General features: G+C 41.8%; 1 protein-coding gene and 2 long non-coding RNA genes across 3 annotated transcripts in view; all 3 read left to right on the top strand.

The window, feature by feature from the left end:
* LOC141985840 (uncharacterized) overlaps window positions 1-37,258 on the top strand; it is a 234,348-nt gene extending 197,090 nt beyond the window's left edge. The window contains exons 3-4 of the long non-coding RNA XR_012639033.1: window positions 36,427-36,569; window positions 37,233-37,258. This is a non-coding gene — a long non-coding RNA (uncharacterized LOC141985840). The remainder of the gene's footprint in view (window positions 1-36,426; window positions 36,570-37,232) is intronic.
* Window positions 37,259-45,813: 8,555 nt separating this feature from the next.
* LOC141986447 (uncharacterized) lies at window positions 45,814-109,456 on the top strand. Its single transcript, XR_012639283.1, has 3 exons — window positions 45,814-46,005; window positions 99,083-99,229; window positions 108,692-109,456. It is a non-coding gene; the product is annotated as an uncharacterized LOC141986447 (long non-coding RNA).
* Window positions 109,457-115,070: 5,614 nt separating this feature from the next.
* On the top strand, window positions 115,071-137,940 carry LOC141986445 (uncharacterized). Its single transcript, XM_074950932.1, has 5 exons — window positions 115,071-115,268; window positions 125,502-126,131; window positions 128,181-128,207; window positions 133,849-133,928; window positions 135,143-137,940. Exons 1-5 carry the CDS (start codon window positions 115,223-115,225, stop codon window positions 135,173-135,175), a joined length of 816 nt encoding a protein of 271 aa, XP_074807033.1. The 5' UTR covers window positions 115,071-115,222; the 3' UTR covers window positions 135,176-137,940.
* Window positions 137,941-144,179: the final 6,239 nt, after the last annotated feature.

Raw genomic sequence — 144,179 nt, 5'->3', positions numbered from 1 at the left:
AAGGTCAAAGGCACACCTTGCACAGCGACTATATATGGCCAAAGGCCCATTAGTTTTGATTTTTCTTTTTAACATCAAAGCACTAGACTAAGCATCTTCACTGAGTTCATTGACGTTCTTAAACAGGGTGGTCTGTAAATACTCTGAAGCTTTGCTTATTGTATAAAATTACAAGAAGGCTCCATGTTGCATCACTTGCATGTTGTAAGTTTCTTTTTTAAATGATCTTTTGGAAAATATGGGGGAATTAACCTGCCAGGTAAAAAAATTCATTTCAGAGCCATATAGTTTGAATTGTACATCTATTTACCTGTGCATAAGGCATTTTTCTGAAAAATTGTTTGGTTTCTGATTAAAAATAGTAAAATTTCCACCCCAGTTTTCCCATGTTTTAAATGATGTCTCTCATTTACACGAGTCATGCAGGCTCATAGAAACTATAAGCCAGGGATGCAAAGAAGAATGAAAAAGCTTAGAGGTATTTCTTCTGCTTATGCATAAGAAATTGAAACTGGAGCCATTGGAAAATAGGCACAATTTTAAAATAGTGTGTGTTTGTGAGTGTAATGGGAGTGAAAGTTGATAAAGTCCCAGACAGCAGCAAAGTACATGATGACAATGTGTTTTGCATACTAACAGAATGATTTACTGTATTAATTTCAGCTTGCCAATGAGAGAAAAACCCACAAAATACAAATTTCAATTAGAACATTTTCCAGCTGTTAATCACAGCTGAAATGGCTATAACAACCTGTTAAAATCCCCTCAAAGAAATGTTATTGAATGAAGCATTTTTAGGGACAGGACTGGTAGCTATAAATACTGTTCCTATTTTCAAGTTTAGCTGGTTTTAAGGACCATCATTAAGTATCTCTGTCTAACCCCCAATATCCATTGAGGTATCTATGCATGTAATTTTAGGAAGGCAAGACTATCTCTCTCTCAGTGTATTAATAAATGTACCACAATTCTTTAAAATGGCACATATTTCCTCATGGGATAAGATTATAATTACATTTCAAAGTAGTTCTCTTGAAACATTCTAAAACAGATTATGTTCTTAAAAACTTGGTTCTTTACTTTGCATGTTTTAGCACCACATCCCATTAAAGTTGTGTTTGAAGTTACTAGGATTTGTTAAAAATTTGATAATGCCTAAGCAGACAAGAGATTATATGCTTTATGTATATATTTGAAGGATTTGTTCCAGCTTGGATACAGTGTATTAATTGGCCACCTACAGTGAGAAGTGTTTAATATTTAGAACCCTTTTCCTTGCTGCTAACCAGGCAGAAGAGCATGCAAGTATTCTTTTAACTAAATTTGCTAACTTTCTGGAACACATTTAAACAATGTGTGCTACTTGTGTCATATTATATTAACTTCACTTCTAAAGACAGATTGTATACATGCGTAATAAATAGCCCTTTAGGGATCAGATCTAGATTAGCTGAGAAAAACGTACACTGCTGTATGTTAAGTAATTTACACTATCTCGGTAAACATTAGAAAAGAAATGTTTGTCTCAGCAGAACAGGTTAACAGTGCCTGCAGACTCAGTAATGATTGTAGAATGTTAAACTATCAAGTGGAAAGTTACAATCACTTAAAATAGTCTAATTTTTTTCCTCCTACTATCTGGAGTTTGATACCATGATGTCTGTAATAACAGTGAATGTTTATGATAGGGGGAATGAAAGTAGTAAAGCAAAACACTGGTTCTGCAAAGGCTCCAACCACAGTGGTTTAAAGGTGTGAGAGCTTGGAGAAAAAATGTACCTAAGTGGGCAATCTTATTTCATTAAATAAATGAACAAATAAATAAATATTTCTTTTCATGAAATGGCCATATCTCCCAGGCTGGAGGAACCCTGTTGTAAGTGTGCTAATTTTGTTTAGGAGTCACAAAATCCGTATATCCCTCTCTCTCTGTGTCTGCTCAGTGTCAGATAGTAATTACTTGATTAAAAGCACATATGGTAACTAGAATATGGACAGCTCTCATTTTTTTTTCTCCCCTCTTCCTTCCCCCTATCTAAACCTAACTAACAAAGAGGTTCGAAGCAAGCCTATTCAGGATGTTTCAAAATACTTGAGATCTCCAGCACAAATTCCCACTGCAGCTCTACAACTTGCACATTGTATTCACCACCTATCTAGAAAGGAAACATCTGCTTCAACAAGATATACAAATAATATCCTTTTTTCTTGCTTAATCCCATTTTACCTATTGACTTCCTCACTGAACTACTCCTGCTACTTAGCTTTTCCCACTGCCTCCTAATGAAGATCCACCAACTGCTGTCACTCTCACATCCACTTAGGGCAAGATACCTTTTCTAATATCGTAAACTTAGACTTATAGTCACTAAGGCAGCCCACCAGCATTCAGATATGACTATAATATTTTCCTAATACTTAGCAGGGGAAGCAAGGTGGTCTAGTGGCTAGATCAAGGGACTAGGAGCCTTTAGATCTGGATTCTGTTCCTGCCCCATGACTATACTGTCTGACCTTGGACAAGCCACTGTACCCTGGTTTCCTCATCAATCATTAGGGATAATAAATATCCACTTTTATTAAATGATTTGAGATTCTATGGTGAAAAACATTATGTTATTATTTTGATATTATTTATTAGCATGATAACACAGAAAAAGCAGAAACATTTCTATGCTGATTTAAGCTGTTGTAATGTGCCTTATGCAGGAATGATTTCAATAAACATAATCCCGTATATTAGTTACACACACAACTGTTAAAATAATTTAAAAAATGAATGTTGGTAATGAGGTGTCAATTCAATTTTGCTGTAGCAATTAAAACAGCTGTTCATAAACAAAGTGTCTGAGTTATCAGTAAATTATGTAGAACTAAATTAAGGCTATTGGAATTAAGTGTTTAGCTTCAGCTAGACCCTTCGCTAGCTTGGCAGGCAATAAGGGGCCTGATCCTGTGAGGTGATTAGTGCTTCTACTTCCATTAGTTTCAGTGGGAGTTAAAGGCACTCAGCAGCTTACAAAATCAAGCCCTAATATTGTAGCTTCTTGTTTGAAGTCACAAATGTAGTTCGCTTAATTTTACGCTGTTTACTATTGGAGAGAAAGAAGTCTGAAAGAAAGACACGATTAAGTAAGGGAATCTCTGCCAGTACAGGATGAGAATAAAAGGGCCTGATTTTGATCTCGATGTACAGGAAGACTATGGTGGTGTTACAAGCATGCAGAACTGGTGTAAGAGTATCAAAGTCACAACTGAAATCCCTCCCTCCTAGATCTGAGTCCGCCAGCGCAGATACTTTCAGCTAAGCATGATTAATCAACTGCCTATCCAATTACAAACGCAATATTTCTTTAAACAATAATTCTTACAATGGAAATGTCATAGGCAGGAACTCATTCTTCAAAATATTTCTATAACGGGCCCGATGCAAGGAGAGATGCTTTCTTTTGGTGGAGCCCTTGATATAGAGCTTAAGTGGAACTTAACTAATAAATATGCTTTGTGCTAGCCCTCTGCATAGGTTTACTTTTCATCCTTTCTGCTTTTCCTATATTTTAATTTACCCTCTGCTCACAAATATTTTAAAATATCTTCCAAAATACATGTAGTCCAAGAGACAAATGTCATGCAGTGGCAATGAGTCAACATATAAGGCCCACCTACAGTCACAATGCCCATCTAGCAGAAGCTTGTAATAAAACAATTAGAAGGAAATGTATAGTTCTAAACTTACCAAATTATTTTTTTTAAAGTTCTGAGTTGTATCGAATCATACCAAAAATAATAAAGTAAATTACAAAACTATCATAAACTCAAGACTTATGTGGACACAATCCCTGTTACTTTAACGTAAGATATAAATCCAGAGATTTCTCATGCCATCATTTTGTAAATAATTACAGTTCTGCTGAATCTGTTGTATAAAGTTTACATGGGAGGTTCAGTGCACCCTCGCTCTTGTTTAGAACATTCGGAACCACCAGAGAGATGTTGACATATGGCTGCACTGTTTTAGTGCATAAGACATCTACTACATGGGAACATAATAAACAGGAGCATAAAGACAGGTTTGTGCAAGCAGTTTGGATTGACCTTTTTGGCAGCTGAAATCCATCTTGAGTACATGGTGCTGATGTGGACAGATATGTAAACTTAGTTTTGTTACCACAACTACTAGTTCTACAAATATACTCCGATGCCCAAAATGTACATCACTCTTAGCAAAGTGATTTTAAATGGGAGCGTTATAGCACAGCAGCAGCCATTCAGATAAGATGCAGCAAAATCCATCACTAAGAAATATCTGTGTTTGTATTACTACCACTATTGATAAGTAAAGAGTTAGGTGTGTGTAGTTCACACTGATAGGATTCCTAAAGACAGTTTCAGGGGACTGACTCATTTTATGTCAAACTAGTGATCAGTTGATAAGTGATTTTACCATAGCAAAAAAATACAACTTATTGGTAAAATGTTTTAATTTACTATTAGAGGAACAGATTCTGCAGTCTTTACAATGAGTAGTATTCACATGACTACTCTCAGAAAATGGAAGTATTCACGTAAGTACCATTCAGTCTGAGTAAAAGTTGTAGTATCTGATCTGGAACGAGCAGTTTATAGACAGAATCTATCGGTCTGTTGTTGTTTGATTTTCAAAATATACCTCAATAAAATTTGCTGTCTGTTAAACCTGTTATGGTACTAACAGATAATGAAACCTGGTCTCCCTTTCATAGGCCATATGCAGCCTCTTGAGCAGCCCGATATTTATGTCCCTGCATTGAGCAAAACCTTTAGTGGCACTGAAATTAAAGGTTATTAAATGATTTCTCATTATAACAATAGATCTTAATAACTCTCAGACTGTTATCTCTCACAGGTGGGATGTCATGAGGATGAATAATACACAATAATTCTGTGTGATCCTGTAGACCTTATGTCCCCATAGCTTCAGCTGAAGTTAATGGGAACACAATGTGTCCAATGACTCAAGGATAGGGCCCACTGATTTTAAATGGTTATACTAAAATGCAAACACCTATATTAGCTCTGATATCATGCTGTTAACTGTGCTTTGGTAAACTTCTCAGCTCACCAGTTAATAACAAGCCTGAAATCAGCAGGAGAGAGAAGAGAAAAAGATTTTTCACCAGATCTGTCAGTGTGATGGTGGACAGTAGTTAAGCAATAACCCAAAACGAATGCTGGTTATCATGAGATAACCATTCTTCCCAGGAGAGGTCTATGTGTAGTAAATGTCTTTAATACAGCAGCAGTTGTGATGATCTCATCTTACCCACCCTGGAGTTGCCCTATTGCTCCTTTAGGAGGTTGAATGGAAGGAGAAATATGTACTTTATGTGTGTGTATGCATTTTGGAAAACGATGAGGTGGTAGTAGTTGAGAATCCTTTTGAAATTCTATGTTTGTCTTGCTCCAATTAATACAGCCTTTTAGAATTTACAAGGCAGTTAATGTTCTCTTTCATGTAGGACACTGAAACTATTGCTGTTGGGTTGGTTAGTTTTTCCTATTATTTTGTAAAAATATACATGGTTCTTGTGTTGTTCAAAAGAAATACAAAAAACACCTAGAGTTAATGAGTGAGCCTGATTCAAGTGTCAGCTGGTAGGGCTAAGAAAAAACTCTAGCTTGCTTTGTGTCATAGTTTTGTAATACAGATGAAAAATGGGTTTTCCTAAAGTTACAGATCAAAATCTGGCCACTATTTAATTTAACAAATTCAGCTATGAAATGTGGACATTTTAGAGTTGTTTAAAGAAGATTTTCCATTTGAGGGGCCTGAACAGCCTGATATTGTCAGGTTTGCAGTGTGTAGGGGTGAGAGTGTTCATGCAGCTCTCTTAGCTGGTGACATTTATTATTTGTGAGATTTCTCTTGATGGAGTTGCGCGATTGCTATTTGCACAGGAGAAATAAATGTCCTGGAAATAAATTGTCTGCTACTATGCTTATAGTCAGGTTTCTTGATTCTTATGTTCATACAGAAACAAGGTAAGTAACAACATAGGTAGATCACTCAGGGTATGTCTACACTATGAAATTAGGTCAATTTTATAAAAGTCAATCTTTAGAAATTGATTTTATACAGTCGATTGTGTATGTCCCCACTAAACGCATTAAGTCGGCAAAGTGCATCCTCACTACCATGGCTAGCATTGACTCACGGAGCGGTGCACTGTGGGAAGCTATCCCACAGTTCCCGCAGTCTCTGCTGCCCATTGGAATTCTGGGTTAAGCTCCCAATGCTTGATGGGGCAAAAACATTGTCGAGGGTGGTTTTGGGTACATGTCGTCAGTCGCCCCTCCCTCCCTCCCTTGTGAAAGCAACGGCAGACAATCGTTTCGCGCCTTTTTTCCTGGGTTACTTGTGCAGACGCCATAGCATGGCAAGAATGGAGCCTGCTCAGCTCACCGCTGCTGTTGTGAGCATTGTAAACACCTTGCGCATTATGCTGGAGTATGTGCACAACCTGGCTAGGAGCCGCCAGCACGAGGACAATTGTGGGGAGGACATGGACACAGACCTTCCTGAAAGCATGGGCTGTGGCAGTTGGGACATCATGGCGGTAGTGGGACTGGTTGATACAGTGGAATGCCGATTCTGGGCCTGGCAAACAAGCAGACACTGGTGGTACCGCATAGTGTTGCAGGTATGGGATGATTCACAGTGGCTGCGAAACTTTCGCATGCGTAAGGCCACTTTCCTTGAACTTTGTGAGTTGCTTTCCCCCACCCTGAAGTGCAGGAATTCCAAGATGAGAGCTGCCCTGACAGTTGAGAAGCGAGTGGTGATAGCCCTGTGGAAGCTTGCAATGCCTGACTGCTACCAGTCAGTCAGGAATCAATTTGGAGTGGGCAAGTCTACTGTGGGGACTGCTGTGATGCAAGTAGCCCACGCAATCAAAGATCTGCTGATATCAAGGACCCTGGGAAATGTGCAGGTCATAGTGGATGGCTTTGCTGCAATGACCACCTTGCCAACAAGTATATAAACCACAAGGGGTACTTCTCAACGGTGCTGCAAGCACTGGTGGATCACAAGGGATGTTTCACTGACATCAACGTGGGATGGCCGGGAAAGGTGCATGACGCTCACATCTTTAGGAACTCTGGGCTGTTTGAGCAGTTGCAAGAAGGAACTCACTTCCCAGACCAGAAAATCACCCTTGGGGATGTTGAAATGCCAATAGTTATCCTTGGGGACCCAGCCTACCCCTTGCTCCCATGGCTCATGAAGCCGTACACAGGCAGCCTGGTCAGTAGTAAGGAGCAGTTCAACTATAGGCTGAGCAAGTGCAGAATAGTGGTAGAATGTGCCTTTGGACGTTTAAAAGCGCTGCTTGCTGACTAGGTTAGACTTCGGCGCAACCAACATTCCCACTGTTATTACTGCTTGCTGTGTGCTCCATAATATCTGTGAGAGTAATGGGGAGACGTTTATGGCAGGGTTGAAGGTTGAGGCAAATCGCCTGGCAGCCGATTTTGAGCAGCAGGGTGATTAGAAGAGCACAGCTAGGCACTCTACGCCTCAGAGAAGCTTTGAAAACCAGTTTCATGACTGGCCAGGCTATGGTGTGACAGCTGTGTGTGTTTCTCCTTGCTGCACACCTGCCCCCTTTGTTCATTTTAATTCCCTTTAAGCCAACCACCCTCCCCCCTTTGATCACAGGCTGGCAAAGGAAATAAAGTCACTATTGTTTTGAAACCATGCATTCTTTCTCTATTAATTAAAAAAAAAGGGAGATAACTCATAAGGTAGCCCGGGTGAGGTGGGGTGCGGGAGGAGGGAAGGACAAGGCCACATTGCTTATTGTAGCCACACTACAAATCAAAACTGTTTGAATGACAGCCTTCTGTTGCTTGGGTCATCCTCTGGAGTGGAGTGGCTGGGTGCCCGGAGCCTCTCCCCCACTGCGTTCTTCGGCGTATGGGTGAGGAGGCTATGGAACTTGGGGAGGAAGGCATATGCCTCAACATTGCCTCCTGCTTCCTTTCATCACGCTCACTTAATGCTTTTCTGGACTCTGCCACTGACTCCATGCATTCAGCTGTGCCCTAGCAGTGCGGGAGGACTGCATGAGCTTGTAAAACATGTCATCATGAGTGCGGGTTTTTTTTGCCTTCTAATCTGCGATAACCTCAGGGACGGAGATGATAAGGGGAGGATAGCAACATTTGCACCTGGGGGGAGATAAAAAGGGAAAATAAAATTTAAGATTTTCCCATAGCAAGCAATGCCGGTTGGGTTTGCCATTTAAAAGGAGGGGCTGCAGTTTTCGGGTGGATGTGCAGCACACACCTCCCTCCACCCCACTGTGTGGCTATTCTCTGGGATGATCCCTTCACCCCTCTCACCTATTCTCTGGGGTGATCCCTTTTAGCCAAGCGCAAACAGCCCAGCATGAACGGGGTCCTTTTACTCTTCCCTTACAAAAATTCCCCTATTTCAACCAGGTGACCATGAATGATATCACTCTCCTGAGGCTAACACAGAAAGATAAAGACCGAATGTTGCTTGAATGGGACCAAAACCCAGGACCATTCGCTGCCATGCTTTGTGCTGCAATGATTCCAGACTACTTGCTACTGGCTTGGTGTGGGAAAGTGTCCTACCGTGGCGGACAAAATAAGGCAGCCCTCCCCAGAAACCTTCTGCCAAGGCTTTCAGAGTACCTCCAGAAGAGCTTCACAGAGATGCCCCTGGAGGATTCCCGCTCCATCCCCAGACACGTTAACAGACTTTTCCAGTAGCTGTACTGGCCGTGAATGCATCCCAATTCTTCAGGGCAAATCAAACATTAAACACTATTGCTTTTAAACCCTGTACTGTAGTTACAAATGTGCACTCACCAGAGCTGCCTTCTCCACCTTCAGGGTCGGGGATCCCGCCTTGGGAGGGTATTGGCTCCAGGGTGATGAAAAGGTCCTGGCTGCCGGGGAGAACAGATTCACCGCTTGCCTGCTGCGCATTCTCCTCCTCCTCCTCTTCCTCATCCATGAGACTCCCCCTTTGAAGGTGTCCATGGACAGTGGTGGGGTAGTGGTAGGGTCCCCCCCTAGAATGCCATACAGCTGATCATAGAAGCGGCATGTATGGGGCTCTGACCCAGAGTTATCTTTTGCATCCTTTGTCTTTTGGTAGGCTTTCCTGAGCTCCTTGACTTTCACGTGGCACTGCTGTGTCCCTGTTGTAGCCTTTCTCCAACATTTCCTGTGTGATTTTGGCATATATATTAGCATTTCTTCTTTTTGATCGGAGTTCAGCCTGCACAGATTCTTCTCCCCATACAGCAATCAGATCCGGTGTCTCCCTTTCGGTACATGCTGGAGCTCGTTTGCAATTCTGGGGGGACTGCATGGTCACCTGTGCTGCTGAGCTCGCCATGCTGACCAAACAGGAAATGAAATTCAAAATTTCCCCGGGCTTTTTCTGTGTACCTGGCTAGTGCATCAGAGTTCAAAGTGCTATCCAAAGTGGTCACACTGGAGCACTCTGGAATAGCTCCCGGAGGCCAATACTGTTGAATTGCGTCCACACTAACCCAAAGTCGACCCAGCAAGGTCGATTTTAGCACTACTCCCCTCGCCAGGGAGGAGTATAGAAATCGATTTTAAGAGCCCTTTAGGTCGACGGAACGGGGTTGGTTGTGTAGACGAATTCATTTTAAAATCGACCTAACACAGCTAATTTCGACCTAACCCCGTAGTGTAGACCAAATTCTAGTATGTTGTATAGCTCTCAATATCTACAGTTTGTATCCTACCCCCCAGTAATACAGCAAAGATCTGTGGCCCAAACCTGCATTCTGATGAAACCTCACTGAGGAGCAAATCATGCACCCGCTTCTGTGCAGTGCAGTTCTGTTGCACTGGGAGTGGGCAGGACTTGAACACTTGTGTAACCCTGAGAGACAATGAGCCAAGCCCTCCTTAGGCTTCCTGAGTGTGTTCACACTGGGGAAGTTTGGGAGGCGGGAGCAAACTGGCCTTTTATTCCTACCTATATCCATTAGGCTTGAGTAGTAGCTGCACAACAGTTCCCTTCCTACTGCATGGCCTGGAGGGAAGGATTTTTCCCTCCCTTTGCCCTTGTGGAGTGCTGCAGTGCCGAGCCCAGTTACTTAGGCTGGGCATTGGAGAGAGGATTTGACCCTCAGGCAATAAATGTATGTCAGCTCACTTTTAATTAAGGCTGTTTTGAAACTGGCTACTGGCTTTTGTTCAAAAACTCTCTGGCCATTGCACAGTGCCTCTGGATACTATATATTGCCAATGTTCACACATATCCAATAGACACCATATGCATTTTGTATCTGGTTTTCATTTTATATTAATTAAGTGGTGTCCTTGGATTTCACTACTAGCAGAACCTAATCCTGCTCTTCTCACTCAGCAAAATCTCCCATGGAACTTAATGCAAGTTTTGCCTGAGTCAGGGCTTCAGGATTTGATGCATACTTGATAGGAAAAGTGAGATGTAAAAGTTACAAAAGGAAACTGGGTGAGGCAAATTAGGTCTAAATCTAAGGCTTTGGAAATCTTCTGAGGACTCTAGTTTCAGGAAGGATGCTCTATACGTTCTGCTTAAGAATGTTTTATATGCTTACTGATGTGGAAAACACATGTGCATGAAAATGTTAAATACTAGTCATTCCACTGAATGAGTGAAAGCTTAGACTTTAAACAGTACTGCATTTCACCACTGAGGGATTTTTATATTTTGTTATTCTGGTTAAAGTGGTACTTAATCCATCAGTAAGAAATTCAGGATAAAATTCATGATATACCTTGGGTTACCTGTCACTAGACATATCTTGTTACTAAGAATTCTTTGAGACTTGAGATTTGAGTTTTCTGTTGTCCATATATGAGATGTCTTTGGCAAAGGTCACACATGTTTTAACCCACAATGTTAAGTCACAAATTAAATGGATTTAAGTGGTCTTGCCCTATTCCCTAGTGGGTATTTGTTCACCTCACAAAACCACTATATAATTTGTCACAATTCAGCGTGGTTATCTGTCTTTGCTCAAGAGGACTGGAATAAATTGGGCAAAGGACGTATTGCAGGTAAAGATTAAGGTCCATTGGCACAGCTGTGGGAGAAAGTTTACATAGTGCCTGTCTGTGACCTGCCTGACTCCAGCCAGTGCTTTTATCTATTTATTTGTTTATTTAAGCACTAAAATTCCCTATATTCCACCAAAAATACCAAACAAAAAACAAGAGAGAAAACTTGTAAGGTACAGCTGCCACTGAGTAAATAGACTCAGAAATCTTTGGTTCAACTAACCGTCCTCCTCAGAAAGTTTCTCAGAAAGGCTCTGCAGCATGTAGATTTTATTTTCTAAATATTGCATGTCCAAACGATCTACACAGGATCATGGAATAGAACATAGTTTAAAAAGCTTCCCTCCCACGCACAGTTCCTCCCCCACTCTCTCCCCACCCCCGCTGGTTCTTTGAAAGACAGGGCACGTTTTCCTTGCCAATCACTCTGTTATGTGAAGTCTGTTTAAAGTTCAGTGCTCTTTTTAAAATATTTTGGGGTTTTGGTACATTTTAAAGAAATGCTTAAGAAAGACTGCTTAGCATAATGAGCTGTGTGTATCTCCGGCATGTGATAACAGTTGCATGCTAATGGCAATGTTTAAAATTCTTGTTTCTTATCTTATTTCCTGATTGATGGGAACTTGAACCAACCCCTAGACTTACAGACCTTGCTCATTTACTGTCATTTTCATTGGCAGAATGAATCATTCAATGTGAAAAAACATTAGACACACTTTTGCTTCCTTGTTCAATCCCATTATCCCATATTACCAATAGGGAAGATGTGAGTGTCTCTAAATTCTGTCCATATTGTGTCTTATCAAGGTATCTGAAGAGCCCTACTACATGTAGTGGCTTTTATTATTTAAAAACCTACAGGGACTGTTTTTCCCCTGACAAATTACAGCATATGATAAAAAGGTGCCTTTTTAATCTTTCTCTTCTTTTCTTCTTAACTAAGTCTTCCTGGGTTAAAAAAAACCACACAAATGAGTCTCCATGTTACCTCAAAGAGATCAAATTTTAAAAAATCAAATTATTTCCTACAGCTAGTCTTTTTGCTTTTCTTTCTTTCTTTCTTTCTTTCTTTCTTTCTTTCTTTCTTTCTTTCTTTCTTTCTTTCTTTCTTTCTTTCTTTCTTTCTTTCTTTCTTTCTTTCAGAAAAGAAATAACAGGCTGTAGGCACTGCCTGTGGCTTGCTAGTCATGCTTCTTGTGTGGTCCGTGCAGACTTTATGATTTATTCAGCTAATGGGAAAGGAGCATGACCCCCAGTGGCCACAGAAAGAGAGCTGCATGTGGGTTTAATGCTTTCACCACAAAAATGTCTGCTATGACTAAGCCGTGTGGCTGAAGTCACTGTCTGAATGGTGCTAAAAAGGAACTTAGGCATTAAGTGTGCACTATTTACTATAGATTGGCTCTTGGGATTAAGCCAAGGGTTTCTTACTCAATTTCAAAGAATAGCATGGAAGCTGCTAGGAAAATCAGAGCTGGACAATTTATTTTTACCATTCTCTCTAGTGAGTTACTCAGTGAAGGATTTGCCTCATAACACTTTTTTTTCATCAGTTACCAAAGAGTAGTTCAAAATGTGCAGTTTGTTTGTGAGTTTTATTAGGTTTATGTGTTTATATTTTTCCATCCCCTACTTTTCCTCAGGTTAGCGTGACTTAACAATATTGTTTTTCTTTATACATGTTGAGAGCTATAAAAGGGAAGCTGACTTTAACAAAATAAAAATGTTCTTGGTTGAAGCTATCCTAGTAACACTGTTATCGCTGATATAAAGGATGGAACTGCTAGTCACGTTATTTATTAATGGATCTGCTTCTGTTCCTATTTAAGGTAAGGGCAAAAATTCCTGAACAGGATCAGGACCCCTATTATGGCAATATTACCACTGGTTTTACTTCATTTTTTTTTCATTCTTAAGGTTGCATTACTACCAATATTTGTGGACTGAAAGATTGCTCTCTCTGTAAAGTTAAGTTCTGTATCCTCAGTACAAATGTTATTCATGTCACTAGGAAGAATAACAAGTGATAGAATGCTAAAATCCATAGATTCATAAATTCCCAAGCCTGAAGAGACCATTGTGATCAGCTAGTCTGGCCTGTATAACTCAGGCCGTAGGACTGCAATACAAAATAATTTCTACAGCATATCTTTTTTAAAAAATCCCATCTTGATTGTAAAATTGCCAACTATGAGAATCCACTACAACACTTGGTAAATTGTTCCAATGGTTAATTACCCTCACTATTCAAAATCTATGCAGATTAAATTTGTCTAGATTCAGCTTCCAGCATTGGGTCTTGTTGTGCCTTTCTTTGCTAGATTGAAGAGCCCATAATCAAATATTTGTAGGGTGTTATGAAGTCATACTTTAACCTTCTCTTTGTTAAGCTAAACAGTATGAGCTCCTTGCGTCTATCACTATAGGGCATATTTTCTAATCCTTTAATAATTTTCGTGGCTCTTCTCTGAACCCTCTCCAATTTATCAAAATTCTTCTTGAAATGTGGGAACCAGAACTGGGCACAGTATTCTAGCAGCAGTTGCACCTTTTTACTCCTACTTGAGATTCCCCTGTTTACGCATCCAAGAATTGCATTAGTCCTCTTGGCCACCGCATCATAGCTGATTATCCACCACAACCCCCAATTTTTTTTTAAGAGTTACTGCTCCCCAGGATGGAATCCCCCATTCTATAACTATGGCCTATATTATTTATTCTTAGATATATACATTTATATGTAGCCATACTAGAATGCATATTGTTTGCTTGCACCCAGCTTACCAAGCAAATCAGGTTGTTCTCTATCGGTGACCTGTCTTCTTCATTATTTAACACTCCCCCAATTTTTATGTCATCTGCAAACTTTTATCAGCGAGGATTCTATCAAGGTCACTAATAAAAATGTTAACTATCATAGGGCCAAGAATTGATCTCTGAGGGGCCACACTAGAAAAAACACCTGCTTGATGATGATTCCCCATTTACAGTTACATTTTGAAAATGGTTAGCCAGTTTTTAATTGATTTAATATGGCCATTTTAATTTTATAACATCCTAGGTTTTTACTCAAAATGTCTTGCAATACCAGTCAAACACCTTCCAGAAATCTAAGTATATTATGTCAACATTGCTACCTTTACCAACCAAACTTTTAATCTCATCCAAAAAAGAGATCAAGATAATTTGACAAGATCTATCTGTAATACAAGCACTTTGGTATTGTTTATTTCCTTATTGAGAAGTGTTTCTTGTTGTTTTCTGTAAATACCTGGGACATCTTGTGATAAGACAACTAGAATGCGACATTGCTGTTATTTCTAAAAGGCTCTTGAAGCTAACAGGCCAAATTCTTTCCTCATTTAATTCCCAGGCAGTCCCAGTGACTTCAGTGTGGTTAATGAGTACAAATAAGGACAAAATTGACCCCATGTGTGTAATTAAGCTATCGCCAAGCAGGTAGCGAGAGCTTTTTAAAAATGCATACAATTCTTCACAAATGAGTCCCATTATTCCTAAGCATCTGACAATGCCAGGGAGGTCATTTCAGTTGGTTAATCGTCTGGTTGTGGAAAATTGGGCTGGGTGAAACTTAACAGATTTTGAATAAGATATTTACTATGTGGAGTCAAAAATTTCAATCCTGGGTGCCTGAAATTAGCCTCTTAAATCCATTTTTAGGTGCCTACGTATACATTGTCCAGTTTCTACAAGTACTGAAAGCCCATATAACTCAGTGAAGTCAATAGGAGCTACAGGTGCTTAGCACCTTTGAAAACCAGGACTTTTTTATTTAGGAGTCTGACTTAAGACACCCAGGGCTGCAAATTTTGGTCTAGACATTGGTTTGAAGCTATTCCAAACCATCCAGTCCCTGCAAAAAAAGGTTAGAAATCTCAAGAGAGCTGGCTGTAGCTCACAAAAGCTTACGCTCAAATAAAGCTTATGCTCAAATAAATTTGTTAGTCTCTGAGGTGCCACAAGTACTCCTTTTCCACCTTAGAGACTAACAAATTTATTTGAGCATAAGCTTTCATGCCACAAGTACTCCTTTTCTTTTTTCAAGAGAGCTGGTTTTCCTTAGGAATTGTGTCTTACTTTCTGCTACTGGTGGGCCTAGAACCACTGTGAGGAAATCACCTTTGGTTCTGCAATTTGGGAGTGTGGAGGTGTGTGAAAATGAATGGAGGGGAGAGCAGGGGAAGATAACAGATTCATTTTTAGCCTTAATAAAGGTTTAGGTTGAGTTTCTTTGTTCAAAGGAGGGGCTCTTATTTTATACTGGCCCTTAGCCCAGTCCTAGAATAATTAGCTAAATGTTTTGTATCAGAAAAAATAATGTGAAGGGTGACTGTTCTGGGCTGTACAAAGCATTTTCTCATACTTCTTTCCCCATTCCTCATGAACATGAAGAGAACAGTCTGAGCAAAAGTGGTGAGAACAATAATAACAAAGGCTCCTTAGCTGTGTTGCAGGGTTTCTCTATCTAAATCAAGCAAGCTGGTGTGAGCAGCGTGCTCTGCAGATGGCTCATTAACCAGAGCAGTCAATACTGTACATCTGTGAGTGTCTGGCACACAGGTGTTTCAGCTGGTATTGCTATCCACGAGCAAGCAGAAATATTTTTTCTGGTGAAGGGAAGGGAGAGGGATCACCCACGATTGTTTCCCAGAATGGAAGAGAACAGGAAGATGGAGGTCAGCCCACCCACTGTTTACACACGTAGCCTGCCTCCCTACTAAGCCTTACTTTGCTAGGTGTAAATCAGAGGGCACAGATGCATGATTTGAGACTCTTTCCTGATTCATATTTATGGAGAGTGGAACTCACATTTTGACTTACGTGGGGTTTGTAGATGCTCAGGGAGTTGTGGGCTACAATCTACAAAGTCCCCTCCCCATCCCCTGCCCAGTCTAGCATGGAGATAGTGCCCTAACCATGGGTTGCATGCCAGCCACTTTGCACTGCTCCACAGACACAAAATGGTTCTAAACCTTGTGAATCCATACCCCTGGAGCAGCTTCTTTGCACGGAGGAATGCTCAGGTGTTCCAGTAGCAGCTGTCTCCTATGGCTGCCAGCACAGAGGGAATGGTTAGGCTTCCATGAGTCCCAGAGGTCCTTGGCTTCCACTGGCAGCTGGTACAGGTTAGAGCAGCTTTCAGGGTACTCACTGAGTGTTAGCACTTGTGATAGTTGTTTGTTGTACAGTGATCGTTACTATTCAGTATACACTGACCATCAAACAGATGAATTTGTAACATGTCTGTTCTGTTTGTTCTTGTTTCTTGCCTCCCCATTTCCAGTGCAGATTGCTGTTGGTTTCAAATCTTTGAGCAGTCCCATTTTCACAGCAATTGTAATCTGTTGTACCTTTTATTGCAATGTCTTTTAGGCTTCTCTTGTGTATTTCCATACTTATTTACCCACTTCCACTTTGCCTCTTTACTGTGAACAAGAATTACACTTTACTTGTATTGGAAGCAGCCCAATTATATTAGCACTTAACCGTTTGAGCAAGAAAGTTATTGCACACAATTATTTGGCAAATAGTCTACACTTCACAAAGATTATTCAGTGCAATTTTCTTGGCCAGATCCATCCTAGTATTATTCTATACAAGCCAGTGATGAATTTGGCCACAAGATGCCATTCTAAGGAGAACTACTACAGCTTTGGGATTTTGCCCTTTGCTAATCAATATGCTGCAGTATTTCATCTTTTAGCAGGGATTACCTTTGAATTAACACCTTAGTGTTATTGAACATGATTTGTTATATTTTGGCCTCAGTGATCTACCATATGGTGGTGTGGCTGACCAGGAGCTGTGGATCTGGATTTTATTTCTGGTTTGTCCATAGATGAGTTGAATATCCTTAGGCAAGTCATATGTTTTAACTTGTCTGTATTTCATTTCTTCTTGCTCTAAAATGTATATAAAATACTTCTTAAACTCACCAATGAGTTGTGCTGCTTAAGTCACTCCTATGGCAAATGTATTCTAAGAGTACAAGTATAGGATAACCACTTGAGAAAACATTTTCAGATCCTCATATGGAAGTCACTAAAGAAATGCAAAGTATCTTTTATTACTTATTTACAGCTCTTCCCCATTTAAAATCACTTTAAAAGTCAACATTTAAAGTTAACAAAAGCTGGATTCAGACTCTGACCTTTCAGTTTCCCAATGGTAGCTTATAGCTTCCCTTTTTTTGTTTCTTGCACTTTTATATGATTTTCCATCCACAGATCCTGCTCTCCTCTCCGTCTATGATTTTGTATGTAGACAATTATCTGCAGTGTGGAACCTTGCCAAATACATCCTGAGTATCAGTATAGGATGATCACTTCATTTCCCTCTTTGTCTGCCCTTGCAGAGAAACTGTATCCAGCAACATGCAGACAGTAAAACTCAGTCTGTAAAAAGGAGATTTTAAGACTTGGAAAAAAAACTCGAAGAATTCAAATAGCACCTGTTCAGTACTTATTATTTGTATTTACAAGAGGTTAGTGGAAGAATCAGTGCTCAAATAATTTAATAAATCTGTCTACTTAATACCACTCTTGTCACCATAGTGCTTTACACAAAATTAAAATTGACAAGTCAGTAGCTGTTTAGCCCTGTCCTCATCCCCTCCAACTTTCCTTTTCTCATAGGTTTATCTGGGGCTCACCTACTCACAACGATTCTGATCTGGTGGGGACTGCTAAGCTTGACATCATTGCTGGAGGCTCCACCTTGCCAACATATCTGGCAGGAAGCACTAACAAACAGGTGTCCACCAGATTGCTGTATTGCACATTTAGCCAACAGAAGGCTTCACAGAAAAGATGCTACTAGAAAAACATTCATGCATAAAGGAAATAAGACACCGATAGTTTCAATGGGCAAAAGTTCACAAAAGAAGAGATCTGGCAGCTGCCACCAATGTTGTCACCAGCTGCAAAGACACTTGAACCTTTCTGGAAACAACAAATGTCAGTGTTCGATCTGAACAGGTGAAATTCATCATAAACATTACCTACCAGTAGCCTTAGGATATCATTGGGGGTGTTTATGGCTAGCATAGTATCGCCTGCAATGGTGCAGATCTGTTTAGAATGCACAGGACAGTCACTGCTGAGAAATTCAGATACACAGAGCCTAGGGTTGTCAAACCGAGGATTGTCAGGGAGTTAGGCACCCAAGTCCTGTTGACATTCAGGGGGAGTCGGGTGTCTCCTTATCCTTAGACTCCTTTGAAAATCACACTAGGGTATTATTACTATTCGTATGGAGTTAGTGCCCGAGAGCCCAAGAGTACGTCGACACTGCAGAAGAAAACATGGGCACTGAGTCTCAGAGCCCAGGTCAATTAACGTGAGCTCACAAATGTTCCCCCTCAATCCTCTTGTGCAATGTGCCAGTTGTACACCAAGTTACACCAAATGAACACCTTGAAGTGATTCTGTATTTAGGTATCATACACATATATTTGATTATAGCCTGTAATAAACCTGCTCTGCACACAGTCCTGATATGAATATTGCTGAGTAAATTAGGAGCCCGTAGTAGACAAATATTAGGTCGAACTGCAGCGTGTGAGTGAATATACTATGCTGTGCAGAGAATGGTGTCCCACAAGTTTACGTGCAGGTAATATAGGGACAAGTGTGGTTAGTGCAGCCTTTTAGTTGCATGGGATTTACCCACGGGGGGAGGGATAGCTTAGTGGTTTGAGCATTGGCCTGCTAAACCCAGGGTTGTGAGTTCAATCCTTGAGGGGGCCGTTTAGGGATCTGGGGCAAAAATTGAAGATTGGTCCTGCTTTGAGAAGGGGGTTGGACTAGATGACCTTCTGAGGTCCCTTCCAACTCTGATATTCTATGATTTTATATTGTTAAGAATAGAAAACGCTGTGTACAGCTGTTTTGAACATATTTTCTATGTTGAAGAAATGTTGATATGTATTCCTGGCTTTCTCTTGTCCTGCCCCAGGACATCACTTAAGATAAAAATGTTTCATCTCAATGGATCATTTCCTGTTAAAATAGTTAAAAAAAAATAAAGGCAAAGAATTGAAGATGTACATGTCTAGGTATTTTATTTGCATATGCTTTGTAAACAAGGGTGCTCATTTAAAAAAATTGTTGGAAAGGGAGGGAGGATTCAGTATATGTTCTGCTTTTGACTTTTCTTCCCCCCCTAGCTCCCCGGAAAAAGGGAGTTTGGCTTGGATGTTTTATCTGAAGGCCTCATCATATTTTTTCCCGCTGGGTGCCTACAGTGAAAAACTATGCCATGCCCTGTAGGGATTATATTTTTTTTGGTAAATAACTCATAAGTGGCAGAACGAAATACAAGTCACCAATGTGAAACACCTTAGCAGGCTGAATCCCACCTACCATGATCCATGAGGACAGTATGTAAGTAGAGAAGATACATGGGAGAGGGGGGTAAGTGTTTCAAGTAGATGGATGGGGTTTTGAAAAATACTCAAAATACGTGTTAAAAAGTGACTAAGCAATAATCTCTCACTTGGTTTATTATTCATTTTCCTCTCTGTTCTAGCATTTTGAAGGAAATCTCTTTCAACATCATCCAATTTTCTCAGTTTAACTGAAGAAAAAAGTTGAAAATCCTACTTAATAGGGAGTTTTGATGTTTCTAAAGTTGTTGACAGTCTCTGATGTGCATGGATCCTTTGAGTGAGTCATAAAGCCCAAGCAGCTGTCTTTCTTGCCGGTTTGTAGGTGAGATTTTGTATGTACTGGCTTTACAGACCTTGAAAGCTGGCCAGGATCTTTGCCAAGGACCAATATAAATGTTGCTGTTAAAAATCTAAAAATAAAACTGCATTTAAAAAAATAGCTTAAAAATGAAATAGGGATTTTCTTCTGCAAGCAGGTGGAAGGGCATTGCTTGCAAAGACCCCCATTGCCAGTGTACTATGATGTTTCTAATGTATATGTAGCTATTCATCATACAGTATCCCAAAGTTACACACACATAAACACAGTTAACATAATTACATATGTAATTTAATATTCTATATTAACAAACTACTGTGTAACCCTTCTTTTTCCCATCAGCCCCCACCCTCTGTCACCTCTTACTGTGATTTTCTCTAATTTAGGTTCCCATTGCACCCCCTCCTAAGTCGATCTTATGCAGGGGAATGGAAGCTCTATAAGTTGAAGCTTGTGGCTCACAGAGCCTTTGCTGCCAACTGGCAGAGGGCACAGCATGTGCACAAGGTTTTATAGGGATTCCCTGGGTAGGACATATGTACGATAGCTCATTGGAGGGTGGTGTGTGAGGTTTCTGCCAAGAGCCAGTAGCCCACTAGTCATCATGATCATTGCAAAATGTGTGTATGGACAATATTTATGTATCAGTGCTGAAAATTATATTCTTATGGTCTTGGAGTTCAGGCAGATCACTAGGAGGTAGCTGACACTTATCTTCCTCTCTGGCCATTTGTGTATTTTATGCCTCACAACGTAGACCTATTTGCACACTGAGCCAGATGAAAATTAAGAGATTGTGAAATCTACAGGAGAAGAAATCTATAGCATGAAACGAACAGCAGGGCCTTCCCTGTTTATGAATATAAATGAAGGATTGGTTTGGTATGTCTCCGGGTGCAAAGAGACACATGGACCCCTTCACCTAGGATGCAAACTGAGAGTGTGCTTGTCTCATGAATGGAGGCTCAGAGCATGCCTGACTGTAAAGCACAGCACGGAGTTTGGGTGAGTGTAGTATTTGGGAATGCTTATGAAGTGTGGCTGCTTTAAGAAACCAGGAAGTGGAGTCAGGAGGAAGAAGAGGAGGGGCCCCGGTGAAGATCATGTAGAAGGGAAACCTAGAGTGGGTGCCAGTAAAGTCCTGAAATAAAGTTTGTTCTTGTTTGCATTTAAACCTGAGTGGTCTTCAAGTTATTGGGATAACACAGTGACGACAAGAATGTCGGATCCAAGAATGCCCCCGGCTACCACGCTATTCCCAGCCTCTGCGACCACACCTGCCCTATTCCTGATGCTATCGGGGGTCCCACCCTTGCCATGGAGCAGATGAGATTGCAGCACTCGATGGATACTTGATGGCAGCTGGTCTGGGAGCGGCATATGAAGCTCTCCAATATGCACTCCTATTCCATGTGCCAGGTACCAAAGACTTTTTGATCTTCTCCACTCTGGAGAAGGGCACATCATATCAGGGAGCACTAAAGGCTCTAGCAACACACTTTCACCCTACACCCAATGCTATGCTTAAATATATTACGTTTCAGCAGAGAAAACAACTCCCCGGGCAGTTGGTCCACCAGTATGTAGCCAGCCTCTGGGAACTAATAGTTACATGCAAATTTGCACCTCTAACCGATGATGATTTGGGATCAGTTTATGGAGCAGATTTTGTCCCCACACCTGTGGGAGCACCTCCTGATGGAACCAGATTCTCTGACACTCCACAGGGCAGGGGAGGTTGGCTGTCAATTTGAACTTGCAACCCAAGGGGCTCAGTCCCTTTCCCAGACCCAGACCTCTCCAGGTTCTTCTTCTTTGGAAACATCGTTCGCATCATCCACTGCTGCTGCCACCTCACTTTAGCAATTGTGGCCCAGCCCGTCACTGTCAAGGCTCTGGGAGCATCCAGCCCAGGGACAAATGTGCTGTTGATGTGGAAAACTTAACCAATTTGCCAGATGGTGTCACTCTGCCCCAGTTGTCTCCTATATGGATGACCAGGGGATGGAGGAAGATTCTATACCTGAAGGGATCAACTCTGTGACAAAAGAAGATTTTTAAAATCTGCCCCGACCATTTAGCGGGTGTGGAGATACTGCTGCTAGTGGACACTGGAGCCTGAGTAACACTCATAAACTACACAACATACCATAGATATTTTGTCTGTTTTGCTTTGTGGCCAGCACAGTTCACACTATCCAGATATGGGGCAATGTGAAAAACACTTTGCTGGGAATGGTGGATCTCCCCATGATGTATCGTCAACAAGAAGTGGGAGTGTTCCCATTTTACATGGCCCATTCTGGGGCCAACATTCTTAGGCTGGATCTGTTCTGGGCACAGGGCTTTAAAGTATTAGACTTGCAGAACACAGAAATCCACCTTGTGGGGAGCGATCAGAGAGACGTACTCCCCAAGGTCTTTTCTGAACATGGCTGTTTCCATAGCTATGAGGATCATCCATAGGTGCATCCACTGACCAACCCAATTATACAACCATTCTGCAGACCTCCCCTGGTGTTAAAGGATGGCATAGCCACAAAGATTTCTCATTTGCTCAAGGAGGACATTATAGACACAATTGACTGTAAGTGTCAAACCTTGTTGTTGCAAAAAAGAAAGAAGGGGGGCTACGCTTATGTGTGGACTTATGCCAAGTGAACAAGGCAATCATACCTGACTGCTATCTTCTACTGACTGTGGAGGAATTGGCAGATCAATGTCCTGGTTCACCTGCGTTCACTAAATTGAATCTAGACCAGGGATATCTCCTGGTATCATTAGCCCCTTACTTATGGAACCTCACTGCTTTTCTCAACCGTATAGGCCACTTGCGGTTTAAATGGATGCCTTTTGGTTTATATTTGGCTCCTAGCTGTTTCCAAAAAGTCATGGCCTCGGTGTTAGCAGGCATTCCTGGAGTGGTCATCCTGGTTCATGGATCATCTTGTTCTGACCATGATTCTTCCCTACGTGCAATAGTAACATGATTTAAGGACCACTATGTGACCCTGAACATGGAGAAATATGTTTTTCATCAGGATCAACTGGATTTTTGTAGGTCATCATCTGTCGGAGAGTGGAATCACCCCATTGCCGTTCAGTGTGGATGCCATTGTTCAACGGTCAGACCCCACGGACCAGTCAGAACTCCTATCCTGGGGCGAGAATTGTGCTTACCATTAGACTTATTGTTCCCCTTTCTTAAAGATCCCAGGAATATAGGATCATGGAAGGTTAACAACCACATATAGATGTATCAGGCACACTCGAAAGGTTACACCAATGGGACAGAGGGCTAGGGTGAAGACCCTGGTGGTGGGGCAATTGGTAAATGTACGCAAACCACATGGGGGAGGGGGTATCCAAGTTTGTGCCACAGCTTTCACTTCCAATGCAAATTATGTAGTATTTAGAAGCAGTAATATACAAATTGCACCATGGATCCCATTAGCATATCAGTAATTTAGTCTAGGTACGGGAGCCCATTACAGGTGAAGCAGGTCTGGAAAGCTCCACTACACTATCAGCAGCTAAATGGATACTGTCTGCCCTAAGTAAGGTTTTGCCTGTTCCAATAGTAGCTCTGATTTTCTTCCAACTCTGCCTCCACCAGCTGCTGGTGTCCCATGGGTGAGGCATAGACCTTTGTACTCCTGTGGGTTCTCACACTGGTGTAGCATCCAGAGGAATTACTGGAATTCTCAATGTTCAAGTTGTATAATTTGTTGTTGTATGGTTGTACAAAAACGTGTTTGGAGAGGGAACATGTAGTATTTGGGAATGGCTGCTAATGAAGTGAGGCCCCTTGAAGTAACCCTTTAAGTGAAGCCAGAAGGAGGAAGAGGAGGGGCCCTGGTGGGAGTTCTTTGGAATAGAAATCTAAAGCAGGTGCCAGTCAGACCTCTGGAATAAAGGTTGTTCTTGTTTGCATTTAAACCTGAGTGGTCTTCAAGTTATTGGGATACCACAGTGAGCAATACTTTACAAGACATAAGAGTATCTTGTTAATTAAGTCTAGGCTTTAGAATGAGTGCTATGGTTTTATTCTATATGTAACCATTTGTTTCCATTTTACTTGCTACTGCTTGAATCTCTGTGCTTTTTAAAATAAACTGATACTTGATTTCACTATAAATGTATCTAAGTGCTATGTGTTAAGCAGAGCAGTGATTTGTGATCTGAGGTGGAACTGGTAAACTAGGGTGTACTGTTTCTTTGAAAGCAGGTAATTTGAATACTGCAGGTGTCCAGTGGATTAAGGGTTGGCTGCTCCAGGGAGACCCCCAGAGGGCTCGAGGGCTGGAGCATGCCAATTGCTAACCTGTAAGGTGACAGCAGGGCCTGTGAGGGGAGAGCTTGTGTTGCCTGTGGCCCGTGGAGTTGGGAATCTGACCCAGGGGAGGCACAGACAAGGCTTCTTCAAGTTAAGGGCAGGTGGTGGTTAGGTGATTCACAACCCTGGGTACTCTGGGAAGTGTCACAAATCTCATGGAATTTTTCTTGAAATCTTCTATGAAGGGGTGAAGTATAGAAGAAGCTGTAGGATCCCCCTACTATATCCATGGATCACCACGGATCCATATGGCTCTAGGAGGATCTGTTTGAAGTGCCTTACTCTGCTCCCTTTAGCCTCTTGAATTGAACTGCTAGGGTTTTCCCTTGGAAGCTCATAAAATAGACAGGGTTCCTTTGACATGGGAACCCATGCACATTTCTTCAATGGTGCATGAAGTTATTCTATTCTATACTGATGTCTATTTGTCTGCAGCATACAGATGGGATGTGTATTGCTCCCAGCTGGAAGAAGTAGTTAAATGGTATAACTGTAATTATCTTAATGGTTCAAGGTCTCCTCCAAAGGCTGAGTTTTAGAAGGTCTCTGTATTTGAGGTCTTTCTTTGCTTTTGTTAATGAGGCTAAAATTATCCTTGGTTGTATTTTTCTTTTTTTTTTTTTTTGGTTACAGTTCAGTTTTATTTGTAAATATTGCACACTTTAAAAAAGCTACTCATAGTTTAAATGCCAGGTGTTAAGTAATGTTCAGGGACAATATTCTGAAATTGGAAGAACTTCAATTATTTGATTTATCGTGCAGCTTGAATTACGGAACTCAGTGTGCCTGAGGCTCATTTACATTAAGGGCCAGATTTTTAAAGGTATTTAGACACCTAAAGATGCAGATAGGTGCAGAGTGGGATTTTTAAAAAAACCCTGAGCATTGAGTTCCATGGGAGTGAGGTGCTTATGTGTTTTTTTTAATCCCCTTTGCTTCGTTAGGAACTGACACTCCTTTGGAAATGTGGCCTGAGGAGTCCTTTACACCACTGTGGCAGCATCAGAGTAGCCCTACCATGAATGTACAATGTAGTGTAAAAGGGCCTTAGTGGAAATGAGAATCAGGTCCAGATATGTCTTCACAGGTTTTTGCCATTCAATTATTAGGGTTTTTAATATACAGTTGAATGTCTCCTACATATATCAGTAGTTAATGGATGTCAAATCCTTTCTCAGTACCCCTGGTATTTCTGTTCTGCTCCACATAGGGAGATGGCTAGAGGTTCAAAAGCCTGTGCAAAAAAGGATAGGAGAGAGAGGACATCCTTGTCAAGTGCCTCTTAGTAAAATAACCAGAGAAGACAGTAAGCCATTCATAAGGATTAAGGCTAATGGGTGAAAGTAAATTGTTTTAATTAGGTTTCTGAGTTTTAATCCAAAACAAAACTCACTAAGGGCATATTATAGATAGCAGCATTTGATCCTGCAGAATCAAATGCATTTTCAGCATCTCGAGAAACAGCAGCAATTGGATCGTCATCATCTCTCACTTCTCATAATATATGTAGCACTCCTCTTAAATTACCAGCTGCCTCTCTGCCTGGCATGAAACTGCCTTGATCTTGATTTACAATGGTGGTAATGCTCTTGTTTAGTCTTGCGGTTAGCAGTTTAGTAAATATTTTTAAGACCACATTTAGCAAAGATATAAGATGATAGTTACTACATTTTACTGAGGCGTCCTCAAGTTTAACATTAAGAGTCTTTGCTTCTCTCTTCATTGTTGGTGGGGTTTCCTCTTTACCTATTTCATAAAAGATATTTTGAAAGCACCACATTGGGATAAAATATCAATGTGGAGTGTATAAAACTCCTCCTTGTGCTGGCCATCTTCTCCAGCACAATCTATTATAGGTGCTCTATTGCATCATATCATATCATTCAGTATATTCTCTTGTAGGCCATGTTTTATCTTCTCTAAAAGTTTTGGCAAAGTGATGACAGAAAAGAACGTCTTGAACTGAGTTTAGGTCCACAGTGTGGCTGAACAGGTAAGGGCCTCAGAAGCCTTCTCCACCTTTGTCCCCCTTTGCAGGGCCAGCCACAATGAGGCCCTGGAGCAGAGTCACTGGTCCTTGTTAGTACAGCCAATGGTGCTGGTGTCTCCAAAGGGGGTAGGCCTGAGTGAGGACAAGATCATGATCCTGTCCCTCTTCCACACTAGCCATCAATGCTGGCCAGATACAGTGGGGAACACACATTTTCCCTGTTTAAAGAGTTACAGGGTGGCCATTGAAATGTGCAATACATAGGATCTAAGGAAGAATTCTGACTAATCTGTTCACCTGCTGTTGCAATGCATTGAGTCAACGGATGTTTCAGTTTTGGCACTCTGTTAACAAAAAATAAAATGTGGATGGCTGTGGCTTCTGGCAGCTGGTGGCTGATGCTAATCCATATGGCAGATGCCTAGCCATATTTTTCCCATTTTCTCATTTTTCTAAAAAGCCCGTTGCAAAACTTTGTTGAGGAATGAAAAGAACCACTTGGCATACACTTGAGAGTTGTGAGGGTAAGGAAGATCAACCTGGCTGGGAACAATTGTCCAGACACTGATTACACGTTCAATAGCAAGCAGTGAGATACCCTAAACAAAAGTAGCAGTAGCAAGGTCATTTATCAGCACACATTGCTGTGTATCTGAAAAGTAGCAACTATTATATATATCCTGTATGAGTGTGTGGGCACATATTTAACAAGGTCTGGGTTCTGCTGCAAATTCCATGGCTGCCTAAAGCACGGGGCACTGAATACATTGAATTAACTGGAGAGACTGTCAGAAAATTTTTGAAATTTTCAATTTATTTCTGTTTTGCAGGATCTGAAATGGACCCATTCTTATGCAAAGTTTTCCAATGTATAATTTACATATGTGTGTGAGTATATGCGTGCATGCATACAGACACACAAATATCTGGGTTTCAGTAAATGAAAAGAATTTGAAAATTATATCAAAAAGATTTTGGAAAACTTTTTGTTAAAAATGGGTTAAAACATTGTGGAAAATTTCTCGTAAAACAGAAAGTTTCAATAATGTCAAAACATTTACACAAAAAGTTGGGGCTTTAAAAAAGGCCATTTTTCATATGAAATACGTCAATCTGCTCCAATTAATGGCATATATTTTTGACCAACTATATTTCCGGTCAAAGTTCAAAAAAGACACAAAAAGTTCAATAAAAATTCATGGAAATTTCCCCCTGTCCCCCCTCAGCTGTAGTGGACGCATACATGTTCCCCAGATTTATAAATACAGTATGTACCCCCACCTGCTGGAGGAAGAGATGGACATAAAACCACGGGAAGTAAAGAGTAGTTGGCAGAGTATCTGAGCACTTTTGATAGGACAGCAAGGTAAGCACAAGCCAGAGACATCCTACTCAGAGAGAAGGGCAGCAGCAGCTGTATGAAAGGCAGTTTTTTCAGAGGGAGACTAGGACCCTAGAGGGCTCTTTGGAGGACTTTGACCTTGTCACCATTGCCCGTCATCTTAAGGATATTAATTATTATTATTATTATTGTAGTACCTAGTTATGCTTTGCACTGCATAAACACATAGTAAGGAACATCCCCATCCCAAAGACCTTGAAGTCTAATAGATAAGACAGGCAAAGAATGGGGAAAAGAAAGCATTTTATAGATGGTGTGGTGAGGCACAAAGAGGTTATGTGACTTATTTGGTCATGGACAAGCACAGAGTCTACCAAAGAGCTGGGGATTGATTCTGGGTCTCCTGAGTCCCAGGCTAGTGCTTAACCACAAGACCAGCGTTCCTCACCAGAATAGTCATCTGACTCTAGGGTCCCACAGATGGATGATATGTGACTGCTAGATACTATTGTTTTGCCTTCCAATAAAGAACACCTATTGCATTGGCAGCAGAAGTGAGGATTGTTTTGCATAGCTGTACAACATTGGGGCTGTGCCATTTCAAACCTTTACTCTAAGCAGATTTTGGCCTGGCCAGTACTCTAGTCACCAGTTGGAGTATTTGGTTCTCCACAGTCTGCAGACAATTTACAAAGAGGAAGAAGGATTAAATTAATCAAATAGATTGTTTAAATTGTTCACCCAGCTCTAGTGACAACCCAAATGTGAAAAATAATGTGGTTTAGTCGCAGATTTCAGGATGAGTCAGGAGTTCATCAAGATCTATTTCTGGGTCCTTTACACTGATTGTGGGTTTTTAAATATTATTTTCAGTCATCTTCATGCAAACCATCATCATTTTTTCGATGACACTTGAATTTATTTTGCTGGGGTTGGCTCAGTCACTGCACCCAACCGAAATTCAAATGTCAATGTCATGGAACATAATAAAAATCAATAATGATGAAGCATAAAATTAAATAAGTTAACTCTTCAGTTTCATATGAATCTGGCCATTACTTTGAACCATAATTTAGTAGCAGTATGATTTCTTCTTCTGATGCAACACTGAATCTGCAAGTAATAAAGTCACTTGTTATCTGAGTCATACATTAATTAATTCCAGTTTGTATTTTCAAACAAACAGCCAGGTTCTGAGAGATTTTAATGTAACCTGAGGTGGAAACAATATCTCATACTTCCGTGACAGTGAACACTGACTGTAAGAATCTTTTGCTTGCTGGAATTTAACCTTTGCTTGCTGGAATTTCTGATATAGTTTTACAGCATTTTCAAATGCTTCAAAATGCTGTTCCCAGAAATAGTTACTCAATATATGTCTCCTTGGCTAAAATGATCTATTTTTTCTGGTATATTCAGAAGCTAACTGTTCATTCTCTGAACTAGACTGGGTCATGGACCAGTATGTGGGCTTTCAAGTCTAGTGGTTAGAGCTGCAACCATTGGAGTCAGGAACCAGGAGGAGGGCTGGGACAGGACTGAGGCAGAGCTGGCGTATGGCTGGGGACAAAGCAGGAGCAGAGTTTGGGCAGGGCTGGAACAAGACTGGCACAGGAAAAAAATCAGAGATGCAGGCAAGTGCACTGAGCAGCCACTGGCCAAGTGCTACTGCTAGGCTTAAGACCAGTCCTGACAACATCACTCAATCAATCAGGAGATCTGGCCAATTAGGAGTTTCAGCTGCGGTTAACTAGCTGATACCAAGCCTAGCTGCAGGACCTCATTCCTGACAGGATCTCCCCTTCGAGGATGCTTCCTAGGGCCTGGTTTCTCCTGTAGTCCTGTAGCAGGTCCAAAGTGTAGATGTCTATAACCGGTTCCCAAGATCAGTTGTCTAGATGTAGCCTTCCCCGTCCACCAGGTACTGGGGTTTTCCCTAACTCACCAGAAATCAAGGATTTGTCGGAATAAGTATTCTTCTAGCAACCGAACGGTTGGAGTGATTCAGGAATGTAGGTTCAGTATGGGGCTTAAGGAGGGAAATGTGAAACACTGGATGGATCTTGAATGAAGTGGGTAGTAGCTGCTTAAAGACTACAGGATTGATCTGTTCCAAGATCTTGAATGGATCCAAGTACTGATGGGCAGACTGATGGGCAGGCTGATTTGTGGTTCCAAGTAGAAAGCCAGACCTTGTTCCCCACAGGTAGGCTGTGGGCTGTATGCTGGCTCTGGGCAGCATGGTTCTGGTAAGTTTCCTTCACAGACTTCAATTGTTCCTTGAGCTCTTAATGTATTTGGTGCTGGTGAGCAGCCCAGACTGCGGCAGTTGGGAATTCATGTGTACATGAGGATGAAACCAAGGGTCACAACTGCAGTTCACATAAAATGGGCTTTGTTGGATTGAGGCATGAGATGCATTATTATAAGTGAATTCTGCATAGTGAAGCAGAGAAAACCTGTTCTTCTGGTGGTAATTCAAGAAAACAGTGTATGTGCTGTATACAATCTGGTTGTGTCATTCTGTTTGCCCACTGGTCTTTGGATGGTAGGCAGATGAAGTGAGAGACTGTATGCTGAGAAGTCTGCAGAAACTCCGACATAAATGGGAGATGAACAGGGGATTGCAATCCAACATGATGCCAGTTGGTAGCCCATTATAGTGGAAGATTTTTCCAGGAAGATGTGTGCTGTTTCCAGAGCATTAGGGATGGCACAGCACAGAACAGAATGTGCCATTTTAGTTAGGAGATCAACCACAGCTAAAATCACTGTGTGCCATGAGAGTTATTTACTTGGTTGAGGAGGAATGGGCAAAGGCTGCAGAAGGCCAAGTGGTTTTGAGTGCAGGGTCTTTGTTCACTAGCAAAGGTTACAGGAACTTACATACTTCTTGAGATATGCATGTAGGCCAGGCCACCAGATTCTCCTTGATATTAGGCCCCATATCGTGGACTGGCCAAAGTGACCAGTGAGAGGCATCAGGACATGGAGTCTAGGTTGATCCTCTGGAATGTAAATACAGTCCTTGTGATAGAAGACGCCATCCTGCAGCCTGAATTTGGAGCCCAACTGGGCATATGCATTATTTAGAGTCTGACAAATCTGGGTCATGAAGGCATCTGGGGGCAGCTGAGAACAGATGGACAACATGAGATTGCTCTCAACTGACCCATTGACAAACTTGGACACCTTAAGAAACATGGAGGGAAGTTTCTCACTAGCCTCAGGGTACTCCTTTTAGCAGGACAGGGCATCTGCTTTCCCATTTTTAGCCCCTCTGTGATAAGTTACAACAAAGTCAAATCAAGCAAAAAAAAAGAGAGACTGGTGGATCTGGTGTTGATTGAAGTGCCTGGCTGTCCAGAGGTACTCTAGGTTCTTATGGTCAATGAGAACCTGGACTGGGAACCAAGGTCCCTTCTAGAGATGGTGCCATTCCTTGAATGCCACCTTGATTGCCAGTACCCCTTTGTCCCAGATGTTATCATTCTTTTCTGCTGGAGTCAGTTTACAGTAGCAAAAGGCTTAATGATGAAGTCGACTATGGGAGCTTGCTGGCTGGGACAACACTGTCCCTATGGCAACGTTTAATGTGTCATCTTCCACAGTAAATTATTTGGGTGGGTATGGGTGGATAGGGATGAGCACCATGGTGAGTGCCCTTTTCAGATAATCAAAGACAGACTGGGTTTCTGAGGTCCAGATGAACTGTGCTTCTTTTTGTAGGCGCACTGTCATAGGGGTGACCAGACTAAAAAATCCCTTGATGAGATGCTGATAGAAATTGGTGAAACCCAAGAATCATGCAGCATACATGCAGTGGTGCTGAAACTAGGAATGCTGGGCATGGTCCCACACTCCCTGGCTTGAAGTAGTAATGACAAACACCAAATATGTGGTTTCCATCATCAGCACCCCCACTATAAAAATTGTTGCAGCACTCCTGCATACATGTTTGTCATGAAAATCCTGATCCTTGGAAAAAATGAGGATATTATCAAGATAAATGACCAATTGGTTCAACATATCTCTGAATATATCATTAATGAAGTACTGAAAGGTCAGCAGAGCATTTCACAGACTGAAAGGCATGACTTTCATTTGAAATGCTCACACCTGGTACGGAAAGAAGTCTTCCACTTGCTTTCTTCTCAGATCCAAACTAAAATATAAGCTCCACAAAGGTCCAGCTTGGTGAAGATCCTGGCAAAGTGCAGTCTTTCAAAAAGCTCATTAATAAGGGGTACTGGTAACAGAACTTAACCTTATTTAATGCCTGATAGTCTACACAAGGAGACATCCTTCTTATTCACAGAACAGATCACATCCCCAGCCAGGGACAGGGGGAGGCAGAGGAACCTCTTTTGCAGGTTTTCCTTGAGCTAGATCTGGAGATCCTGTAGCTCCGGCTCTGAGAGGGAACAGATGCTCCCAAAAGGGACTTCCACTCCAGGCTGGAGGTCAATGGGGAAGTTGCAGCTGCAATGTGATGATAAGATGTAGGCCTTTTTTTCTTTTTTTTTAATCGAACACATCTTTGACAATCTGATAACTGGTGGGTACAGTCAAGGCAATTCGGAGCGTAGTGGAGGCTGCAGGGACTCTAGACTAACTCCTTCGGTCTCCGGATAACCCTATGGAGCAGGCAGAGCTGCAGAGAACTTTGGCCTGCAGCTGGGTTCCAGGAGACAAGATTGCCAGCAGCATGGCAAATATAAAACAAACTGTGCCAGTCTGCCAGTGGATACATGGGTCATGAGTGATAAGCCACGGGATATCAAGAATGACCAGGGAGTGTGGTGGACAGATCAACCTGAACTGGAGGACTTCACAGTGACCTTGAAGGGTGTTGACTTCTGTCGGGACTGTTTGGTGGGAGAGTGGGCCCAAAGAGAGGAGGAATTCGTCAATGGCCATGTTTACACTGCAATTAGACACCCGGAGCTGGCTTGGGCCAAGGGGCTGTTTAATTGTGGTGTAGATGTTTGGGCTCACTCTGGGAGCCACGGACCTCACAGGGCCCTAGAAACTGGGCTCTAGCCCAACCCCAAACATCTTTGACGCTGAGCTGGAAGTGGTAGGACTGCACAGCCTCATTCAATGCACTGTCAGCTACCAGACACTGAAATGCCACAACATACTTAGCAACTGATCAACATCCCAGCCACAGGGTCTGGAGCGAGTCTGTGCGCACACAGCCCTGGTCATCAAAAATCACTGTCATGGCTTGAACAATGTCCTCAAACTGGTTCAGGAGAGGGCTAAACTTTTCCAGGAGTGGCAAGGCCCAAGCCAACACCTCCCCAGTCAGCAGGCTGGTAAGTCCTGCCTGAGACTGGTAGGTGGGAAAGGGCTGCAGGTGCAGCAGGATTAGAAGTCAGCTCCAGTTCATAAAGCTGCAGAACTGGCTGCAGTCACTGCCAAACTTGTCCAACAGGGGAAGTTTAGGTTTTCAAGAGGGAGGCATCGTGGGTGCCATGGCCTGTGCCTTCAGCATAGCTTTCTGCACCTGCAGGGTATCTACCTGTATCTCTAGTTTTTTTAGGGTGCCCACTATTTCCAACAGGCCGATGCTGGTCTTAGCGAGATCCAGGCCAGTGACCAACTCATTCCTACTCCCCTTCTTTACCTCCCCTTTGGGGGGACTGCTCGAACTGTCTCAGACCAGGACATGGGTGGTCATGCCTAGTGGTCAGATCCATGGCAGTCCAGCACAGTGGTTGGCACTGTGGTGGTTAGAACTGGAGTCAGGAACCAGGAGCCACACCAAGGGTCAGAGCCAGAGTCAGGATCCAGGAGGAAGGCTGGGACAGCATGGAGGCAGAGCTGGAGCACAGCTTGGGACAAAGCAGGAGCAGAGCAGGGTAGGGATGGAGCAAGGCTGGGAGCAAGGCAGACGCAGGAGAGATCACAGCTGTGGGAGAATGCATTGAGCAGCTGCTGGCCAAGTGCTACTGTTGGGTTTAAGAGCAGTACTGGCAACGCCAGTCAGGCAATCTGGCCAATTAGGGGTTTCAGCTACAGTTAGCTCGTTGATCCCAGGCCTGGTTGCAGGCCCTTATTCCTGACAGGCAACTGCTGACCTTCTTATTAACCATGGAGCATTATCAGTGAAGATTCTTTAGTTGTTATTCTTTCTGTCTTTATTGAAATTATCATTTGAAATCAGGAACCCTCTGGATATGGCAATTCTGAAGTCCAAATATTTTTAGAAAATGTATCCTTAGCATAGGTACCTGCTGGGTGGGTCTTATTTGTGTGAGTGGATTTCACCATTAGTGCTTCTCTGAAGTGCTTACCCTCCTCCCTGTTGCGTGAGACTCTCCCCTTGCAGGTGTCCACGGACAGTGGTGGGGTAGTGGTAGGGTCCCCCCCCCCAGAATGCCATGCAGCTGATCATAGAAGTGGCATGTATTCGGCTCTGACCCAGAGTGACCTTTTGCATCCTTTGTCTTTTGGTAGGCTTGCCTGACCTCCTTGACTTTCATGCGGCACTGCTGTGTGTCCCTGTTGTAACCTCTGTCCATCGTGCCCTGTGCAATTTTGGCATATATATTAGCATTTCTTCTTTTTGATCGGAGTTTGGCCTGCACAGATTCTTCTCCCCATACAGCAATCAGATCCAGTGTCTCCCATTCGCTCCATGCTGGAGCTCATTTGCAATTCTGGGGGGACTTCATGGCCACCTGTGCTCGCTACGCTGACCAAACAGGAAATGAAATTCAAAAGTTCCCGGGGCTTTTCCTGTGTAACTGGCTAATGCATCGGAGTTAAGTGCTGTCCAGAGCAGTCACATTGGAGCACTCTGGGATAGCTCCTGGAGGCCAATAACGTCAATTTGAATCTGCACAACCCCAAATTCGACCCAGCAAGTTCAATTTTAAACCAAAACAATATGGCAAAATGGATAGAAATTCGTGAAATGTTTTGTGCCATAGCTACATTTTTAATGGAAAAAGAGTTTCAGCTGAAAAATTTCACCCAACTCCAACTTTAGCTCCTGTGAGGCAGTGAAGTGGGGTGCCTGATGTTGGCTTACAGTGTGGCCCTGTTCCTGAAACTACTTTCTGAGATGCCAAACTGACACACATCTGTATAGTGGCTGTATTTTTGAGTGCCCCACTGGAGTCCCCTGCAACCCTTGCCTAGTTAGTTAAGTTCAGAGAATCCTGAGGAGAATCCCTGGCACTGGATTTTACTTTTTGAAAGATTCAAATGCCCTGAACTGTGTGTTTTTTCAAAAGCGCTCAGCTTGCTATTACTTCTTCATTTGTATTCTTGCAATTGTTTAAGGCTGTTCCTTATCTGTTAACCACACCCATTTGTCAGCACTCTTTCTGAAGAAAGTAGTGCACTCAGAACTCCTAGCTGTGCACTCATGCTTAGACCACTAGGTCATTTTCTGAGACTTCAGGAATCAGGGAAAAAGGGACTTGATGGCTAAACTGATTTTGTGTTTGTTTCATAAAGTATTACCTTTAATTGTGTTTTATAAAGTATTACATCTTTCCCCACTCCCAGTGCCTTGAACTAGGAGTTCTTACACTTGGATTCCACAATTGTTCAGAGCACAGAGTGTGTTGAATTGTTTTCTGAGGTGGAGTGCCATCTATCATGTACATGTACTCAGGAGAGTATGAAGCACTGCAGTTTGACTCCATTAACTGATTGGATCATTAAATAGATGACATCACAAACCAGATCAAGACTATCTCAACCGAGGAACCCAAGTCTCGTATACATCAGCTTGTGTTGTTTAATGAGTTACATGAAAAATAAATATATTTATTATCTGTATTGCAATAATGACCATAGGCCCCCACTGGGGTCTGGGCTCCATTGTGGTAAGCACCATCCACACATATAGGAAGATATGATCCCTATTCTGAAGATCATATTTAACATTATTAAAAATGTTTCTATCAACTTGATTCTGTTGTTCAGTGTTATTTTATTGTATTGATCTGTATTCTCTGTATTGATCTATCAGTAAGCCCATCCTAACATACCTACAGTAGGACTGAAGAGAATTACTACAGAAATGTGAGACTGCCTTGTATTTTGCTAACGTTTGGGGCTTGATTCTCATTTACACTATGGCCTGACAGTGTAAAAAGGCCTTTTTGCAAAGGAAGATCAGCCCCTTATAGTCCTGTTTTAGCTTGGGTCCTGATCCTAAAAGATGCTGAGCACCCTCAACTCCGCAGTGCCTGGCAGCTTGTAGGGTCGGGCCATCAGCGTAGAAGTAGTATTTACATAGAAAGCCCTATCAGATTTGCTGGGCACAATGGTAAAAACTGTTCAGTATATCCTGTTTTTTAAATGTCAGCTTTTTTTTTTTTTTTCATAGTGGGTGGGCTGACTAAACAGAGACTTTTTTACATGGTACTTTGCTGTTTTCTAAACAGAGCAGCTATGTATGCTATCTAGTTTATATACAGCTTTTTTTTTTTAAAGCAGGGTACCCTTATAAATATGCTGGATTTAAAAGAAACTAGCTCTACAAAAAAGTGCTTTGTTTATAATATCTAAACGTTTTATTCATTTGGGGTTTTTTTTTACATATTTTATTCATTACTTTTCTGTCTGCCTCTTTCTCTGTGTTTTGAAATAATTATAGATAGGTCCTACAATACAGTAGGGCCAATGTTTTAAAAAGTTTTTGTTCTGACACATAACATGGAATGAAGCTAATCAAAACATAAGTGTTTACTTTGCACTTTTAATTGCAGTTTTTAAGATACGTATTAAACATGATTTTGGGTCTTACTATGGCATATGGCTTTAAAGCAATAAAGACAATCACTCCTAATTAGGAAGATTAGAACAAACAACCCTTCTAAAACAAATAAGTTGTACTCTTAAGATATATTGGTATATAAATACTTCCAGGATAATTCTGCCACTATGTTATTGTTTCTTTCAGGCTTGCGGGAATGCCTAGAGAAGGCCTGGTGCTGCTGCTGCTAATTTCTCTAAATGGACCAAATACAAAATGAGTATCCTTAGAAAACTGCATAGCCATTGCACTGGATAATCCCACAGGCAGCATATCAAATCAGGTTTGAGGTAATGCATGGTAGAATGTGTACTGGAATTAAGGATTTTTCTGGGCAAAACTTGTTACTATACAAAAGAACCCACATAGGCATTTGGGAGTTTGCTCCAAAATCTTCCATCAGGGATGTTGCCCATTCCCCACACTCCTGTCATGGGACTTGGAAGATCTACTGGAGATCAGAGCCTTCTGTGGGGAGAATTTGTGCCCAGAATGTTGACTCTTCTCCCTCAGATCCCTGCCAACATAGCTTCTTCTTTTTATTTTGTCTTTCAGATTTCACTTCTTCTCAGACCCTGTTTCTCTCTTTTGTTCTTATTTTCTCTTGGGGACAAATTCAGCCCGGGAACTAGCAGGCACAATTCCTGCTGTAAGCAACAGCTCCAGTGGGACTAAATTTTTCTCTCTCTCCCTTCCATCTCCTCCCCTCCCCCGGCCCCATTACAGTCAATGGTCATTTAATGCTGGATTGACAATCTGTAATATGAAAGACTGCATATGAAAGGTGCCATTCTGCACTGTTTGACGTCGATTGGGAAAGGTAGGTTGACACCACTGGAATCTAAGGGAGCCATAACCCAACAGCTATCCAACTCAGAAAATCCATCTCCACTTTCATTTCTGAAAATGACTAATTACTATAATATCCAACTGTATATTTCTCTTTATAACAGGCAGATACTTCAGTATCACTACACCAAGATATTTTACAAGGAAGCCAGTGGCTCTGGATTTCTGACTGCATTGGGCATGATCCTGAAAGGGTCTGAGCGGCCCCAACACAGAAACACAGTTAACTTGAAGCATCTGAACATTGAACTTCTTGGCGAATGCACAACATGCCTCAGGTGGCACAGGAGCAGGATTCATCACCAAATTTGGTTGGCTGTTTGGATCGTTAGTTTCCCTGGTTTGGGCCGGGTACTGACAGGGAGTGCGACATGAACGCTGATCCATGCCCGCCTTCCCCCAACATTGAACTCAATGGGCTTACTCATGTGCTTAAATATAAACACATGCTTAAGTGCTCAGCACCATGAGGGACTGAGGCCTTAAACTGAATAGAATAGGATAAACTAGAATAGAATAGAATGATAGGCTGTCTCTGATAGGATATTCTATTCTAGAATAGAAGCTGAATAGAACAGAAAGATAGGCAGTGGTTTTAGCACATCAAGGACTGTCTTTGTTCTGTGTTTTCACAGCACCTAGTACAATGGGGTCCTCGTCTGTGACCAGAATGCTCCCAAGTGCTATGGTAATAAAAACAGAGGGAGTACTTGTGGCACCTTAGCCACAAGTACTCCTTTTCTTTTTGCGAATACAGACTAACATGGCTGTTACTCTAAAAACAGAGGGGAAATTTATGTTGGCTCTGGTTTATGGGTCATTTTAATCAGCCTTTCCCAGTTGTGGTGGTCTGTGAGGTTTCATTTGGTCATTTGCACTACTTTAGCTGTATTCCGGGGAGCAGTTGTATTCATATTCAGGAAAGGAAAAAGCAGTCCATTTTCTTCCCAGGCTCTGACACCAACAAAATAGTATCACTCACTGGAGGAATAGGAGGTTCTAGCATTCCTTTGGACGTGTGGGAAATGGCGTGTGTGTTTATATGGCCGTGGTTTCACCTTATGTATGGACCACCAGGCTTTAACGACACACTTGGCCACAGGAGGTTCAGGCCACTGACCACTGTGTTTATTCCAATGAGCCAAACAGTTGGCATAGTGAAACTTCTTACCCCAGATTACACCAGGACATGGAAATCAGACAACAGATTTCTTGTCCATGTTCGCCTCTTCAACACAGGCACTGGGAAATTCCTAGGGAAAGCATTTTTTCCATGCGCTGCAGAACATGTCAGAGCTAAATGTCATGGAGGATGTTTTGCTGTAGAGTCAGTACAGAAAAATGAGTTTAGGCAACACATGTTTAAAGAAATATAGACGTATGAGGAAAAACAATCTAGCGCTTCATAATGTCCTGTTTCTAATTAATGCTTTCTTCTCATCCGATTCTTGCTTTTCAAAGTAAATAGGGCAGAATGCTGCTTTATGGTTTAGAAACTTCGTGCACCTTGTTTGTATGCTAAAAATCCCTTAAGATATTCAGATATTCATTACAAATAAAAAATTGGTAGCTTTTCTCTTCATTTTTTTCATCTCTCCCCCCACCCCACTTTTTTTCTCTCTCTCTCTCTCTCCACACACACATTTATTGGGAGGAAGGGAAAATCAAGTATTTATGCTCCCCCGCTCCTCCAAAATTCCAAACTGATGAGCTAAACTTTTCTTCTCCCAAGAAGAGGTGAATGCTATTCCCTCCAGTGCCTGAACATGGTAAGGGACACTTGTCTACAGCAGTGCTAATGACCTAGATCGGATTTTAAAAGGAATTAGATTAAAGCACAACTATGGTTTTATAACAATTAAAAGGAGTGTCATCAAATAGATGGATACAATGATCCTATGGCAAGACCAATACGTTGGTTTAAATCTGGATTTAGTTTCTAATGAAACTATAAAGCTTAATCTGTTTCTGATTGAGTCAACCAGTTGAAACATCTAGTTTGCAGGCATTTGTATATTTGTAAATGAAATCAAACTTGTTGTGGAACTGGCAAAAGCCTGATCGTGTTTGGTTCCGAGTTTTTAACCATGCTGACCACAAACTACCTAACATACAAAGAACCTCCTTTTTATTCAGTCCTTTTCTGATGTAAAAATATTGGCCCTTTGGAATTTTGACATGATAGAAATCCCCTTCTACTCTCTGACATATACTGTTCTTGTAAAGCATGGCAGGTTTCAATTACATTTGCTTCTCAAGCTGAGGTTTATAATTACTTGTTTTAAGAGATTTGAAAGATTTTGCTTGGCAGGTTCTAACTGTTCAAGATGTTTCCACGGTAATGAGCCTTTAATTTTCACAGTGTGCAGTCAGATTATGCCCTCCCCCGCCATTAGTTAATTGCACCTTTGCTAATTACTTTCCATCTACATATTGAATACATTTATTTATTTATTGTCAGTGAATCACCAGCAATGATTGGAATATATGCTGCTTATTATAAGTAAACACACAAACACAGAGGCATTTATTGCAATTCTCCAATTGACAGCTAACGTTCTTTTATCATCAGCTCCTCCTTCATACCCACAGTTCTCCATTGAAAGAAACATTGGGAAGTATAGGTCTGCTCTTAAATTCTGTTACCACAAAATAATTGCTACAAAAGTTATTGAGGGCTCACCAGCTCCCTATAACTGCATTTAGGAATAAAACGTTCCTTAAGGAATGTAGTGAGGATTAGTTAATATTTGGTATGTTGAATTTGTAAAGTACTATGGCCCTAATTCAGCAAAGCACTTGAGCACCTGCTTAATGTCCATTTAAATCAATGTGACTTATGTATGTGCCTAAAGATACACACATGGTTAAATACTTTGCTGAATCAGGACAGATTTGCTGATTTGGGCTTTATTAAAGAACTACCATTTTCTCTAAAATGCAACATTGAAATGAACATCTCTTCCTACCGCCCCTCGCCCCAAAACAAAGAGGGGGGAAAAAGGTTCCCTTTTCTTTTTTAAAAGAACATCTTGAAAACACAGCTTCAGGTCACACTTGTATATCATATTCATGAAGGATGTGTGCTTCCTTTTTCTCTCTAGGCAGCATTGTGCCCCTGAACCACCTCAAGGATCTCAGTGCCATCCAACATGAGTAGTGGTTATAAAAGTGGGCAATCTTGTACTATTTCCATTTGCTGTTCATGAGGAAGGATGTGTATTCAGTTGCTCTTTCCACCAACACATTCCATGAAAGTCCGTGAATGGCAACAGATTGGCTCGGCCATGTCTCTCAGTCTCTCCTGTTATTGAAGTTGTTTCACTGTGTATAAATAATTAAGTAGTCACTGGGCCAGAGAGCAAGGTAGAATGATTTTATAGCTCAGTGGTTAGGCCACTCACCTGGGAAGTGAAGGATTGTGAAGGAATTAAATCAGGCAGTGAAGGAATTAAACTTGGATGAATGGGCTAACCACTAAGCTAAAAATTACAAGGGGAAACCTCCACCTGCTCCTGTAGCCATCTGACATGGGTTTAAATGTGAGCACATCCACCAGGTCGGGCCTTGAAGGCAAGATTGATGGGGAATGTCTAGTGGGTGAATCCCATTGGGGCTTAGGTGCGAGTTAGGTGCTAAATTGCTGGGCACGATCAGGATTGAGGTGATTGTGCACATGCTCAGCCTCTAAAATTTAGGCACCTTGAGGACTTTAACAGCAGAAACAGAAGCATCTAGGGATTCAGGGTCTACATGATTTGGGGGGTTGTGAATTCCAGTGATGCCTAGATGACTTAAGCTTCCAAGTTCCCCTTGTGAACCCCACCCAGTAATTTTCTTCATGGAATCATAAAGAGTTATGGCTGTTGGGTGTATTAACTGCATTTTCATACATAAACATGTTTAGAATTCTATTAAGTGTTACCTTAACTCTGAATTTCCTAGGTTTGTAACACTTGGTTTGGAGATAGTTACAGCATCTCTGTAATATTATTTTACCTTTAATTAATTATATACTTTCAATCTTAACTCCATTTTAATATAGTTCTTGGTCTGTGAATTTTCTTATTTTTTAAAAGATTATTAAAAATGTCATATTCTAACATGAAACAGTAAACCCAAAGAGAATGCCTTGTAATATTTCTAATGATTAGAAAGTATGTAGTATCAACTTTAAATCCATTTTAAAAACTAAACTTTCATAGGCAGATTCACCAGTACAATAGAACAGCGCAACCACCAGAGCATACTGGCCAGGTGAGAGGGGTTTACAACTGCTTTGCATTACCAGAGCAATGCAAACTAGATGAAATGGTGAATCTGGTCCATAAATTGAAATTGACTGCTTGGTTAAGAGGGTTTATTATAAAGGTAGCCTCTATATGAAAGGAGGGGATGAGGCTACCCAGTTCTTGAGTTCTAATGTCTCTGTGCTTTAACTACTCCCCCTGCACTCCTGCCTCATTTATCCTGGCACTGGAGTAGACACAGCTGGTCTGTGGGGAGCCTGTCAAGTACTGAGGCCCAAACTATCATTCAGCTATGGAACCTTTAAAGAACCTTTAAAGACTGTTAGGCCAGTTAATCTACCAGTGAGAACTTGACATATTTTTTTTAAAAAAAGGAGTACTAGTGGCACCTTAGAGACTAACCAATTTATTTGAGCATAAGCTTTCGTGAGCTACAGCTCACTTCATCGGATGCTGTAGCTCACGAAAGCTTATGCTCAAATAAATTGGTTAGTCTCTACGTGCCACTAGTACTCCTTTTCTTTTTGCGAATACAGACTAACACGGCTGCTACTCTGAAACCTGTCATATATTTTTAGTCTCCCTCATATCATTAACTCATTACAACTAACAGAATTCTTGTATGCAAATTAGCTTTAGAGGAAGGGTGCTGATTGAAGTCTCTGATGTCACAATGACTCCACATAAGTGTTGAGTGGCTGATGACCTGAGCCTTTCTTTAGTCTATTTAAGAATAGCAATTAGATACAAGAAACATTAATAAATTTGCTTAGTTACAACCTAATTTCTTCAAATATAGTCTACCCACAAAATAGTTTAAATATATGTAAAGTTTGAAGACTTTATATTGTTTCATTATTAAGATCATTTAGGACAAAGAAAAGACCGACAGGATACATTTCTTAAAGGATACAGTTTTTAATTAGTTTTGTGCATAAACTAATGAACGGATTTCTGGTAAATTCTTAGAAAATTCATTCTGTACTTAAAGAGAAAGTGCTGTAAGTTTGGGGAGGGCATGCTGTATTTTTCATATATTACAAAGATACCGAATCCCTGCTTTTAATGCAAAACAGAACTCACCAATAGCTATGGAGTCACAACCAGGGCCTCCATAATCATCTTATATTGAGATGACTAGGTTAACACTTTTATTAATCAAAATAATAAATAAAACTTTACTTGAATATTTGGCTTTAAAGATATAAGGTTCTTCCTATGCAAAGACAATAATTTGGTGATTTGTGACTGCTGAAATGCCCAAAGAGACAGCTATTAAGAATAATTACCCAAAGCATAATAAGCTGCCCAGTCTGCCCAAATTCTTCAAATTCCTCACCAAAAATTCCTTCATGAGTAACCCCTGATTAAAGCGGTCTGTCTTTTTTTCCTCTCTTTTTTCTGTAATCGTAAGACTTCCTTCCTAATATCTGAGCTCCCACACCCTCCACCTGGGTTTTGCTTTCTAATGGCATAGGCAGAATACACAGGGTTTTTTAAAAAACGCTTTCATACGCATTACTGCATTCCTTCCTGAATGCAACATGTGTATCACATCAAGAAGGGTAATGTTCCATGCAATCTCAGCCCCATTATGTTGGCTACCATCTAATGCGTGCAGTATTCTGTCAACAGTTCTTTTCCATTCATGCTCTTTAATTCAACCTGTGGACTAGGGAATAATAAAGATGTGGTATTTGGTGGCAGGAAAATCAAAGGTGGTCTGTGTAGTTATCTAGTATCAATACATTGGTTCCTCCTTTTTCTTTAGTGCACCTCATTATTCTTTGGTGTCCATTTAGTAAAATTCAAAGCTGTCATTCATTAATTTGCCTTGTAGTCTATTGGTTGCAAATTCAAATTTAGTTTTCTGAAAACCCCGGGTCCCTTTTGCCAATAACCAGTAAGTTAACTGTGTTGGCAAATGCTGTAATTGTAGTTGATAGCCTAGAGAATCATTCTTTTAGAAAGTCTTTCATGCCCATTCTGCAGCCACAGCACTTCTGCTACTGAGAACATTGTTCAGAGTATGTTTAAAGAATCACTTCTCACTACCGTTTTAAGTGTCTTTAGGTGGTAATTCTGGCAGTCCAGAGTCTCAATAAACTGAAATATGGACTAGAATTTAGGAAAACAGCCTTACTTTTGCTTCATGGCATTTCATAAAAGTAAAAATGGCCATATTTTATGCCCTCAGGTCCCCAGCAACCAAGACAACAGAAAATCACAAGATATATAAATGTATTTATATAAAATGTTCAAAAGCAGGTGTCTAAAGTTAGTTATTTAAAGTATATTTTGGAACCTAAGTAGAAACAGTTTGATTTTCAGAGCCAGTTATTATTTAACACTGACCAAATGATTGGCTCTCTACAAGACAAAAAGATATTCATATAGATAATGTTATAAACTGTACCTATCTTAGCCCCAGGGGGCAGATGCTCAGCTAGTGTCAATTGTGATATCACCGTTGACTTAAATTGAGCTATGGCAATTTAAACCAGCTGAGAATCTACACCTAAGTATTTAGAGCCTGATCCAGCACCATCAAAATAAATGAAAAGGCTTCCTCTGACTTCAGTGGTCATTGGATCAAGCCCTTAAAAGCTTAATAATGGTAGTCCCCACCCCAAAAATGTTTCAGTTCATGTTTTGAGTGAAAGTTCTGGGTGGTTATTATTTTATCCAAACTGATTTGCCCATCCTTTGTTTTCTCTTGACTGTCTTATAGCTCCCCCGATAACTTGTTGGAGGCTAGTGGAGCATCCCTAGCATCCTAATGGAGATTAAGGAGTTGTGTAATTCAACCAGTTTAACTCCCAGCAGCCACTGGTGTGGCGTATAGCCTCACATTTTGTTTAAATAAATATTTAAGCAAAGCAGAACCCCTCTAGTGGGTTTTGTAACCCTCTACAGGAGGCTCCACCATCCTAGCACACACTGCTTCATGAAGCAGCAACATGGGAGAGAAAGGAACAGCATAGGTGGGTTCTTCAGGCTTGCCTATAAAGGCCTCATTGGAACATCCATCTTGGAAACTACCAGAGAACTGGTCCTCCAAAGACTAGAAGAGCTAGCAACAGCCAATCAGAGCAGAGCAGACTCAGATAAAAGGAATTGCAGGGCTCTAGAAGGGCAGGGTCTGGCTGGGGCCTGAGGAACAGGGAAGTGTGCCCCTCTCTGGCCACAGGAGCCCAAGGACTAGGTAGGGTCTAACTTTGGCTGTGCTTGCATAGCTGGGTTTGCAGGGAAAGAGGGACCTGAGAACTTTGGCCCTGGGCTAAGGTGAAGATAAAGGGGCCAGGCTGGAAGAAACCTAGGGAAGTAGCAGCAATAAGTTGAATTGAGCAGTATGTGGTTACTGTTTATAAGGTCCCTCGGTTGAGACCTGGAATAGACAATGGACCTGGGTTCCCCCACTGACCACAGGCCAAGTGGTGTAAACCCTCAGAAGTGGGGACAAGCCTAACCTAAGCCACAAGAAGGGGACAGGGCTCCTTTGGAAGCCCAAGCAAAGTGCTGAATTTAAAGGGCACAGAGCTGTGACTGAAGACCCTGGGGAGGACAGTTAGATTATTTGTTGGACTCTGCTACACCAAAAGAGTTTCCTTTTAATTGTGTGACCTGGCTGGAGGAACAAGCCACAGAAGACTGGCAGAGGTAAGCTGATGGCATATATGGGGTGCCAGGAGCGGGAAAAGGACTACAATACTGCACCCAGCTGCAAGGAGGCACTTGAGGTGAGTGGCTCCTCCTCAACACTTTACTGAAAGAAAATTTTACAGCACCAGAACTTGTGTTCACTGGGATTTGTGCAAACCCATCCAATCAGACCATCAATTTGCCCTATGCCATTTTCCCCTCTATAGCCCAGCAGGGTGTTCATTAAACTATCTTTGTGTGTTGTATAAAGCTAAACATGTTGCAAGTATTAAATTATAATAATAAATCCACATCACAGTTCACATACTTCTTACGTTAGCCCCTGTTCCAGTTCTTTCTTTTATGTATGTTTCTGCACTTCTTAGTTCTAGATGAAAGCAGAAGTGCCAAAATACTTGAAAAAAGTTGTTCACAAAACTTTTTGGCCTAATTTTACAGGCTCAGTTGTACTCTCAGATACATGTTCACAACTCCCATGGACTTCAGTCGAAGTTGCATGAGATTTATGAGTGTATTGAGGACAAAACTGAGCCCAAGACACTCAGATGTTCAGCCATCCATGAGTGTAAAGTGACTATTTGTGTGAGTAAGTATTACTCAAAAGGAATGTTCATTTCATTATAGATTGATCCCATTGCCCCCATACAGGTCCCCTCTGCTCTCCTTTCTGTCCCTTGTTATGCGGTTGTAGTGTGTTAATATTTAAAGTCAAGTAATTTCTAACTTGTAGTAATTTCTAGTTGCCCTTTGTCTAATAGCTAGCTTAACTGCCAGTTCAATGTCTTTTTTACTTTCTGGTGGGATTATTGTTGGCTTTGATAATTCACCTATTATTTTTCAGCAAAATGGCTGTGTTCTTTATTTTGGTTGTTTTATCTCTGAAGTTTTGAGACACCTTCTACCCACAGACTGACTAAAGAACAATGTGAAGTGCTTCCCCATGTAAATAGATCACCGAAGTAATGTGAGTGATACAATGGATTTTTATGTATATTTCTTTAGGAATAGTACAAAACTATACACCTAGATTAACAGAGACTTTTGCAACACTGTAATTCTTATTTCTGTTTCGTTTATTTGCATTACTTTAGCACCTAGAAGCCCAAACCAAGATTAGTGCCCCTCTGTGCTGGGCACCGTACAAACACATAGATTGCTTGCCCTACAGAGTTTACAGTCTAAATAGACACAGGGTGGGAGACCAGAAGTATCTTTATTCCCCATTTTACAGATGGTGAACCAAAGCACAGGGAGATAAAGGCCCTGTCTAGACTAGGAAAATAGGTTATGTTTATCAGATGCATTAGCTTCCACATTTTAATTTATTTATTTTAAAATACCACTCAGTATTTAAGTCTACCTTGAGTAGACAAAGACAATAGTGTTTGAAAATGTCATTTATGGCCATAATCAACCCTATAGTTGCTATTTTGGTTGAGTAGTGGCTATTTTCTTCCCACTTAGAGCTGTGATTTACAGAGGTGATGTTATGGCTATGTCTTCCAACAAGGTCTGTCATCATTATATGTATTCTTAATTACACAAAGTCTGATTTTTAGACCTCATGCAATTCTGATCTATCTATATATCTATAAATAAAGGTATGTTAATTGCCTAGGGTACTGAAGCCATGCTTTGATTGTGGGAAGAAATTGGAAACAAGTAGAATTACAGAACAGTTGATTATGTTTAATTTAGTAAGAAGATAGTCAAAATACTAAAAATTCTCAAAATGGAAAAAAATCCTGCCTGGTTTGCCTGATAGTGCTACTGAATTATTTGACAAATTAACGTATTAGTTAGAATGCAAGAAAAGTTTTATTATACCAAACATTGGCAGTTATTAAGAGAAGGCTAGGGGTAAGTATTCAAAAGTGCCTAAGTCCTATTTTCAAAAGTGACTAGGGCAGCTAAAAGCCTATGCTCCTGTTACACATTTAGACCTAGGTGCCTACATGCCTAAATCCATTTTGAAAATGGGATTTGGGCCCCTAAATCACTTAGGGCTAGAGCCACAAAGGGATTTAGGCACCTAACTGACCATTTAGGTGCCTAAGTCCAAAATGTAGATCCTCAAAACCCCTGGTCAGCTGCTGCCTAACCCTGAAGGTGCCTAAATTCCCTAGGCATAAGTTTCCAACAGTAAACTTCTGCCACTGGGCACGCTCACAACCACCTGAGTACAGACACCACTGAGCTTCTAGATGCCTAGCCCTGGCACAATCCTCCAAGTAGGCATTACCCCTCCTATTGTGCCTGCAGGGCCTGATCCAGTAAGTGTGCTTAAAGGCTGCCTACCAGATTGGGCCCCACACAAAACAGCTGAGGAGGAGGCAGTGCCACCACTGCGTACCCCCCTTTCAGTGGTGCAAGCAGGGTGCTACGGTCCGGTATGCCGTACCAGTAAGATATTTATAGCCAGTACTGGAAAGACAAAGGAGGAGAAGAACATAGGGCTGTCAGGCAGACCCACGTCAGCAGCTCCTCTGGTGTGGCTGTACGACCCCCAGCCCTTCCATGCAGCTGTGTCTTGCGTCTCCTGTCTGGGGTCTGTAGGCAGCCCCGCCAGAGGACAGGACTGGGGGCAGTACTGGTACAGCCGTGCCGAAGGAGCTGCTGGTGTGGGGCCACCCGGTGGCCCCATGTTCTGCTCCTTTCACCGCTGCAGTTCCCGGGAGAGCCCTGTGGTTCAGGGCTCTCCTGGGAACTGCACCGGCAAAAGGAGCAGAACCCCCATGCAAGCAGCTTCTCTGGTGCAGCTGTACTGCTCCTAGCTTCACCCCTAGGGTGACCAGATGTCCCGATTTTATAGGGGCAGTCCCAATTTTGGGGGCTTTTTCTTATATAGGCACTTCTTATCCTCCCACCCCCGTCCCGATTTTTTTACACTTGCTATCTGGTCATCCTATTCGCCCCCCACCCAGCCATGTCCTCTGGCAGGGCTGCTGTACAGACCCTGGACAGGACTCAGGAGACTCAGCTGTGTGGAAGGGCTGGGGGCAGAGGGGGACAGTACAGCTGGAGGAGCTGTTGGCGTGGGACCGCCTGGCGGCCCCACATTCTGTTTCTTTTGCTGCTGTGGTTCCAGAGAGCCCTGCGGTTCAGAAGTCTCCGGCACAGCGGGAGGAGGACAGAGCCCTCCCCCGCTCAGGTAACGTGGGATGGATCATGGGGAGGGGGACAGCATGGGACCCTGGACTGAGGATGGGGTGGGGTCATGTGTTGAGTCACGTGTGGGGGGGGGTCACGTGGTGAAGTCATGTGCCTCTCCTTTAGCTGGTGCAGCATACTGGTAAGAAAGGAATTCTACTTGCACTACTGTCCCCTTTATACTTTGTAGCCCAGTGCTTAGAGCACTCACCTGGGATGTAGGAGACCCAGGCTCAAATCACCACTCTGCCTGATTCAAAGCTGAGATTTGAACCTAGGTAGTCTCCCACCTCCCAGGTGAGTACCCTATAACCTGATGGTTAAGGCATTCTGGAATTGGGTGTCACTCAATCTCTCCTGATGAATCTCTCCTGAATCTCTTCCTCCTCGTTGTATGCATTCCTTAAATATTCACTGGGCTAGAGAGAGAGAGTGACTCTATAGCCCAGTAGTTAGGGCACTCACCTGGGAGACCAAGGTTCCAGTCCCTGCTCCAATAACTATTGACATATTTAATACAAAGTGGATCAGCTCGTTGGCATTTTGCATTGGCCAGGAGAAATGCTACCCACTCAACATGCTCATTTCTTAGGCACCTAATTCTCCCCATGCATTGTATAGGGATTCAAAGTGCATAACTTGGGCTGTAGGTTCCACTAGGGAGCAAAGCATCTAAATACTTGGTGCTGCAATGCTGAGTCTAAGAGCTTCCCCTACACCTACAGTAATTGCAGATGCAGATGCACAGGTCTAGCGCTTAGTGAAGACACTACTTACACTGACAGGAGAGCTTCTCCCATTGGTGTAGTTACTGTTGCTGAGAGACCAGTCTCTTGTGCTCTTGAGTTTAAAAGTTCTGTTCTTCCATTGTCATGGGAGGTCACTTTACTTTGAGTTATCATGATCTCTCCGGTAACCTGTGCCAAGTCCATGGTTTTGAAGATAACTGAGACTTTTAATTTAGCTTGGTGTTCAGCAGGAAACCAGTGAAGAGAACAGTGCACTGGAGTGATGTATTTTTGGTGGTCTGGATTGCTGAGTATTATTAATAATAATCAATTGTGTTACAGTAGTTCTTAAAAGCATCAACTTAGGTCTGGGGTTCAGAATATTAGGCACTGTAGAAACATACTGTACGGGACTGTCTCTGCCTTGGCAAGCTTGCAGTCCAAATACACAAGAGACAAAGGCTGAAGGAAAGGCAGCATTACCACCCCCACTTCACAAGTGAGGAACTGAAGACCCAAGAGATTAAGGGACTAGATTCACAAAAGGACTTAAGCACCAAACTGCCATTTTAGGCACCTAAATCCCAGAATCGGGCCCCAGTGGGATTCACAAAACTTCCACACAGCTCCCACTGAATAGTGTAGGTGCCTAAACTCACTCAGCACATAAAGGTTTGCAGTAAAACTTCCCACCTCCCCAGTAAGTGCTCTAACCATCAGTCTACAGTGACATTTACGTGCTGGCTCTTGCTCCCTCCCTCTTTGCCCAGTGATTCTTTTCATTTAGCCACAGTGGAACTGCTTCAACAGGAGATATTGAGAGAGTCCCCCATAAGAATCTCTCTTAGCTCATTGGTTAGAGCCTTCTCCTGTTCAAATCCCTTCTCCCCCTTCAGAGTTAGGCTTGGCATCTCCCATTGGCTAGCTGAGGCATGGCGTTTTCTAGCATGCTGGCTTTCGTAAATCCCACTCAGAGGACCCTATATCTTTCCCTATTCATTGTACAGGGAGCCTGAGCACCAAACTCAGGCTTTGTGAATCCCAGTGATGTTCTAGGTGCCTAAAAGTTCGGTATAGGGATGCTGAGCGTCACCATGCCGGAAGTTTCTTGAATCTAACCCTGAAGGACTTGCCTGAGGCCATAGAATGTGTGGGAGGAAACACCAGCTCACCCACACAGCTAGTTTATCCAAAATAAAATTGAGCACATTGTGGGGACAGCATGGGGGCAAACATTTCCATATGGTAATAACAGCCTCTGGCTTTGCTGTGTGGACAAACACAAAGGGTGAAAGCCTTGCCCCATTGAAGTCAATGGGTGGAATCCTGGCCCCACTGATGTCAGTGCAAAACTCCCATTGACTTCAGTGGACCAGGATTCCACCCAAGATGTCAGTCTTTCATGAGCCCTAAAAACAGAAATGACCATTTTTTTCCAATAGTAATTTCCCCAGCCCAACACCTGTTCCCCCCCCCCCCCATGTACTGTATAGCAACACTTTGAATTTTAAATGTACTAAATCTGGGCCAACCATAACTTAGTAACATGTTTCAGAACTATAAAACTTCAATCAGAAAGCTGCTTATCCAGAAAAGTTCAATCTTGTTTTTAAAAAGCTTGCACTGAACTGGTTTCTGATTAGTTCTAGGGCATGGTAAATCTGTCTTCCAATAAGAATACAGCCACTCAGTAGTGGCCCAGGTGCATAAATGTCTATCAGAGAAAGTGAATGATTCTATAAAAGTGGTTTAGTATAGTAAATACTGTGACAGGATCAGTGTCTTCTGCTTTGAAAATAAACTTCATTGCTTTAAGTCAACATCTGCTTTTCCTTGGCCTTTATTTAGCAGCAGGAGACCATTATCCTGTGATGACTTTCTATTCCACTGACATCTCATCTGGTGCACTGATATTCTTAGCATTTTAGTCCCCTGCTGTGTCCCTCCCCGCTCCCCTACACACACACACACACAACCACTGTGTAACTCAGCGTCTAGAATGGTATGTGCTATTATTTTTTGTGAGTAAGAGACTTAAAAAATGTAATGGATCAGCTTCCTCTGCTATGAACAGAAAGTGTGTCCTTTGCATTTACTTCTGTACACCCAAAAAGCAACCCAAACCTAAAATACTGGATGCTTCTCTAAACTATCCAAACCCCTAGAATGTGAAATATGGGGGCAGGAAACTTGAGCAGACTCCCTTGAAAGATGTGAAGTTCTTTCTGCTTCCAATTAAGTTATAGACAAGAAGTGTGTGAAAATGAAAAATAATTATTAAATAAACCAGCTGAACCTTTCTAAAGGCTTCGTTTGGTTCACTTTTGGGGGAAAATTTGTAGGCGTGATTTGATCATCCTGATTCATAAAACACTAGTATTTAGATTTGCTAGTTTTAATTCATTGGGGTACTTTTCTTAATACTACATCAATTATCACAAAAGTGTAAGGCCAGGATCAGTCCAGCATGACTACATGGGAGAGGAAGACGCAAGGAGCTTCCCTCCTCCCTCTTGTCTTTGCGCAGGAAATGGAATGCTAGACCTCAGGGGGGACTTCTTTCTGGCACTTCCACAGGTGGTAAGTTCCTGTCAGAGGTAGGATGAAGGCAAGGACACAGATCCATCCTCCTCTCTCTGACAAACACACACACCCACTAAAGTAGCTGGCTGGGCACAGAGGAGCAAGGGGAGCATGGCTTCACTCTCTTGAAACTGGTGCACTGGGTGCGCCCTGGCTGGGTACTCCCAGGAAACATTCTGACTTGAGTCATCTGGGGACTCAGTTACTACACAGCCACTGTACACACCCTATTATGTGCATAACAGTGAGTGCCTACAGCAAAAGCTAGCCGTCAGATATTTTTCCACCGGCATTATTAATTTGAATCTAAGTATGGCTCTAGGAGGCTGTGCTATGTGATGGGTTAAGAGAGATGGTTTGAACCTGCCATTTACCAGCAGCAAATAACATCTCATATTAGAATATAACCTACTTAGTACTGTTTGTTATATCTGGGTGTCCGATGATTTTGACTCATTGTGATTGTCAGTTGATGTTATTAACCAAACAAAGATTGCGTGGGTTTTCTTGTTGCTGTAACCAGATTGAAATAATGTGTTGGTGTGAATTTAAAACCTCTAATTTTTTTCCCCATCACTCTAAAAGTGTGATCAGTACATTCTCTGTACTTTCCTAATTTTTTTTTTAAGGTACCCTTGCAAGATTGTGGAATCTTGCAAGTTTTAACTGGTATTGCTGCCCCCTGCTTCAGATTATTTAGTGCATACTGCAGAACCAATGTGTGTATTTTTCTTGTTCCTGGGTCATTTCACTGCCACATACCTAAGCAGCTGGAATGAACTGACACTCAGTATTGGTAACTCATTCTAGGTGTTAGCATATATGTCTCTTAAGAAATGTAAAGGCCAGTTTACATTTAGATGGTATTTTCCCAGTTTTGTACTAAGCTGTACTCTAAGCTCATACTCTATATTTAATCATTTAATAGACATAATTTACAGAGCTGTTCAAAAAATGTGAAAATGTTCACAAATTTTCCCTAAAATAGGATCCTGGTTTTGGTTGGAATATTTTCAAGTCCACATTTTTCATCCACCTCTAATAGTTTGGCTTTCTTGGGAGTTTGGTGGTAGTTTATCATGTAGTAGGACATGAATTCAAAGTTGTAACAGTAAGAGCAAATTCTGATAGAAAATATTGTTTTTATTTGAAAGAGACTGAAACATAATAGTAGTTGAATCAAAGTTGATTGTACAGCTCTTGATAGTGAATATACATAATATTTTTAGAGCAGAATCAGGGTGGCTTTAATGTTTTGCAGATTTGCAGTTCATTCCATCATTGATTTAAGTGGCTTTTAGAAAAATAAGTATCTGCCATTCTGGCGAAAAGCAAAGCACTAATGTTGTTGGCAGTTGCCTTCATTCTTTGCCACAGAGGATGAATGTATTAATATGACAAGAAGATGACACTCCCTTGGTTTGGTTTTTTTAAGATTCTTTCCCTAGATTTGGCCATGATAAGGTACAATTGCTGTGAACCTTTTTCTTGCACTTCTCAATGAGATACAAGTCCCTGAATTCTGCAAGAGTTCAGAGTCAAATGCTAGATCCAAACCATCCCATGTGGTGTTCTTTCCAAAGCAAAACTGACTTAGAATGTGTCTGCTCTGTGCTTTTAGCTCATATGAGAAGAGAGTATTTTGAAAACAGCTCTTCTTATCATATTTCCCTAACGCCAGGAAGGAAGCACCCAGTCTGGACTTCACTTCCCAGTGAGGCCCCCAGATCCTGACCAGCCACTTCTTCTCTTCTGATTGCCTCCCACCCCAAAACCACTAGCTTGGTAACGCAGGGTAAGGGGAATGAAGAGAAACTTACATTTTGTGGGAAGTGGAGGCAAAAGAGAGATGAGAGCAGTGTAGGCTGGAGCGAAGGAAGAGAAGAATATTCCACGGGCACCACGAACATGCTCACAGGCCTGAGCTCTTACCCTTGAAATAACTTCAAAGATGAATCATTTGAAAGAGGAGAATGAGGCTGCTTGTTGCATTACAATGAAGTATCTGCTCCTGGCAGAGGGAGAAGATGTGGAACAAAGACATGGAATAATTACCAAGAGAAGGTGATGAGCTGTAAGGCAGGAGAAACTGGCAGAGTGTAGTGTCCAAGAAGGAAGCCTGGAATTTACTTGGTAATGACTGAATACTATTAAGTGCTCACTCTTTAAGAGGGGTGGGGGTGGGGTTTGTTGTTGTTTTGGGTGGTTTTTTCCCCTTCAGGAATTAGAAAGACTCCATCAAGGCAGATTTATTGATTTAATACATAGGAACTGATCTACTGGATTAGATCAGTGGGCTATCTAGTCTGATACCCTGTCCCTGACAGACTCTCAGAGGAAGCAAGAAATCCCATGGTTGATTTATGGAATACCTGCCCATAGAGGAAGCTTCTTCCAAACTCCAAGTAGTTAGTGGTTGGCTTATGCCCTGAAGCAATAAGGCTTTAGATTCCACCTAAAATAGATCCTGTCTAATGTAACTATGGATAGTCTCACGGTCCATAAAATTGCCTAATTCTTTTTTGGAATCCTTCAATTCAAAATTCCTTCAGAACTTAATTGTTTCTACTCCCTAACTAAATGAGTAAAGCTTTATAAGCAGGAGGAGATCCTGAAAACCTCACTGAGGCTTTGATTTCTTCAAGGACAGGATGGAAGCACTTTAGGGAAAGAGAGTAGAAGATAAAATGTCCTAGGCTTGATTAAACCTGTTTCTTCTTTTCCATAAGGACAATATTATTTTGGCTATCTGTGTAGATCCCTGACATAAAAATATGACTGGGGGCAAGAGATGCATTAACAGAAATTCCTAACTCTTGTAAAATTTACAGCAAGTCAGTGTGCGGATGTATGTGGTCGTAGTTACAAAAGATTCTGACACTTCCTGTCTAACTTATTTCATTGCACCTCTTCCAGAACAAAGGGGTTTCATGGTCCACCTGCAAAAGTTACTGTCATACCCTTCTTTTCTCATTAACTGCATTAATACCTAGTGTCTGGCCTTGGGTTTTGGGAACAGTCCCTACCATGCTGTATTGTTAAACAATAAGTCCCATCCTATACGTAGTAAGATTTCATATATCTACCAACTCCCAAACCGCAAAAGAACTTTAAAGATGATACTATGAATGCTCCAGTGTGAATACTCATCCAAATACATATTCTCACAAATATTCAGAATCCTCTCTCTGTGACTTTGTGCAAACATTCTAAGAAATAAAAAATTGCTTGTATGAATGAGGAAAACCAAATACCATCAAACCAAACCTGTGGTTTTATTCAAATGGATGTTTGTAAATACTTTTTTTTTTTTTTTGGCAAGGGTTTTTTTACCCCATATTTCCCCACCATTAATTCCTTTCCTTGCAAAGATAAAAAACCACATTCAACACTGAGAGTGAGGAAATCCAGTTGAGAACTGACTTGTTAAAGTAATAGGTCACTTTTTAAATGTACATTTTCTGCATACCATACTTTGCCATGTAATCTCATTGTTTTCAAAATAATGGAAGCCCCTTACATATACTGCTCTCACAACTCCTCCCTCACCTACTTCTCTGCTCTCACTTCCTCCTACACTCATTGCCTACTTTCAGTCTAGGCCTCTTTTTATGGGTCCTTCCATTCTTGTATTCATGCCATTTTTTCCATACTGCTTCTTGGACTTGGAACAGCTGCTTTTTGCTAATGCACCAAACAACCTGTAGTGTGAGGACATAAACACAAAGAGCCATGCATTAAGCAATAACTAAAGAACTCCCTGACCAGAAAGGAAGCCCCTTCCTTTACTAAGCTCCCCTTGCAACACATCCTGGTCCTCTCTGGTAATTGTGGGGACCAGAAACTCTATAATGACTCCATTCAACCTATTTCTTCATTCAAATCTTTCACATTTGTATTGTGAAGTCTTAAATTTTTTATTAAACTCAAATGTTTGGTTTATATTCAGTAGAATAGTTGAGTAAAGATTTAAGCCAGTTCTTATTTGATACAAACCATTCTACCCATCACAAGTGCCAATTGTTAATGGGATAGCATTTAGAGTCACATTTTACATCTTTTTCCACATATTCTTCCCAAACTGTTCAAAGGACTTTAAGGATGTCTACATAGGAAAAAAAAAAAAAAAAGACCCACAGCAGCAAGTCTCAGAGCCTGGGTCAACTGACTTGGGCTCACGCAGCTCACTCTTGAGAAATAAAAATAACAATGTCAATGTTCGGGCTTGGGTGGGAGGCCAGGCTTTGAAATCCTGTGAGGGTGGGGGAAGTGTCTCAGATCCCAGACTCCAGCCTGAGCCTGAACATCTATGCTGCTATTTTTATCCCTGCAGCATGAGCCCAGTTGACCCAGGCTCTGAGGCTGGGGGGGGGGGGGGCGTGGGGAGAGGTTCTGTGTAGATGAACCTTCTCTGTAACTCTGATTGAATCCAATGGGAGTCAAAGAGCAACAGCTCTGCCCAAACACATCAAAAAAGTCCCCATCTGTAACCTTTCTGCCCACTGTAACCACTCAAAGGAGTATTTTAGTCTTGTTATGCAGTCATTTGTTGGTGCTTTTGGAATGGAAAAGCACTCATTTCCAGCATCTGAAACACATATTTCAGAGTTTATATAAATGCAAGGAAATCAAAGCTGAGTCGTTTTTTGGAGCTGCCAAAGTTTCATCATAAACACAGTTTCAAATGTAACTGCGTTCTGTAGACATACCCTATGTCTACACTGAAGTGGAAGGTACAATCTCTAGTTTGGGCAGACATACCTGCACTAGCTTTGATTGAACAGTGTTACGCTGCTATGCTTAGTGCAAGCGTGGCTGCATGGGTGGCAGGATTGGCTAGCTGCTCAAATACAATCCCATCTGAAAATCTAGGTATGTACTCAGAGTGGCTCGCCTGTCATGCCACCCATGCTACTCTGCTATTTTTAGCGCTGTAGCTCTGATCGAGCTAGCACAGGTATGTCTGTCTGAGCTGGAAATTACACCTCCAGCTCCAGTGTAGACATACCCTTCTATATGTCCTAAAATTGACAGTCTGTTTTCAATGTAAGCCTGTTTGCTGAAAAACTGTTATACTGCATATTGTTTTCACTGACTTACGGATAGGTGAGCCCCTGCAAGTTTTGATTGGGAGTGGCTGGATTCAAGCCCTGCAGACAAACTTGGAGGTTAGTGTTCCCAAGACCTGCTCCTGTTTCCATTGAAGTCAACTCCATTGTTAAGTGTTTAAACTCTTCAGCTGCTGTAAACAGGGCTGTGTGAACAGCACCGACCTGCTGAATGTGGACAAGGGCTGGTGCAATAAAACTTCCAAACCACTCTGACTTCAGATGGGAACATTTTGCTTAGCCTAGCTTGAATACACAGCATGCTAGAAGCACAAAATTAGATTAATTGGAAAGAATTTTTGTTGGTGAACTAAGTGCTCATGGATGGTGTCAGACCCAAAGAGCTGGAGACTATTGTAATCTAGCCACAGCATGGGCAGTGGCAATTCAAGCTTTCCTAAACTACCCAGTCAATGTGTCTAAGTCCTGACTTTTAAATTCCTTTCCTCATCGAACTTAAGAGCCGTCCAATATTAATTGTGCATTTGTGCAAACAGTCCTTTGCTTTTGTGGAAATAGTCAAGGCAAAACTAGCGAGAGCTGATCCACAAAAGCTCTAGTGATTCAGACAAGCAATTCATTGTTCAGAGACTTTATATGAACTATTAAAACATTTAGAGATGCCCCACATTCTCTGCCCCGTTATATTTGCTGTATTCAAGATGCTTCCCCAAATCTGAAATAGCAGGAACCTGGTCAGTCACCCCATCTACTGGCAGCAGTCTACATTTGGAAGCTTCCTGGTTCTTCTACCACCCAATCTGTGACGTGAGTCCTTGTGGGGTGTGTCATAAATATAAAGGGAAGGGTAAACCCCTTTAAAATCCCTCCTGGCCAGAGGAAAACTCCTCTCACCTGTAAAGGGTTAAGAAGCTAAAGGTAACCTCGCTGGCACCTGACCAAAATGACCAATGAGGAGACAAGATACTTTCAAAAGCTGGGAGGAGGGAGAGAAACAAAGGGTCTCTGTCTGTCTGTATGCTGCTTTTGTTGGGGATAGAACAGGAATGGAGTCTTAGAACTGTTAGTAAGTAATCTAGCTAGGTATGCGTTAAATTATGATTTCTTTAAATGGCTAAGAAAAGAATTGTGCTGAATAGAATAACTATTTCTGTCTGTGTATCTTTTTTGTAACTTAAGGTTTTGCCTAGAGGGATTCTCTATGTTTTGAATCTAATTACCCTGTAAGGTATCTACCATCCTGATTTTACAGAGGGGATTTCTTTACTTCTATTTACTCCTATTTCTATTAAAAGTCTTCTTGTAAGAAAACTGAATGCTTTTTCATTGTTCTCAGATCCAAGGGTTTGGGTCTGTGGTCACCTATGCAAATTGGTGAGGCTTTTTACCAAACCTTGTCCAGGAAGTGGGGTGCAAGGTTTTGGGAAGTATTTGGGGGGAAAGAAGTTTCCAAACAGCTCTTCCCCAGTAACCAGTATTTGTTTGGTGGTGGTAGCGGCCAATCCAAGGACAAAGGGTGGAATATTTTGTACCTTGGGGAAGTTTTTGACCTAAGCTGGTAAAGATAAGCTTAGGAGGTTTTCATGCAGGTCCCCACATCCGTACCCTAGCGTTCAGAGTGGGGGAGGAACCTTGACGGGTGGCCCTTCATTTCCTGAACATCTCCCTGGTCTGGAGCTGTGGGCTTTCTTTTAGGCATCACAGTGCATCAGGGTGTCCTTTCATCTGGTCATGTTCCTTGCGTTTTTGGGCAATGAGCACACTCAAACACCAGGTATGCCCCAGAAGAGCCCCCTAGGTTTTAATCTTGATTAGAGACCAGTTTGAACTTGTAGCTCCATTCCTAGCATACCTACATTTAAAATTGCTCAAAATCTGAACCAAACCTCGATCCAAATTTTGAGGCCTACTATTAATCTTGCTAGAACACTTAATGGACACACTAATATTTGCATTCTGTCCAGTCCTATTAATCAGATAATTGCCACTGGTCAAGCATAACTGAGTTATCCTAGCATTAACAGATAAACCCTTCCCATACACTAATGTGTAAGTAACTGGAATCTTAACAGCACAGTTAATGTGACAAGTCCTATGATGTGAATTAGAAAGAATACATTTTCTGCCCCATTTGATAGGAAAGAACAGTAGTTGTCCTAGCCTAGGATACAGGCTGGTGTGTGTTTCCCTCAAACAAAGAGGGGAGAAGAACCAAGTGCTGTTGTTCAGTGAGTAGGAGACTATACTCTATATGTTGTCAAAACTGTTTTTAACAACATAGCTTCTTAAAAGAGAGGAAGTATTCCCAAAGAGACATTTGACATGAGAGTAGCTCTTTATTTGTGCAATTCACACACACATTCTGTGTTCTGTATTTTTTCTAAACAAATATTTGTAGATCAAAAACTCATATTTCTTCAACAGATATAGTTGAAACCCTTGTCCGTGTGTGTAAATCATGTGTGCTGTGTGTACACACACACACACACACACACACACACACACATGCACTTCTGCTGATATATGTATGTTTCTGGACTTCATTAGTATGAACTTTTTCAAATGCATTAGGAAAACTTTCTGGTTTTTAGCTAAGTAATCTTTAGAAGAACAGGAGGTGCTGATAGAGTAATTGTGTTTACTCTTCCAGTTTCATGATTTTTCTTTTATAAACATTGTTTTGCGTTATTGGGCTCCATGTTCCTCCTTCTCATCTGATGTTTTACAAATATTTCTCTAATTGCTTGAGACAGTGTGGTCCAATAAAATTACATCGACTTTCTGCTGAACTTATTGTCTGATCCATTGCCAAAAGTTGTAGGCAGCAAGGCAGCACACTTGGTCTCACTTTCTCTCTCTCCCTCCCCCCATCCCCTGGGCAAAGCAGTCAGACAGCCCTATACACTTAAAAATATAAGTATATCTTGATTTCATGATTGTAAAACATACATTTTACATTTCTAAGCCTTCCAAGTGCTTTAGCAATATATGCACTTAAATTTGAGCCACTGCATTGTAGAAGACGTAGCAGACACTTTAGATGATTGGGTCCATTTCTATCTGTAGTATGCTACACAATGGAGAAAAGGCCGGTAGGTCAAAACAAGAGTGCATTATACTTGAAAACGGGAGTACTGTTATTCTACCCCTGGGCCTGGGCCCATTTAATTGTAAACAGCATAACAAATACTCACCTTAATTCAGCTCTTTATCTGGGCATGGACAATACAAAGACTGATGTGACCTGAAAGTGAAATACAGTATTACCTGCTCCCCCCTCCAAAACCTGAAGAAATAAGGCACAAGGAGTGTATTAAGTTACCAGTAGTAACTTTTTTAAAGTATGCAGTCCTGTGTGCTCAGGTATCTGTCGTATGGGAACTGAAGGATACGTGGAGGATAAATGTGGGGATTTTTGTTTGTTATTTTGCTTTTTAATTGGAAGGAATATGTCTTGATGGAAAGATCTGACAGAGTAGAACAATACTGGTCCCAAGCCTTACTAACAGAGAGCCATACCAATGGTGGATGAATTGGAACTATCGAGACACACAAATTATAGCCTTCTCTTCCCATGCAATGATTAGCACTCTAAAGTTTATGATCAGGTTAATCAGACACTCTCTCCATGGCAATAGAGGTGTTCTGCTCTCTTTATGAACCTGTGATCTTTCCCCATGTTGTACACAGGTTTGTAGATGTGCCATTTGTGGAAAGGTCATGTGCAGATTGCTGGCCTCATTACAATACACATTTTATGAGCGTTTGCTCACTCATGTGCATTGTTTGTGTCGTAGCATAATCAAGCCCTAGCTCTCGTAGATCAATTGGTTTCTTGATATCTGGAAGCATTTTTAAAAGCATCTCAAGGAAAATAACTAGTGCTGGTTTACCACAGTCCAACAGATATGGTATGTGATCAGTTAGCTGCAACCCACAGATAAACACAGACAGGCAAGCCAGCAAGCACAAATAGAAACCATATTATTGTCCTGTTCAGATTTTTAAAAAAATTATGATTTCTAGACTGATGAGCAAAATAAGACGCTTCAAGGGCTTCTCTTTGATATTAGTCTCCTAAACTTCATTTTAATATCCAGCAGCAACAATTTCTTTAATCTCCTTTCTCTACAATAGATTACTGCAAGTGTGTATTGTTGATACGTGAATATAGTCAGACTACCTCATTTACTTCATGAGTAGTTGTGTGTAGTGTGAGCACAAAATTTGTGTGCTTGTGCAAATCACTTACTACCCTCTGTAACGTGAGCATCATTAATATTTACCTCAGCAGTGTTTGTTCAAATCCTTGGCTGTAAATTGCTATATAGGAGTAAACGCTTGTAATAATACTTTATCATAATAGCATATACTAAAGCAGGCACAGTAAGGAATTAAGGGCCAAATTCTGCAGTCCTTACTTGAGCGAAACTCCCACTTAAGTCCATGGGTGTTTTGCTTGATAAGGACTACAGAATTTGAGTGTAAGTAATCATTCCAAATCTGTCATGATTTATACGGCTTTTCCGGCTTTCTCTTAGAATCTTTAGCAAGGAATCAGAATCCGCGACTCAGCGTACTTAGAAAGAAAGATTGTTGACACATGAATATGATGACCATTTGACTCAGACACATATATGCAAAGGAGTCAAGCAGGGTGACTCAGTCACAGATAGACAAAGATCACCCTAAAAGCCATTTCCTGAGTTTATCATGTCATTTTTGTCTTGTGAGTGTGTGCATTCATGTATGCATAAACATGTCATCTGGAAGCAACATAAATGTGTAATAATATAAGATTATTTCTCTAACCAGATCTCAGAAAACAAATTTACTCATTCTTTGTGGTTCCCCCTTGCACTCCCAATGTAACTTGGCTAACCATTAGCAATTAGTTAATTTTAGGCTTCAGAAATGTGCCCTCCCATTTTGGCAACCCCAGATTATCAATAGAATGCTATCGTTATTTGCTGAAGTTGTGTAAAATACTGCCTTTGAGTTTGTGCAGTATTAGTAGGCTTCCTAATGTCCAGCTCTTCGGACACTTAAGATAGAGCAGAGGACTCCACAGTTGAATTGGACAACTATTCCTTTCCCTTAGCTATTCTTCTCTCTACTGCACTGTTAAGAATATGTGCTTATTCATGAAATATTATATGCTTAGTCATGAAAAACACAATGTAGCACAGCAGTCATGTGTTCCAGTGGAGATTTTGTAATGCAGAAAGAACTACTCTGGGTTTGTGGAAATGAAGGACCAGATCCGCAGCTGTAATCAAGTAGTGCTTAGTACACCTACAACAAAGATGGGTTTTAGCCACTGGAATGACACAAAGCAATCTTATCGCATGGCAAGATCTGGTCTACAGAATCCATATTAAAGAAAGTTGTAACTATTGAAGAGTCTCATTTTTGTCCTTTGTGTCTTTCCATCTAAAGATAAATATATAATAGCTTGAATTCTACTCCAACTGTTTCAGAGATAACTACGGAGGATTAGGTCCTCTCAACCCAATGAATAGCTACTGTGATGCAAGACCCAGTTAGAACAGCAGCACTGTGGTAACAGGTTATTCAATTTGCTAATTTTTCATCCTGTAGATGAGACATTGCAGTGCACATGCTTTTTCATCTGAAATGCGATTGTGCAACCTATTAGGTAAAATACGACTTTTTTGGCATCACTGACCCTTGTTGAAAGCCTACAGGCTTCTCCACATCTGGGTCTGTAATACAAAATTGTAATTGTTTAGCATTGGTATAGCTGTTTATGCACATGGAGAACAAAAAGAGAATTGGTATAAACAAAACGTCATATTCATACAAATATTAATTAGGAAAAGATAATCAATCTGGCACCATCATAGAACACTGAGTGCAGAATACATTAACCTGCCAAGTAGTGATGGGAGAGCCTCAAGCTTCTGAGACTTGGTTCATTTAAGCACCAGCAAATTTAGATGTGAGGGTGCAACTTCTGAGATTTCATCTCTCTGCAGTCTCCTTCTTCACACAGACCTCCTGCAGCTATTATCCCAGACATCCAAATCATTATGTCCCTCCCTGTCCTCCATTAGCTCCAATCCAGGCACCCAGTGACTCTGCCCTTGCAATAGTCCTGCCTCCAACACCTCAGCAGGCTCCTATTTACCTTACTTCTGATGTAAGGCCAGATAGTAGAGCTGGCCAAAAAATATGGGGGAATAGTATCAAGTAAAACTTTGACATTTTGAATTTGTTTGTTTCTCGGGGGTCAAAATGGAACATTTAAAAAAAAATAAAAATTTCCCATGAAATATTTTTGTGAAAAAGTCTATTAAAATCGTCTATCTCGCTCGCCTCCCTTTTTTTCTCTTTTTTTTTCTTTTTGCAAATGAGTGCAATAAAAATTAATTCTGTCCAGGATTTTTTCCCTTTTGTTACTCTGTAGCTTTTCAAAACTTCTCCAACTTTGAAAAGTTAGAGTGGCAAAAGGCAAAATGAAACTGTACCTCTGTTCTAAGAATTTAAATATACTTTCAGTGCATCATAAACAGACAATATCTCATACATTGTATCAGTTACAGTAGAGTTCTTAGACTGATCAGCTGTAATGCATGTTTCTTTCAAAATCTTGTTAAGGAAGTCAGTCAGCAGTTGGTGGGATTTCATTACATTGTATCTCAAGAGGTGGTCTGTGCAAAAGCAAGTTTAACAACTGATTGAAAATTTAATGAGGATGATGATGAAAGTTGTGAATTTTGTTATCGTAGAGCTCTTAGTGATCAGAGGTTTAAAACACTTTTCACAGAAGTCTCAATATTCCTGATTGCTGAGATACAGCACTGTCAGATTGCTGTGCATAGCGCTTGTGGAAGAAATGAGGTGTTCTGAGTTTGAAAGGAAGAAGATTGCTCAGAACTAACAATCTTACCCTGGGTGAATTACTTGATTTTTTTTTCCTGACTTCACTCAATGGTATAAATGTAAAATGTCAAAGTTGAGAAATAATGGTAGCCATCATGTTTGACAATGTCAAAGCTTATGAAAAGAATTGAACACTGGAGACCCAAAGTACTTCTCTTCATTGAGGAAACATCTGGAAAATTCAGCTACCTTTGTGAAAAATCCTGGTAACATAAAAGAAAACGCCCCAATCATAATCAGATATTATAGAGAAGTCACTGGAAATCTTGGTTTAAGTTCCAGCAGCAAGCTCTCAAAACAGTCTTAGTTCCAAAAACAACGAGGAGTCCTTGTGGCACGTTAGAGACTAACAAATTTATTTGGGCATAAGCTTTCATGGGCTAAAACCCACTTCATCAGATGCACTTAGTTCCAAAAGACATTATGACTAGCTGACAGTTCTGTTAGGTCAGTTTATCCCTATTTGAATAAATTCTGACTCTTGTGATCTGCTTTGTTTCTGGTAGGAAATTTTTGGGAAAGTTGCTTACACTGGGTCATCTAAATCAGTGTTATGAGCCCACTTGCTGCCAACACATCTTCAGCGCCACGTCCATTGGGTGCAGACCTAATCCATATAGGGGTGAAAATGGTGAAGCTGCCAGTGAAGTGTCTGAGAACTGGATTTTCCGTTTTGTAGAAAATTCCATGAGTTCAAAATTGTTCATTCTGGAATGGAGCAAAATCCACAAGCTGAAATTTCCCACCAAAAAATTCTGCAAAAAAAGGTTTTATGTTGATCAAAATGTTTTATTTATTTTATATTTTTATTATATAAATTATGTTATGTTATATTATTTTATATAAAATATAAATGTTCCATTATGATTTAAACATTTTAAAATGTTTATAATAAAAAATAAATTTAAAAATGAAAAGTGGTTTCAAAATGAAAACATTTAATTAGAAAGGTATCCATTTTGACATTTTTGTAAACTTCTGTGTAAACAAACTCAATCACTTTTCACCTGTCACCTAACTAGCTTTTGACCTATAACAACACTTTGCCTCACCTCATGATTACTAAGCTTCTTTGGTAGCCTCTTGTGTGGGACCTTTGTCAAAGACCTTTTGGAAGCCTGAATACATTTCAATTGGCTTTCTTTTACTCACTAAGCAGTGAGATACAAACAAATCTGTCTATCTTATAGTTTTATACTGCCACTTCTGATTAAATCATCCAGTCTTGATTGACACATTTTTGATTATTTATTTTTAAATAACAAATAAAAAGGCACCTGTCCAAGGCTCAAGGTGACCTAACACACCATTAATACAATTAAATCTCAGCAGTGTTAAAATAAATTTAGCAGGAACTCAGCCAACAAGACATCTACAATAACTCATTCTGTCTCCATCTAGGAAGCTTACCTTTAGCCCTCTTCAAAAACTCTATCAACAGTTATCTTTTGCAGCATGCTTAGGTCACCGGATTTGGACTATTTTGAACCAAGGACAGAAGCAAGTTTGATGCCTTTAGTACAATTCTTACAGATATAATGTGGAGCATATAACTAGAGCGATTACCATGTCAGTTTTTTCGAGCTAAATATACATCTGCGGTACGCTTCTTGATGACTCCAGAATGAAAGGTTCAGAAACTTCTGTGTTTATAGCTCCAAACACTTTTCTTATTACACAGTATCAGCAAATTTAGCATCAGTCCTGAAAACCTGTGCTAGGGGTGTGTGAATAAAATCAATGTAACTACACCATAAAATGCAGAAATACTACTTGACTGCAAAGTAGTTGTTCCATAACACTCAGAAGCCAGAGAATACAAAACTCTAGTTTGAATATTCAGCCTTAACTCTGCCCGCATGCACATATATATTGCATTGTTGATTATTTGATTACACATTATTTCTCAAGTACAATGTCACACTTTCTTCCCCTCCTACAAACATAGGGTACTTCTACACTTCAAGTATGTACATATCTGATTCAGTAGGCACATACTTGGGCAGCTAGCCCCTCCTTCCACTGGGGCTACGCTCTCTTTTTAACACGTTAGCTTGGTCAAAGCTAGTGCAAGTATGTCTCCTTGAGTTGGAAATTACACCTCCAAGCGTAGACGTACTCTTAGATACACACAAATATTTCAGATGTGAAATTTGAAGCTAGGGTAGAACTCATTGAGTCATATAAGATACTGCATTATTGCACATCATGGTGACTTACACTCAGTTTTTTATGTCTTATTATCAGCTGTAACCTAGAAATCACATCAGTTGCAGTTGTCACTCCCGAGAGCCATCAAACAGCCACATCACTCTGACCAGAAGGCACCGTGAGCTGAATTTCTTTACTTTGCATTTCTCTTGTGGTTGGTCAATGCTATTGTAACTGTAAAGAAAGTGCTTGTTTCTTGACGGAAAACAAAATCACAAAATAGTAGATACTGCCCCTCCTTTACCCATATCCTACACTTAAGAATCTAGATAGTTTGCCCCAAACTGGTTCTATGCTGAAAGATTACCTGGGTGGCAAGAGAAAGCTTTCTTGATTAAAATTGTTACTCTGCATAGACTATAGTAAACCAATAATATATTCTCTCTCTCTCTCTCTCTCTCTCTCTCATATGTTAGATTCTCCAATGTCCCTCCCTCCCTCTGGCTATTTTTATGGCTCCTTCAGTACAGGAAATGAATTCCTCATTTATCATGTATTGATGTGTTCAAGGAAAATACATTGTAGGAAGTATTTCACAACTTTAATATGGGTGCACGTTTCTAAGTCTCTCTTCCAAAACAAGGTTCTCATGGTTTTTGCATTTTGCTGTCTTTTAAAAAGAGAAAGCACTTCGCCCCTTGAGACTCTTCAGAATGGCCTTCTCATTGTAGACTACGTGCTTTGATTTCATTTCACTTCAGCAAAAGAAGTTGGAACTATTCATTATTTTTCCCTCTCCACCCCTTTATTCCAGCTTTCAAGGAAAGTTTCTGAAGTAGAGGGAAGGAAATGAATTTCTTTCTAATTATGACATATAAGAGATGAGGCTTGAGCCATATTTCCTGATCCATAGGGCTGCAAACTTTGAAGAATCTCATACCCAGACCCAAATCTTGTGGCTCAGGACCATCTGTAATATGACCTGTAAAATCTGTCAAGTCTAAGGACAGAATTTGCTAGCAGAGAACAGCTTCCCTTCTAGATTACTGAATTTGACATTTTGTGATAAATGTAACATTATATATTCTAGATGTTCTTCTCCATAGGGAATTTATCAGAATCCTATTTTCATGCTTGTATCTGACCAGGGAGTCCTATTCCATAGAAATCTTGCCAAAGCATAGCCAGTTTTGTTCTTGTCAAGATGGATAATGTGCTAGCCATATAATATAGAGAATCTGTGCCACGTAAACCAGGAATTCAGAGTACAAACCATTGGACCCACAGGAGAGGTTTCTTTTATCTGCGCTTGGAAGAAATGGACCTATGAACACAAACCAATTTGCTTCCAATCCAAATTATCAACTGGAGAGATTCTTAGGAAAAAGACCAGAAACAGATGTTGGTGCCTTTTCTCCAGGATTGCAGGCCAGTCAGTTCAGTTTGCAGTTTTCTCCCTTTATGATAAAACCTCATGTTCTCATCCAGATCAGGCAAAGGAAAGCCTTGAAGTAATTTGACACCCATTTGGCTTCATTATCCATCCTTCCTGCATATGCTGAATGAGTTACCAGTCCTCTTTACTATGGGGCATGCATTTACAGCACTTCCAGTAAATAATCTCATTAGAAATATTTTCTTACTTCTGTAAAAGGAACATTTATCTATGGGGATTTTAAACTTCCATGTTTGGGAAGTAAAATTCAACCCCTGGAACAAAGATGGCTTATGTATCAGCTTCATCAACATTGTGTATAGTGCATTACTTGGTTTTACAATGCAAGGATTAACTTTTAGGATCTAAAACTCCATCCATAGCACTGGCTTTTCACAGGTTAAACGGGTTAAAAAAATGTCACTCCACTCACAAGTGAAAAAATGAGTTTGGCAGTCTGAAATGATTCTCCTGCTCAGGGGCGGCGAGTTATATGGGCCTGTGGTGCCCATGCTCCAGGAAATTCAGGGCCCGGGGGCCTGGCTCCGCCAATGTTCCCAGCCCCACCTACAGCCCCGCCTGCCTCCCCTGGAGCATCCCTGCCTGCGCCCTGGACAGCAGGTGGCTGCCCTGTTGCTCCATGCTGCGCTCCCTCGCCGGCCACTGCCGCCTACAAAAGGGAGCGGTGCCAGCACCAGGAATCACCATCTGCAGAGCAAGGAGGAGCACACATGATGGCAGCCCCCTCTCCCGGCACCCACCACAGGTGAGGCGAGGGGGCTTCCTGGACCAGAGAAGGGCTCGGCCCGTAGAAGCAAATGCAGTGCTGGTGCCTGGTGAGTGTGCTGCCAGGGGAGTGGAGGGGAGCCTCCTGCAAAGCTCGCTGCTGCCAGCAGGGAGAGGGCTGGGGGGGACTGTGGCGTCCTTCTCTCTGGCCACAGCCCTGGGGCAGCCTGCCTGCGTCCCGAACTCCTCATCCCAAGCTCTGCCCCACCACAGAGCCCACACCCCCAGCCAGAGCCCTTACCCCACCCCCGCAACCCAACCCTCTGCCCCAGCCCTGAGCCCCCTCCTGCACCCTGAACCCCTCATCCCTGGCCCCGCTCCCCAATCCTCTGTCCCAGCCCTGAGCCCCCTCCCATACGCCAAATCCCTCAGCCCCACCCCATTAATTTTGTTATGTGCACCAATATGCAGGGGTGGGGGTGGGACTTGGACCCATTCTGGGCACCACCAAAAATTATACAAACCTGCCACCCTGCTCCTGCTTTCTATATCTCACAGTTTGGCAGACCTTGCTCAAGGAAAATCAGGGACTAGAACAATCCCTTACTTTCAAGAAGGCCAAAATCACCCCTCTGTACTAAAAGGTAAATAAGGGTATTGTTTATTTTATATTATTACAACTCTCCCAAGATTTACAGGTTTTATCAAGTACCACTGTGATCAGTTCTTCAGCTTGATCACTGACTTTGTGGGGCAATATCTCCTCCATAGGGTGTGGAGATTCAAGAGTGATGCAAGATGATCTATGCCCTTCAGAACCTGAATAGAGTCCTGGCTCCCTGATGTTTTGGACAGTGGAGAGGCTTAATGTTGTAAAAGTCTATAGGATAAAAAGGAAGTTTTAAATTTATTTTTACTCTATTGAGGCATATTCTTCATTCGCTTTAATAATGAACCTTGGAGTTAAAGTGAGAACTGTTTCCAATGTTGGTTTTTCCTATATAAATCAGACAATTTTTATGGAAGAAACTTCTACCCCTGTTAAATATCAGCAGTGGAATTCTGGCCCTAAGAAAGTCATTGGAAGTTTTGCCATTTACTTCTCTGAGACTAGGATTTCATCCCATATGTCTAGCCAAACTTGTGTATCTCTTTTGTAGCTCAGTGTCTTGAAAATATGACAGAAAACAACATAACTAATAAAGACTACTTGCACATTGCTCCCTTTGTGTAACCCCTGTACACATCTACTTAAGTTCTATGGCCAGATCCTCAGCTCGCATATGCTCCAATTATTTTAATTGTGCTATGATAATTTACACAAGTTGAGGGTCTGTTCTCTAGTGTTTTGGATTAATTCAAGTAGGGTTTTTGTTTGTTTGGTTGGTTGGTTTGGTTTTGGTGTGCATAATCCAGTAGAGGTTGTCAGTGCAATAGATTCAAAATAAATGTTACTGTAGCGGGGTCTTATTGGAAAACCCGGGAAGTGGGTGGGCGCAAGCCCACCCACTGCTAAAGGCCCCTCCCCAAGCCTAGCGGGAGGGACCACTGGACCCAGGGACCAACTGATTACGGGGGACAACTAATGAAAAACAGGGACCGGAGCGAGGGTCAGAGGTTCAAAATGAGGATACCGGATGAGGACACCGAGCAGAGAACCCCGGACAGCACCCACTGCTCCTCAAAGCTGTCGAGAGAGCCAGCGGACGCTGCCCAGTGGAACTCTGCCCGGATGCGTGAAACTAGGGAGGAATGGAAATAGGCCCCGCAGTCGCAGAGCACCCCCTCGTCCAACATCCTCCTCCTGGTATTGTAGATGGAGACTTTGGCCAGAGCCAGGAGGAGGTTGACGAGGAGGTCTCGCAACTTCATGGGGCCATGGATAGGATGTGCAAAGAGGAACAAGTGTGGGGAAAAGTGCAGCCAGAACCTCAACAAGAGGTTCTGGAGGAGCCGGAATAGGGGCTGCAACCTGGAGCATTCGAGATAGGCGTGTGCCAGGTTCTCCCTCACGCCGCAAAAGGGGCAGGCCTCAGGTGTAGGGGTGAACCACGCCAAGTGCACGCCCGTGCTCATGGCTCCATGAAGGAGCCGCCAACTAATGTCCCCGGCAGGCCGTGGGACCAAGGTGGAATAAAGGCTGGCCCACCGGGGCTCCTCACCCTCTTTAGGTGGAAGATAGTCCCGCCATTTGGTGTCGGGGCGGGACATGAGGGTGAGGAAATGTAACGTATGGAGTACGAGCGTGTACAGATGGTTTCTGGGCATGGTTCAGAACCGGACTGGCTTCAGGGTATGCAGCTGGCTTGGAGTGTGGGAGCGGGGAGGCTGGGGGGGCTCGCGGAACAGGGGCCCAAGAAAAATGTCCGGAGGGTGAGGGGTGGGCGGGGAACGCCCTCTCGCAGGGCTCGCCGCAGGAAAGCAAGAGAATCGGGTGACAAGGTGGCCTTCACCTCCTAGAGTACGCGCCTATACTGTAGCGAGGTCTTATTGGAAAACCCGGGAAGTGCTAAAGGCCCCTCCCCTAGCCTAGCGGGAGGGACCACTGGACCCAGGGACCAGCTGATTACTCTTTAGGTGGAAGATAGTCCCGCCATTTGGTTCTGGCCTGGAAAACCCTCAGGCTGCAGGCCTAGAGTAAGGCCAAATAGGTACTGGAGTTGCAGGGGGCAGCCAAAGATAAGCAAAGGCAGCATGTCCAACCCCCCACCCCCTTGCCTATGATGAGTGGCATTTACACTGTAGTTGGCCCCAGGAAATGGGGGACAGTTGAGGATTGGCAGTGGCCATAGACTGAGGTGAGGTGGGGATAGAGAGTGGGGGTTCCCCAGGAGGGGAGATCCAGATCTGTGTGGGGTACTGCAAGGGGGCAGAACCCTGAGGAAAGGAGCACTGGGGTCCAGGAGGGACTCAGGGCCCAGCAGCAATCAGACACTGGCCTGCAGAGGGCACTCTGGAGGCTGGAATGCTAATTCCCTGGATGACCAGCAGGAGGTGCCGCAAGGGTGAGTCCCGTAACAGTTACAATGGACTATTAGCAAGGAAACCAATATCTCCCTATGGCATGAAATTAGCAAAACTCCCAGTTTTTTGTAAATCTGTTGCAACACGAAATACATAGTAACAATACTTGGCTCCTATACTTTGATCTGTAGATCTCAAAGTGGTTGAGAAATTGTGACCCTCAAAGCTGACTGGCAAAGTGTTCATTGGTCTGTAACAGCTACTCCTATCAGCCCTAACAAACTCACTATGCTTAACACACTGCTTTCATAGTATTTACCCCAAAAAGGGTCGTGTGAGGTGTCCAATGGAAATTTACATCCTACTAATCATCATAATTTGTTCTGTGATGTATGTGCAGGTGATATTTAAGAAGTTGTATGTATTGAAATCACATTTTAGAATCTGTATCACAGGAAGAGTTGGCAAACTGGTCTTGCCAGACAAAGATGTGCAACCACCTGCCTTGGTTCATATGTAAATTGAGCATGGTAAAGCCAACCCAAAGGAAGTCTTATTTATGTGTGAAAGTCAACAGGAAAAGCAGGTTGAACGGTGGTGGGGAGAAACAAACAGGAGTATGGGAAGACACCTTGGAGCCTGCAGCCCAGGAAGGAAACCACAAGGAGTCATCCTGACTCTGAGGATAAAAACAATGGACTGTGAGGTATTGAAGGAAAGCACAATGATCCCTCTTTTTGTCATTCATTTGAGGGGGCAACTGGACAGTGCTGTTATGCCCATGAAAACAGGATCTCCACCAACCTTGGTTGAAATGCTGCAAGAAAGGGCTTGGGTGAGAAATTGCTTTGGACAAGATCAGCCTGGTAAAGTTTTTTAGTGTGTTGTACTTTTGTTTTGTTTTTAACCTGTTCTTATTACCTTTGCTCACTATCTCTTAAGTCATTACCTTTGTTAATAAACTTATTTGTTTTCACTATAAATTATGGTGCTGTGGTGTCAGTTTGGAGCTGACACTCAGTTGAATCAAACAAGCTGATGCATGTATCCTATTCCCTTGAAAGTAGTGAATCTTGTCATTACTGTGAGTGTTTGGTGACAGGGCTGGACAATACAGGCAATGCTTCTGAGGAGTTCAGGGCCTGGGATACACCAAGTATTTACCTGCAAAGCAAAATAGGGGCTGGCAGCCCAGAGGAGAGAGCTTGAGCAGTGTTAGGGAGCTGAAGTCCAGCTACAAGAAAAACTCCTCGCTGGAGGCAGTAGGGTAGCACGGTGGCTCATTGTCCTGGACACCCAAAGGAAAGTGGTGTTACAGATGGGGGCACTGAGGCCCAGAAAGGTGAAGTCCCTTGACTGAGGTCACAGAAGGTGAGTAGCACAGCTAGAAGCAGAAACCAAATCTCTTGGCTCTCAGTCTAGGGTGCTCTCCATTGGAATCTGCTGCCTACGTTACATAGTTTATTTTATTGCATAAATTCCATTGTGTAAAGGGATATGTTGATGCACCTATCATATTGCATTAAAGATATGCAGAGGTTACTGTGGACTAAAAGAACTACTGATACAGTCAGTAAAACTAACCTGCTCTCCTTACAAATCTGTGGGTGGGCCACTGTGGATTCACAATTATTCTAGCTTATTTGGCAAATTTCTGCAGTAGACATGACTATTTTTCCCCTTCCCATTTTGGCCAAAGAACAGTATATTATCTGTGGCAATTTGAAACCACTTAAAATATCCTTAAAGCAAGAGAACTTTCATGATCTGCAAAGTTTTTCCGAGATTAGCCAAATAACTTTGGCTAAGTGATTTTTTGTGTATGTGTGTGTCTTTTAACAAAAAAAAAAAAAAAAATCTAAGGCTTCAAGCAGTCTTTCTTAATATCACCTTCCTTAAGCTTATTACATATTTTTCCTAAGGTCTTCAGATGACTTTGTGCCTTTATATAATTCAACTTCCTCTGTGGTTTGATGTTAATCATTGTAAATCCAGTGAACTCTTTAAGCCTATACACCCTCCCCCCCACACACACACATACACACTTCACTGAGGCAGCAGGCAAGTGTCAGTGGTTCAAGTGTATATTACTTTTCAAGAATGTTAGAGTTTAATAAAGCTACCCATACAAACCTAGGAACTGCGGAGTTAATAGTGAATTTGCCAGACAGGGACCCAGTTATCTTAACTCTGCTCCTGGAGCAATGCCCTGAAAATAAAACACAAACCAGACCCATACACTACCTTATCAATCCAAACAAACAGGTGGGCTCCACCTCGGTAAGCAATAAGTAAATCAGCCCCAGCAAGCTGCATAAGGCTTCTCAGGGATCCCATAATCCTTACAAACACTAGGAAGCTTGTCACTGTCTTATACATGTAAGGCCCCTCCCCCCACGAGGCCTAGGTGTGTAGGAGGTTTTGGCAGCACTGCAGAGAGTGAGCTTTCATAGTGAGCTGCAAAGTGCAGAGAAATCTAAGTAAAGAAATGGATGAACAGCTCTGCATTGCCTGAGAAAGTAGCACTTCCATGAATTCTGTTGCAAATGAATCTCCTTTTGTTCACCGCACAGTTACCTTCCCAGAGGAAGCTCACTAGATGGAGCATGAAGGGAAATAGCTAGTGCTTCCTCCCCCTTCTTCTGTGCCATGAGCTACTCCTAGATTCCCCCCCCCCCCCGCCAATGAAAGTGTGAACTATCTTTTGTTGTGGCAATGGGAGAATAACAGACATATGGAGTGGGGTATCAGCCGGAGAGTGTTTTGGGGGCTCGAAAACATTGTGATGGTGGGTGGGTGCCTTGCTTAAGGGGCAGCAGGGATGCCAGGAGCAGAGGGACTGAGGTAAGAAAGGGCTACTCAGGAGCCACTTAGAGGTGCAGCAGGGGAAAGCACGAGTTCTTCCCAGACTTTGCCACCCATCTGGTTTGTCAGAAATGAGTCCAGTTGCTGCAAACCACAAAGGCTTGTCTGGTAGAAAGGAGGTGGGTAAATGGACCCCCAGAATTAAATATAGATATGACATTTCCCTGGTTCTCCATACAGAAGAAAGCTGTCCTTTATACTTAGGAGTACTGTAGTTTGCTAAAGATCCCAACCTGGGTTAGCTGAAGAGCAGTACCATTTGGAGTTGGCATCAGTTTTTATTTCTTATGCTAATTGACATTTTCTTCCTTTAATGAAAAAATGAGGGACCATACTATAGGAGCCAACTAACATTTCTCTAAATCTGCATTGCTCTGCTTTTATACTTTCAGTTGGCTCAGGATCACAAACATGGATCTTGCTCAGCATATGGCTTTGACGTGGATTTGTAATTCTGCACCTCAGAAACATGTTTGACCAGGCAATGGGTATCCTTACATGTTGCTAAGTCAAGGTTTCAGGTACACTGTAATAGCCTATTAGTCCCTGTCTGACCTGTAAGTAAAATGATCATCTTCTAAGCTGGAAATATCCTGCTCTAAAGCACGGTTATGTTTGTGCAATATACCCCATGGGTGCTGGAACTACGGGTGTGGGGGGTGCAGCAGCACCCTCTGGCTTGAAGTGGTTTCCATTATACACAGGATTTACAGTTTGGTTCAATGGCTCTCGGCACCCCCGCTATACAAATTGTTCCAGCACCCCTGATATTCCCTAAGGATCTGTTTGTGTTCAACCCTTTAAATAGTTGATAAGACAATCAACCAGTCATCCCATCAAAATACACACCCTAAGGAGAAGAGATGTATGCAAACACTGGCCAAGGTGGGCTGTACATCCAAAAAAAAAAAATCTGTTAAGTATTATCACCCCTGATCCTATTCAGCTCTTACAGTTATCGGCTTCAGCTTTGTGTCATTAAGAGTAGACTGGAAGGAGCTTTTTGTATAAGATGTTGCACTTTTTGATAAACTTCAGAATAGATGAATAATAAAACCAACATCTTTGCAGAGTTTGTTTTCCCAGTGACCGTGTACTAATGACTCAAGACAAAATATTACAGGTCATGTTATTTTATTGACTGCAACTCTATTATAGAATTGAATTTAAACTCCACTTTGCAATTTCATTGCTGGCAATGTCATACAATAATATACTTTCTGTGCTGTCTTGGGCTAATCTGAAATGAACGCTTGTTTGTTTTTCTCTCTTTCTCTTTGCTATCTTCTTGCACGTTCACAGCATCTAGGACAGTGACCCATGTTTTACTTTTTTTTTTTTTTTTTTTAAGCAGGCTCAGTTCCTGTCCAAGCACAAAGTGTGAGCATTTTTTGTTGTTTTTTGTTTGGGGTTTTTTGTTTTTTTTTGAAAGAGGACATTTCAGTTCTTGGAACATCATTGCTACTGAGGCTCCAAAAATTCCCTTAATTAAACACCATACAGGCTAACTGAAAGATGCCTGCTTTATACATCCACCAATCATCCTTGCAAAAGGCTTCCCCAGTGATGAGCTAGCATCTTACAGTGCTAGATATGCATGAGGAGAATAGGGTGAGAAAGAGCTGAGCCACTGTGGAGTAGAGAATCAAGGTCCCTTTGGGCAATTTTAATATTAACCATAATGAAGGTGTTCCACACCTAGATACTACTTGGTTTTTTGTTTGCCTATTTACAGTTAATTTCCTCCCCTTTACTCTCCTTTCAGCTCTGTTTTCTCTTTCCCCTCTGGTAGTGTTTTCTCTCTTTCACACTTTTTTTTTCTTGGGGGAGGGAAAGAGGAGGGACCAAACTTTCCCTCTTTTCCAGACTGGAGAAGCTTCTACTTTATCTTTGTTCTTTCTTTCTTTGTCTCCCATTTCCCCTCTGATTCCCTTCCCCTTCCCCACCTTCTACACTCTCTGATTTCTTTGTTCTCCACACATCTTTCTTCCTCCGCTTCCCCATAATTTTTCCCCAGTGCAGCTCAGCTTCTCTTCACCCTACCCACAGCAGCAGGCAATGTGGATGGGAGTTCACCAGCTTGATTCTATCCCTCAGTCCTGATTCCAAGGCTCCCCACCCTGATCACAACAAAAAGCCAGTGCATAGCCAGTCTATTTCCAACCACTGCTTTCAACAGCTTTTAATTCCTTGGTGAGCTGGGGGAGAGGAATCATGAAAACTGCTCCAGCCCACCCAGAAGTTGGCCACGTGGATGAGGGAGCTCTCACCACATGACATGGAAAATTGCAGGGGGGGGGGGGGAAGAGCTGAAACCCTTTCCTATCAGCACAGCCCTTCTAGGTACATACTGTTTTATAGATGAGTGAAATGAGGAATAGAGAAGGCGAGTGACTTGGCGAAGGTCACACAACAAGTGGCTGGCAAAAATGGGAACAGAAGCCAGGCTTCCTGATCCCCAGTCCTGTGCTCAAACCCATAACCCCCACCAATTTTTAGAAATTAAAAAGCTTTTATGCCATATTGCTGAAAGCAATATTTGCCCTGTTATAAATCAAAATGAACAATCAACAAGTGGCTTCTGTTGCATTAATTCCATCTGACTCTCTCTGTATCCTTTGAAAGAGAGGAATAGTTCTATTTTATTCTAATTGGTTCTGGTATATTGACACTGTATTTAAATTAAAAGCTCTCTCTTTCATTTGTATGAGATTTCCTGGTCCTGCTTGTCAGCTACGGGGCATTGTAGGAAATTATGCGATAAGAATCCAGTCTGCAGAGAGCTAGCCTAGAGTAAGGTGGTGAGTTGTGCCTCTCTGTTTTAGGGAGAAGCCTGCTTGGTGTCTGCCTCTATTTTGGGGTTCTTGTGCATATCATTTTGAATGATAAGAAATAAAGTAGTGTTATGTCACAATCTTCCAGGAAGATATTTTATGTTTGTATTCAGCTTCTCTGTGTGCATGCTGTGAATATAACATTGGCTCCTCTACTTTCTTACATGCATTACTGAGGAGGCCAGACTAGTCAATTTTTCTCTGTTTCAGACATGTTCTTTGTTTTCTGTGTCTCACTCACAGACGTTTATGCCATTACTTAATATGCGGCAAATTGCCTGTTTCATCCGTGTTCTTGTCTTTCTCGATGAATTTCATGGTGTTTACACAGCAACACAAAGTATATAGCATTCCCAGACCCAGCCCAATTCTTCTGTCACACAATACAAGTGAGTCTAACTGCCATCAGTGAGAACTCCTTGTACTATGTGATGGGAGAATCAGTCTGTGGTTCCAGCCAGCAAACCTGGAGCCATAAAAATTGGACTCCAGATTCTCTCTCCCTTGAAGAAGGAAAAATCCCTAGTTAGCAACAGCTCAGATTACCTTTTGCCTGTTATCTAATATAGGATAATGAAAATTAGGATCAACATTCATACTAATGCATTTAAGCCATTAATCCCATTGAAGCTACTTTCAATAAGTGTAAGCTTTAGGACAATTCCCTGTTAATTGCTAGGGCTTACAGTGTGGATGTCACTTTATTTTAGAATACGCCATGCTCTGAAGGATATGGAAATGCCCTGACAAAATTGGATTATAAAAACTTGTTTTTAAAACTGTTTAAATATAGGTTATTTTCTATCATCTTGCCTTGTCTCATCTTCCAAGTAAAGGATGGGATTGGGGTGCTGCTGCTCCGATTATGAGGGAGACAGAAGATAATAGCAATGCTAATTGACCAGTCAGGCAGAATCCCAGCTTTTGTGTGAGTCCCTGCCTATTTGAAGAGGGCTTGCTCACTTCTCGAGAGGAAAGAGTCCTCGGGACCAAAAATCTGCAGGGGGCTTTTAGGATGAGATTGTGGCTACTGCAAGCCATGAGCAGGAGAAGATGGGGAGTTGCTAACAGCCAAGCTGTTGGCTCTAGTCCCTTCTCAAAAGCTTCAGAGGAAGGAGTGTTTCATTCCCACTGTGTGCAGGAAGGATTGAGAAGAGGCTTGGATGAAGGAACATGCAATAGGTTCCATAGCTTAAGGATCCGTAAGTAAAGTCTCCAGCAGTAGGTGGCAGGGCAAGCAGGCCATTTCCTTGATGGACTTTGAGAGGAATCCAAAGCCACGGGACATTCCCCCCCACTACCTTGCCTGAAGCTTGTTGTGTTCCCCCCAGGCCCTCCTCTCCTAGGACTCCATTCCCCCACCCACATACACACTTCTCTGCCCCCACATAGCCTGTAAAAGTTGAGAGATGTGAAGCCAAACTCTAAGAAGGTATAAAGGAAAACAAAGGGGGCTGGCCAAACCCTCTCCAAGCCCAAACTATCACAATTCATGCAGCTCAGCAGGAACCAGTCCCTGGGAGGAGGACAACACACAACAGTCTTTTGAATGCCAGTGACTCATTTCTTCTGCTGGGGATGGGTCTGACATGCACTCTGGCCTTTCAGGGGGCCTAGATCTCTCTCCTACTTCCACAGCCTGATTCTGTAAGATAAAAGCAGTCAATCTCGTGAAAATATTTTTCTACAGCAATAATATCATCCGTATGTGTATAACATATCTACGATCGATTTCTAATAACCACTTTTTAAAAAATATATAAGTGAAGCAATTTGATTCTGCCAAATGTAGTAATAAAGTTTTTTGTTAATCTTTGTGACTATAGCTTAAACCCCTGACATATCTGTTTAGCTCTTTGACTTAAGCTGCAGCTTTATTCCTACTAGTATACATAATAGTGGAAGAGGAAAAAATGGCTGTACAATGCCAGATCTACTCTCCATTACATTAATGTGCATTTGAAGTAACTCCATTGACTTTACACAAGGGTAACAGTGAACAGGGTGTGGGGAAATCCATGTACAGATGGAGTCAGAAGTTGATGCTTCTGCTACAACAGCTGCTTTCTCAAATTAACATCAACTTCATCTTTGTTTCTTCTCTTTAAGAGGAGCTGAACTTGTTTGGTTCATAAATTTCATGGACAACTGAGCATTTGTTCTACTTACATTGACAAGAATACACTGTGATCAGACATGGATGGATACAGATGGATACAGCCTGGACCTATAATCCAAATTAGTACATGCTTTGAAGTTTCCAGTTTTATCTTTCTCTATGCTGTGTTTAGAGGTTTCCCAGGGCTGTTGTGCTCAAGGCCATAGCTCGAAAGATAGGAGAATGAAATGGCCTAATTCTTTTTGAGGAGGGTGGAAGCTGGAAGGGGATGATATGCAGAGGAATTGCATACTTTCCCTCTATAGTTGCATGTATACCTCTCCTCAGTCAAGTCACTGTAATGTAGATGTTTTCCTCTGCCAAAATAGGAGGAATCAGGGACACCATCACTCTACATGGCCTGTACAGTGCATGTATCCCTTGTAGGCAATCAGAGCAAAGTATGCTGTATCATAAATCACTGTTGCTAGAGCCAGCAGTGACCACCCTAGCTATTTTTCAGAGCCGATGATAGGGTATGCACATACTGGGAATGGGACGACACATGCAGCAGTGTCATGGAGCTGAGAGATCCAGCTGCACAAAAAGCCCAAGGAACTGCAGATCCCAAGCTTCAACTTTTCATAGAACCCTGGCTACAAAATCTAGTCCTTCCCTGGCTGAATCTTCAAGAAGGGATGATGTAGCAGAGTGGCAGCAGGCCAGGAGCCCAGGGTCTGTCCTTAACTTCTTCAGCCTAAAAGGTTGAAAGGGAAACCTTTGAAACACTTTTTCCCCCCTACCTGGCTGCAGTTTAAGAGGGTTATGCTGTGAGCCTGTCTGATTGGCACATGATCCCTCTATCAGGCATTTCACCTCATCTCCCCCTCTTCCCTCCCATCTATCCAAAGCCATGTCTCACTCTTGGTCTCTACACAGAGTCGGTGAGCAAGGCATGGTTTGATAAGGCATTGAGACAAGAAGAATATGAGTGTGCTGAGCATGTAATTTGTTTTGCTGACTTAAGTACTTCTAGCCTGAAAGACAAACCCATCTCCTCATTTCCTCCCTTATGGGCACAGAGGCCCCCCTATGCAGTGTAACAACCAAAGCTCCACTGTGTAGGTGATCAGGCCACAAGAGATTGTGTAGGAGGACTCCATGGCTCCTGTGAGCACACAGATTAGTTTGTAATCAGAACACATTGGCCTATCACAAGTTACTGGTTGGCAGCTCCCTCCATTCCAGTGCAATGGTTATTAGGGTTGGGTGAACCGTTCAGAATATAAACCTACTAAACCAATCTGGCTTCACCAGATTAGATCAGAATGTCACAGGTCAAGTGCAGTAGCCCTGAAAGTTGTGATAGGATATTGCAGCATGAAAGTTGTCATGCTGAATTTGGAGTTTATGTTCCTAATGTAAAAATGGGTGGTAGAATGAGACACTGTTCGGCAATTGTGTTTTCTGGCTCTCCCTGTTCTCCTCAGATAGACTTATTCAAGAATGCAAACTACAGTATCCATATATGAGCAAATCTGTCTTTTCCATCCCACTGCATACTACCCAGGCCAGCCCAAGAAACAATGCTTTGAGCAGCTGACAACCGAATGATAGTAGCATGCAGTAGTTCTGGGTGTCTGTGTCATGTCCCATGCAACATGCATGCTGTTACCTTTTCCTATCAGCTTGCTACTCTGCTGAGCTATGCCAGTGATAATGTGGTGGAGCAGCAGTGGGACACAAGCCTTAGGTCTGTCCTTCCATTTTGTACCTTTAGAAGAATGACAGAGGAAGCACATTTTGCCCTCTTTTGCTTTTAGTCCTCTATGTTCAGAACTACATACAGTGAATATTGCGGTAGAAATGTTACATTAGGCTACAAGACTGGGGAAGAAAGATTCATTGAAGTATTTGAATCTGTAACATATACTTTTGTGTCTTATTTAAACGTGTTCTAACAAAGTAAAACAAAAACTTTTATGCTGTTTCTTTAGCCCACTTAGAAACTATAGTCTTGTCAATCAAGAAAAAGCTTCCAATTTCTTAGCCTGTTAGAACCATTTTATTAACAACATATGTTTACTACTGGGAGAAGGAGGCTCAGTGTGCTAAGATTTTGTTTATCAGTCATTCATTGTAACCCCACTGTTAATAGCATACAATGGTTTGTGGTTATGCCACAATTTAACCCAGGTTTAAAAATACAAACAAGCGTCATGGTGGCCTGCCGAGAACCGAGACTAAAGCAAAGGTATTGGTTGAACCTGCCTTGTGGGCTGCTGGTTTGGAATGCTGTAAAACCTAATCAAATTTATTGAGTAGAATCATGACTAAAAGGCACACACTGGTGAATGTGTGTGGGTGCACCCAGGTTAAACTATAATTTGGCTGAGTTCTGAATGTAGGAAGAAAAGCAACTATTTGGCCTCTATTCCATAAAGACAAATTGGAAACAGATATCACTAAATTTGGGGATTTTTAGCAGTCTAATAAGAAAAAAGATATTTTCCTGTGTGGTTTTTATTTTATTGATATGGAGGATGAGTTAGAAACATATTAAAAGGCTTCAAAAGTGAATACCTACTGTGCTAAACTAATATATATTGCTGTCTCATCAACAATGCCTCCTTTATACCATTTTGATGGTGGTATTAAAGGCAGAATCTCAGCGTCCAGGGCTGACTGAGTACTCTTCCCAGGAGAAAAGAGAGACATTTGGCTACTAAGAAAAATAGTAATGGTACACCAAGGTATCTGAACAAATCTTGACAGTTTTTGGCTGAGACAGAAAAGTCACAGTGTCTAAACCCTCTCTCTTAATTATGATAGGCTAAAAGTCCAGTTCGCCATAGCACAGTGGAAAAGTATAGTTTAAAGATGCAAAGATTTTAATGATCTGGCAAGACAACATTCACCTCTTGAAGGAATTGTATGCATCTCACCAAATCACTTCAGAGATTTCACCAAATCACTTACAGCACAACTGGTTGCTGAGCTCTGTGACTTTATCCTCACGCACAATTATTTCAAATTTGGTGACAATATATACACCTCCAGACCAGTGGCACCGCTATGGGTACCCGCATGGCCCCACAATATGCCAACATTTTTATGGCTGATCTGGAACAACGCTGCCTCAGCTCTCATCCACTCACGCCCCTTCTCTACCTACGCTACATTGATGACATCCTGGAAACCCTGGAAGAATTCCACCCTGATTTCAATAGCTTCCACCCCACCATCAACCTCAGCCTGGACCAATCTACATGGAAGGTCCGCTTCCTAGACACCATGGTGCCCATAAGTGATGGTCACGTTAACACCACCCTATGCCGAAAACCCACCGACCACTATGCCTACCTTCATGCCTCCAGCTTCCATCCCGGACACACCACACAATCCATTGTCTACAGCCAAGTGCTGAGGTACAACCACATTTGCTCCAACCCCTCAGACAGAGACCAACACCTACAAGATCTTCACCAAACATTCTCAAAACTACGATACCCACATGAGGAAATAAGGAAACAGATCAAGAGAGCCATATGTGTACCCAGAAGCCTCCTGCTGCAAGACAAGCCCAAGAAAGAAACCAACAGAACTCCACTGGCCATCACATACAGTCCTCAGCTAAAACCTCTCCAATGCATCATCAGTGATCTACAACCCATCCTGGACAACAATCCCTCACTTTCACAGGCCTTGGGAGGCAGGCCAGTCCTCGCTCACAGACAACCCACCAACCTGAAGCATGTTCTCACCAGCAACGACACACCACACCATAGTAACTCTAACTCAGGAACCAATCCATGCAACAAACCTCGATGCCAACTCTGCCCACATATCTACACTAGCGACACCATCACAGGACCTAACCAGATCAGCCACAGCATCACCGGTTCATTCACCTGCACGTCCACCAATGTAATACATGCCATCATGTGCCAGCAATGCTCTTCTGCTATGTACATCAGCCAAACTGGACAGTCCCTACGTAAAAGGATAAATGGACAAAAATCAGATATTAGGAATGGCAATATACAAAAACCGGTAGGAGAACACTTCAACCTCCCTGGACACACAATAGCAGATTTAAGGGTAGCCATCCTGCAGCAAAAAAACTTCAGGACCAGACTTCAAAGAGAAACTGCTGAGCTTCAGTTCATTTGCAAATTTGACACCATCAGCTCAGGATTAAACAAAGACTGTGAATGGCTCATCAGCTACAAAAGCAGTTTCTCCTCCCTTGGTGTTCACACCTCAACTGTTAGAAGAGGGCCTCATCCTCCCTGATTGAACTAACCTCGTTATCCCTAGCCTGATTCTTGCTTGCATATTTATACCTGCCTCTGGAAATTTCCACTATATGCATCCGACAAAGTGGGTATTCACCCACAAAAACTTATGCTCCAATACGTCTGTTGGTCTATGAGGTGCCACAGGACTCTCTGCTGCTTTTTCAGAGACTGAGACATTTTAATAGGACTCTATTCCAGATTTAGCCCCGTAGAAGCTACATTTTAAAATGACAAACTTAGGATAAGTAAATCCTATGCAGTTCTCATTCTAATAAAATAAAATTCATGTTGATTTTTTTAAAAACAATATAGATGCTTATTAGCTTACTTAACCTTAATAATTGAAAGCATTGAGGCTCATGTTGGTATAATTTTCAGAATTACTAAATAACTTTGTTCACCATGGAAACCAGTTACTGGCAAATGTCAAGTTTGTTTTGAGCCATCTTAGGTGAGTTGGTTTTTGCAGTTAATGGATATGCAATATCTATTATGATATTAATAGAGTTTCTTCATGAAGTAATAGATAAAACTAATAACATTGTGGGTTTTAAGGACATTAATTACTAAAGTTTTAACTCCTCAAACTTTTAACGCTTTGTTCAGAACTCCTGTTGAAGTCAATGAGAATTCTGCATGTAGAGGCCTTTCAGGATCAGGCCCCTATGCATAAATTCCCTCTCTTCTGCTAATGGAGGATGGACCCTTGAAAAACACTGACTGTGTTTGTTTATGCCTGACTGTGTTATAGTTTATGCTTCATTATCATTTCCGAAGGACAGTTCATTGACATTCTGCATTGCTAAACTTTCTTTACACCAGTCCATCAGTCTGCTAGCACGCACATGAAGGTTAAGATACGTGATTTGCTATATATCACACTAAACAATATCAAAGATTAATGTTTTGATAAGGTGGAGGAGAAAGAGACCAGAGATAAGCAGCTTCTCAGAGGTTTGGAAATACCTATGACTTTAACTCTACTTTTAAGCATGTGCTTGAATCCCATTGATTTGCTGAATCATAGTCCAGTTTGGTATGATGACTGGAAATCTGAAGATGGTTGCTCCAGATCAGGGGTGTGGTAAACTGAGGAAGCATGCACTTCTACTGCCCGTGCTGTATCTTTTCTATGGGTAAATAGAGGCACCTTTCAAACAGCACTAAATTCCCTTAGAAACAAATTTGTGGTATCTGGCTATATAGAGAACTGTCTGGCACTATCAACAGTACAGAAACTGCTGTTATTGACCTGTAGAGGGGCAGCTGCGATTGACAGCTGAAGGCAGTGTTTGTACTTAGATACCACAATGATAGGCATGGTATAAAAATCTAAAATAGGTAGTTGCAAACGGGGCTCACCAGTGGGCAGCATTCACCATCCCCAACACCCATTGCAAGAGGCGTGCTCATCCCTCATTCTAACAGGGACCCACTAGTGCTTTCTACATCTGGTACTAACCACTATTTGACTTTTTGTCCTGTGAACTCTGTTCAACCATGGTTGGGCCAATGGAGACACCAGCGATTGACAACTGATGTCAGACACAATAGTTCCTGTAATATAGACTCATCCCAACTGTGCAGTTACCAACAAACTCCCCTTTCTTTCTCTCTAGACAAGGTAAGCTAACCTGCTGCTTAGAGATTCTCCCAAAACAGAACTGTATGAACAAAAGAAGAAATCATGACTTGGCATAGAACAACAAAAAGCATGAAGCTTCAAGGCTTCCTGAAATGGTAGCACATCGTTTATTGCTTATCAGTGCAGTATTCTTGTATGCTATTTTCTACACAAGTGGAGGATTATCGAGTGAGACTTATGCTTTGCTGACAGGCTTTTTCTCCAACCATTCCTTATATGGCTTATTGTTCCACTTACTTTTTTAGAGAAAGTTCCAGAGCCAGGTCACTGTTCCTCACTCTGGGCCTCCAGAGGTATGTCTACATTGCAATTAAACATCCATGGCTGGCCTGTGCCAGCTGACTCAGGCTTTCAGGGCTGTTTAACTGCAGTGTAGACATTTGGGCTTGGGCTGCAGCCTCAGCTCTGGTACTGCCCCACCTCACAGGGTCCTAGAGCTCCAGCCCAAGCCCAAATGTCTACACTGCAATTAAACAGTTCCTTTGCCCATGTCAGCTGACATGGGCCAGCAGTGTGTTTTTAATTGCAGTGTAGACATACCCAAAGGCACACTCTAGGTGCAGACTTCATGTCTGCCACCTTCGGTGGAACTTGGGGCTCTGCAGCCTGGCTTCCTTAGATTTCCAAACCAGTGCTTCAGCCCTCACAAGCTTATACACATTCCCTCAGAGTTCCAACTCAGCACGGGTAGTCTGAGCATCTCAATTAACCCCTTCAGGGACAATAAATCAGGCAAGCAAGGAACACAGGCTTAGCAAAGGAATTCTTAACCACAGTCTTTTTACTTTTAAGAAAGCACTGGAGAGTTACAGATCTTTGCAACAGAACACAGTCCCCCTTATCAGAGTAGCCTTCCCAGTAAATCCAGTCTCTGACCCTGTTTTGCCATGGGCCCAAGCTGATAAATTCAAACCCCCAGCCACACGGAGTCACATGTGAAGAAAACCTGACCTGAGGTTGGCCAGTCATTGAGAGTCATTCAAAGCTGATGACCTTTGGCAGTTTTATTGATAGTCCCCTTTGAGGTGCCCCAAACCCTCCTAGGCAGGACAGTGTCTGCAATATACTGACTTTGTCAAGGTCAGGCTACTTCTTCAACGGAGAAACAAAATGACAGTTACCATACAAAATGGAAGATGGTACAAAGCCACAAACCAAAATGGCGTTCACAATTTGATAAAGACATATCCCACTCTGTCACTTCAGCTCTTCCAGGCTTGTCGCCTTGGTCTTACATGAGTATATACAGCACATTATTTTAGATTACAGCTTTTATGACAGTCAGAGTTGTGTTGGCTGTAAGTTTAAATTTACCCTCCCTTTAGAAATCTCTAGTTTCACAGGGTCATGGCTTTCACAGGGAAAAAATTATTTGGGGCTAAAAACTTCCAGGCTTGCCCCTACTCTACACTCTGAAAATGACCCATAGCTGACAATGGGCCAGTAATAGATGTAAATGAACTGGTGCTGAGCATCATTTAGCTGTAAAAGTAGACAAGGATAAAACATGTTTAGCACAGTTTTGGAGACTGTGGTTAAGTAGGAATACAGTTTGTGTTTTTCTACATTTGTAATCGGACTATGGCTCAGCTTCACCCACTGCTAACACCCATTGTTACAATGGGTGATTCTTCTAGCCCTTAGTATTGGTTACAAGGAACCTGTAATGTTATTGGAACTCACCAGATGGCACTATTGCAGTTGGTCATGTTAGTTAGGTTTATCTGTATGCATATGCATTTGGATAAATACCCATTGTCAGTTTAGAAGTTGAGCCTATCCCCACTACAGTCCCTTTGCCTGAGTCTCTCTCTGATTACACCAATTTCATTAGGTGTGGTCCAATAAGCTACACCCACCTGAGCAAAGAACCATTACATATTGTCAAAAAGTAAGACCAGAGACCACTCAAACCAATCTGCTGCCATATGCAAAATTTCAGTCTTCCACCCCCTCATCCCACTTGCTTAGAAGTTTATAGCAGATCCCAAGAGCTTCCCTCACCGCTGCCACCCCTTTCCCTGAACTTTATACTGCTGGGTCGGAGGCTGGCAGGGCAGACCCTGCTGTGGGGCTGCAGATGCTGCTTGTAATGGAGTGCTAAACTGCAGTATACTGTTCAGCCATTAGGTGCCGTTTGTGTAGCAGACCTTATTTAAGCTAACCTCAGCCATACCCGGCAGAGCATTAAAGGATCTTATGGAAGACATAACTGGTTTCTCTCTCTGGGAAGGAAGCTCTGTAGCCAGTCCATATCTGGTGCAGAAACATGACCAAAAGTAAAATCCCTGCAAGCTGCGTGGAAACTTTTTAAAGACACCATAATAGAGGCTCAACTTAAATGTATACCCCAATTTAAAAAGCATAGTAAGAGAACCAAAAAAGAGCTACCGTGGTTAAACAACAAAGTAAAAGAAGCAGTGAGAGGCAAAAAGGCATCCTTTAAAAAGTGGAAGATAAAGCCTAATGAGGAAAATAGAAAAGAGTATAAACTCTGGCAAATGAAGTGTAAAAATATAATTAGAAAGAGCAAAAAAGATTTTGAAGAATAGCTAGCCAAAGACTCCAAAAGTAATAGCAAAATTTGTTTTAAATATAGGAGAAGCAGAAAGCTTGCTAAACAACCAGTGAGGCCACTGGATGATCGAGATGCTAAAGGAGCACTCAAAAAGATAAGGCCATTGCGGAGAAACTAAATGAATTCTTTGCATTGGTCTTCACTGTTGAGGCTGTGAGGGAGATTCCCAAACCTGACCCATTTTTTTTGGGTGACAGATCTGCGGAACTGTCCCAAATTGAGGTGTCATTAGAGGAGGTTTTGGAACAAATTGATAAATTAAACAGTAGTCAGTCTCCAGGACCTGATGGTATTCACCCAAGAGTTCTGAAGGAACTCAAATGTGAAATTGCAGAACGACTAACTGTCATCTGTAACCTATCATTTAAATCAGATTCTGTACCAAATGACTGGAGGATGGCTAATGTAATGCCAGTTTTTAAAAAGGGCTCCAGAGGTGACCCTGGCAACTATAGTCCAGTAAGCCTCACTTCAGTACCGGGCAAATTGGTTGAAACTATCGTAAAGAACAATATTGTCAGACTAATAGATGAACATAATTTGTTGGGAAATAGTCAACATGGTTTTTGTAAAGGGAAATCATGCCTTACCAATCTACTAGAATTCTTTGAGGGGGTCAACAAGCCTGCGGACAAAGGAGATCCGGTGGATATAGTGTATTTAGATTTTCAGAAAGCCTTTGACAAGGTCCCTCACCAAAGGCTCTTAAGCAAAATAAGCAGTCATGGGATAAGAGGGAAGGTGCTCTCATGGATTGGTAACTGGTTAAAAGATAGGAAACAAAGGGTAGGAATAAATGGTCAGTTTTCAGAATAGAGAGAGGTAAATAGCAGTGTCCCCCAGGGATCTGTACTGGGCCCAGTCCTATTTAACATATTCATAAACAATCTGGAAAAGGGGGTAAACAGGGAGGTGGCAAAATTTGCAGATTACAAAACTACTCAAGATAGTTAAGTCCCAGGCAGACTGCAAAGAGTTACAAAAGGACCTCAGAAAACTGGGTGACTGGGCAACAAAATGGCAGATGAAATTTAATGTTGATAAATGCAAAGTAATGCACATTGGAAAACATAATCCTAACTATACATATACAATGCAGAGGTCTAAATTAGCTATCACCACTCAAGAAAGATCTTGGCGTCATTGTGGATAGTTCTCTGAAATCATCCACTCAGTGTGCAGCGGCAGTCAAAAAAGCGAACAGAATGTTGGGAATCATCAATAAAGGGATAGATAATAAGACAGTAAATATCATATTGCCTCTATATAAATCCATGGTACACCCACACCTTGAATACTGGGTGCAGATGTGGTTGCCCCATCTCAAAAAAGATATATTGGAATTGGAAAAGGTTCAGAAAAGGGCAACAAAAATTATTAGGGGTATAGAACGGCTTCCGTCTGAGGAGAGATTAATAAGACTGGGACTTTTCAGCTTGAAAAAGAGGTGACTAATGGGGGATATGATAGAGGTCTATAAAATCATGAGTGGTATAGAGAAAGTAAATAAGGAAGTGTTATTTACTCCTTCTCACAATACAAGAACAAGAGGCCACCAAATGAAATTAATAGGTAGCAGGTTTAAAACAAACGCAAGAAAGTATTTTTTTACTCAACACACTGTCAACCTCTGGAACTCCTTGCCACAGGGTGTTGTGAAGGCCAATACTATAACAGGGTTCAAAAGGGAGCTAGATAAATTCTTGGGGGATAGGTCCATCAATGGCTATTAGCTAGGATGGGCAGCAATGGTGTCCCTAACCTCTGTTTGCCAGAAGCTGGGATTGGGTGACAGGGCATGGATCACTTGATGATAACCTGTCTGTTCATTCCCTTTGGGGAACCTGCCATTGGCCTCTGTCAGAGGACAGGATAGTGGGCTTAATGGACCTTTGGTCTGACCCAATATGGCTGTTCTTATTATGTTCTTATGACCTGCTAGCAGCAGCCCTGCAACCTATCATGTACAAGAAATACATGACACTGCTGGATGGAAATAGTATGACATGCGGGTCCTGGCAGGCAACAGCTCCCAGTGCCTCAGTTAATGGGCAGCGCAGATCCCCTGCCTAGCATGAAGCCACCCGAGTTTGAAGCACTGATCTCCCTCTCATAGGAGCTGGACAGAGTGTGTGTGTGGGGGTGTCTCTGTGTCTCACCTCCCACACCTAGCCCAACCTGCATCTCAGGCCCTGCACTACCAGACCCCTACCTCGCCCCCCCCCCCACTATGCACCCCCTGCCCTCCAAGCCCACACCCTCCACCCAACCTCCCTCCCCTGCACTTCACAACCTTAGCCAATACCCTCTTCCTGGGTCCCAGCAAGCCCTGTACCTTTCCAGATGAGCTTCTTGCTGTTGGGCTCAGAGCCTGTGCAGTGAACCTGTGCAGTGAGCCTGTGCAGTTAACCCAGCCTCCTGAACCCAGAAACAGTCAAGTTGAAGCAGCGGTGCCAGGGGCTGGAGGCTGCTTAGGCAGCAGGGCTGACAGGAGCTGGGTGTGGTGTGGCTGGGGTGACAACATGGAGCCAGATGGGTCACTGCGCTTGTGTGCAAAGCCTTGGCAGTGCTCACGGTGCCACCAGGTGCAGCCCCGAGCTGCTCGGCCTCCGAACTATGGCCATGCCCACAATCTAACTTGTGCTGGGGGGGTGGGTGGGGGGAGAGTGTTTGAGGAGGGAGAGGGAGCGCTTGCCTGGCAGCCCAGGTGTGGGCCACTTCCTGTGCCTCGGAGCCCTGGCTGGTTATCTCTTTCTCCAGGCAGCCGTGCCGGTCTCATTCCTTGCAGCCACCAATCTGCTGCCCTCAGAAATATGCTACTCTAGGCAGCTGCCCAGTTTGCCTATAGCTAGAGTACCCTCTGTGTTAGGCTAGGGGCCACATGACACCGTAGAGCTTATTGGTGCTTCAGTGTCCTAACTGATGCTCAGAGCAGTTGTATCATGAATATTGAGGCTCAGTGTCTCCTCTCCAGGAACCAAGTGACAGGCTGCTTGGGAGGTGGAGAACACATGTGAAAAAGATGTATTGTTTTCTTCTTTAAATACTTCTGGGGCAGAAGGGCCTTGGAGGAAGGTCCAGTGGGACTGTCTCATTATTCTGCTTTGAGCATCTAGAAGAGAAAGGGAATGTTATATATACCCTGTGTGTATATACATTATAATGTGTCTAAGAAATCATCCTCCCAGGCCTGAGAAGCTTACAATCTAGAGAGAGAACACAATATAAGATATTGTTCTCACAAAGATATCAGATACTACTGCTTATTCCAGCAGAGTGCGGGTGCTACTGCATTATTTCTTCACATACCACTGACAGCGCATCTCAGTTCTAATCTCTTGCCCCCTTGCTATTCCACCCCAGAGCTTCTCCTAAACAAGAAACTCAAGTGGTGTTAAATTATGTGGTGGATTTGTGGTGCACACAAAGACAGAATAAAATAAATCCATCAAATTCACTGTCACTGGTGTCCATAGACATGTTACCAGAGGTGAAAAGCTAGAGTGCTAATAAATTGAATTACCAAGCCCAACAAGAGTGACTGTGTAAAAGTGGCAGTTTCTTGCTGAGCCAATCTGTTATCTGCATTCATTCACAATCACAACTGCTTGCAATAATGACTAATATAAAGTTTTACTACTTTTTAATCAGATTAGCCCTATGAAATCAACACAACTGGGAGAGTATGAGTGAGCGTCTAGCCTGGCTCTTACATCACCGGAACTGTTAATTATGATCCAGTTGTAGATTCTTTATGTAGCCCCCGGCCCTATTGAGGGCTAGAGAGACAAGCTTCCAGCAGCTCACACAGACAATGAGCAGCACAGAGGCAAAAGATGAGGAACTGGAACTACCTGTGTAACCTGTGTTTGAGATGCAGCCCAGCTGTGGGGGCTGAGACAGAGAAAAGGAGGAGGAGTTACCAGACCAGAGGCCTGACTGACATGCTAGGGCAACCAACTGCAGAAGTTGAACTCTGAACCCTACACATGGCTGAGACCTACCCCAAAATCTCCACTGAACATCGTGGACAGACATGGGGGGAAGGAGTTGGTTGCTGGGTGTCAGCTTCCAGCCACAGAAAGAAGTGTAGCCCCTGGCTTGTTCTCTGCTCAGTATGGGAGAGAATTTCATATTACCTCTCAGCCAGAGATACCCCACTGCCCAGATGCTACCCAGATCGTAAGGGGTGACTCTCCACGCACCCCTGAAGTGCCTTGGCTATTGAAAGTATCAAATAAAGAGAGAGAAGCCAGTTCTCCCAGTCTAGCAGTCACCAGCAAAGGGATAAAGCTTGCAGAGTCCATAACTAGCAGAAGTCCCTCACTAGTTAGGCTTCCATTCCATTGCTCTGGAGGCCAAGGAAAGGCTAGGGTTTGAGCCATCCGGAACCTGCTCTGCTCAGTGAGAAGTCTGCCTGTTTCATAGCAAGATGACACAGCCAGTTCCTCATCCATTGTTTGCTCTCTGCACCTTCTTAGTTAGGAAAGGTCTCCAGGCTGAGAAAAGTCTGGTTCAGTGACAGTAGGTGCACAGCCTGGTGAGTGTTCACGCAGAGCTGAAAGTTTGTATAGGTATCATTCTGCACACAAGCAATTGTCAGGCCTGTGATTTTTAAGTACCTGTAACTGTATTTAATTTTTGGTCATACCTAAAGAGATCCAGATATGGGACAATGTGTATACTTCACTCACCTAAGACCTGCAGGTAAGCTCTTGGCTTGTGCTTGTTTTAAATCTGTGAGCATAGGTGCTGGAACTAGGGGTGATGGCGGTGCTGGTGAACCCTGGCTTGAAGTGGTTTCCATTATAGAGAGGGTTAGAGTTTAGTTCAATGGTTCTCAGCACCCCCACTATATAAATTGTTCCAGCACCCCTGTCTGTGTGGGGTTTTGATTACTTTTGTTAGAAGGGATATTTTTATTTGGGGAGAATCTAATTGTTGTGAGTTTAATGTGTTCATTTAGCTGTGCCCCTTGATTTATTTAGCTGTGCCCCTTGCCTTTTGCCTTTTACACCAATTCCAAGCCTTATTCTGTCTTTAATCTAGCATAATAATCTGCTCATAGGCAAAGTTTTTTGTTTTGGTTTTGGAATTTTTTTTCCTTCCTAACTCCAGGCAGTTAGTGGTTGTCGTATGTCCGGAAGCAGTGATATTCCTTGTACATTTTTACCCTGTATAATGTAACTGTGGATTATATTTTTAGTCATAAAAATGTCTAATAATTGGTAATACTATTTGGAAAACAAAGAACAAATATATATTTCAGGCTGCAACGTAGCAGCAAAAGGGAGTAAAATCCTTTGGCTAAAAACAGAGACTGAAGCAAATATATGCAGTCAGTACCTAAATGAAGCAAAGTATGTGTGTAAGGAGGAAAGCTTTTTTTCTACAGCTGTGCATTGCTACTGCTGGTGCTAACCATTGCATTGCCATATACAGAAGCTTTTTGCTTATGATCCTAAGGTATGTCCTTTGTTTTGCACATTGTATTAATTTTATCATTGGAGTTTCTGGAAAATGATTGGAAAGTACAGAATTTGATTACCACAGCCAGAAAAATTATGGGTCATTTTAGTCGTTCTCCCAAAGTCATGACTATATTGTTCATTGAATAAATTTGACCCAGAGAAGAACCGATACTGTATATTGCAAAAAGATGCAATTCTGCTGTCTGTGTGTGTGTGTGTGTGTGTGTGTGTGTGTGTGTGTATTAATGAACAGGCACAGCTATAGATACAGCAATTATACAAGATCCTTGTCTAATTTGAGACAGTTTCCACAAGTCCAGTCATAACGCCACTAGGGCTTTTGGCACATGAAATGGTTCTCATAAGAAATGGTCAAATTTTTTCAATATTTGAAGAAATTTCCAATTTCTGACTTTCAAATTTTGCATTTTGGGGAGGGACGGGAACAAGAAATAAATGTCAAAAACAAGTTTGACAGAATGTTGTCTTGTTCAAACAGCTTTACTTTTCACAGAGCATTTTAATGGTTTAGATGTATTTGAAGAAGGATCACACTGGTTATGCAACAGTGTGGCTCAGAAAATCATTGACCATTGGTGAAATGATGAAAGATTACAAGGCATGTGCAAATTGACATATGCTTGCCATGTTAATGGATCCAAAGGTTACGGCTTAGATCCATAGCTTCCATAGGACTTGGCAAAAAACCCTCACAGTGATTGGTTAAGCAGGGAATTTAGAATACAAAGAAAGGGCAAAAGAGTTCTGGCACAATAGTATCTCAAGCCCTACCTTATTGTATTCAGTATTTCAGAATCGTGGCAATAGCAGAATTTCTTTGACTGGGGATTTCACAGATAGCTTTAGAAGAAATCTGTCACAGGTAATTTCTTTGTTAATCTAGATGCAGGTTGAGCAATCCATACCAGAAATGGTGTCCTGCTGCCTCAGCGAACCACTTAAGGGTATCATAGCCTATCCTATCTTTTGAATACAGGAAAGAAAAATCATACTGACCTAATGTTGCCTGTGTCACCTTTGAGTTGCTAAACTACCCATGACACATGGATGTTCTGAATGTAATTTTAGCATGGAAGAAAATATAACAAACCCAAGATCCAGATTGCCACCAGAATGTGCAGAGCATCTGGCATTTTTAAATGTGACCTGCCAAGATTTCATAGCACAGCAAGTTTACTTTTGTTGGAGAGGCTGCATAACTGTCTAAAAAACTGAGCAATGGCTGAGATATGTTTCACGGCATGTCAGGGGTTAAGTGTGTTCATGCTCTCTTCTGGTTTTGCCCATGTTGTTCTGTTGTTTCCGTTGCTCCATGAGAATTTGAAGTGGGTGGAAAAGTTGTTCCGCTGTGATTCTGTGGCTCCTGCCTGTACCAAGAGCTTGCACTCACAACTATGTCTTCTTAACCGTTCTAATTTATAAAACATTAAAAATTCTAAAAGCAGATTAATCAGTTTCAACTTTCTGTGGCAAATATCACAGCCCTTTTCCATGCAGAGCCACATAAAAGGACTTTGGATCAGAAATATGCATTAAATTAGGATAAAGTCTACTAACAGTTCCATGATCACCAGTGAAACAAAAATAGCACCCAGACTTTCTTATGCAATGGGTAGCCATAAATTTTGTGCATTTCCCCCCAACACACACGCTATATTCTCTGTTTGGCACATTGATTTCCATTGCAATCTAGCAGCTACATGGTCTCTGGGCAACTGGTCTCTAGTCTGGGAGAATGTCCCTGCCTTGCTATCAGAACACAAAGTTATCTTTCATCGTTATCTTCATTGCAGGCATAACACAGACTTGATAGGAAAAAACATGGGGCCACATCCTCTGGACCTGCCATGCTGCACTCAGTACATGGTCAGAAGTCCCTGATTTGAAAGATTCAGAGGGGTCTTTACGCCACCTTTGTGACCCCTTTCCCCAAATTGGGGGCCCAGCTGCACGGTCTGGTGCCTCAGGGTTGTCCTGACTTTTGCAGGCTGAACAGGGTCCCCAAAAAGTTATTCTAGTAGCCAGGGACTTCCAGACAGAGTGCCTTGGCTAGGTCCCCTTTTTGTTGAACATACATCCTGAGCCAGGGACTGGGTGGGAAGTTGCATGCATAATACATACATACATACATACTGCTACAGCACACAGGGAATCTCAAGTGGCTGAGGAAACCTGCTTTAGGGCAGCTTTGCACTGCCAGACCAGTGGAAAGCAGCTAGAGTAGGGATGAGGATCTTGCCAGTTAATTTTTTAAAAACTGATTTTTCTCTTGAAAATCACTTGGGTTTCATCTATGAAGAAAAAAGGATTCACAAAAGTCAATGCAAAACTTCAGACTGTGCTGGATTCGCCCTTCCTTGGAGTATGAAGTGAGCTGTAGCTCACGAAAGCTTATGCTCAAATAAATTTGTTAGTCTCTAAGGTGCCACAAGTCCTCCTTTTCTTCCTCCAGATGGTGTTTCCCACATTTTTCAGTTGTAGGAGTCAGATCTTTCTGACAGAACGGTTATTTTTAGGAAAAAAATAATTAAAATCCAAAGTGCTTTTACAACATGATGAAGGTGAAATTGAAGAGCAAAAAGATGAGCAAAATGGTTATGTGCATGAGATATTACATTTGTCGGATCGGATCTGACATTGACTTTTTGTTCCAGAGCCACATGATGGCTATATGAAGGAAAGAAGCTTTATTTACTGTAGAATTATATATACACTCACAAGGCTTTTCCAGGCCTCTAGACACATTCACCAAATAGTAAGACTACGATAAACTAATACAATAAAAAAGTCAGCACCTTCCCTGAAACCAGTGTGCAATGCCCCTGACTCCACTTTCACAATCCCGCATTCCACCCCTCAGCTCAGCCCTCCATCTGCAAAAGCCTGAGAAAAGAGATGGGCTTTGCAGCGTGCCCTGAACATCAACAAAACTGGGTGCTAAAGACCAAGTAATCATTAGGGCCTGATCCAATGCCTTTTGAAGCCTCGTATTGTCTTCAATTGGCTTTGGATCAGGTCCTTAATTCATAATGAGTTATTCTGACTTTCAGATTGTTAGTTCCGCAGAGATACTGGGCTTTAAATGATGACAGTGGGGTTAAGCTAAAGTATAACAATTGGTTAAAAGAAACTGGCTCTGACTCACTTTGTAGGTCTTCAGGCATATGGGGCCAGATTCTGGTTTGTGTTCCAGCTTCTTTGCACTGCTTGAGTGGCACAGATGGGGGCAGAAAGCAAGTAGAACTGAATGCCCTAGCTTGGGAGCTCTCAGCTGGTGTGGAGCTGGCCCCTTCACCTCCCTCTCTCACACTTTGTCTCAGCTCAGGGGATAGGCTGAGGTTGGGTATGAGAAGGGAAGTGATGTAGTCACAGCACGCTGCGTTCTGGTTATGCTCAGCTGGCACACGGCCCCTAAAGGGGATTATCAGGCAGAAGTTAAAGGAGCCTCCAAGATGCTCCAGCCTGCTCCAAGAGCCAGTGTATGATCTCTGCCCCTTTAGAATCAAGGAACTGTAACCAGTTCCCTCATGGCCCTGCTGTTCTGAGATTCCTCCCTTGTTAATATTAGATCACATCAGGCCACACTATATCTATCTTTATATAACCGATATTCTTCATTCATGGACTGTCTCAGTATTAGAATGTATTTATTAAATATACTGGGCCAGATTCCTAAGTACACTCCAAATGCTTTGTGGAGAGGTGCAAAAAAGTTTGAGCATGCCAATGAATCTAGTCCAATATGTTTTCTTTCAGCTAACAACTGTCTAGTACTTGCAGTGTTTAGGCTGTTACAGTGTGCAGCTAGCATTGCATTTAACTACACCTTTCACATGAATCATAAAACAGATTTCCAATAGCTGTAGTATTAAATTTGTCTCCTTGAATGCAGTGGAAAAAGTGACTTTCATGCTTTTCTATATGTTTACAGCAGCATAAATAACACACTGATGTGAAGTGTTTTAAGTACAGCAATGGGCTACTTTAAACAAAGTAGTGAAAATATATAACTTACAGTGTCCAGTTGTTTTGATTTCTTTCAAGGGTAAGATTTCCCCTGTCTGATTTAACTTTTAACTTTGCATAACTTAAAAAAAAAAATCCCTGTGTACTCTACCTCAAAGTGAAATGAAGTTCAAAGTCAGATGAAGGCTACATGATGAAAACAAGCATGAATAAAAACTGTGTGGTATAGCTACTTGCTTGATTTTTAGGGTTTATGGGTGTACCAAAATTTCAATCTTGGATTGCTTTAGTGTTCAAGGGCTGTCAATTCTTGTGACAAAGCAAGGTTTGAGTAGCTTCTTAAAGAAGGAATAACTTTCTACTTACTGAGAAGACTTTTTGTTAGCTAGTACCATCTGAGTCTAGTCAGAAGCCCGCAAGTACAATAGTATTTTTATTACACTCCACTAGTTGTATATTGCTATGAAATGAATCATTGCTAAAAAGCCTATTCTAGAGTTGCATCCGTCTCATGTGTTACATAAATACAGTTCATTGATTTTTGCATACAAACTGATCACTAGTTTAAACTGTCAATGTGGAAGGTAGAAAACATTTTCTTCAAATTGATTTCCATCTTTTATAGTTGAAGAATGAATATAATTTCTTTAAGGAGTGTTTGTTTTCTGGTGTATAATATATACAGATATCTGAACATTTCCTGGCTCTTCCACACTCATGGGGCCTGGGGTATTTTGTCATAAGCACTGGTTCTAGAAATTCAAAATCGTGAATGTATTAAAAGGTAGTGTTTTCGCTTAATCAAAAATGCAATCGGTGCTCTTGAATGTTCTGCTTCACTGAACCCTACAGACACCACATATGGAACCAGTAAAGGAGTACTGTTTCTTCCCTGAAATGGGCCATGCTGTTTCATTTGAAACGACATGTGTTTCTGCTGGGTGTTCTGTGGTTCTGTCTCAACAACATTACTCAGAACTCAAATACAGCAGGTATCAGCCAAGGAGCTCTCAAGTATCTGAGGGACAAATAAATCATATTTCCATGAAACACCCTTCTCTTTCAACTAGCTACATAACCATACATTTAGACATTTAATGCTTGGAAGAAGTAGTCTGAGCGGTTCACTCTTCTTAAAAATGAGAAGCCAAAGGGCTTCCAGTAAGAGCTAAATCAAAGTCACAGGAGTGAGGTTGAAGCATCTGTCTGAAATGCTCAAAAGCATCAGAATCAAACCCTTTAATTGTGTCTGTGGCTTTGGTGACCTCTAGTGTTCAATGGAGAGAATACTAGTTCAAGGTCTCAATTCCCGAGTTTTTCTTCTCATCAAAATGAGATATAGTAACATGCAGTAGTGCTGTGTCTGTGTTGGCCCCAGTATATTAGAGACACAAGGTGGGTGAGGTACACTCTGAGTTAGTTTTCCAGACTGAAAGGAGAGCTCTGTGTAAGCTCGAAAGCTTGTCTCTCTCACCAACAGAAGTAGGTCCAATAAAAGATATTACCTCACCCACCTTGTCTATATAGTAACATAATATTTTCTGATTACGGAGCCATAAATCCTAAAATACATTTTCATCTCACTATATTTGGTATGCAAAATACATTAACTACTACACATGCTACTACTGCACTACTAATCTTTGCATGAACGTCAGTAATTTCACACTACAGCCTACATATATTATATTGGTGTTTTGGTTTACTTATTTTAGTTTGCTGTTGTAAGGAGGGTTTTTTATGGGACAGAGGAAAGATATATGTTTGGGAAAATATAAAGTCATCTTTTATGAAAATAAAAAATCATGGATTTCTATAAAATCTAATTCAAAATGTTGCCATACCCTCCTGAAGCATGTAGCAGAAAACAAATTAGACAGTGAGACTTGTTTACATATAATGGTACTCACGTTTATATTGTCTCTGTCATCTACGCAACGCAAAGCGCTCCCCAAGCTTTACATACCTGGGTCACTTCCCTTACCAGTGAAAGGGAGCCACTTCTGCAGTAGCAGAGAGATGCTTTCACGACCAATGCACAGCAACACTATACAACAATTCAAGATGGATTTGAAACTACAGAGGGAATCTAGGTAGGCCACATTGTTGTTAGCCAGTTCGAATTTAGCCAGGAAAGTGGGGAGAGGTTAAGTCTTTTCTGTTGCAAAAATATCCAGTGGTCAAGAACTCAAGATTTTAGGCATTATGACACCTCCAGCTGCATAATAGTTCCTAACTTAGGACCAGATTGACCTTTCCTATGGATAGAGACATAGAGAGGAAAACTCTCACCTCATGGATTTCCTTCCAAATTGTTTAATCAAATAGGGGGAGCCTCATTGGATCAAACTGAAGTTCTACCTCCAAAACCCACAGATTCTCTGACATGACTAGAGGTAAGGACCATCTATGCTGGCCCTGGAACCCGCAAACACTTCAGCAACATGACTCTACTGGACCCCCTCATGAAGTGACCACTGGAATCCTCCTTAAAATGGGGCTCCCCAATTCAGTAAAACTTTAATAGCAATGAACTTTCCTTATGTGCAGGTCATCCCATAACTGCCTGCTGCATTGTTTCTGGCACTTCCCTCAGAAGCATCTGCCGCTGTCCACCCTTGGAGAAAGGATTCCGCACTAGATGGACAGTCTGACAATTGTACAGTTAAAATAACAAAAAGCCAGGCATCAACAAAGGTAAGGGGCCAGATCCTCGGCTGAGGTAAAATATCACAGCTCTATGAATTACAACCGAGCTACAACAACTTTTATACAAGTTGAGAATCTGGCCCAAGGTTCCAGCTGCAATGTTAACTTAGGTATCATGCATAATACGCATCCGTCAGCCTCAACAGAAGTATGCTAACTCGCTTTAACAAGAAAAAGAGGGATAGAAAATGGTACATATGGGGAATGCTGCTAAATTAATATAGTTGTTGGGACCTTGAAGGAAATCATGACTCCTATTATAGTCAATAGGAGTTTTGCCATTCATGTCAATGAAGTCAGGATTTCAGCCCTTACAGTTGTTTTTTGACTTTGTGATTTTTAACTGTGCAACCTTTGCACTGTGTTAATACTTTTTTGGCCCATAATTTCCAAGATTGTTTTTTTGTCTTTTTAAGGAAGAAATGAACAAAGGGTAAGGAAAACAATTCCCCAAGACAAGGGTAAATGCATTTGCAAAGCTTCCAAGGTCGGCCACTAGTTAATAACCAACCCACCATTCAGTAAAGCTGGTTGAAAATGTTCTATCAAAGCTTTTTTTCTAATAAATCCTTGTTCTTTTAAAAAACAAATTTGCAGGAAATTTTTGATTCATTCAAAATTTTTCAATTTGGGGGACAAAAGCCCCGCCCCCCATCCCCAAAAAACCTATAAATGTTACCAAAATGCCAAATAAATAAATAGTAATAAATAAAATATATGTTCAGTTTTTTGTTGAAAAACTAGGGGATATCTGTGAAAAGTTTTGAGAATATTATTTTTGTTTCTTTTGAATTATTTTGTGGAAAATATTTACCAGCTCTACTATTTGGGATTTAAAACTTATCTGTAAGTAATGATGAAGGAAGTGGGACATAGTCTGGAGTGATAAAATAAATCCCGTGGCATAAGATGAAGAATGAGATATATTCTAGATACTGAAAATATACACTTTATATTGATGTAGGAGATAAAAGTATTTTACACTGCGTTAGCCCAAGTAGAAAGATGTTTGGATCGATATTTGGTTCAGGCTAGAGTTCAAATTCAGGGCCAAACTACAACTAGGATTTTGATATTTGGTACTACAAATCTTGCAAGATTTTGTTCCCAAATGATGGAAACCAGTTGTTCTGATGAGATTGCTATTATTTTGAGCTGTATTAAACTTTGATCTGGGAAACAGAGCCCTTCTAGTTTTGTATTCCATTCCATCTCCAATTAAAACTGCAATAAACATTACCCTTATAATGTATTACTCTCATCATTGCAGCCAAGAAACAGAGCAGCATATAGAAGAAGTTCTTATGACATGGAATATTTTCCCACTTTTATTTTGAACATGGGATTGTTCAGATATGTCTCATTTTAGATCCTTTTGAACAAATGTGGTGACATCTGCCCACTTACATTATTAAGCTAGTGAATTAGCCGCATATTTTTTTAAAAAGAAAAGGAGTACTTGTGGCACCTTAGAGACTAACCAATTTATTTGAGCATAAGCTTTCCTTTTCTTTTTGCGAATACAGACTAACACGGCTGCTACTCTGAAACCGTATTTTTTTAAGTTAGCAGAAAAATGAGCCGTTTTAAAATTACATTAATTAGTCCTCTTCTGTCCACACAGTAACTGGCCCTATAAACCTCATTTTATAGATCTTCTGTGCCATAATTGTTTGTCTTTTATTTTGAAAATAGGTATACGTGCATTATGTGGTATGAGTATAATATACTCCATATTTTTTCCACAAAAAAAGACAAACTGAGCTCTAATTCTACAGTGCCTCTCATTTCAGTAACCTCTTAGAGGGTTATAGGAAAACAGCCGCCATCATTTTGTGGCAAACGTCAGCTACCCACATAAAAAAACAAAGTTAACGTAAGGTTTTGACGTGGCTTCACGATGAGTTTGGGTGGGTATGGCCCTGTCTACACTGGAAGTTTTATCTTTGCTAGGAAATTACTTTATTACAACAGAGGTCTGCAAACGCTTTCTGCCTATGTGGGCTAAACAACTGGCTGAGTCAGTGTAGACCAGGCAAAACTGCTGTTTTTAAAACAGTAATAGAACATTTTTAAACTAGTGCCCTAAGAGACTAATGGCCTAGCTTCAAAGGACTTTAATGTTACCGTTACTGATGGAAGAACAAACAGCTCTTAGCTTGCTGAAAAACATCTGAGCATGTGTCAGAGTAAGGGAGTGCAGCGAGAGGGTGACAAGAAACCTTCTGCCAGCAGTGTACACCAGGCCCAATCCATTTGCACCCTTGCAGACCATAAATGCTAGGTTAAAATCAATGTCAGGCAAGTCCAAGCCAATTATATGACTTGATTTCTGATGTAATATGGTGATTATGGGCAGTGAATGTAAGCAATCTAGCCACAGCATTTAAATCAGCGTGCAGTTTATGTATGGGTTTAGCAAGAGAGACAAAATAAAGTAATTTGCAATAGTCTAATAAAAAGACTATATAGTATTGGATGAGTGAACTGGTTTTATTTTAAAGGAATATGACCAGCTAGAATCTTAGCCAAACACAAACCAGAACAATTTGCAAGGCTCAGAAACCTTAAGATAAATAGCTTGGTGCCCTACTTGATCCACGAATGTTCTGCCCTATTTGGCTTCTCTGCTACATAGAGATCTCATACAATTTGTGCTGGGCTCATGGGATAGTAAGTCTCTGGGGAGATTGAACTTGTTGCTATCTTTTAATATTATGATCTTTAGTGGTTCTTTGGCATCAGAAAAACAGTACATTCTCTGGCACTTCTGACCCAGGAGCGAACTGCTATCCTTCCAAGGAGTCTAGACAGTGTTAAAACCTTGAACTCGAGGAGCTTTTGCCTAATTCTCCCCTAAGTGAAGGGTTTGGAGAGGGGCATGGAAGGGTAGGGTGTGGGATGTGAGGGAAGCGGACTTGCAGTAGAAGTGGATCCACAGATTCCCATGGATCCCTATGATGCATCCTCCCACCCAACCAGCTAACTGGCCTCCTTCCATTACCATGACCGCACAGCTCAAAAGGGAGCCATGTTGTTTTTGCCTATTTATCGGGACCCTAACCCCCATTCCCTGTGAGAATTACTGTTAGTCCCATCAGCAGTAAATTACAAGTGGATTTTCACTCAATAAACCACCAGTTATCTAGCATGCCATTGAGAGTGGCTGCTCCTCTGCTCGACCGTGGCTCAAAGCAGTAGAGGCCTGGCCTTGACAAAGTTAGAGCACTGGTATCTTCATGGCCTCTGAAGGCAGGAGGGAATACTCATTGGAGATGCTGCTCTACCCCTTCCACAGTTTTCAAGTTTTCTCTGCCATATTTTGTTGTTCTAAATAGCAGAGTATGTCCCCAAATTTGAAACGAGCAGCTTTCAGAACCTGTCCGAGACATCCAAACTTGCTAAGCCCCATTTTCATTATTGTATTATGGTTACCTTGGTGCCAGAAGCTGGGAATGGGTGACAGGGGATGGATCACTTGATGATTACCTGTTCTGTTCATTCCCTCTGGGGTACCTGGCATTGGCCACTGTCGGAAGACAGGATATTGGGTTAGATGGACCTTTGGTCTGATCCAGTATGGCCATTGTTATATTCTTATGGTAACAGAACAGGGATTGCAGAATAACTGCTAGGGTTTAAATTAATTAAAATACATTAGGAAAAGGTTAAATCCAAGAGTGTTGCAGTCATCATGAGAAAATATCCCTCAAACATTTCTTCTAAACATCTGGGAAATCTTAGCTTTAAAATAGTACAGCAGGCACAATGGAAAATCCTTGAGGGAGATGTCAGTTCTGATTTCACATCTGTTTGAAATCCTGTATTTTGTTTGTTTTCTCTGGAGTTTTGAATTTGACAGCAACAGATATCTTAAAATAACTGACATGCTAGCTGTCAGCCTCTCCTTAACTTGCAGTCAATAGTGATTGAAGCATATCACAGCCTGGGGATGAAATGGGTACATATAAAAATCCGACATTTCTCCTTTTGCAAATTAGGCTTGGCAATAAATTCAAACTACTACATTCAGTTTGTGAACTGAGATGAGTTGGGCCAGTTTAAGATAATCATTAGGGCACGATCTGTGTGAGACTTTTGTTACATCAGCCAAAATTTTCACCAGGTTTGGGGGTTTGTTTTGAACACAAAATTTGGCACTGTTTTACTGAAACCAGCTTGGCAAACCTTTTGAATAACTTGAACTATATTTCAGACTTAGTTTTGATTATATCTGGGCCTATTTTCAAATCTTCCCTTTCCATAGGCAGTTGAGCAGGATCTATCACATCTACCACAATACAAATAAATAATAATGATTTCTACATGAAACCACACCAAATCGTTGGCTTCAGCTAAGTTTGGCTTTGAGTTTGGGGTGAGTTTGAATGTAAAATTCAGAGTGAAACTCCTCAGGAATAACCCCAGGTTAAAAGAAACAAACAAACAAACAAAGCATAAAAGGTTCAAACCCATTGTGAACCACAGGACTGAGTTTTATACGGCTCCAGTTAGGGCTCAGTCCTTTTCTTCAAAGTGCAACATGGACAGTCTGTGTTTCCAGGAAAAGCAGAAACTGCTTATGTATGCTTAATATGGCTCATAAAGAATAAAAACTTGTCCAACCCTCATTCCAAACTGAAAGAAGAGCCACATCTAAGCTCTTGGCTAGGTTTCCAACCATTTGTTGAAACTCCTTTGTTCTTCCCAAAAATCTTCCTCCAATAATTTTGCTGAAATCCCTCTTATGGTCTCAGTGGACCTGGCAATCTCTGCTTGATCAACTCTTGTCCTTAGCTCTCCTGAATCTGTTACTTCACTTGAGTCAGAAGAGTAGCAATGCGTTCTGGGATACACTGACCCAGAGAACTCATGAACATGAGATTTGACTAGAGAAGTCAGGCAGAGCCCAGCAGGAAAAGCTCCAGACCTGATACGTGACCCAGAGTTTTAAATTAATAAAGTATTTTTAGAAGAGTTTGAGTGGTGCTTTCATAGCATACATTAAAACAATTTCTTAAATAATAGCCTCATGCTCTTCATGTAGAAATTATTTAATGTACAGGCAGGTGTGTGAGAGGTACTCTGGGGACCCGATACTCCTCTCTTTTATGCTAGTTTCACATGAATGAAACTCCATTGACTTCACTGGAGTCATTCCTGATTTACAATGGTGTGACTGTACTTACTATTGTTCAGTATTCTAGTTCTTTTTAAAATAATTCTCAGATAGGAACTTACCTTGGTTCACCCTTTACCATCTTCCATTTCCTTGTATGTTGGTTAAAGCAATGGTACAGAGAGACCTAAAATACATGGAGCTACACGTGGGGTTATTCTCTGGTACAAAAAGTAGAGGGTGTTAAAATACATGGCAACAGTCCCCAAATCTGAGATGGGACCTTTATTTGCCTCCCGCTCTCTTGAAGGCCCTTTTGTTTAATCTGGGTTTCATGACTTGGGGCCAGCAAAGAGGGCAAGGAACCACTTCTTTCCACTTCCTGATCCCACTCAGTTCTGGGTGGATTTCCGAGTGAGAATCCACCTAGGAGTCATTGCTAGTCAAACTAGACATAACTCCCTCTACATGCTGCAGCCAACCTCCCACACGAAGGGAAGAGGGAAGCTTAGGGAACAGTGCAGAAAGCCTTAGCTTCTCTGTAGTGACTTCCGTGGGTGTCCCAATATCTGTTTATTTCTGCTAAATCCCACTGCTAGTTCCACAGTGGGGCAAACCCTGCTCTTCTAGCGGAATGATTCTGAGGAAACTCAGTGTAGATATCCATGAACTTTTGTAGCCAACTATGGGGAAAAAAACTGTGTAAAGTCTTATGAAGGAGAGAGTGTAAAAGAGCACAGTTTGTATGACTCAATCTGTAATAGAAGCCATCTTAACCTGCCCTACTGGGAGTATTCTAGTGCAAAGGCAGTTGGCAGGGATGGGTGTGAGGGGCTCACTTTACTCTTAAAGATGTGGCACATAGAAATCCGCCTTACAATTACATAGCTACATACAGTACAGTTTCAAAGTTGAATGGTTGACACTTTTCTCAGTAATAAATGTCTCATTACCAATCTGCCACTAGAGGTCATTCTCCAACTCCAAATCACAAACAGTAACGTAGGTGTAGCAATGTATGTATGTTTTTCTTTGTATGCGTCCAAAAGGGGTTCACAGATCTGTCTGAACAATCTCATTTTGTTACAGAGCCGGGCAATCATTCTTCAGTTGTCATAAAATGCAACCACAAATTTTGCTAAAGGGGGCTAACTGGCTCACATGATTGATGATGTACTATTTTCTTCCCCCACTGTCACTGATGTATATCTAGTCCATGTTGTTAGTGACTGAAAGTCTTTATATGATGACTGTTTCATGGAAATGATCTTGGAGGTGGCCCTCCACGGGTCACCTTTGAGGCAAGTTTTTGGAGCACCCTGGGGATACCTACCTGCTTTGTAGTTAAATAGATACATTTATTTTCAGGAGTTTGTTGCTAAGCAAAGGAGTTCCAGTATTAATCATTAATAGTAAATTCATTAACAAATTCAATAACAAATTCAGTTACTTATTGCACAGGTTTCCCTTCACTATGGTCCAATTTCTGAAGATATTTCTTTCGAGTTAGAGAGGAGGAGGACTCAACTATTTGGTGTCTGCTTTATAACATCCTATTGTCCATACACTAACCACTGAACATTCATCAGTATATCATATCCCACAACCTAAGGTACCCTGGCGGCACCACATCTCCCCAAACAAGATTATATTATATATTCATAGATTCCAAGGCCAGAAGAGACCATTGTGATCACCTAGTCAGACCTCCTGCATAATGCAGGCCAGAGAACTTCCCCCGAACAATTCCTAGAGCAGATCTTCTGGAAGAAGATCCAAACTTGATTTAAAAGTTTTGAGTGATGGAAAATCCACCATGACCTTTGGCAAATTGTTCCAGTGGTTAATTATTCTCACTGTTAAAAATTTACTTCTTATTTCCAGTCTGAATTTGTCTAGCTTCAACTTCCATCCATTGGAACATGTGATACCTTTCTTTGCTAGATTGAAGAGCCCATTATTAGCTATTCCTCAAGTAGATACCGACACACTGTAATCAAGTCACCCCTTAACCAATGCCGACTTCTTCCTCGATTGTGACTTTTTGGGCACCTAATAAGGTGTTCTTCAATTATTCCCAATCATTCACATTTTTCTGATTAAATTCTTTCTCCCAGCTGATTGGCTCATAATTGTTTTCAGCTTTGTGAAATTGGCTCGATTAAAGTACCAGGTGTATATATATTACTGGTCTGAACTTTATTCTGCTTGCACATTATAAATGTGATCAAGATCATTTATACCTAAGCTACCATTTTTTTAGTTCAGTGATCAGTTCCTCTCTATCTGTTAGTACAGGACCTAATAAAGAATTCCCTTGTGTTGGCTGCAACACTTTTTTGAGTTAGGAAATTGTTATCTATAATGTTTAACAATTCCAAAAATGTTTTAGTACTGGCAGCATGAGATCTCTGAAGTTTTAGGAGCAAAGAAGGCTACTTGTAGGGACTGGGAACAAACCACACAGCAGGGACTGAATCCTATGGCCTAGGCTCCTTGTGGTTGGATGTTTTTCTTTGACTGGCTTGCACTGGCAGCTCAGACTTCAGGGATGGACTCCTAGGATGAAATAGTGACACCACTGAAGTCCATAGCAAAATTCTTATTGATTTCAATACAGCCAGGTTTACACTCCTGGAGAGTGGGGCCTTTGACCTACTCCTCCGGCAACCAGTCTCCTTCCAGTTCCCAGGTTCTGGATCTGGGCTTGTGGCCAAAATTACTTCTGAATCAAAACTAAGTTTAGGTCTGGTGATCTAAAAGCTACTGAGGTAGGCAGCTTTGCATTTACTTCTGGTTTGCAGTGTCTTAGATGGGAGGGCTCAGGACATTGGAAGTGAGATGGGAAAATCCAGCCCACCTGAGTGTCCAGTACTGATGTTACAATCTGATGGACTATAACAGAGATGGGCAAACTATGGCCCGCGGGCCACATCCAGCCCACGGGACCATCCTGCCCGGCCCCTGAACTCCTGGCCCGGGAGGCTAGCCCCCGGCCCCTACCGTGCTGTCCTCCTCCCCCTGCAGCCATGCAGGCAGCACTCCGGGCAGTGGGGCTGCACACTCATGCAGGGCAGCGTGGCAGCGTGCCTCGCTCCAGCGCAGCTCCCAGACATGCTGCTCTGAGTGGCATCGTAAGGGGGCTGGGGCTGAGGGGTTGGATAAGGGGCAAGGGGTTCTGGGGGGCAGTCAGGGAGCGGGAGGGAGGGGGCTGGATAGGGGGTGGAGTCCCGGGGGAGGCAGTTAGGGGTGTGAGGTCCCAGGAGGGGGCGGTCAGGGGACGGGGAACAGGGGGCGGTTGGATAGGGCAGAGGTTCTGAGGGGGGGCAGTCAGGGGATAGGGAGTGGGGGTGGTTAGATAGGGGGTGGAGTCCCAGGGGGCTGTTAGGGGTGGGGGTTCCAGAGGGGATGGTCAGGGGTCAAGGAGCGGGAGCGGGGGCTGGATGGGTGGAGGGTTCTGAGGGGGGCAGGAAGTGGGAGGTGGTGGATAGGGGGCGGAGGCCGGGCCGGGCTTTTGGGGAGGCACAGCCTTCCCTACCTGGGCCTCCATACAGTTTCACACCCCAATGTGGCCCTCAGGCCAAAAAGTTTGCCCACCCCTGTACTATAATCTCAGTCAAGTTCCCAGTGGACAGATGTCCACATAACAATGAGTGCCCTTTATCTGACAGAGAACATCCTATTACACCAGGATCTGCTACTATGGTCATCATTATAGTAGGAAGCCTAGAATAATTCTCTGCAAAATCCCACAATAATGGAAACCCCATCCCTGTAATATAAAAGCAAAGCAAAACCAGTGCAGTTCTATGTCATTTAGGATAGATTTTATTTGATATAATTTTGCTTGATTTCAAAGATTCAATGCTTCAGCGCAAAATACTTTTTCTCAGGTGGCTCTTTGAAAAAATTCCTAGAAAGAGTAGTGGTGAAAGCAGGGGAGTTAGGTCTAAAGACATCACATGAAAAGCCAAAGCCAATGCCTAAGTCTGTTGTAAAGGCAAAAATATCGCTACCCAAATCGCAGGTGGCATTGGTGTGCATTGTACACTTCAAATACGCGACTAGTATCACTGCAAGGGACTTTAAATATCAGTTAGAGATCCAACATAGAACTGGACTAGCGACTGCTGCTCTCGTGACATTCAGCCACATCTGGAGAAACAAAGGTATTACCATGTAGTGTAAACTGAAATTGCTGTAGTCTTTTGTTGTTAGCCTCTTGCTGTATGCATGGGAGACATGGAAGTTAAGCAAACAGGACATTAAGAGGTTTTCTGCCTTTGAATTGAAATGCTGCAGGCAATGCATGTTAGCTATATCTCCCACAGGACAAACGAAGAGATAATCGCCTGAATTTACAGCATAACTGGACACCTGACATCAAGATGATCAAACAAAGAAAACTTCAGTTTGTGGGACATGCGGGTTGAAGGAGCGGAGGAAGATTGCCAAAGCAAGTGTTGTAGGGGCTGGTGCCAGCGGCAAGGGATACCTGAAGGGGGCACTCAATGTGGCTGGATGTGGGATGGTGTGTTTCTCATAGCTGTGTGAAGTCTGCCAAACATGAAGGAAGACTGCTGGCCAGTGACTCTCATGTATTGTGTGTATTGCTCACTGCGATGTGAGTCTATGGTACTTTGCACTACGAGATAATGTGTGTGGATATGTGTTCCTTGAAGCAGGAGTGCTAGAAATACAGCAGTGTTCTATTCCTTTTAAATATATTGCTCCAAAATGGAGGAAAATTATGAGTAAACAAAACAAAATAAAAACCACTTTGTAAGAAAGGAGATGCAGAAGGGCCCTGCACATGTGGAGGAAGGTTTATAAGGTAGCATCCCACGGCATAAGCACTAGCCCCACCCCTCTGTGGCTCCGACATGGAATCTGAGCTCCGCGGAACTAGGTGCTAGCTAAGTGGGTAGGGGGTGTAGTCACAAGACAGTTTCTATGGGTTTTTTCTGTTCTTGGGGCAGCTCCGAGCAGAGATAACACCATAGTTTGACAAACTATGCAGGAGGTGTGGTGGGTAGCAGGTGAAAGAAAAACCAGTGGCAGCATGCCAGGGTAGACTGCTGTTCTATCTGTGTTGTAGGGGTAGTTTAGAGGAAACATATGCTGAGATCCACAAAAACTGAGATTCCCCCTTTATTTTCCCTCATGGATCCTCAGCCTCTGCAAGAAGAGATGTCTATGCCCCTGCTGAGCATTCCATTCTGCCCCCAAACTTTCCTGGAGGGGATGATGTGACAAGCAATGACTCAAAAAAGACCATGCAGTGATATGGATCAGTGTTTCATTTCACGCAGGCCATCAGACCCACCAAGGAATCTGGCTCAAAAAAGGGAGCATATGTCCATTAATGTCTGCTCATGGCCATGGTATCCAATTGCTGCGAGAGATTTTTGTTGTGGAACCGTGGGCATGAACATCTTACACTAGAGACTATCTCAACAAACAGGTTTGATCTTTGTGGATACCAGGGCTTTCGTAGCACTGTAACTGGGGATTCTATTGTATTTGAACTTGAGTGAACAGCCTACTTCTTTGTGTCTTCCTGCACTTTTTCTGTATTCCCTTGTGTTTGGATACCTATTTTATCCCTGTGTTTTCTCTCTTCATTTATATTTGGATGTTTTCTAAGTTCATAAAACAGAAATTGTTAAGATGTAATAAAGTTAAAAAACCCTAACCTGTTGAAGACTAATTAACTATAGATTTAGTGCATACTGGAAATTTTCTGGATGATTTGCTTGCCATTTATTTTAATTATAGTAAAACCTTTTTAAGGGACCACTCAGGCAACAAGAAATAGCTTGTGGTGGTCTTCTAATAAAACCTGAGCAGCACGTATTCCATTATATCTGCAGACGCTTTGGAGCTGTCTCTTAAGACAGGAGGTTACCTAATAAGAGTGGTCTTGTGCACTGGCTTCACAGTCGTTATCTAGAATCAAGCATAAATAAAGTATAAACTAAAATGAAAGTGGTTTCTAATTTATGTACTGAGTTATTTGTACATTCATGTCTTAGCTGTTGTCTTATGTCTAAACAGAAAATTTCAATGAAGGTATTTTAAAAATACTAACTAGATCCGTGTCTCATGTTATGTTAGCACTTAAAAATTTCACCTCAGTATACTAAATTGTGGCTGAAATTTTCAAACTTTGTTCCCAGTGTTATGTTCCTTAGTCTGAAAAATCTGCTGCTGCTATTTAAAAGGAGATAATTACTTATAATGCTGTAGATGCAAGGACTCTGAAGGCAGGTAGTTGAGTTATTTTTTCCATTTTATTTTAAAAAATACAGACATGTGCCAGGATGTCTTACTGCAGAGTTGGTGTTCTGACCTGATAAAGAAGTGACCTTATCACAAAAAGAGCAGTTGAGCACCAATAGTTATTCTGGATGCTAGAGAAGCTTGTTCTCCCATTAAAAGGTTCTGATCATGTGTTAGTACTGGAATCACAATGCCTTCTGGGATTCACAGACTTGCCCAGATTCATGTTACCTAGGTTTGTTCATTAACCAGAATTACACTGGAACAATGCAGACAAAGGTGACACTTTCCACTATTCAGTGGCATGGGTCCTTTGTGAGGAAAGAATAGGAATAAAGACATGAGGTGGATTTACGCATTAATGAACTCCTCATTTATCCCATTTCTGCAAAGAGATTCATAGGAACACGGGGGTCTTTCCACATAGATTTCTTTTCAGGATCAGTGCCTGCTTTTAGCTTAGACAATACACTCATGTACAGGGGTCATGTGTTCTTTACATGGGACAACACTGGTGTCAGGATAAAGTGCACATTTCAGTCATGTGGTTTGCTTCCAGTTTTATGGTTATTATAAACCAAGTCTCCTCCTGCTGAATCCCCTGCCCATCACAAATGCCCGGTGATGTCAGAGGGAGCTCTAAGGCCCTAAATTCTACAAATCACTTCAGCATGTGCTTAATTTTGGGCACACAGATCAATTTGTGACCCTGTTATTCCCACCGGTGAATATTTACTCTCATGAATAGTACCAGTGAAGACAATGGATGCTATTTGTGTGACTAACTTCTTACCAGTGGAAATAAGGGGCTTGCAGTCTGACCCATAATTAGCCAAGTTGATTACAATGGGACTGCTTATGTGCTTAAAGTTAAGCACATGCTCAAGTGCTTTACTGCATAGGGGCCTAAGTGTCAGGAATATAAGGTCAGACACACCCTCTAATTCATCTTGCACTGGTGACCAGTTATTTACATAAGGATTTGTAACAGCTCAATAGAAGTTTATATATTTGAAAGTTTTATGAGTAAGAAATTTAATGAACATTAGCATTTTTTCACTGATTTTCCATGTAACTCTGATACATGAATCTCTCATGAAATTGTACATGTAAAGAATGAGATCCTGCAAAGTAATCTTGGGGAAGAGGAGACTCCTAGTTCGTGTTCTGACTTCAGCGGGACTTTGCACATTAGTAAGTGGTAATTATTACTTGAAGGCCCTTAAATAGTATCACATACTGTAGAGGTAGCATTTTATGAGACACCAAATAATCACTGAGACACAGTTGCTTTTCTGTTCTGCATTTTGTAGCTGTTTGGTTTCATCCACTCTCACTTTATCAGTCCAAAACAGGAGCTCACAAGTAAGAGTCTCCAGCACAGTTCACGTGCAATTTTCAGAAATGACGTGAAGGAACATTTCTTGGAACATCTAATCCTGCATCACACATTTTTACTCGTAGTTGTTCCTAATGGCACTGAATACTGGGAAGTTGCTCTTTTTTGTACCCTTTCCTCCAAGAGATCTTGGAGTTGTGGATAGTTCTCTGAAAACATCCACTCAATGTGCAGCGGCAGTGAAAAAGCGAACAGAATGCTGGGAATAATTAAGAAAGGGATAGATAATAGGACAGAAAATATCATGTTGCCTCTATATAAATCCATGGTACTCCCACATCTTGAACACTGTGTGCAGATGTGGTCGCCCCATCTCAAAAAAGATATATTGGAATTGGAAAAGGTTCAGAAAATGGCAACAAAAATTATTAGAGGTATGGAACAGCTTCCGTATGAAGAGAGATTAATAAGACTGGGACTTTTCAGCTTGGAAAAGAGACGGCTAAGGGGAGATATGATTGAGGTCTATAAAATCATGACTGGTATAGAGAAAGAGATAAGGAAGTGTTGTTTACTACTTCTCATAACACAAGAACTAGGGGTCACCAAATAAAATTAATAGGCAGCAGGTTTACAACAAATAAAAGGAAGTATTTCTTCACACAACACACAGTCAACCTGTGGAACTCCTTGCCAGAGGATGTTGTGAAGGCCAAGATCATAACAGAGTTCAAAAAAGAAGGAGATAAATTCATGAAGGATAGGTCCATCAATGGCTATTAGCCAGGATGGGCAGCAATGGTGTCCCTAGCCTCTGTTTGCCAGAAGCTGGGAGTAAGCAACAGGCGAGATCACTTGATGATTGCCCATTTTGTTCTCTCTGAGGCACCTGACACTGGCCACTGTCGGAAGACAGGATACTGGGCTAGATGGATCTTTGGTCTGACCCAGTATGTTCTTATGTTCTAATTCTAGTAAAATCATAGTGCTGTAAGTTTGGGCAGATGTGTGAACTCCCCCAGATGTTTTTTTCTGAACAGCTATGTTGACTTGAACTATGTTCAATTCTGACATTTTAAAAGATACAAACATAGAGCCCAGCAGTCCCAGAGCATGGCACTCCGTGATGTGGCACTGCAGTCACCCCAATTCATTTGCTCCCATTCTTGGTTTTCTAGCCACCCATTCCCTCTCTTGTGGGCTGAATAATTGAGCCCTTACACAATAAATATAATTCCCCCAGCCTTCCCCTTCCCCCCCCCCAACTTCAGGGCTTTCAATATATCCTGGCTTCAGGCTCTGGCTCTCTTTCAGCTCCCCACTTGCTTCTGAGCAAGGGAGCTCTGATGGTCTCGCTTGGAGAGGCCTACTCCTGGGATAATTCCTACCCCTTTCCCTGGGCTCAGACTCCTTCTCTTGGGACAAGGTCTCCACAACCCTCCTTCTTGGGGCTGTGTTTGAATCCCAGCCATTGATCTTGTCAGAAGAAGGCTTTTCTTCTGACTCTAGGTTTTCATTGACTGAGCTCAGAACACTTCTTTTTAATCCTTAATGGTAGTCACATGATTCAGGCACCTGACCTTCCGCCCCATCCCATTTTAGTCAGGTGATCTTTACAAGATCTACATGTTCTTAAAGGGCACATACTTTGGAATGGGACTGGCTTGTCCAATAGCCCATTACCCTTTTAGGATCTGTATATTCAATGGAGGTCATTGATGGTAGATTATTGTGAGATGCTGCTGGGAACAGTCCTCCAACAGAAGTATCCTGAATCATGAGAGATACTGTTCATCCCTTGAGTATAGGGATCAAATTTCCACACAAACAATCATACAGCTGTGCACCAAGACAGCAGGATCTACATCTCCTGTACTGAAGTCTTGAGATTGCTCTTGCACGACAAGCTCCCACCTTCGCCTACCTGGGCATGGCTGGTGAACATGTGGGTGCATTTGAGCTCAAATTCAGAAGCAAGCAAGAGAAAGTGGCCAATTTTTTGAAATTTTTAGAAATTTGCTAATGGCCAAATTTCATATTCTCTGAATTTGCCTGCACCCCCCGATATGTACCCCAACTCACTGAAAATCAAATGGCATTCTGTACACGCAGCATATAGCTGGGCTAGAATTACTGCCTTGTCTTTGGGCCTATCATTAGTTTCTACAGCTACACTTTTTGGAAGAGGCAATTCCTGTTTTTCAAACATTTAGGCCCTTCCAGTTTGTTCTGCATAGGATATCCATGCACCTAGGGAGCTCTATCTTGGGGGATACGAGTACACATGCATGTTTGCATTTTTTGAAAATTTAATCCCAAACATTTTTTGTTGTATTGTCAGCACATGCACACGTCTCAATAAAAGGGTTTGCTTTACTGCCTGAGTTTATCGCAGTTTTATTTGAAGATGCTGCACGGGCTGTGTTCTAACCCAGACTGAGTCCATGTCCCTAAATCAGCGCAGCTGGAAAACTGGGCCAAAATTCTGGGAGGCACTCAGATCCCACCCATAGAAGGCCCTAGATAGTTAGATTAGAAAGATTAGTAATATCAACTGCTATACCTGAGCTGAACTTTCTAGTGTGGATGCAGGAGGTATTTTTAAACCCTTTATAGATAAATATATTAATTATTTTCATGAAATGCAGAATATTTTGGAAGGGACTGTGGTCCAGTGATTAGCTCAAGGGACTGCAATTGTTTTGTTGTATGATCTTCAAAACATTTTACCTCCTTGGGCCCCAGTTTTCCCATCTGCAAAATGAGGCTAATGATACATATCCATAATTATAAAGTGCTTTGAGATCTATGGATAAACATCACTCAATAAGTGTTAAATATCATTATATGGTCCTTATAATTTAAGCATTACTAAATGACTACACAGATCAGAACCTGTTTTTACATGTGATTTTGCCATTCAGTTGGTAGTTTTATAACTTTCATATGCTCTGCACAGTTCACTTTGAAATTCAGTGTATGAAATTGACTTCTGATAACGCCTGAAGTTTCATATGCTGCATGATGTGTTAGCCATTTTCAGCAGATAATTTATTACTTGGCCTGCTTCTTATTGGCTGATTAGAACTTCAGGAAGACACAGGGGCAGAGAGATAGTGAGTTTAGTCTGTTGCCTGAGGGTATAGAAATCACACATAGCTTGCTGGTTGGAGGGAACAAAGCGAGGAGTTTTGGTTTGTTTTCTGGGTGTTTTTCTCTGTGGTTAGATATTACAGGAGAAATGAAGATGTGCAAAACTATGCTTCCTTGTATTCTATTACTGTCTGGTGAGTGAACATTTTTGTTTGTTTTACTTCTTTTTTTGTCAGTTATAAATGGCTTTTGCTTCAACTCATCTCCTGATTTTATGTAGACATTCATCCGATGAAGTGAGCTGTAGCTCACGAAAGCTTATGCTCAAATAAATTGGTTAGTCTCTAAGGTGCCACAAGTACTCCTTTTCTTTTTGCGAATACAGGCTAACACGGCTGCTACTCTGAAACTAGATCCCTATTACATATGAGTTAAATATCAATAATATACTGATGTGTAACTGCTATGTATTAATATATTGTATTACTAGAACTATTGCTGCATTTATTACACCTCCATCATTATGGTTTTGTAATCCATATGATCCAACTCATGTAATGGTGTTGCAAAACATACAGATATTTTGCAAATGTAATGTAAATGGCACCACTGTAGTTACTAATCTTAAAAATATATATATATGGTCATGTTATTTAAAAAGAAATCTATTGAAGGTACAAGAGAGCCAAGCACCAACATCTTTTTGCAACTTTAAACATTTTATTTTCACTAGCATGTGTCAAAAGTAAATGTTTAACTGCTTACTAAATTAAATCTTAATACGGTTAGCATTGTGATGACAAATATCAGCACTGTGTCGCAGAGCTACTACAAAACAGGAAGTAAGTGCAGGCCATTTAGATATGAAGCACTTGTCTTCATGTTCCAAGAGTTTTGTCCCCCACACCGGTATCCACTAAATTGTAAACCCCAAAGTACTGTTGATTGCAGTAGTGGGAGTTGTAGTCTCTTGCTGTGAGAAACCATGGTCTCTCCCTTTGTGAGCTTTCATGAGTTTTCCACCACCCTTACCACTGGTGTTATTAGGACTTGGTATTTGGGAGTTTGCAAGAAGTATTTGGTGGAGGAAGGAAGGGGGCAGTGGCCATGCCCTAAGCCATGTCTAATGAAAGATTTTTAAATGTAGTGCTCGAAACATGATTGTATTTGGTGCAACTGAAAATTAATTACCCTTTATCCCCTGAATTTTGATCAAGTTTTTGCCTCCTTGATTACATAGGGCAAGATCCTTCCATATGCTGTGTTGGTGCATATGAGGGGGAAAGGGAGCTTACTTTCCACCTCTTCCCTCACCCTACAAATGCAGTAGTATTGCAGGAACTCTACTTATCCCTCTGATGGGTGCTAGGAGGTGAGGGTGTCCGGACCATGCACCAGACTACCACATGGGAACATGGTCCCCTTTTTAGTGCACATACTACACTCAAGCATGTGCTAGCTGAGAGTTCATGCTGTTCCTTTTCAAAGGAGTAGGCAGGTGTACCCAACTACACCTCCCTCAGGACTACCCCATGGAATTGTGCTCTGGCTAGCAGGATACTTGTGAAACAAGATGTGTGTGCCAGCACCCTTACCCTCCTTTGCAGCACTGACAGGACAAGATTTTGCTTTAACTACTGAACAACATCAACAGACTGCAAATGGGTGCAGCATATTCTGAATCTGGAGATCCACAACTGTTATGTGATATCTCAGCTAGGGAGGTAGAGTCCTTGCATTAGTTGAATTGCCTTCCCTTATTGCAATCTCACAGACACACCACTGTGATCCCCTTTTGATTAACTCTGTGAGTTATGTGTGATATCTGAGGATCCTGAAATAGCCCAGGAAGAACTTTCAAATTGGAGGGCAAGGCAATAGAAGCTGATTAGCATGTACACTAGAGGATGCAATTTTTTTTACTTAGCTGTATATCCAAGAAACTTTGCTGCAAAACCTAGCCCCATAAGCCATTTCAGAATGTATAATTCATGTGTGGGACTTCACTCACTGCCATAAAGCATGGTTTGGTTTGGTTTTAATATCATGACTTAAATATTTTTAAGATGCATCCACATAATGTTGCAGCAATTTACAAAGTTCATTCCCTTCCATCACACTGGTATCCATTAAAAAGTCATATTAATGGGTTTGGGGCTTTTTGTTTTGTTTTTGTCATGACTTACTTATTGACAAAGGAGGACAGTTCTGAATGTAATAGTACATTTAAATAGTGCAGAAAGATTTGGGGTGTTGTACATTAACCAATGTTTCCTAATTATATTGTACGAATACTAACATAATTGTTCTCTATTCCACCAAATGGGTGAGAAATAAACTAAACTGTCTTCTGTGGCCCATGTATATTTCATCAGTCTCTTTATCTCAGAAGTTGAGTGCATTAATTGGAATCACTACCCTCTGTCAGATTCCCACACTGGAGTCAATGCTTCTGGTTTTGGAGGGTGACACTAAAATGGAGACATTGACAAGATTTATGGAAAACCCCAGCACCACAAAAAGACTCTAATTTATTATCCAATGGGAATTTTTCCTTCTAGAAAACACTTCCATGTTGTTTTTCTTGTACATTTTCCCCAGTAGAGGTGAAAAGTATGTTACCTAACCTTATTCATGGAAATAACACCTTGGCTACACTCTAGTAGTAATTTTGATGTCAGAATATTGAGAAGTAAACCTAAATGAGCCCACGATTTTATAAAAAAATGTATATTTGTTATTTCATTCTGTCACTGGCAGAGTTGCGTTCTGAACTTCTGCCACTGAATGACTTTGTTGCCTTGGACAAGTCATTTAAACTGTCTGTCTGGGCCTGATTATCAACTGCCTTACACCAGTTTAACTCCACTGACTCCAATGTAGATTTAAACTGGTGTAAATAAGAGAAAAATCAATCTCTCAGCTACCACAATGATAAGCATGGCACATAGACCTTCTCCCTTAATTACACCATCATAAAATGGAGTAATGACGTTTGCCCAACTTTTTAAAAGTTCTAGCTAATCTGCTGTAACTGTCTCAAAGGTTTCTATAGTGCCTATGACTACAGTATTTAAGTAACTCTCCAGATGAAAAGTACTAGATGAATGTAAACTATTATTAAGTTGTGAGAAATATTTTGAGTACGTACTTAGCTTTAGAGTGACATGCCCCAAAACAGGAATCTGATTGTGATCTCTGAATTTCCCCAAACATGGCAATACTTGTCAATAGCTCCAATGTTTGCAATGTTTACAATAAAAGTGGAAAAAGATGTAATTTATTCTATAGAAAAAGTGGAAGTAAACTAAGTTAACTTGCAGTATCAACTTGTAATATCACCACAATGATGGCTAGATACCAGACACTGTTTTATCTTGTTGCTTAATTTTCCATTGGTTTGTAATAATGCACTGCACATATAATTCAGAGATATTGCCATGACTGAAGCATGCTAAAAGGTAACAAAGCTCTCCCCAATATTTAAAATCAATGCGATGCCAATATGTGATATACATCAATATATTTTAAATTACATCCAAAGAATTATATTAAAGGAGCATTAAAATTGTAAAGTCAAACACTCAAAAATGAGGAAATACCAGAGTTCAGGTTACCTGCACAAGCTTAATTTGCCCCCTTATGTGTATGCATTGTGATATAGTCTTTAATTACATGATAACATTCTATTTTTCCCCTACCTCATTCAGTGAATGAGAAGTTACTGAATATTTCTTTTAATTGTCTTCATTGATTGTGTGGCCATTGTTTAAATGCACACCATCCAAACCCTGCACTGAGCACAAAATGAATTACCTTAGGGACTTTTCTGTGGTACTCATCATTATAGTATCAGTGCTTCACAAACATTAATGAATTTATTTTCGCAACACCCCTGTGAGATTAATACCCCCATTTTACATAAGAAGGCCATACGGGGTCAGACCAAAGGTCCATCAAACCCAGTATCCTGTCCTCTGACTGTGGCCAATGGCAGGTGCCCCAAAGGGAATGAACAGACAGGTTATCATCAAGTGATCCATGCCCTGTCATCCAATCCCAGCTTCTGGCAAACAGAGGCTAGGGACACCATTCCTGCCCATCCTAGCTAATAGCCATTGATGGACCTATCCTTCAAGAATTTACCTTGCTCCCTTTTGAACCCCGTTATAGTATTGGCCTTCACAACACCCTCTGGCAAGGAGTTCTAGAGGTTGACAGTGTGTTGTGTGAAAAAATACTTTCTTGTGTTTGATTTAAACCTGCGACCTATTAATTTCATTTGGTGGCCTCTTGTTCTTGTATTATGAGAAGGAGTAAATAACACTTCCTTATTTACTTTCTCTATACCACTCATGATTTTATAGACCTCTATGATATCCCCCTTTAGTCGCCTCTTTTCCAAGCTGAAAAGTCCCAGTCTTATTAATCTCTCCTCATATGGAACCCCTAATAATTTTTGTTGCCCTTTTCTGAACCTTTTCCAATTCCAATATATTTTCTTTGAGATGGGGTGACCACATCTGCACCCAGTATTCAAGGTGTGGGCATGCCATGGATTTATATAGAGGCAATATGATATTTTCTATCTTATTATCTATCCCTTTCTTGATGATTCCCAACATTCTGTTTGCTTTTTTGACTGCCGCTGCACGTTGAATGGATGATTTCAGAGAACTATCCACAATGACTCCAAGATCTCTTTCTTGAGTGGTGATAGCTAATTTAGACCCCATCATTGTATATGTATAGTTAGGATTATGTTTTCCAATGTGCATTACTTTGCATTTATCAACATTAAATTTCATCTGCCATTTTGTTGCCCAGTAACTCAGTTTTCTGAGATCCTTTTGTAATTCTTCGCAGTCTACCCGGGACTTAACTATCTTGAGTAGTTTTGTATCACCTGCAAATTTTGCCACCTCCCTGTTTACCCCTTTTTCCAGATTGTTTATGAATATGTTAAGTAGGACTGTGCTCAGTACAGATCCCTGGGGGACACTGCTATTTACCTCTCTCTATTCTGAAAACTGACCATTTATTCCTACCCTTTGTTTCCTATCTTTTAACCAGTTACCAATCCATGAGAGCACCTTCCCTCTTATCCCATGACTGCTTATTTTGCTTAAGAGCCTTTGGTGAGGGACCTTGTCAAAGGCTTTCTGAAAATCTAAATACACTATATCCACCGGATCTCCTTTGTCCACAGGCTTGTTGATCCCCTCAAAGAATTCTAGTAGATTGGTAAGGCATGATTTCCCTTTACAAAAACCATGTTGACTATTTCCCAACAAATTATGTTCATCTATTAGTCTGACAATATTGTTCTTTACGATAGTTTCAACCAATTTGCCCAGTACTGAAGTGAGGCTTACTGGACTGTAGTTGCCAGGGTCACCTCTGGAGCCCTTTTTAAAAATTGGCATCACATTAGCCATCCTCCAGTCATTTGGTACAGAAGCTGATTTAAATGAAAGGTTACAGATGACAGTTAGTCGTTCTGCAATTTCACATGTGAGTTCCTTCAGAACTCTTGGGTGAATACCATCTGGTCCTGGAGACTTATTACTGTTTACACACGGGGAACTGAGCAATTAAGGCCAAAATTGTCAAGTTCCCCCTAATTTTGAGTCCCAAGCTTGAGATAACTAGGACTTGATTTTTCAAAGTAGTTAGCATTAGATAGCACTTTATATGTTCAGCACAGCTCCCATTGACTTCAGCTGTAGTCATAAGTGCTCAGCACTTCTGCAAATCACACCCCATGAGTCACACTGGGCACCCAGAAAATGAGGAACACACTATTAGTGACCACCTGTGAAAAATGTAGTTTATATGACTTCTCCAGCATCACATAGGAAGACAGGGATAGAATCCAATCATCTCAGGTGGTATTCAGATTCCTTAGCTATGAGACCATCTTTTCTCTTCTGGTAATCCCCTGCCTTATTCACCTTCCCAATTCTGCAACAAGAGGCCCGGGTCTTACAGACAACAGCTTCATTCACTATACAGCTCTGATTTATCATCTGCTCCCCTCCCAGCTCCTTCTCCCTTCCCCTCTCTGCTCCTATCTGACCCCCCTGGTCCTGACCCACTCCCTCTCGGTGCATATATGCCCCTCCAGATCCATTCCCTCTCCTCCTGTCTACCCTCATCAGCTCCTGACCACCTGCTCCTCTTCTTCTTCCCACCTATGGCCCCTGCATCCTGCTTTTCAGACCCCATGGCATTCCTCACCCTTCTTCATTATTCCAGTCAAGCCCATCTCCTCCTCTTCCACTCTGCTTGCTTACCATCAGGGGAAGCATTAATGCTGTGCTTTCATTAGGAAAAAAGATGTGTTCTTAACTTGAGCTCACTAACTTCAGATAAAATTCTAGGGAAGACACAAGTGTTTGCTGTTTTTACACATGTTAGCAGGTTGAGCTAATGACTAGAACCTCACCTAGTAATCATAACTTCTCTTGGATATATAGCATAACTTTTAGGAAGGGATCTAGTCTTCATTTAAAGGAAAGGGATAGAAAATAAGACAGAAAATATAATGCCACTATATAAATCCATCTCAAAAAGGACATAGCAGAACTGAGAAAGGTTCAGAGAAGGGCAACAAAGATGACTGAAACTATGGAATAGCTTAAGAGGAGAAACTAGAAAAATTAGGGCCATTCAGCTTAGAAAAGAGACGACTAAGGCAGGATATGACAGAGGTCTATAAAATCATGAATGGTGTGGAAAAAGTGAAAAGAGAAGTGTCATTTACCCTTTCCCACAATACAAAAACCAGGGGTCACCTGATGAAATTAATAAGCAGGTTTAATACAAACAAGAGGAAGTACTTTTTCACATAACACACAATTAACCTGTGGAACCCATTACCATGTGTTGTTGAGATGGCCAAAAGTATAACTGGCTTCAAAAAAGAACTAGATAAGTTCATAGAAATAGATCCATCAATGGCTATAGGTCAAGATGGTCAAGGATGCAACCCCAGGCTTGGGAAGAACTTGGGAAGTGCTTCTGCAAGTTTCTTGAGCATTTGGTTGTTAAATTCGTTGGAACAGATTTCCACAGGAAACAAGCTTCTTCCAAAAGCTGCAAAGGCAATTAAATTGCAGATGGGGACACCTGGGTTCAGTCTGGGTTTTGTCTCAGAGAATCCATGTTAAAACAAAACAGCACAACAAAAACTAAATGACAACTGAAGCCAGTGGAACAGTTTGATATCCTCCGGGGGAGGAACGCAACCAGAAACTAGCACTGTAACATCAAAGACTAGAAATGAGGATTTTAAAAAACAGTGGGGAAACTAATTAAAAAAACTCTAAAGTCTAAAATTAAACTAAAATCTGTAGACTCAGCATGGATGCCACTAAACATACTATAACAGAGTCACAGAGGACATGCCCACTCCTAAACAATGAAAAAAGGAGGAGGAAGGCAAGGAAAAAGCCCTGTATGTTTAAGCTATCGATCTATGGTATTTGTATGACACTTATTCCCATAGTATCTGAGCACCTCAGAATCTATGGGTTTTTTCTCACAATATTCCTGCGAGGTAGGGAAGTGCCATTACCCAGGGAGATCAGGTAACTCCAGTGTCTGTCTTTAGGAAATACAGCAAATGCTTGCTCTTTGAAAAAGCCTTTCCACCATAAGAAAGTGCTTGATCACAGTATATAAGTACATATGTGGGGAACAAATACTTGCTAAAGGGATCTTCAATGTAGCAGACAAAGGTATAATAAAATCTAATGACTGGAAGCTGAAGTTAGAAAAATTCAGACTGGAATAAGGTGTACATTTTTAGCAGTGAGGGTAATTTACCATTGGAACAATTTTGCAAAGGCTGTGGAGGATTCTCCAACACTGGCGATTTTTAAAATTAAGACTGGATGTTTTTTAAAAGTTATGTTTTAGTTCAAAAGGATTTTTGGCGGGAGCGGGGGGGATTTCTATGGCCTGTGTTACACAGGAGATCAGACTAGATCAGTGGTTCTCAAACTATTGTACTGGTGACCCCTTTCACATAGCAAGCCTCTGAGTGCGACCCACCCCTTATAAATTAAAAACACTTCTTTATATATTAAACGCCATTATAAATGCTGGAGCCGAAGCGGAGTTTGTGGTGGAGGCTGACAGCTCATGACCCCCCATGTAATAACCTCATGACCTCCTGCGGCGTCCTGACCCCCCCAGTTTGAGAACCCCTGGACTAGATGATCACAATGGTCCCTTCTGGCCTTAGAATCTATGAATAAGAATGCTCACGAAACTAATCCCCTTATGTACTCTTAATCTGTCCCAAGTAGTTTTGACCCCAAAAGCGAGAAGTGTCAATGACTCCATGAAATCTATAGGGGCTTTGTTATGGTGATTGATTTCACGTGGTAGGCACTTAGTTTTTATACTGCTGCCTATCACCATAGTATCTAAGATAAAAAGTTCCCCAGTTTAGGGATGCGGATCTGAGCCCAGAGGTCCAGATCAAAGGTCTTTAGGCACTGATCTGCCTCTTTAGGTGCCTAAGTCATGCAGGCACCATAGCATATAGCTGGGTCTAGCAGCACTGGGGACAATGCTCCTTGGAGACAGTAAGGCAGATTGGCTCTAGCTACAGCCTTCGAAAGGGGCCAGCCTGTGCTTCTGCCTTTATCAACGCAGATCTGCTGGTTGTGGCAGAAGGTGGAGGAAGACATTGCCAAATACATTTTTTTCATATTTATAAGTAAAATACATGGCGACAGTTGAACATAATCAATGACAAAACTCCTGTTGACTTTACTAGGGGCAGGATTTTACCCAAGGTAGACATTTAACTATTTCAAACATAGATTGATTTAATTTTTCATGCAGTGATGCCAGGTGAATCTTTCTCATCGCATTACTCACTATAGACAATGCTATAGATAAAATTGTATTTGATGTACATTATATATGAATTGTTTTACTTGTCTTCCTGTACAGTATCTTTTATATTTGACTGCCATTTCAATAATAAAATATAATAATTTTCCATGACATTCTTTTTCTACTTCTTTTCCCTCATTACATTTTGGGTTCCGTCTCTGTCTCTCTCTCTTTCAGTGTAGTCCAGTGTTTGTTGTCCCTCTGCTTAACTTTTCCTTCCTTCTACTTATCTAAATTTCTCTCTTCTTTCATCCCCTTTCCGTTCTTCATAAAGAGGAGCCCCCTTGTGCATACACTGAATGAGGCAGAGGTCTTGTGGAAATAGTAATGTGTGATTATAGTGTGTATAATGCTGCTTACATGCAAGAAAGATGAATTCAACCTGACTTCTGGTATTTCCTAACTTTTACAAGCTTGACTTTGCACCTTTAACATTCTTTTAACATAGATTTTTGTATGTACTTTCCTATACTTTTAAAAGCACAAACAAACCTCAACAAAACTATCATGTGGAACAATACTGACCCTCCTATTTGTCATTAGAAGGATTGTAACCTTTAGGGCCACAGCATAGAACTCTAAAATACGAACTAATGGGATAACTGCTAGCAGTAATAGGTTGTTATCTGCTCTGTGAACCAGCCACTAGATGGGATCAGACATGCACTTTGCCAGTGGGTTTTGCAGCTATTTGCTAGACAGCAATGGAATGATGACATAAGGAAATCCTGGGTTGTAGTCCAGGTTCTGGAAGGGAGTGTGCTGCAGGGCTTACAGGCCTTTCTGCAGTTCTGTCTGTCCCTGTCCTTTAGCATGTATCCCACAGTTTGTCTCCTCCCCACCCTCATCTTATTCCCTACCCCTTCCCACAGCCCATCTCTGCTCCTCTGTTCTGACTTCTTCCCAGCCCAGCTCTGGCCCTTCAGGATTTCAGTCAGGCAGCTTTCACCTTTCCTGGGGGCCAGCAGGGGGAGTATTGCCAGCACCGAGTAATGACAGACAGTCTCTCTGCTCTTAGTTTTGGTGTCTGGCACCACAGCAGCTCTCAGTCGGCAGGAGGAACAAGTGCAGCGCAAATCCTGCTCAGTCCCTGTAGCCCTGGGCATTCAGTGCACGCTGCTGAATGTGTGCAAACTGAGATTTTTCAGAGGTTTATAACTTAGCCAGATTTAGGCAGATTTTCACAGCGAGGGCAAAAGGCACAATCCCAGTACCAGTGTGACTCTATTCAAATATCAAGTCTTTGCTCCAAAGCATAGGGGGCTAGCCCATGTAGGAGAAAAGGATGTAAGAATATTTTTCACAGGGGTAAAATGTTGCTTAAACGGGCAAACCACTTTAGCTGAAACTTTCCAAAAAACTCAGCCTGAATCATTAAAGTTGGGCAAAGTTATAAGCAGCTGAAACCAGAGTCTTATAAGAAAAGTGTCTGATAGAGTTAATAAAAGGCACTGCTATCAGCCCCACCAGTGATAATTTTTTTTCTTTTAATATTATGAATGCACAAAATTTAGTAGTTATGATGGCAGTGGCAGAGAACATCACTGAGGCGACCGTCCCAGACACGATGGGGGAGACGACGGTGGCGCCCGTCACGGAGGCGACCATCCCAGACAGGACGGGGGAGACGACGGTGGCGCCCGTCACGGAGGCGACCGTCCCAGACACGACGGGGGAGACGACAGTGGCGCCCGTCACGGAGGCGACCGTCCCAGACACGACGGGGGAGACGACGGTGGCGCCCGTCACGGAGGCGACCGTCCCAGACACGATGGGGGAGACGACGGTGGCGCCCGTCACGGAGGCGACCATCCCAGACAGGATGGGGGAGACGACGGTGGCGCCCGTCACGGAGGCGACCGTCCCAGACACGACGGGGGAGACGACAGTGGCGCCCGTCACGGAGGCGACCGTCCCAGACACGACGGGGGAGACGACAGTGGCGCCCGTCACGGAGGCGACCGTCCCAGACACGACGGGGGAGACGACGGTGGCGCCCGTCACGGAGGCGACCGTCCCAGACACGACAGGGGAGACAACGGTGGCGCCCGTCACGGAGGCGACCGTCCCAGACACGACGGGGGAGACAACGGTGACCATAGTGCATAAGGACAACAATTTAGTCAACCTGCCTTTGGGGCCAGGTCTGTTCTTTTTAACTCATTATTTCCTTACAATGTTGAATCCGTTCTCCCCTCACTATGCACACTCTAGTCCTGTTAAGTCACTATTTTCTGCTCTCCCTGCCACTCCTCCAGTGATGGACTCTTGCAAATTTCCCCCTCAAATCAGATTTCTTCCTCAAAGTCACATTGCTTAGACAGAAAATAACTAAGGGTTTTCTTTGCCCATTCATCCTTCCTAGTGCAATGAGATGGTACAAGGCTCCTTTTCTTAACTGCTGTTAAGACCTGCTGCTTAAATCACCATTCAAGAAGGTGCCGTGAAGGTGCCCTTAAAATGCCTGCACTACAGTCTTAGAGATTCAGCAAAGATCTTGCTATCCCCAGTTTCAGAAAATGCACGGCTCAGTCCAGGTTTAAGCTAAGCAGTCCTTTGCGGCCTGATGCAGCTTCTGCTATATCAAGGTAATTTTGGCCAGAGTGTACTTGCTGGCCAAAGAGCTAATAATGCCTCAGTGATTTGAGTTGAGGAAGTAACTGCAGTATTATAAACCTCATTGAGACCTTGATTATACTCTCGTCACATCTTCAAGCTTTTCTTTGCAATCATCAATTTTAAAAATGAAAATGTAGACTCTAAGACAACACAGGATTTTAGTAATGAGCCCTCAGCCCTGTGCCTCTTGTGTCTAGCCCTTAATCTGGCTCACAGAAGGCAGGAGGTAGCAGCAGAGGCAGCAGTACCCAACTGTCAGGGTAGGTGAGGGGCTAATGGAGGAGACAGGGGAGCTATGGAAAGCAGCTGGAGCTATTTGTGAGGAACAGATGGGTTACTGAGGGGAACTAAGGAGAGGAAGCAGGAGCTGTTGAGAGGGAGCAGGAATGATGGGGAGCAGAAACCATTTAGGAGAGGAGATACGAAGTGAGCGCAGAGGGGATATGAGCTACGGGAGGAGTAGGAGTTGCTGTGTGGGAAATGACCTAACGGGAGAACAGAATATGGGGGAATGGAGCTAATGTCACTGTGTAGTTACCCCCTCTCCCCTAGCTTCACTCCAATAACTCACAGACACCATCCTTCCAATGAACTGTGATCCCTTGGTTATGCTTGGCTCTCCACAAAGCTACTTCTGAGGTCCCCACAAGACCTCCCCCGTCTTCTGAGTGATGTAAGAAATAACGTCCTGCCTCCCCAAACCTGCTCCTGCTGCTTTAGAGGGAATCTTGTAAGGGAAATCTGGTGTCAAACCAATGCCTTTCACAAGCACTAATGCCACAATTTGTATGGAAGTTTGTGCCTGTATGCAAACTATGTATATCTATGCAAATTAACTTAAGTAACAATTTACATAAAATCACAGAGCTTCACGAAGCTTGAGAGCTATGCTCTTGTCATGGCAGGGCCTCAAAGCCAGAGTTTGATGGTTTTTTTGAGGTGTATTATTCTCCTCCAGCAGCTTTTAGAGGTGTTCTGCTTGCCCTGCAGATGGCTGCTGGACTTCCTTCCCCCATCCCAGCTGTCTGCTCTGTGCTTCTCACTGCACCACAAACCTGAGGCAGAGAGTGGAGTAACCAGAAGAAAGTCAGGAAGGAGAAGTGACATCAGGCCGCACCCTCGTGCTCCTCTCCACCTGAACCCACACTGTCAGGATCCACCTTACCTCATTAGTAACAGATTATTATTAATAGTTTTTTGTATTACAGTGGAGCTGAAGGCTACTGTCAGGATTGGGGCCTCACTGCACTAAGTGCTGTATGAACATGTAAGGAGAACCAGTCCCTGCCCCAGAGAGCCTATAGTCTAGACAAAAGAAAGATGTAGGGAGGGTGAAATGGGATGCAGCATACAAGCAAAATGCTCAGCGTGAATATAAGCACGCAGTAATTAATAGCTGGAAGGGAAATTACTAACTGTGACAGAGAAGTTGCATGTTATTATTTGTTTCTGGTAGCACCCACACCATGCTAGATGCTGTACAAGCACAAAAGAAAGCGAGGCCCCTGCCTCCAAAGAGCCTATTTTTCCCCTCAAAATTAAATTTGTTGTCTTTTTTCTTTTTTTTTCCATAGAGAAAGAACAGCAATTATCTGGACTAGGTATGTCAACAACTTTAATATGTATATTTCCACTTTTCAAGAGGCTTCCCATGTCTTTCTCACTGCTGGGTTTCTTTTACCATTGAAAGTTTTGAAGAATAGACATTATATTGCATGCCCAGAATGGCCTGAAAAGAACTGCATCTATAAAGGAAATTTTAGAGGACTTTTTCTTTAAGTGCAAACCTTAATATTATTGTTGTATATTCATCTGACTAATAATAATGCATTGTGCTATATGAGTAGTTAGTATCCACTGAAGTACTATTGATTTATTTTTATTTTAATAATAACTTCAGTATCTCTTTTTTCTCACTGACTACCCGAATTCCAATTACTCCTTGTATGCCAAGACTGGGGTTCAGTATGGGAGAGTGTGGTGAGTGGCTAGGAGAGACAAAACAAAGGAAAATGTTACTATTACTTTTCAAACGTACTTTTTGGTTTTGTGACTAGCTATAGTTATTAGTGTAAAAAGAAAAGGAGTACTTGTGGCACCTTAGAGACTAACCAATTTATTTGAGCATAAGCTTTCGTGAGCTACAGCTCACTTCATCGGATGGCTCACGAAAGCTTATGCTCAAATAAATTGGTTAGTCTCTAAGGTGCCACAAGTACTCCTTTTCTTTTTGCGAATACAGACTAACACGGCTGCTCCTCGGAAACCAGTTATTAGTGTGTTTTTTCCCCTGCTATGTGATGTTTTCTCATTTAACTCCTTAAACAGAACTTTTTGCTGAGGTTTTACAGTACTCAGATGCCTTAAGCAAAGGTTCATAAGCTTTTTTCATAGTGTGGACCACCTTTTAACAGAGGAATTGTTTCATGGAACCTGTCCCCTCCACAATTACATAACATCTCTGTGACTACTACAGCAGTTGCTTCTACAGAAATTAAACAAGGGTTTTATGTATTATAGTTGTCTTATCATAGAATCATAGAATATCAGGGTTGGAAGGGACCTCAGGAGGTCATCTAGTCCAACCCCCTGCTCAAAGCAGGGCCAATCCCCAACTAAATCATCCCAGCCAGGGCTTTGTCAAGCCTGGCCTTAAAAACCTCAAAGGAAGGAGATTCCATCACCTCCTTAGGTAACGCATTCCAGTGCTTCACCACCCGCCTAGTGAAAAAGTTTTTCCTAATATCCAACCTAAACCTCCCCCACTGCAACTTGAGACCATTACTCCTCATTCTGTCATCCGCTACCATTGAGAATAGTCTAGTTCCATCTTCTTTGGAACCCTCTTTCAGGTAGTTGAAAGCAGCTATCAAATCCCCCCTCATTCTTCTCTTCCACAGGCTAAACAATCCCAATTCCCTCAGCCTCTTCTCATAAGTCATGTATTCCAGTCCCCTAATCATTTTTGTTGCCCTCCGCTGGACGTTTTCCAATTTTTCCACATCCTTCTTGTAGTGTGGGGCCCAAAACTGAACACAGTACTCCAGATGAGGCCTCACGAATGTCGCATAGAGGGGAACGATCACATCCCTCGATCTGCTAGCAATGCCCCTACTTATACAGCCCAAAGTGCCGTTAGCCTTCTTGGCAACAGGGGCACACTGTTGACTCATATTCAGCTTCTCGTCCACTGTAATCCCTAGGTCCTTTTCTGCAGAACTGCCGCCTAGCCATTCGGTCCCTAGTCTGTAGCGGTGCATGGGATTCTTCCATCCTAAGTGCAGGACTCTGGCTGAAGCGAGGAAGAGGAGCCAACAATATGAGACTAGCCAGCTCTCTCTATGGTCCAAGAGTAGGGAATCTCTGCCTTGAATTGTAAACCTTCTGTAAGTGGTTACATTCAGGAATTTATTGAAAAGACAAACAGTCAAAATTATACCATTTAATTACAGGACCTGAATTATTGGCTTTTAAAGAAACATCTATTCTGATGGATTTGGGGGGGTTAGATCCCATGAGGTGGTACTAAGTACTCTCCACTCCCAGCACTTCACAAGAGGGATAAATACCATGAGGGAGTTATTTAAGTTAAGGGCCAATGTTGACACAAACACAAATGGCTATAAACTGGCCATCAATAAGTTTAGGTTTGAAATTAGATGAAGGTTTCTAACTATCAGAGGAGTGAAGTTCTGGAACAGCCTTCCAAGGGGAGCAGTGGGGGTAAAAAACCTAACTGGCTTCGAGACTGAGTTTGATAAATTTGTAGAGGGGATCCTGTGATGAGACTGCCTACAATGGTATGTAGCCTGTCTGTGACTGCTAGCAGCAAATATACCCCACGGCTGATGACGAGGCACTAGATTGGGAGGGATCTAAGTTAATACAGAGAATTCTTTCCCAGGTGTCTGGCCACTGGGTCTTGCCAAAATGCTCAGGGTCCAACTGACCAGCATATCTGGGGTTGGGAAGAAATTTTCCCTTGGGTCAGATTGGCAGAAACCCTGTTTTGTTTTGTTTGCTTTTGGGTTTTGTTGTTTTTTGCCATCTTCTGCAGCATGGGGCATGGGCCACTTGCAGATTTAAACTAGTGTAAGTGATGGCGTCTCTGTAACTTTAAGTCTTTAAGTGACATTCTAGCTGTCACCTACAGCCCCCAACTAAAACCTCTCCAGCGCATCATCAAGTATCTACATCATATCCTGAAGGACGATCCCTCACTCTCACAGACCTTGGGGGACAGGCCAGTCCTCGCTTACAGACAGCCCACCACCCTGAAGCACTCACCAGCAACTACACACCACACCACAAAAACACCAACACAGGAACCAAACCCTGCAACAAACCCCGGTGCCAACTCTGTCCAAATATCTATTCAAGGGACACCATCAAAGGACCTAACCACATCAGCCACATCATCAGGGGCTTGTTCACCTGCACATCTACCAATGTGATATGTGCCAACAATGCCCCTCTGCCATGTACATTGCCCAAACCAGACAGTCTCTATGCAAAAGAATAAATGGACACAAATCTGACATCAGGAATCATAACATTCAAAAACCAGTAGGAGAACACTTCAATCTCCCTGGTCACTCAATAACAGACCTAAAAGTGGCAATTCTTCAACAACAACGTGAAACTGCAGAACTGGAATTAATTTGCAAACTAGATACCATCAGATTAGGCCTGAATAAAGACTGGGAATGGTTGGGTCATTATAAAACCTAAACCTAATTTCCCCAATACTAATTTCCCCCTACTGTTATTCACACCTTCTTGTCAACTGTCTGAAATGGGCCACTCTCATTACCACTTCAAAAGTTATTTTTCTTCCCTTGGTATCCTGCTGTCAATTGAATTGTCTCATTAGACTAACCTCACACTTGGTAAGGCAATTCACATCTTTTCATGTATTTATACCTGCTGCTGTATTTTCCACTGTATGCATCTGATGAAGTGGGTTCTAGTCCACGAAAGCTTATGCCCAAATAAATTTGTTAGTCTCTGAGGTGCCACAAGGACTCCTCGTTGTTTTTGCTGATACAGACTAACACGGCTACCACTCTGAAACCTGTATTTTTAACCAGTTCACCTCAACTGTATGACACCCTGTTTGTTTCTATGGATGGAAGAGCCACGCTGTGGCTACTAAATGGCTTCACCTTGGGTCATGTACCTCATCTATCTTCTGAAAACAATGTGAAAATGAAAGTAAATCTGAAAGAAAAAATGGAATGAAACAAATTGCAGGAAGTTAATGCTTGAAATTCTGCAACAAGCATGTACTGGTAAGGCTACCTTGCTCTAAAACGGGGTGGGCAATCTATGGCACGCGTGCCAAACATGGCACGCAAGCCAATTTTTAATGGCACGCTTCTGTCTGCTGGACCTGGGCAGACAGCAGCGTGCCACTAAAAATCCTGCCGGGCCCGACCTGCTTTTTTCCGCCCCCCACCCACCGCTCTCTCCTTGCAGGGCAGGCAAGCTTCCCCCTCCCCCCACCTCTTCCCCCAGTGTGCTGGGTTCCTGCCCCTCCTTCTCTCCCTCCCTGGGGCCGAGCAGCTGATGGCCCTTGCTACGGAGGGGGAGAGGTAAAAGCGGGGCAGAGGTAAAAGTGGAGCTGCAGCGTGCTCTCTGCTCCGGGGACCTTGGGGAAGGGGGGTGGAATCAGGGCATATCCCCTCCAGCCCCCTGCCATGAACTGCTCAGGGCAGGAGGCTGGGAGCACCCCCACAACCCCAGCCCTCTGCCCTGACCCCTTCACTCTCCTCACACACACCCAGCCCTCTGCCCTGACCCCTGAACCCTCCTCACACACACCCAGCCCTCTGCCCTCACCCCTGCACCCCCCACACACCCCAACCCTGTGCCCTGTCCCCTGCACCCCCCCCCCCAGAACCCCAGCCCTGATTCCGGCACCCCACACACATACCCAGCCCCCCCACCCCTCATGCCCTGACTCTTGCACCCCCCACCACCCCACCCCCACCCTGAGCACCAAACGGGAGCTCCTGCACACACACACACCCTCATTCCCACCTGCACCCCTTGCACCAAATGGGAGCTGCCCAGGTAAGCGCTCCACACCCAAACCTCCTGCCCCAACCCTGAGCCCTCTCCCTCATTCTAGCTCCTGGCCAGATCCTGCACCCCAACTCCCAATCTGCTCCTTCACCCCCAGCCCTGTTCTCAGCACACTCCCACCCTCATCTCAGTGCAGAGAGAGGAAGAGAATGGCTAGAACCAGGGAGAAGTTAGGTACCTACTCTGTGTGGACAGGGCTGGGACCCCAAACCAGCAGTGGGCTGAGCGGGGCTGGCAGCCAGGACCCTGGCTGGCAGGAGCCGGCAGACAGAACCCCAGACTTACACTGCCAGTCTGGGGTCCCGGCCGCCGGCCCCGCTCAGCCCACTGCCGGTCTGGGGTTCTGGCTGCCTGCCTGCCCCTTGCCAGCTGGGGTCCGGGCTGCAGGCCCTGCTCAGCCCGTTGCTGGCCTAGGTGAACGGAACCCCAGGCCGGCAACGGGCTGAGCAGGCCGGCAGCGTAAGATCAGCATTTTAATTTAATTTTAAATGAAGCTTCTTAAACATTTTGAAAACCTTGTTTACATACGACAATAGTTTAGTTATATAATGTATAGACTTATAGAGAGAGACCTTCTAAAAAATGTTAAAATGTATTATTAGCACGCAAAACCTTAAATTAAAGTGAATAAATGAAGACTCGGCACACCACTTCTAAAAGGTTGCCAACTCCTGCTCTACAAGGAGTCTAGCCATGTCACAAGATTGGGTTCATAGACTTCTAATAAAACTGCACAAATCATTTGTATTCCAAACATTTTCCAAGGGCAGGTCAAAAAGTTTGGAGCCCATTGAGTGTCTTCATATAAAACGTAGCCCTATTGTTTGGGAAAATGTTTCTAAACTTAGTGCTGTCCTTCATGAAGTTCAACAGACACTTAGGGGAGGTTAGGGGTTAGTTGACCTGAGCTGATTTGCTAAGGTTTAGGTTATGTCACATTGTCCAGAAAAACGCAGTCGTAGCCACCATGTATGGTTCATTTCTGTGCTCATCAAGATTTTTTTTTAATTTTGAAGTTTCATTTTTGAAGATCGAGATTTCACTGTATTATATAACTGTTATCTCTTGTGCCATTATATCCTGCCAAAGGATGTACTTGTTTGTTCCCTTTATTGATGACTCACAGTAACTAATGCTATTTGTTTGCTTATTCAGTGATAGGATTCAGCATTTTCTTTGGGATCATCTTTATTTGTGGTGTCATTATTTGTTGCTTTATATGGAAAAAGTCAAGAGTAAGTGTAAACTTTTTTATATTTATTATTCTTATATTTTTGTAATTATATTATTATTTTTAAATTTCTTCAGTGATCTCTCAGATTTGCAGTGATCGTTTAATGAGGTTTCACCCACTGTTAGATCTCCCCATGAGATTCTGCCAGTGGACAACATCCTTAATCCTTTTAGGATATACATATTTTCCTGATACCTGGATTATACTCCAGTCCTGGCCAATGCCAGCCACTTCTGGAGTAATGATGGTCCCTGGTTTGCAATGCTATCTCTTTCTGAGATACTTTTCTGTCACCAGGAGGTTCAGCACCAGCAGATGACAGTCCATCTGAAAATGTCACTGACCCTAAGAGAACATAGCCTATCCAGTTTAGATTGTGCTCTTTAGTTCTCTGAGGACTATAGGCAAGATGCATGGAAAGTTAATAATATGTTGGCACATTAACATTTCAAGCCATCTATCTGTAACCTTAATATTAAAAAATAAATTAATGCTTACTGAAATGTTAAAGCGTGAACAATTTTAACATGCAATGATATGATTGAAACTGATCAGTATGAGGAAAATAGATTACAGAGATTAAAAATAAGACCAGCAGATCTTTTATTATTATTTATTATTATAATATTTCCATTTGGTTTCTACAGCTTGAATGTGTACAGCAGTGATGTTAACATATTTCTATTTCCTGTACAGAAAAGCTCATTTGACTTGAACTCAGTAGAAGTAACTATTCCCCTAAATCCCATTGAAACAAAAGAATCAAGCTAAGGTAGAGTGTCCTTGGTTTTGTTCTGTTCTTTTGAATGGCCATTAAAATGGAGGGTGTAGGAGAGTACTCTTTATGATTGAGCATATATAATCTACTTGCGGCTTTACTCGGACTCTGTGAACCTACACACTACAGCTGTGTGCTTCACAGGAATCCATGCCAACATTTTCTTCAGTTTCAACCAATATAGTTTCACACCCCAAAAGTATCATTATGAAAAAAACCCTCAATCTCCAAACAAGACTCAGGCAAAGCCATTTGCTACAGCATTAAAACCATGCAATACCATGGCCTGTGGGACTCAGCTTCATTTCTGAACCATGATTTATGGTTCTTATTTTGTATTTGACTATATTATACACTACAGTGGGGTGTGTTAACCATCTTATTCTTAATTCATGTGAATTTTTACTGTTTCCTGTTTTTCTTTGTATCATTTTCAGGTGTGCAGAAGAAATGAAAGCACTCTCACTTAATAGCCATTCAAGAACATCTCACAAAAAGAACTAATATGGCTGAATATTCAGAGAGATTAAAATGGATTGGAAAAATTCAAAGAAATCTACTTAATCACAGAAAACGGCACTCTCAGTAGTGTAAACTTCTTTTTAAATGGCACATTTTGGTGTGTTCCTGAATCTAGTCACAGTAATAAGCAGATGTTCATTGGTGCTGGCTGCTACAAATCTTTATTCATTGCCTGTTCCTTTTTGGTTGTGGAAAAAAGCTCACCTTACTTTAATATAGTTCTCTAAGGGTCAAATTCCATCATTTAGGTACAAATCTGCACCAGCATACGAGGAACTGGGGGAGGCATAATCCCTCTCCCAGTTCTCTAGCATGCAGAAGAAGCATGCCATGGCCCTTCTCTTCCTGCCCCTGCCTGCTTCCTTTAGGGGATTCGTGGCCCTGAGTGTGCACAGCAGGAGGGAGACACAGAGGGGGGCAGTCCTTGTGCTTCCCTGAGTATAGGAACTGGGGTCTTTCTGGGCCCTTATGTGGAGCCCCTAAGGAGTGCGGAGAAAGCTCCTTATGCCCCCTGCTCCCACCGATTCATCTGCCCAAAAGCCTCTGACAATCTAGTCCCTAATTATTTGTACATAGCTTGTTTTTTAATAAATGACCAAAATAAAAGTGAATCTCAGCACAATGTATTGCTATTCAATGCAAAAATGATGCTGATGTACTGCTAAGATTGAAATGTTATGCTCACTAAAATCAGAAAATGTAAAGTTAAGGGATCAGAGCCTCAGCTGGTGCAAACTGACATAGCTTCCTGGGCTTCATTGGAGCCATACTGATTGACACCAGCTGAAGATCTGGCCCCAGGTTTCCAGAGACACTTTTGCACAATAGGGATTTTTATCATCTAATCATAACATTTATATATGCAATAACACAAAACGTTATATTTGTTCATCGAGTGTTATAAAATAATGTGTAGTTTTAACATGGAAGCCTACGATCCTGTATACCACGTTTACAGTTTTACAAACACAATGTAAGAAAACAATGCAGCTTATTTCCGTGGTATGAAGTTATTTGCTAACTAGTGTTATTTCAATCAGGGTTGTATGATCCTAGACGGAAAAACCCTTTTGTAATATATAGGCCTGTCTGCTTTTTCTCTCACACCAGTATAAATCAAGAATTTCTTCACCGGAGCTAATGAAGATACACCTGTGCAAAAACTAGTATAAATGCATAATCAGACCCCTAAATGTGCAAGCTTTAAATTGGAGACTCTTTAGAGTAGAAATTGTGGTTTTCTTTTATCTCATTCAGCCCCTGTGCTTAACAATAACTATAATCAATAAAAAGGTGACAGTTAAGGTTGGGAATCTTGCATTTTCTGAATTTCATAGTACAATCTAAGGACCCTGTTCCACTACTCTACTCTGAGTGGGTAGCACTCATTTACTTACTGATGTCAATGGAACAACTCATGTGAGTATGTACTATGCAATGTGAATGCAGAATCCAGCACTTAGTAGACACATACTTTAGTCTCAGTATACTATGTAAAGTTGGCATATTAATAAAGTGGCAAGGTGAGGCAGCATGACCCAGTGGGTATGGTACTAACCCAGCATTTGGGAGACCTGGATTCAATTCCCTGTTCTACCACAGACTTCCTGTGTGGCCTATAGTTAAGCTATAGTTTAATCTCTCTAGGCCTCAGTTCCCGGTATGTAAAACAGGAGTAATAGCAATTCCTTACCTTACAAGGATGTTGTGAGGATAAATACATTAAAGATTGAGGTGCTCAGGTAACACGTGCTTTTGCAAGTACCTTATCCAGAAAATCTAATCATAGGTTTTGGCCTGTTTCCAAATCTGCTCAGGCATGATATCTTCCTTCTTAATAATAATACGGAATTGAGTTATATTAGCCTTCAACCAGTAATCAACATTCTATGAGGATCCAAAATCTTAAGCATAGAAGTTCCTTGCATGAGGTGAAGAGAAGATGAAAGCTAGTTCAGCACCATTAAGGGAAAAGGGAATTTGCCATTGACTTCAGTGGATCCGGATAAGACTGATCACACAGAAAGGTAATTGAAAATGCTGGCCACTTTTTTTCCTATGTGCTTAACAAATGAGAGCTAAAATCTTCCTTTTGTGTAAACATGATCTGAGTTAAGGATGAGCTCATTACAAGAATTCTGTTTCATTCCAGTCTTGCTAAAAACTGCAATTATAATTATATTTTCATTTCCACAAAAAGAATAATAAACTCTGAATTTTGGAAGAGCAATCTATAATTATGTTTTGCTTGATATAGACATAGTCTGCAGATTTCAGGATATTTTGTTAAAGAAATGTCATAGTTAATTTGGATTAATTGAAAGTTAAGCATATGCTTAAATGCTTTACTACATTTTATTGCCCTGTGTGGTTCTATAGTGCTGGTTGAATGTTGCAGAAGCAGGCTCAAAGATACTTGTTCATGCGCCAGCAGTTCAGGTCAGCCATATTTATGTCCTTTTTTTATTTGCTGTTCATTAATACTTGTGTGAGTGGTATTTTCCTTTTGCAAATGTTTGTGGAATGGCTGTATTTGTGTGAACAATATTATTTGTGTTCTAACAGGAGTATTTGTTATTCAGTATTTGGTGTCCACCATTTGTTACTGTCCTATTTAAAATGTTTGTCAGCCAATGAGCAATCAGAAACAATACTATGTGACTTATGTGATCAATTCCACACTATGAATAATGAATACCAAATAGTGAACAACTCAGAAGTCGAAAATGGTTTGTCCTACCTATCTTGTTCATGTTTACATTCCAGTATAACATGTACATTAGGAGAAATCTATATCAGTGAATGTGGATTTAGTGGTGTATTGTGCTATGGCTGCACTGTCAAAAAGGTACAAAGCACTTTCCCTGTACCTTTTAATCAGAGTAGCAATCTATGATAGGCCTGTCTCAGCAGTGTCAAGGAATATTTTCATTATCTCCTTACAGTCAATGGACAAATATTGCACATTTATGTTTGTTTTTTATTCTAATCAAAATCTCACTATACTTTAATGCTGCATTTGAAAGAAAATATTAGACAATGCTGTAGTTTGCTAATAACCTGTATAAGTATAGTTCAAATCTGCATTCTGAAAAAAGCCTCTGGCCCAAACATCCTATGTCAGGTACTGAATATGGTCCAGATGTCTATTCATGCATATTAACTAATATTACTAATCACATATGTCTGTTAAGAAAAGTGAAGAAATGTTTTTAAAACTTCTTTTTGCTGGTGCAATATGACTTAAGGAATGAAAAGTTATCCAAGAAGGTAGTGCGAGAAATATATATACTACATAAGTAATAATGCTAGGGATTTTACATTTGTAATTATATTTCACATGATTTAAAAATTGCACTATACTCAGCTATGATGCTATAGAAATTATAAATAATAATTTAAAATAGCTGTATTAAAGCACTCCTCTATATTAGTTAAAAATGCATTTGGGGGGAATGAACTAAAACAATTATACATCTTACAGTGATATCACTATAAATCAACAATGTGTACATCTTACAGTCATATCACTATAAATGCCTTTTAACAGAATTTGATGTCAATAGAAATACTGTGCATTATGGTACTTCCACTGGCAGGCTAAGAAGATCGGTGGGTCCCTTGGACACATTGATAATGTCAGGGGATCACAACATTGTTATGGGTGAAATCCTGGCCCCACTGAAATCAATAGACATTTTGCCATTGGCTTCAATGGGCCAGAATACCACCCTTGCACCCCTTTGCAATATCTGTAAATTTTTGTAAATATTGTAAATATCTGTAAAATTCTTTGGCATGACTGCCCTCATATAACTGGCTTCACTAAAGGTGAGGCGGTGTGGAGTGCAACAAAGACACATCAAAAGGAAAACAAAAGAAAATAACAGGGACTGAATCTTGGTAAAGTATGGGGTCGGCTCAGACAATGGACTGGTACATAGCCATCATTTTTTTTGAGCGCACATTGTAGCAGGTACTTCTCTTTGTGTAGGAGTATATCACAGTACACTGTACTGTGCTTTGAGGGAGCAATGCTTTTTTATGCAAAGTCATCCTCCAGTCTGTTAACATTCACTTTATCAGGTTTCCCTTCACACCCTCTTGAACATGCCAGCTGCAGACTCACCACTGCCCAACTGTCTAAAGCTGCCTAACACTGTGGGAAAAAAGAGTCTTGTGGGTGGGAAGTGGTGAGGAAGGGGGTGAAGGGGAATTGCCGTGCTCAGAGGATTAGTAATTGCAGATGTTAGTTTATTTGTTTAGACTGGCAGTGGGTGAAAGTCTCTGCCACACTATCACAAGACCATTCAGGCCTATATAAAATGAGTTTCTCTTCCTCCAGTTCCTAGTGGATGATTGTCACAAAACACCAATAGAACTGGAATTGCTTGGCTGTCCCTGCAGGCAGGGGTGCAGGAACAATTTGTATAGTGGGGGTGTTGAGAGCCATTTAACCAAATTGTAAATCCTGTATGTAACGGAAACCACTTCAAGCTGGGGGCTGTAGCAGCACCCCTGGTTCCAGCACCTATGCCTGCAGAGAGGCTGACTATCAAATAAGCATGGAAATTACAATATCTTCTTGCATCGTTGACGTCCCTCTTCGAAAGAGTTAACACACAACGGTCGGACAGTGTGAGACAAATTTGACATACTTTTTTGCTAGAAGCCATCTGCAGTCAAGGAGGTCACATGTTCTTTTGATACATAATTTCATCAATGGGCATTGATAAGAGAATGTTGTACATGTTCTATTGAGAGAAGATTTCAGTACCTTAGGATTTCAGTCCAGTTACCTTTCAAGTGCACTGAACTCACTTCCAGCCAAATGCTGTTCTCAGCTTCCCCAGTTTAAATAGGAAGTTACCCCTATTGAAGTCAGTGGCCTTGATTAACCACTCTTTCCAAGAAGCATGCGACTGCAGTGACAAGGGGAGGCTATAGGGAGCTGATTGTGGCTCTCAGATACAGTCCTCCTAGCCCGAGCACAAGAGCAAGAAGTGTCCTACTTTAACTTAGCCTGCTGGTGTAAGGTCCCCATGCAGAGCTCATGCCCACTCCTTTCCCTCAGCCCTCCTGCTTATGCTGGTGTGGGAAAGGTGTCTTGCATGGGAGGCAGCACAGCTCTATGCCAGCAGCGATTCTCCTTCACACTGGAATTCCACTGGAAACTCTGACTGGTTTAAAACCATTTTGCATAGCAGCAAAGTGACCTTAGTGGACCAGGTAATTTGGGCCAACTTCAGTGGAAATTACTCCAGATATACACCAGATATGCCAGAGAGCAGAGTTTAGTGCTTGAAACAAAACAGAAAAATTAGTATGAGATTCCTCCATTTAAATTCTTCATCAGGCTCAGCCTGGGGTTTTGGGGCTACCATCAGCAGATGAACTGAAACGTCTGTAATACAGCTGGAGTAGGTGGATGTACAGATGCTGTCTCAATGCGGAGGGGAAAAACCCTTTTAATTTCACATACTTTGATGGGGATTTCCACAATCATATGCGTGATTACACTAATTTATTGAGAAGGTGGCTCTGTGACCAACTATCTCAATTCCTACTGGTTGTATTGAGGTCCATGTGTTTTGTGCTGTCTTGACCAGGGCCTGTATGCGCTGTAGCAAGCTGCCCCACCATGGGAATCATGCCGTGTCAGGGACAGGCCTCTGCAGCAAAATCTGCTTTCAGACCTCCACAACAAATACCACATTGGCTCTGGAATGCTGCTTTCCCTACGTTCCCTTCAGAGATTGTCGTTAGTGAAGATGTAATATGAGAAGAATACTGGAGTCCAGAATACAGGAGTCAAACACTGGCAAATAATGGGTTCTGAGGAAAGTCAGCAGTGGGCATGAGATCTATAACTTAACAAAATGTTTCTTGTGGTGCTGCTTTAGGGAGGCATGCCATTCATTTCAGGAATATTACAGGATTTTATCCTGCAGCTGACATGAAGTTTAATAGTAGCTCTAGTGGCATGCTCCTTCAGAAATTCCCAACTAGGTTAGAGTCCTGTGTAACATAAGTAAGAGGAAGTTACCACCCCCCTGCCCCGCCCTCACACACACACAAACACACATTGGTCATCACTGCTTCACATTTCTTTTCCTGTATAAATATTTCTCTCTGAATTAAATTTTGATTAGTGGTGTAGATGAGATGAAGCATAGTAGAAAAAAAGGGCTCCCTGGGTTGAAATAACTCACTGTATGTGTGTTTAGCCACAGTTTCGTGAACGTCTGGAACAGTTTGATTTTGCTGAGCAGGCAGGTACAGAGTCTGAGATGAGGACGGACCCTCCATCATAACAGAATTAGCAGGTTGAATTTTCAACAATGGCTCCTTTAGCTATTGTCATAAATATAAAGGGAAGGGTAAACACCTTTAAAATCCCTCCTGGCCAGAGGAAAAACCCTTTCATCTGTAAAGGGTTAAGAAGCTAGGATAACCTTGCTGGCATCTGACCAAAATGACCAATGAGGAGACAAGATACTTTCAAAGCTGGAGTGGGGGGAGAAACAAAGTTTCTCTCTGTCTGTGTGATGCTTTTGCCAGGAACAGAAAAGGAATGGCATCTTAGAACTTAGTAAGTAATCTAGCTAGATATGCGTTAGATTCTGTTTTGTTTAAATGGCTGAGAAAATAAGCTGTGCTGAATGGAATGTACATTCCTGTTTTTGTGTCTTTTTGTAACTTAAGGTTTTGCCTAGAGGGATTCTCTATGTTTTGAATCAGATTACCCTGTAAGGTATTTACCATCCTGATTTTACAGAGCTGATTCTTTTACTTTTTCTTCTATTAAAATTCTTCTTTTAAGAACCTGGTTGCTTTTTTCATTGTTCTTAAGATCCAAGGGTTTGGGTCTGTGTTCACCTGTGCAAATTGGTGAGGATTTTTAATCAAGCCTTCCCCAGGAAAGGGGGTGTAGGGTTTGGGGAGGATTTGGGGGGGAAAGACATTTCCAAGCAGGCTCTTTCCCTGTTATATATCTGTTAGACGCTTGGTGGTGGCAGCAAAAAAGTCCAAGGGCAAAAGGTAAAATAGTTTGTACCTTGGGGAAGTTTTAACCTAAGCTGGTAAAAATAAGCTTAGGGGGTTTTCATGCAGGTCCCCACATCTGTACCCTAGAGTTCAGAGTGGGGAAGGAACCTTGACAGCTATATTGTAAGTGAAGCAGATTTAGACCTGGTCATTACACAGATGTGAGACCTCCAAGAACCATCCAGGTGCTGTAAGAAGTTATATCAACAGGATTCCTCTAAGGCAGAGATTGTGGTTTGAGGCACAGCTGTGAGCAAGGGGGAGTGAGGAAGAGTAGCCCCCCAGAGTAGCCGTAGGAAGCACTGTGCCTCAGATATTCCCCTCCAAGTCACTCATAATTTCCTCCCTGCTTCTCCCTTGCTCTGATGAAGAAGTAGTAATTTGCTGCTGGCCTATACCAATGACACCCACCATCCTGGCACAGCTGCACTAGCCAGTGCATTGTGGCAGAGCCAAGCCTCCAGCCACTCCCTGCAACTCCCTGCCCACCTGCTCCAGGGACAAGTGGGCACACTTCGTCCATTCACTATTGCACATCTAGACTCAAGGGGTGGAAGAAGTGGTGTATAGGCCAGAAGGAAATTTTACCCCAAGTCCCTCTCTGGCGTTTATAATGTAAAGTCTCTGGGGCAAGGACCTTGAGTTCTTACCTGCCTGTAAAACACCAGAGCACAGCAGAGGTAGTAAAACAATCACATTTCAATATCTCTTTTGTGTCTCCTGGTTAATCAAGAGTGCCACTTCATTCATTTTTAAATAAATAAGAGCATGTTTCTAATCCGCCAAAAGGAACAGCATACATTCATTCTATAGCGTATATTCCATGTTTTCTTAAAAAGGAAATCTGACAAGGGTTAAAAACAGAGTCAAACATTTCTTGATTCTGTGTTTTTTGGTTTTTTGGGAATGTTTATTTCAATATTCATAACACACAGTGTGAGTCAGATTCATGAATGTCTTCTGGCAACAAAAGAAAGCTTGATGTGCATATGTGAATATACTCAGTTGTGATTGTCCAATGGCAAGAAAAAGATACAGAATAGGCTTGAGTTATAGAATTAAGTTCCTAATTTATTCTAATTATAGTAGCTGTAGTAGTGGCAGGAGAGTCCCCTCTTATACTATGTATTATTCCCCGCTGAATATTGCCATTTGATAATTATCACTGCAAGAAAAGTAAACATTGAGCCCTACATGCTTCTTAAGAACAACATGTGTCTCTGCAGCACATTCTGAACTGTTATGATTTTCATTTCATTATAAATAATTATATTTTAGATTTCCACAGGTCTTTCTTTTCCTTTCCTTTGCTACGCTTTGCATTAATTTTCTTAGTTTGCAATAAGTTTGTGTCGTTCTTCAAGCCTCATTTCCATTTGTAGACCATTGCTTGAACTGACAAGTTGAAAAAAAAATCCTGATTATCCTATTATTTCATTCCTTCTACATGTTTTATGAATGAAATCATTATTCATGATGATTAAGCCTAATCCCCTGGACATCCAATATTCATAACCAGGTGCTGTGATGGTTTCTGTAAATACTGCATAATTAATCATTTATAGGATCAGACCATGAAGGAAGAGTCCTGTATTATTGTTGCTCATTTTTTAGTTGCTGGTGCAAGGCATCTGAGGATTGACCACTTATCTCTTGACCTCATATAATACAGCGTTAATCCTCTCTGTCATGTGCGTCAGGTCTTCTTTCATGATGACTTTCATAAAGAGAAGCTTATTATATGTGTAGATCTCAGCTCTCATTAGCCGCTTTAAAACCATAGATTCAGATGAAAGTTAACAAAGTGACTGCGCTATCATGGATGACAAGATGCTTAAAGAAGTTCCGTAACAAGCATTTGGTCAGCCATAGATTAGAGGAAATGGAATGTTAACTTGATGGGTT

Source organism: Natator depressus, chromosome 4 (assembly GCF_965152275.1).
Source record: "Natator depressus isolate rNatDep1 chromosome 4, rNatDep2.hap1, whole genome shotgun sequence".
NCBI lineage: Eukaryota > Metazoa > Chordata > Testudines > Cheloniidae > Natator > Natator depressus.
Note: the sequence above shows the minus strand (reverse complement) of the source record. Positions and strands in the feature narration are given on the sequence as shown.

What these genes read in the sequence shown, in the direction of transcription:
- LOC141986445 (XM_074950932.1), top strand. Translation starts at nt 115,223, where the DNA reads ATGAAGATGTGCAAAACTATGCTTCCTTGTATTCTATTACTGTCTG. An exon ending in TTGTATTCTATTACTGTCTG is followed by an intron (nt 115,269 to 125,501) that starts GTGAGTGAACAT and finishes CACAAAATTTAG; the next exon opens with TAGTTATGATGGCAGTGGCA. An exon ending in CAACCTGCCTTTGGGGCCAG is followed by an intron (nt 126,132 to 128,180) that starts GTCTGTTCTTTT and finishes TTTTTTCCATAG; the next exon opens with AGAAAGAACAGCAATTATCT.